At 38.4% G+C, this 125111-nt stretch overlaps 8 protein-coding genes across 17 annotated transcripts in view; 3 read left to right on the top strand and 5 right to left on the bottom strand.

The window, feature by feature from the left end:
- Positions 1 to 13033: 13033 nt before the first annotated feature.
- On the bottom strand, positions 13034 to 35913 carry Tmlh (Trimethyllysine hydroxylase). 3 transcript variants are annotated; one of them, XR_011223346.1, is made up of 10 exons: positions 35757 to 35913; positions 34466 to 34512; positions 32515 to 32730; positions 30702 to 30835; positions 28243 to 28335; positions 23263 to 23441; positions 22893 to 23117; positions 18788 to 18921; positions 14663 to 16965; positions 13034 to 13922 (listed from the first exon to the last, which is right to left on the bottom strand). XR_011223346.1 is itself a non-coding variant. In XM_045756258.2 (9 exons), exons 1-9 carry the CDS (start codon positions 35861 to 35863, stop codon positions 16826 to 16828), a joined length of 1275 nt encoding a protein of 424 aa, XP_045612214.2. In that variant the 5' UTR covers positions 35864 to 35913; the 3' UTR covers positions 13034 to 16825. The 3 variants fall into 3 exon arrangements, 1 of the variants encoding a protein (XP_045612214.2); XR_011223345.1 differs by having other exon boundaries at positions 14667 to 16965; XM_045756258.2 differs by having other exon boundaries at positions 13034 to 16965.
- Positions 35914 to 37775: 1862 nt separating this feature from the next.
- Positions 37776 to 47244, top strand: LOC123766851 (uncharacterized). 3 transcript variants are annotated; one of them, XM_045756262.2, is made up of 6 exons: positions 37776 to 37909; positions 43471 to 43655; positions 43873 to 44027; positions 44552 to 44693; positions 45538 to 45670; positions 46323 to 47244. In XM_045756262.2, exons 2-6 carry the CDS (start codon positions 43532 to 43534, stop codon positions 46420 to 46422), a joined length of 654 nt encoding a protein of 217 aa, XP_045612218.2. In that variant the 5' UTR covers positions 37776 to 37909; positions 43471 to 43531; the 3' UTR covers positions 46423 to 47244. The 3 variants fall into 3 exon arrangements, with proteins under 3 accessions (XP_045612218.2, XP_045612219.2, XP_045612217.2); XM_045756263.2 differs by lacking the exon at positions 37776 to 37909 and adding an exon at positions 37999 to 38153; XM_045756261.2 differs by lacking the exon at positions 37776 to 37909 and adding an exon at positions 43076 to 43212.
- On the bottom strand, positions 47240 to 76131 carry YL-1 (Vacuolar protein sorting-associated protein YL-1). Of its 5 annotated transcripts, XR_006773875.2 has the most exons (12): positions 68652 to 69244; positions 65688 to 65838; positions 64541 to 64676; positions 64118 to 64217; positions 62718 to 62909; positions 61976 to 62145; positions 60742 to 60935; positions 59559 to 59682; positions 57683 to 58070; positions 55854 to 56128; positions 50632 to 50706; positions 47240 to 49893 (listed from the first exon to the last, which is right to left on the bottom strand). XR_006773875.2 is itself a non-coding variant. In XM_069307519.1 (11 exons), the coding sequence occupies exons 2-11, from the start codon at positions 65819 to 65821 to the stop codon at positions 49783 to 49785; spliced, it is 1824 nt and encodes a 607-aa protein (XP_069163620.1). In that variant the 5' UTR covers positions 65822 to 65838; positions 76112 to 76131; the 3' UTR covers positions 47240 to 49782. The 5 variants fall into 5 exon arrangements, 4 of the variants coding, with proteins under 4 accessions (XP_069163620.1, XP_045612223.2, XP_045612224.2 ...); XM_069307519.1 differs by lacking the exons at positions 50632 to 50706; positions 68652 to 69244 and adding an exon at positions 76112 to 76131; XM_045756267.2 differs by lacking the exons at positions 50632 to 50706; positions 68652 to 69244 and adding an exon at positions 74283 to 74380.
- Positions 69267 to 74149, bottom strand: LOC123766852 (uncharacterized). Its single transcript, XM_045756265.2, has one exon. It carries the CDS (start codon positions 73975 to 73977, stop codon positions 69346 to 69348), a length of 4632 nt encoding a protein of 1543 aa, XP_045612221.1. The 5' UTR covers positions 73978 to 74149; the 3' UTR covers positions 69267 to 69345.
- Positions 76132 to 77319: 1188 nt separating the features above from the next.
- On the bottom strand, positions 77320 to 89984 carry LOC123766855 (uro-adherence factor A). 2 transcript variants are annotated; one of them, XM_045756269.2, is made up of 2 exons: positions 89859 to 89984; positions 77320 to 86457 (listed from the first exon to the last, which is right to left on the bottom strand). In XM_045756269.2, the coding sequence occupies exon 2, from the start codon at positions 85932 to 85934 to the stop codon at positions 80604 to 80606; it is 5331 nt and encodes a 1776-aa protein (XP_045612225.2). In that variant the 5' UTR covers positions 85935 to 86457; positions 89859 to 89984; the 3' UTR covers positions 77320 to 80603. The 2 variants fall into 2 exon arrangements, with proteins under 2 accessions (XP_045612225.2, XP_045612226.2); XM_045756270.2 differs by lacking the exon at positions 89859 to 89984 and adding an exon at positions 89651 to 89839.
- Positions 89985 to 99877: 9893 nt separating this feature from the next.
- LOC138353859 (platelet glycoprotein Ib alpha chain-like) lies at positions 99878 to 100231 on the bottom strand. The gene has a single exon (XM_069307289.1). It carries the CDS (start codon positions 100229 to 100231, stop codon positions 99878 to 99880), a length of 354 nt encoding a protein of 117 aa, XP_069163390.1.
- A 252-nt stretch (positions 100232 to 100483) lies between these two features.
- On the top strand, positions 100484 to 113582 carry GlnRS (Glutaminyl-tRNA synthetase). Its single transcript, XM_045756273.2, has 13 exons — positions 100484 to 100968; positions 101698 to 101865; positions 102316 to 102452; positions 102794 to 103005; positions 104944 to 105089; positions 105769 to 105955; positions 106318 to 106505; positions 106782 to 107005; positions 107616 to 107755; positions 108747 to 108918; positions 109999 to 110161; positions 110834 to 111054; positions 111592 to 113582. Exons 1-13 carry the CDS (start codon positions 100861 to 100863, stop codon positions 111830 to 111832), a joined length of 2307 nt encoding a protein of 768 aa, XP_045612229.2. The 5' UTR covers positions 100484 to 100860; the 3' UTR covers positions 111833 to 113582.
- A 3320-nt stretch (positions 113583 to 116902) lies between these two features.
- LOC123766856 (mucin-22) overlaps positions 116903 to 125111 on the top strand; it is an 11546-nt gene continuing 3337 nt past the window's right edge. The window contains exons 1-3 of the mRNA XM_045756271.2: positions 116903 to 117146; positions 121908 to 123012; positions 124950 to 125043. Of these exons, the coding sequence (XP_045612227.2) occupies positions 121961 to 123012; positions 124950 to 125043 (1146 nt within the window). The 5' untranslated portion in view covers positions 116903 to 117146; positions 121908 to 121960. The remainder of the gene's footprint in view (positions 117147 to 121907; positions 123013 to 124949; positions 125044 to 125111) is intronic.

Here is a 125111-nt window from a genome sequence, read left to right as displayed (position 1 = left end):
AAAACTTGACCAGCGGACGAAGACAAAGATGGGGTACATACAGCCCGCCGCCTGCCAAGAATCCGAGCCCTGGCGAAATCGTCATTTTTCACAAAACTCAAAATCAAAACCAGCCATAGAATCGTTTTGAAAATGGTACCATTGTGTTTACCACAGCAATTTACCTTTCTTTCTGTAAAGGCTTTCTTTGCTAATTTTAAATATTAACGCCTATACAGCCATATTTACTGAGATACAGCCACCTCAAATATCAAACCTATCATCGTGTTTTCTCAACAAATTACTAAGGAAAATGAGTTTTAAAAAATGTAATAATAATCAAAATGAGCTAAATAATAAATGGATAATCAAAATAACATTATATCAATATTCCTCATGTATTTAGAGACTACTATGCATGGTGCGTATATGGGCATATGTATGCTACTTATAAAGGCATTTGTATGGTACCTATATTGGCATATGAATGGTACTTATATGGGCATTTATGGTACTTATAAGGGCATATGTATGGTAGTTATAAGGGTATATGTATGATACTTATAAGAACATATGTATTGTTCTTATAAGGGCATAAGTATGGTACCTTTTTGGGCATATGTATGTTACTTATAAGAGCTTTTGTATGGTACCTCAATGGGCATATGTATTGTTCTTATATGGGCATATGTATGACACTTATATGGGATTGAGTATGGTACCTTTATGGGTATGTGTTTGGTACTTATGTACTTACGTACCTCTATGGTACTTACGTACCTTTTACCTTACACAGACAGTCATCCGTATTTTATAGATATAGAAGATAGACAATGATTAAATCAAGTAATAAAAACTTGACCAGCGGACGAAGACAAAGATGGGGTACATACAGCCCGCCGCCTGCCAAGAATCCGAGCCCTGGCGAAATCGTCATTTTTCACAAAACTCAAAATCAAACCAGCCATAGAATCGTTTTGAAAATGGTACCATTGTGTTTACCACAGCAATTTACCTTTCTTTCTGTAAAGGCTTTCTTTGCTAATTTTAAATATTAACGCCTATACAGCCATATTTACTGAGATACAGCCACCTCAAATATCAAACCTATCATCGTGTTTTCTCAACAAATTACTAAGGAAAATGAGTTTTAAAAAATGTAATAATAATCAAAATGAGCTAAATAATAAATGGATAATCAAAATAACATTATATCAATATTCCTCATGTATTTAGAGACTACTATGCATGGTGCGTATATGGGCATATGTATGCTACTTATAAAGGCATTTGTATGGTACCTATATTGGCATATGAATGGTACTTATATGGGCATTTATGGTACTTATAAGGGCATATGTATGGTAGTTATAAGGGTATATGTATGATACTTATAAGAACATATGTATTGTTCTTATAAGGGCATAAGTATGGTACCTTTTTGGGCATATGTATGTTACTTATAAGAGCTTTTGTATGGTACCTCAATGGGCATATGTATTGTTCTTATATGGGCATATGTATGACACTTATATGGGATTGAGTATGGTACCTTTATGGGTATGTGTTTGGTACTTATGTACTTACGTACCTCTATGGTACTTACGTACCTTTTACCTTACACAGACAGTCATCCGTATTTTATAGATATAGAAGATAGACAATGATTAAATCAAGTAATAAAAACTTGACCAGCGGACGAAGACAAAGATGGGGTACATACAGCCCGCCGCCTGCCAAGAATCCGAGCCCTGGCGAAATCGTCATTTTTCACAAAACTCAAAATCAAAACCAGCCATAGAATCGTTTTGAAAATGGTACCATTGTGTTTACCACAGCAATTTACCTTTCTTTCTGTAAAGGCTTTCTTTGCTAATTTTAAATATTAACGCCTATACAGCCATATTTACTGAGATACAGCCACCTCAAATATCAAACCTATCATCGTGTTTTCTCAACAAATTACTAAGGAAAATGAGTTTTAAAAAATGTAATAATAATCAAAATGAGCTAAATAATAAATGGATAATCAAAATAACATTATATCAATATTCCTCATGTATTTAGAGACTACTATGCATGGTGCGTATATGGGCATATGTATGCTACTTATAAAGGCATTTGTATGGTACCTATATTGGCATATGAATGGTACTTATATGGGCATTTATGGTACTTATAAGGGCATATGTATGGTAGTTATAAGGGTATATGTATGATACTTATAAGAACATATGTATTGTTCTTATAAGGGCATAAGTATGGTACCTTTTTGGGCATATGTATGTTACTTATAAGAGCTTTTGTATGGTACCTCAATGGGCATATGTATTGTTCTTATATGGGCATATGTATGACACTTATATGGGATTGAGTATGGTACCTTTATGGGTATGTGTTTGGTACTTATGTACTTACGTACCTCTATGGTACTTACGTACCTTTTACCTTACACAGACAGTCATCCGTATTTTATAGATATAGAAGATAGACAATGATTAAATCAAGTAATAAAAACTTGACCAGCGGACGAAGACAAAGATGGGGTACATACAGCCCGCCGCCTGCCAAGAATCCGAGCCCTGGCGAAATCGTCATTTTTCACAAAACTCAAAATCAAAACCAGCCATAGAATCGTTTTGAAAATGGTACCATTGTGTTTACCACAGCAATTTACCTTTCTTTCTGTAAAGGCTTTCTTTGCTAATTTTAAATATTAACGCCTATACAGCCATATTTACTGAGATACAGCCACCTCAAATATCAAACCTATCATCGTGTTTTCTCAACAAATTACTAAGGAAAATGAGTTTTAAAAAATGTAATAATAATCAAAATGAGCTAAATAATAAATGGATAATCAAAATAACATTATATCAATATTCCTCATGTATTTAGAGACTACTATGCATGGTGCGTATATGGGCATATGTATGCTACTTATAAAGGCATTTGTATGGTACCTATATTGGCATATGAATGGTACTTATATGGGCATTTATGGTACTTATAAGGGCATATGTATGGTAGTTATAAGGGTATATGTATGATACTTATAAGAACATATGTATTGTTCTTATAAGGGCATAAGTATGGTACCTTTTTGGGCATATGTATGTTACTTATAAGAGCTTTTGTATGGTACCTCAATGGGCATATGTATTGTTCTTATATGGGCATATGTATGACACTTATATGGGATTGAGTATGGTACCTTTATGGGTATGTGTTTGGTACTTATGTACTTACGTACCTCTATGGTACTTACGTACCTTTTACCTTACACAGACAGTCATCCGTATTTTATAGATATAGAAGATAGACAATGATTAAATCAAGTAATAAAAACTTGACCAGCGGACGAAGACAAAGATGGGGTACATACAGCCCGCCGCCTGCCAAGAATCCGAGCCCTGGCGAAATCGTCATTTTTCACAAAACTCAAAATCAAAACCAGCCATAGAATCGTTTTGAAAATGGTACCATTGTGTTTACCACAGCAATTTACCTTTCTTTCTGTAAAGGCTTTCTTTGCTAATTTTAAATATTAACGCCTATACAGCCATATTTACTGAGATACAGCCACCTCAAATATCAAACCTATCATCGTGTTTTCTCAACAAATTACTAAGGAAAATGAGTTTTAAAAAATGTAATAATAATCAAAATGAGCTAAATAATAAATGGATAATCAAAATAACATTATATCAATATTCCTCATGTATTTAGAGACTACTATGCATGGTGCGTATATGGGCATATGTATGCTACTTATAAAGGCATTTGTATGGTACCTATATTGGCATATGAATGGTACTTATATGGGCATTTATGGTACTTATAAGGGCATATGTATGGTAGTTATAAGGGTATATGTATGATACTTATAAGAACATATGTATTGTTCTTATAAGGGCATAAGTATGGTACCTTTTTGGGCATATGTATGTTACTTATAAGAGCTTTTGTATGGTACCTCAATGGGCATATGTATTGTTCTTATATGGGCATATGTATGACACTTATATGGGATTGAGTATGGTACCTTTATGGGTATGTGTTTGGTACTTATGTACTTACGTACCTCTATGGTACTTACGTACCTTTTACCTTACACAGACAGTCATCCGTATTTTATAGATATAGAAGATAGACAATGATTAAATCAAGTAATAAAAACTTGACCAGCGGACGAAGACAAAGATGGGGTACATACAGCCCGCCGCCTGCCAAGAATCCGAGCCCTGGCGAAATCGTCATTTTTCACAAAACTCAAAATCAAAACCAGCCATAGAATCGTTTTGAAAATGGTACCATTGTGTTTACCACAGCAATTTACCTTTCTTTCTGTAAAGGCTTTCTTTGCTAATTTTAAATATTAACGCCTATACAGCCATATTTACTGAGATACAGCCACCTCAAATATCAAACCTATCATCGTGTTTTCTCAACAAATTACTAAGGAAAATGAGTTTTAAAAAATGTAATAATAATCAAAATGAGCTAAATAATAAATGGATAATCAAAATAACATTATATCAATATTCCTCATGTATTTAGAGACTACTATGCATGGTGCGTATATGGGCATATGTATGCTACTTATAAAGGCATTTGTATGGTACCTATATTGGCATATGAATGGTACTTATATGGGCATTTATGGTACTTATAAGGGCATATGTATGGTAGTTATAAGGGTATATGTATGATACTTATAAGAACATATGTATTGTTCTTATAAGGGCATAAGTATGGTACCTTTTTGGGCATATGTATGTTACTTATAAGAGCTTTTGTATGGTACCTCAATGGGCATATGTATTGTTCTTATATGGGCATATGTATGACACTTATATGGGATTGAGTATGGTACCTTTATGGGTATGTGTTTGGTACTTATGTACTTACGTACCTCTATGGTACTTACGTACCTTTTACCTTACACAGACAGTCATCCGTATTTTATAGATATAGAAGATAGACAATGATTAAATCAAGTAATAAAAACTTGACCAGCGGACGAAGACAAAGATGGGGTACATACAGCCCGCCGCCTGCCAAGAATCCGAGCCCTGGCGAAATCGTCATTTTTCACAAAACTCAAAATCAAAACCAGCCATAGAATCGTTTTGAAAATGGTACCATTGTGTTTACCACAGCAATTTACCTTTCTTTCTGTAAAGGCTTTCTTTGCTAATTTTAAATATTAACGCCTATACAGCCATATTTACTGAGATACAGCCACCTCAAATATCAAACCTATCATCGTGTTTTCTCAACAAATTACTAAGGAAAATGAGTTTTAAAAAATGTAATAATAATCAAAATGAGCTAAATAATAAATGGATAATCAAAATAACATTATATCAATATTCCTCATGTATTTAGAGACTACTATGCATAGTGCGTATATGGGCATATGTATGCTACTTATAAAGGCATTTGTATGGTACCTATATTGGCATATGAATGGTACTTATATGGGCATTTATGGTACTTATAAGGGCATATGTATGGTAGTTATAAGGGTATATGTATGATACTTATAAGAACATATGTATTGTTCTTATAAGGGCATAAGTATGGTACCTTTTTGGGCATATGTATGTTACTTATAAGAGCTTTTGTATGGTACCTCAATGGGCATATGTATTGTTCTTATATGGGCATATGTATGACACTTATATGGGATTGAGTATGGTACCTTTATGGGTATGTGTTTGGTACTTATGTACTTACGTACCTCTATGGTACTTACGTACCTTTTACCTTACACAGACAGTCATCCGTATTTTATAGATATAGAAGATAGACAATGATTAAATCAAGTAATAAAAACTTGACCAGCGGACGAAGACAAAGATGGGGTACATACAGCCCGCCGCCTGCCAAGAATCCGAGCCCTGGCGAAATCGTCATTTTTCACAAAACTCAAAATCAAAACCAGCCATAGAATCGTTTTGAAAATGGTACCATTGTGTTTACCACAGCAATTTACCTTTCTTTCTGTAAAGGCTTTCTTTGCTAATTTTAAATATTAACGCCTATACAGCCATATTTACTGAGATACAGCCACCTCAAATATCAAACCTATCATCGTGTTTTCTCAACAAATTACTAAGGAAAATGAGTTTTAAAAAATGTAATAATAATCAAAATGAGCTAAATAATAAATGGATAATCAAAATAACATTATATCAATATTCCTCATGTATTTAGAGACTACTATGCATGGTGCGTATATGGGCATATGTATGCTACTTATAAAGGCATTTGTATGGTACCTATATTGGCATATGAATGGTACTTATATGGGCATTTATGGTACTTATAAGGGCATATGTATGGTAGTTATAAGGGTATATGTATGATACTTATAAGAACATATGTATTGTTCTTATAAGGGCATAAGTATGGTACCTTTTTGGGCATATGTATGTTACTTATAAGAGCTTTTGTATGGTACCTCAATGGGCATATGTATTGTTCTTATATGGGCATATGTATGACACTTATATGGGATTGAGTATGGTACCTTTATGGGTATGTGTTTGGTACTTATGTACTTACGTACCTCTATGGTACTTACGTACCTTTTACCTTACACAGACAGTCATCCGTATTTTATAGATATAGAAGATAGACAATGATTAAATCAAGTAATAAAAACTTGACCAGCGGACGAAGACAAAGATGGGGTACATACAGCCCGCCGCCTGCCAAGAATCCGAGCCCTGGCGAAATCGTCACTTTTCACAAAACTCAAAATCAAAACCAGCTATAGAATCGTTTTGAAAATGGTACCATTGTGTTTACCACAGCAATTTACCTTTCTTTCTGTAAAGGCTTTCTTTGCTAATTTTAAATATTAACGCCTATACAGCCATATTTACTGAGATACAGCCACCTCAAATATCAAACCTATCATCGTGTTTTCTCAACAAATTACTAAGGAAAATGAGTTTTAAAAAATGTAATAATAATCAAAATGAGCTAAATAATAAATGGATAATCAAAATAACATTATATCAATATTCCTCATGTATTTAGAGACTACTATGCATGGTGCGTATATGGGCATATGTATGCTACTTATAAAGGCATTTGTATGGTACCTATATTGGCATATGAATGGTACTTATATGGGCATTTATGGTACTTATAAGGGCATATGTATGGTAGTTATAAGGGTATATGTATGATACTTATAAGAACATATGTATTGTTCTTATAAGGGCATAAGTATGGTACCTTTTTGGGCATATGTATGTTACTTATAAGAGCTTTTGTATGGTACCTCAATGGGCATATGTATTGTTCTTATATGGGCATATGTATGACACTTATATGGGATTGAGTATGGTACCTTTATGGGTATGTGTTTGGTACTTATGTACTTACGTACCTCTATGGTACTTACGTACCTTTTACCTTACACAGACAGTCATCCGTATTTTATAGATATAGAAGATAGACAATGATTAAATCAAGTAATAAAAACTTGACCAGCGGACGAAGACAAAGATGGGGTACATACAGCCCGCCGCCTGCCAAGAATCCGAGCCCTGGCGAAATCGTCATTTTTCACAAAACTCAAAATCAAAACCAGCCATAGAATCGTTTTGAAAATGGTACCATTGTGTTTACCACAGCAATTTACCTTTCTTTCTGTAAAGGCTTTCTTTGCTAATTTTAAATATTAACGCCTATACAGCCATATTTACTGAGATACAGCCACCTCAAATATCAAACCTATCATCGTGTTTTCTCAACAAATTACTAAGGAAAATGAGTTTTAAAAAATGTAATAATAATCAAAATGAGCTAAATAATAAATGGATAATCAAAATAACATTATATCAATATTCCTCATGTATTTAGAGACTACTATGCATGGTGCGTATATGGGCATATGTATGCTACTTATAAAGGCATTTGTATGGTACCTATATTGGCATATGAATGGTACTTATATGGGCATTTATGGTACTTATAAGGGCATATGTATGGTAGTTATAAGGGTATATGTATGATACTTATAAGAACATATGTATTGTTCTTATAAGGGCATAAGTATGGTACCTTTTTGGGCATATGTATGTTACTTATAAGAGCTTTTGTATGGTACCTCAATGGGCATATGTATTGTTCTTATATGGGCATATGTATGACACTTATATGGGATTGAGTATGGTACCTTTATGGGTATGTGTTTGGTACTTATGTACTTACGTACCTCTATGGTACTTACGTACCTTTTACCTTACACAGACAGTCATCCGTATTTTATAGATATAGAAGATAGACAATGATTAAATCAAGTAATAAAAACTTGACCAGCGGACGAAGACAAAGATGGGGTACATACAGCCCGCCGCCTGCCAAGAATCCGAGCCCTGGCGAAATCGTCATTTTTCACAAAACTCAAAATCAAAACCAGCCATAGAATCGTTTTGAAAATGGTACCATTGTGTTTACCACAGCAATTTACCTTTCTTTCTGTAAAGGCTTTCTTTGCTAATTTTAAATATTAACGCCTATACAGCCATATTTACTGAGATACAGCCACCTCAAATATCAAACCTATCATCGTGTTTTCTCAACAAATTACTAAGGAAAATGAGTTTTAAAAAATGTAATAATAATCAAAATGAGCTAAATAATAAATGGATAATCAAAATAACATTATATCAATATTCCTCATGTATTTAGAGACTACTATGCATGGTGCGTATATGGGCATATGTATGCTACTTATAAAGGCATTTGTATGGTACCTATATTGGCATATGAATGGTACTTATATGGGCATTTATGGTACTTATAAGGGCATATGTATGGTAGTTATAAGGGTATATGTATGATACTTATAAGAACATATGTATTGTTCTTATAAGGGCATAAGTATGGTACCTTTTTGGGCATATGTATGTTACTTATAAGAGCTTTTGTATGGTACCTCAATGGGCATATGTATTGTTCTTATATGGGCATATGTATGACACTTATATGGGATTGAGTATGGTACCTTTATGGGTATGTGTTTGGTACTTATGTACTTACGTACCTCTATGGTACTTACGTACCTTTTACCTTACACAGACAGTCATCCGTATTTTATAGATATAGAAGATAGACAATGATTAAATCAAGTAATAAAAACTTGACCAGCGGACGAAGACAAAGATGGGGTACATACAGCCCGCCGCCTGCCAAGAATCCGAGCCCTGGCGAAATCGTCATTTTTCACAAAACTCAAAATCAAAACCAGCCATAGAATCGTTTTGAAAATGGTACCATTGTGTTTACCACAGCAATTTACCTTTCTTTCTGTAAAGGCTTTCTTTGCTAATTTTAAATATTAACGCCTATACAGCCATATTTACTGAGATACAGCCACCTCAAATATCAAACCTATCATCGTGTTTTCTCAACAAATTACTAAGGAAAATGAGTTTTAAAAAATGTAATAATAGTCAAAATGAGCTAAATAATAAATGGATAATCAAAATAACATTATATCAATATTCCTCATGTATTTAGAGACTACTATGCATGGTGCGTATATGGGCATATGTATGCTACTTATAAAGGCATTTGTATGGTACCTATATTGGCATATGAATGGTACTTATATGGGCATTTATGGTACTTATAAGGGCATATGTATGGTAGTTATAAGGGTATATGTATGATACTTATAAGAACATATGTATTGTTCTTATAAGGGCATAAGTATGGTACCTTTTTGGGCATATGTATGTTACTTATAAGAGCTTTTGTATGGTACCTCAATGGGCATATGTATTGTTCTTATATGGGCATATGTATGACACTTATATGGGATTGAGTATGGTACCTTTATGGGTATGTGTTTGGTACTTATGTACTTACGTACCTCTATGGTACTTACGTACCTTTTACCTTACACAGACAGTCATCCGTATTTTATAGATATAGAAGATAGACAATGATTAAATCAAGTAATAAAAACTTGACCAGCGGACGAAGACAAAGATGGGGTACATACAGCCCGCCGCCTGCCAAGAATCCGAGCCCTGGCGAAATCGTCATTTTTCACAAAACTCAAAATCAAAACCAGCCATAGAATCGTTTTGAAAATGGTACCATTGTGTTTACCACAGCAATTTACCTTTCTTTCTGTAAAGGCTCTCTTTGCTAATTTTAAATATTAACGCCTATACAGCCATATTTACTGAGATACAGCCACCTCAAATATCAAACCTATCATCGTGTTTTCTCAACAAATTACTAAGGAAAATGAGTTTTAAAAAATGTAATAATAATCAAAATGAGCTAAATAATAAATGGATAATCAAAATAACATTATATCAATATTCCTCATGTATTTAGAGACTACTATGCATGGTGCGTATATGGGCATATGTATGCTACTTATAAAGGCATTTGTATGGTACCTATATTGGCATATGAATGGTACTTATATGGGCATTTATGGTACTTATAAGGGCATATGTATGGTAGTTATAAGGGTATATGTATGATACTTATAAGAACATATGTATTGTTCTTATAAGGGCATAAGTATGGTACCTTTTTGGGCATATGTATGTTACTTATAAGAGCTTTTGTATGGTACCTCAATGGGCATATGTATTGTTCTTATATGGGCATATGTATGACACTTATATGGGATTGAGTATGGTACCTTTATGGGTATGTGTTTGGTACTTATGTACTTACGTACCTCTATGGTACTTACGTACCTTTTACCTTACACAGACAGTCATCCGTATTTTATAGATATAGAAGATAGACAATGATTAAATCAAGTAATAAAAACTTGACCAGCGGACGAAGACAAAGATGGGGTACATACAGCCCGCCGCCTGCCAAGAATCCGAGCCCTGGCGAAATCGTCATTTTTCACAAAACTCAAAATCAAAACCAGCCATAGAATCGTTTTGAAAATGGTACCATTGTGTTTACCACAGCAATTTACCTTTCTTTCTGTAAAGGCTTTCTTTGCTAATTTTAAATATTAACGCCTATACAGCCATATTTACTGAGATACAGCCACCTCAAATATCAAACCTATCATCGTGTTTTCTCAACAAATTACTAAGGAAAATGAGTTTTAAAAAATGTAATAATAATCAAAATGAGCTAAATAATAAATGGATAATCAAAATAACATTATATCAATATTCCTCATGTATTTAGAGACTACTATGCATGGTGCGTATATGGGCATATGTATGCTACTTATAAAGGCATTTGTATGGTACCTATATTGGCATATGAATGGTACTTATATGGGCATTTATGGTACTTATAAGGGCATATGTATGGTAGTTATAAGGGTATATGTATGATACTTATAAGAACATATGTATTGTTCTTATAAGGGCATAAGTATGGTACCTTTTTGGGCATATGTATGTTACTTATAAGAGCTTTTGTATGGTACCTCAATGGGCATATGTATTGTTCTTATATGGGCATATGTATGACACTTATATGGGATTGAGTATGGTACCTTTATGGGTATGTGTTTGGTACTTATGTACTTACGTACCTCTATGGTACTTACGTACCTTTTACCTTACACAGACAGTCATCCGTATTTTATAGATATAGAAGATAGACAATGATTAAATCAAGTAATAAAAACTTGACCAGCGGACGAAGACAAAGATGGGGTACATACAGCCCGCCGCCTGCCAAGAATCCGAGCCCTGGCGAAATCGTCATTTTTCACAAAACTCAAAATCAAAACCAGCCATAGAATCGTTTTGAAAATGGTACCATTGTGTTTACCACAGCAATTTACCTTTCTTTCTGTAAAGGCTTTCTTTGCTAATTTTAAATATTAACGCCTATACAGCCATATTTACTGAGATACAGCCACCTCAAATATCAAACCTATCATCGTGTTTTCTCAACAAATTACTAAGGAAAATGAGTTTTAAAAAATGTAATAATAGTCAAAATGAGCTAAATAATAAATGGATAATCAAAATAACATTATATCAATATTCCTCATGTATTTAGAGACTACTATGCATGGTGCGTATATGGGCATATGTATGCTACTTATAAAGGCATTTGTATGGTACCTATATTGGCATATGAATGGTACTTATATGGGCATTTATGGTACTTATAAGGGCATATGTATGGTAGTTATAAGGGTATATGTATGATACTTATAAGAACATATGTATTGTTCTTATAAGGGCATAAGTATGGTACCTTTTTGGGCATATGTATGTTACTTATAAGAGCTTTTGTATGGTACCTCAATGGGCATATGTATTGTTCTTATATGGGCATATGTATGACACTTATATGGGATTGAGTATGGTACCTTTATGGGTATGTGTTTGGTACTTATGTACTTACGTACCTCTATGGTACTTACGTACCTTTTACCTTACACAGACAGTCATCCGTATTTTATAGATATAGAAGATAGACAATGATTAAATCAAGTAATAAAAACTTGACCAGCGGACGAAGACAAAGATGGGGTACATACAGCCCGCCGCCTGCCAAGAATCCGAGCCCTGTCGAAATCGTCATTTTTCACAAAACTCAAAATCAAAACCAGCCATAGAATCGTTTTGAAAATGGTACCATTGTGTTTACCACAGCAATTTACCTTCCTTTCTGTAAAGGCTTTCTTTGCTAATTTTAAATATTAACGCCTATACAGCCATATTTACTGAGATACAGCCACCTCAAATATCAAACCTATCATCGTGTTTTCTCAACAAATTACTAAGGAAAATGAGTTTTAAAAAATGTAATAATAATCAAAATGAGCTAAATAATAAATGGATAATCAAAATAACATTTAGTTATTATACCTTAGTTACAATTTCAGATATGTTTAACATAATTTTGGGATATAAGGACAATTAGTTCAGTGACAGAGCAACTGGACAAACTTGTGGTGCTAAAAATTATAAAGCTTGTAAATAGAAGTTAAAGCATTCATAAAACAATTAAGGTTTTATAAGATGTGATAATAGATTAATAAACGTGGATATTAAAGCATTCAAAGTATAGTATAAAAGTTTATTTCAATATAATAACATTAAGTTGCCCAGATGTGACACCATCAGTACACATATTTATAAAATATTGAAAAGTTTGATAGTTTATGCTTGAATCAACTAGCAAGTTTCAGGCAACATTGTCTCATTCATTAATATATACACAGCACTTTAAATGTATTCAATATTTATACAGTATATAAATAAAAATTCAATAAAATACATTTTTCATAATTTCAGAAGGTTGCAAAAATCCAATATGACAGTATTCTTGACCAGACACTCATGCAGAGTATGTGCATTTACCTACAATTTAGACAACCTTGTGTGTATATGCTGGCACATTGTGCCAGGCAGCTAATCACAAAGGAGGTTACCACCACCATATGTACATACTGTTTTATTTTTTTAGGGTGCACTTGTGGGCACACACTAGCCACATTAGTTTAGCTGTTACACCTCAAGGTGCGTGCTTCCTCATACACTGCTTTTGTTAGCCTCAAATACTGTGCTGGTTGTGGATAGTGTGGCATCAGGGATAATGCAAACCAGCCACTAATCCACAAGGTTAAATGATCTTGTGTTTTAAAGACTTCAGCTCCTGGACCAAGGAGTTATCCTTTTTCTCTTCAGCATGGTGTGTATAATGCCACTAAGCTTAGGAGTGATATAAAACAGTATTGAAATGTAGAACTTTATTTGTAGGGGGGGGGGCTGAGAATTACAATGCCAGAATGGTGAGCCACATGGGCTCACCATGTGTGTTCAAATAGCCCAAGCTATGACCTCAAATCTAGTAGCCAAGTGTTTATACACTGTAGTATACACAATGAAAACAACTTATACTATATCTCTAAAATTATAAAATTACTGCCCACAGGTAGGCGGCAGCAGCTCCTGCTCCCCTCAACTGCCTGCTGTGTGACAGTGCACAAGCTAAACACATTACCACATGAAATTAATCCACTGTTTTGAAAACACGAAATGTAGGCTGTATATTTTGATCCCGGGATCCTCTTCAGCAGAGCTGTGGCTGCTTTTTTGTCGTATTACATCAGGTGTCCTGGTGAGAGGTGTAAGCTTTGGGTAAGAACCTCCTTGCTCACCAAATCTGGTAACCACTGCCCTGAGATATTAAAATTTGGATTACTGTTTATAAAAGTAGATTCTATTCCTGTATTCTTTTGAAGTCACATTGTTGGGGATAAATTATACAAGAATTATCCCATTGAATTTTATAATCACTCATGTTAATATAAAGCAGAGCCTACCTGGCCATGAGTGATTATAAAATTTAATGGGATAATTCTTGTATAATTTATCCCCAACAATGTGACTTCAAAAGAATACAGGAATAGAATCTACTTTTATAAACAGTAATCCAAATTTTAATATCTCAGGGCAGTGGTTACCAGATTTGGTGAGCAAGGAGGTTCTTACCCAAAGTTCTTGCACCAGGACACCTGATGTAATACGACAAAAAAGCAGCCACAGCTCTGCTGAAGAGGATCCCGGGATCGAAATATACAGCCTACATTTCGTGTTTTCAAAATAGTGGATTAATTTCTTCATGTGGTAATGTGTTTAGCTTGTGCACTGTCACACAGCAGGCAGTTGAGGGGAGCAGGAGCTACAACCTACTTGGGAACAGTGCTCAAGAGCCCTCTCACTGCACAAAGGGGGAGGGATGGGGGGGGGGACTAGGAGGTCCAGTACAACTCACCTAAACCAATAACTAATTAGCCCACCTAGTTAGGCACAGGGTCAAATGAGCATGGTAGGGTTAACACCCCCTATTGTTCCCTGCAATTATGACCAACATATCTGGTTCTCCCTGGGGTTACTTGCCCTTGTGGGCTCTGTGGAGGCACTGGACAGCAAAAGTTCTCGTGTTAACTTTTAACCTTGTTTCTCCTCAGTTTCATTGGGTGGGCGACTAGGCCACCCACGAGTTGTCAACTCATGCTTGAAGGATGGGCTAACTAGTCTCTACACCATTAGGTACAGACCAGGCACTCTGTCTCTACTGACTCCATTCCACTCCCACTTCTGTGGCTGGATTGAGCTCTGAGCTCCACGTGGTGACTACCTCATCCCATGGCATTGCTGGTTCTTCCATCAAGTGTGCAGTTTTCCCCCCCTCCTTTGTAGGGGGGGGGTGGGGGGGGTTCCTTGATGCCATTACCACATATTTGCTTTCTGCTGGTTTCCAAACTTGTTTGGCCCTGCTTCATAACCTACATATTTTGATCTGTCAGGATGAACATATGTCCTGTTGTGCACATTTATAGACTGGCACAAGTGTTATAGCAGCCCTTTCTCAGGAGAGGGAGCTGCCTGCCTAGCTGCTTTGTCCAGTCTTAGTGAAATCCTGGGACGAGTGTCCAAAAATACACTGTTGAATGGCAGTATTGGCATTGTTTTGAACCCTGTTACAACTGGGGAAAAGAGAGACCTCAAAGACTGCCATGGGGAATATTAAATATATTCTTGAGGGCCAGGTCATTTCAATCTTCCAGTTTGACTCCTCCACTTGTATTCCTTGTGGTCATTGTCATCAGTTCCTTTGTACTATTAAGATCACTTTGACAAAACAGAAGAGTTCTATCATCAAAAGTGATCTTAACAGTACAAAGAGAACAATGACAATGACCACAAGAAAGACAAGCGGAGGAGTCAATCTGGAGGATAAAAATGACCTGCGCCTCAAGGATATATTTAATATCCCCATGGGTCTGAGTTCTCTATACCCAGTTGCAACATTATGCAGAACAACAACAGTGCCAATGCTGGCATTGTGTGATTTTGGACACCCAAACTGGAGCATCTCACCAAAGATGGGTAGGTGGGCAACTGCCTCTCGATGGTGCTGCAACGACACTTGCCAGTTCAGATGGGGTTAAAAGTAACCTGTCTATGGATGTACATATTAGGGTGGGTACGTTCGTGACAAAGATTATAATCCTTAGGCCATAAAGTAAGAGTCAAACAAAATCGAGAAAGTAGCAGTTTAAGCAGGAAGCAAACATGCGTGTGCATGGATGCCATCAGGAATCCCTACAAAGAAGGGGTGGTAAATGATGCACTGGTCGCAATAGGAGCCACACCAGGGGACGAGGCAGTCACCACTGTGGCTTTTAAGATCAACCCAGCCATGGAAGGGGGAGGGGAAAGGAGCACTCAGGTACACAGCCTGGTCTGGGCCCAATGGAGCCAGGTTGGTCCAGTACAGACTGACTCTGGAGAGAGTCTGGTCACTCACTCCACAAATCTGAGGAGAAATTAGGTCAGATGTTACCAAAACTTCACTGTTCAGCACCCCCCCCCCCCCCACCCACCATAGGAGGCACAGGGGCAAGCAACCCCAGGGGTAACCAGAGCCAGATATGCAAGTCTTGATTGCAGGAACCAATAGGAACACCAACCCTACAATGGCCACTTAACCCAATGTCTAATTAGATGAGCAGACTGGTTCAGGTGGGCCACACTGAATCTCCAGTTTTACCCATCCACTTACCAAAGAAGGGTGTTGCCCCTGCCCACAACCCCTGGGAGGGCTCAACTCCCAGATGAAAGGACATAAGGGCAAACACAGGTCTCTATACATAGCCCATAGGCATGTTTAGCTTGTGCACTCTCACAACAGGCAGGAGATGACAGTTACCCCTTTCTACCAGTGGGTGTTGCACAACAGCCCCCTCCCCCTCACTGCCCACAGAGAGGGGGGGGGGTGTTTACATAGAAACTTTCTGGAGACATTGATTGGTGGAAGACAGGGAGGAGGAAGCCGGTTATAAACCCTACTCCATCTGTACCTTTAGAATTCGTGCTTTGCTGGTGAATTCATCATTATCCAGGTAGCAGCCACTCATAGTCCTGGTGCCAGTGAAGTTGGCACGACCATGCATCACTCTCCAGTTGTCAATCAGTAACACTGTACCTTTGTATAAAGAAAAAATTAGTAGTAATAAATTCATCAAGCAAATGTTCTCTAACTTATCCTCAAATACCTAAAACAATACTTTGTTCCTTTCAACATTTATAAAGAAAATTATTTGAGAGAACTGTAAATTCTCTTTCAGATAGCTACACAAGGTTGCAGGTACATTTCCCACGCCCATGACTTCTCTTACTGAAGGAGGTCATTCTGTGTTGGGATTCAGATCTTAGGCCATGTACTGGAATTGGTTGGATTATTTAGCACAGCATTTCCCTACAAGAGCCACCAAACTCTTTACATTTGAAGTCAGCCTTTACTGCTAGGTGCACAAGCAAACAGTGAAGAGAAAGTGACCAATCATCCCTCCCTATCCAGGGTCATTCTTGTTTGTGAAGGTGGTGGGGGTGGGATGGAGAAGCATTTAATAGAATTCTATTCCAAATTGCCATTTGAAGCTACAGTGCTATCAATCTTATAGAACAAGGAAATACATAATCAAGGCTTAAGGGGTAGACTCAAATTATTCGTCCAAATTACAGTGAAACATTTATAACAATGGCAATGCAGCACATTGTTCCTGTTTCTAATATTTGTAAATAATCTTCCAGAGGGTATGCTCATTCATCTCAATGTTTGCTGATGATGCAAAAATTATAAGAATCAAGACAGGTGAAGATAGACAGACTCTACAGGACGACCTGGACGAACAGGAGGAATGGTCTAAAAATTGGCTACTAAACTTCAACTTAGGAAAGTGTAAAGTAATGAAATTATGCAAAGGAAGCAGAAGGCTGAGCACAAGGTACCATCTGGGAGGTGAAATCCTGCAAGAGTCAAATAAAGAGAAAGATCTGGGGGTTGATATCACACCGAACCTGTCCCCAGAGGCCCACATCAAAAGGATATCATCAGCGGTATATGCTAGAACTGGCCAACATAAGAACTGCCTTTAGAAACTTGTGTTCAGGACCTTGTATACCACCTATGTCAGACCAATCCTGGAATATGCAGCTCCAGCCTGGAATCCATACCTAGTTAAACAAGACAAAGTTAGAGAAGATTCTGAGGTATGCCACCAGATTAGTCCCAGAATTGAGAGGTATGAGCTACAAGGAAAAGCTAAGGGAGTTGAACCTCATGTCCCCGGATAACAGATGAGTACGGGGAGACATGATAACCACCTACGAAATTCTCGGGAATTGACAGAGAAAGAAACTCTTTAGCATGGGTGGAGCAGGGACAAAGGTGGAAACTTAGTACCCAAATGAGCCACAGAGACAGAATTTTTTCAGTGTTTAGTAGTTAACAAATGCAGTGATGTAGAGGCAGACTCCATACACAGTTTCAAATGTAGATTTGATAAGAGCCCAGTAGGCTCAAGAACCTGTAAATCAGTTGACTGACGATTGAGAGGCGGGACCAAAGAGCCAAAGCACAACTAGGCAAGTACAGGTTAAATACCCTTCCCATTACTCTTAAAAATTTGGCACCATTGTCAAGCTTGTGCCTTTCCACCACTATCAAAACCCTTGCACTGCATTTTTTATTCCCTTTACAGTCAATATTAAAATTATTTGGCATTTTTCTTGCTTGAATTTAATCAAAATGGGATACAGTAGTGGTAATAGTAGTTCACATCCACAATTTCCTTCAGTGTTAAAGTTTTAAAATCATGACAATTTCTACTAATGCTACAAGTTGCATATTCTGTGTACCCTTTCATAACCAATTTTAACATGCTGACAGATTCACATTGCAACTCAACAATATCATATCACAAACAAATTAATAGCAATTATATATTCCTTAAACCATTCATTACCTGGTTCCAATTTAAGCGAATATTCATTCCTTGGATTTCTAATGATCTTTGTAAGATTACAAAAATGCAGATAAAACTCTTGCAGCTTTTCCATGGGAAGTGACGACAAAGGAGCTCTATCATAAATGTTGTATCTGCAATAAATAAACGAGTGTTGTACATATCATTCATTAATAGTAATAAGATTAATAATAAAATATTAATACAGTATTACTGAAGCATCACATAATAGCAGCAAGTAGTGTGAAAGACAGTAGCAAATATTGTAGGTGTGGCATCTCCAAGTACAGTAATTTTGTTTTCCCCATCTTGCTCTCATATTACAAGGTTGGTGCCTCCCCACCACATGGACATGAAAATTAGGCCAACAAAGAATGATGAATAAAACTACACTCATTTCCTCCTTTTGTAATGAAAATAAGAACTTCATTACACTTACCATTTACAATAGTAAATAGTTTAAACTATAAAATGAATCGGCAAATTTAATTTAGAGAAAGCTCTACTCAAGTTCAAAATTCAATAGGGATGACTGTTGGATTGAAGTATCAAGTTCCCCAATGATCATAATACGTAGTGACTTTCCCCAGGATGCAACCCACAATATACATCAGAGTACAAATTAATTGTTAGGTGTAAAGAGGGGGCTCAGATGAAAGGTAATGTGCCCAACCTGGGATTGAACCCAGGAGCCCCAATTGTGATCTAAGAATATAGACCACAATATTGGCGTGACCCCAAGGCTTGGTTGCTCCCAGAAGTTATGAACAGAGGCACAATGATGTGGATTATCAGTGTCCTAATGTCATACATTGTGTCAGGCGAGTAGATAACGCAAGGAAAGTATTGTGGCAGGAGCAGGCCAGAAGTCCTCAGTTTGGCCCAGACTCCTTGACTGGAGAACCTACTGTAAGGCATGGCAATTTTGAGAAGGTGCTATCCCAGATGCCTAAAACATGCCATGACGCTTGCCTCATTAGATCAGACTTGTCAAGTTTGAGAGAGATCACAAAGTAGATTACTTGTGCTGTTGTGTGACAGTGAATGTGTGCATTAAACGTGCTTTTTGGCCAAAACTCTGTATTACTGGCTTTAGGCATAGTGTGTACTAGCTCTATCTAGAAATCCAACATTATTTTTTAACTCATTTTGAATGTATGTACTTTTACCTGAATAAACATTATCTTATCTTAATTTGAGAGAACCAGCTTTCCAGAAAAATAGGATGAAATGGATGTGCCAGTGAGAATCCCAGTTAGAGTAGAGTACCATTAGGTGTGGAGACCCATTTGTGAATATACCTAAATACACTGTGCTGTATATCCAAAAGAAGCAGTTTATATAAGCTTTCCTATTTCTTAAGCATGCCCTTGTTGAAGTGGTGGCCTTTATAAGTACAGTTATTATAAATTAACTAGTAAAAGATGAATACAAATTAATTCTGATGTGTTGAAGAGTGAGCAAAAGAAAGCAGCAACATGGCTGAGAATATTATAAACAAATGAAAAAAGTGAGGAACAAGTGATATTTTCTAGCCAAGAGAGTACTGTAATAGCAAAGCACGAGCGTGGTGTGCGTGTGGTTGATCTCGTCAGGGAGTATGGCAGGACCTCATCAACGATTTGTACCATTCTGAAGAGGAAGGAACAATTTAAGACGCTTGAGGTGGCTAAAGGAGTTACCAAGGTTAACAAGAAACGTCCACAAATCCTAGAAGAGGTTGAAAAGCTACTGCTAGTCTGGATGAATGAAAGGCAATTGCATGGCGATAGTGTCTCTGAAGCTCTTGTCTGTGCAAAGGCCAAGAAGTTGTATGTGGACCTTGTCAGGAAGACACCAGGTGCGTCGTCTGAAGAGGAGGAGATATTTAAGGCAAGCCGTGGATGGTTTGAGAAATTTAGGAAGAGAAGCGGTATCCACAGTGTTGTTCGACATGGGGAGGCTGCCAGCTCTGATAAAGCTGCTGCTGAGAAATTTGTACCAGAGTTCCAGGAATTTGTTGCTGAAAAGGAGTTCTTGCCCCAACAAGTTTTTAATTGTGACGAGACTGGCCTGTTTTGGAAGAAAATGACGAAGAGGACCTACATCACACAGGAGGAACAATCTTTGCCTGGCCACAAACCGATGAAGGATCGGCTTACTCTCGTCCTCTGCGCCAATGCAAGTGGCGATTGCAAGGTCAAGCCGCTGCTGGTCTACCACTCAGAAAATCCACGCGTGTTCAAGGCATGTAAAGTGTATAAGGCGCGACTGAATGTGATGTGGAGGTCCAATAAGAAATCCTGGGTCACGCGGATATTCTTCACTGAATGGATCAATGATGTTTTTGGCCCCTCAGTGAGGAAATATCTTGAAGAGAAACAGTTGCCACTCAAGGCCTTGCTTGTGCTTGATAATGCTCCTGCACATCCTCCACAGATGCGAGATGAATTGTATCCTGAAAATCAGTTCATCACCATCAAGTTCCTTCCTCCCAATACCACTCCACTCCTCCAACCTATGGACCAGAAAGTCATTGCAAACTTTAAGAAACTCTACATGAAGGCCTTGTTGGAGAGGTGTGTTGATGTGACCGACAATACAGGGCTGACCCTCAAAGAATTCTGGAAGAACCACTTTAATATCCTGGGTGCCTTACGTTTGATCGATAAGGCCTGGGAAGGAGTGACAAGGAGGACCCTTAACTCTGCTTGGCGTAACCTGTGGCCTGAGGGTGTCCCTGAGCGAGACTTTGAAGGTTTCGGTCCTGCACCTGCATCTGCATCTGCACCTGTGGAAGACCCAGAAGTGCATCTAGTGGATGATATTGTTGCTCTGGGGCAAACTTTGGGTCTGGAGTTGGATGCTGCTGATGTGCAGGAGTTAGTGGAGGAGCACAGTGAGGAACTGACCACTGAGGAACTCCTGGAACTTCAGAAGGAGATTAATCAAGAGGAGGCACAAGAGTTCTCATCAGGGGAGGAGGAGGTACGGGAGGATGCTGCTGCCTCTTCAAGTGAGATCAGGGAAGTGCTAGGAATGTTTGAAAAGGTGACCGCATTCTTAGAAAAACATCACCCTGATCAAGCAGTGACAACCCGATGTGTGAACATGTTTAATGACAATTTACTGTTTCGTTTTAGGGACATCCTAAAACAAAGACAAAAGCAATTGTCAATAGAAAAGTTCTTTCCGAAAGTAGAGAAAAGAAGAGCCAGTGATAGTGAACCACAACCCGGTCCCAGTGGGGTGAAAATCCCAAGAAGAGAGAGCCCACCTGACTCAAGAGGTGGATTCTCCTTCCACACCATAACCCCTCTCCTCCTTCCCACCTCCCCATCGTCTCCCTCAAGCCAGCAACGACTCTTCATAAGGTAAAGTAAATGTTAAAACAGTACAACAAAACATTTATAATTACATGTGCAGTATTATATTGACATTAAAAAATGTCATACAAGTATGGATGTTTTTGGGAGTGGAACGGATTAAATTTATTTCCTTTATTTTAAATGGGGAAATTTGTTTCCAAAGACGAGTTTTCCAGGTAACGAGCTCGGTGCCAGAACGGATTAAACTCGTTAATAGAGGTTCCACTGTATTTCCTTCTTCACTTCAACAGTAATTGTTGCTTTCTTCCCCTTGCCAACACTGTCTTTAGCAACCAGCTTCTTTGGCGACATCGTGCGTTACAAATTGCAGTCACCAAACTACAAAAACACAGAGAAAAGCGCAAATAAATCCAGAGGGATGCTTGTCGTGTGAGATACAACAACAACACTGGCGTCGGAGGCGTCCGAGAATTTGCGAGAACCCGCGAGACGCTAGGAAGCGCCATGTGGTTTCACTCGTTAATAGAGACGAGCTCGTCAATAGAGACAAATTTGCTGCGAGTGGCTTGCTCGTTACTGGAAAAACTCGTTAATAGAGCCACTCGTTAATAGAGGTTCCACTGTAGTTTTAATTTAGCATGTATTTCATTTGTTTAGCTTTTTAAACTGATTTTCCAAATTTTTAAATCATTTTTTTTTGCATGTGTAATTATTTGAAAACAGAATGAAAACATTAATATATGATCACACAAATGGAGCTCTTTCACACATCAATTAGTCATTTCCTTTTAGCTAACCTGATCTGTTGTATATTGCCCGTGACTGGATGGTGTTTAAAAATGGTGTCAAGCGACATAAAGTGATACCCATCCTCTATATATTCAGATGGCACAGCTTCTGACGAGAGAAATGCATAACCTTCAGGATGCTTCTCGTGGAACTGTTTGGCAACATTGAATCCATCAACAAGCAAATTCTCACCACCACCTGTGGCTGTTTGTAAACAGTGGAACACTTGTATTCTGTTGAAGATGAGCAAAATGTTAAAATATACTTTATGGTATGCTGAGTATAGAGGATTGCATAAATATATTCATCAATTCATGTACAGTTTTTTTGTAATTTCATCTCGTAGGTAGACGTGATAATTTTTTTAAATCAACTGACCTGGCTGCTTGTGAAAAGTACGTTCCATCGGTGTGAGCACCAATAGATTCTGTGGAATATGCAGTGTCAAGATGATCATAGTTGGTCCCATGCATGACATACAGTTCTCCATAAAATGTCTTCTTAATTGTGCAAAACTTTTCTACAGCTGCCCGTGTTGATTCAACATCAGCTGGAACCTGTACACAGAAGCATGCATATACCTTCCATTACTGTACATCCATCCATCTCCCCAATGCCTTACTCCCTCCCGAGAGCTTCCCATGGTGGCCACAGTATTAGTCTTTCCAGGAGGTTCTCTTGCTACAGAAGCATTTCACCTTTTACAGTTCTCTAACCCCCTCCCTGCACTATCCTTTCTGTTATACACTTTTCACTCTTCCCTTCCAAGATTCTGATCATCTGCCTTTATCATACAATCCCCTTATTTCAATGTTTAATAATTTTCTACTATTTGTGCCTATAGGATTGAATTAACACAATATTGCACTTCACCCACTTCACATTTTATACTTTCACCGATATCAAATCTCACATTTCTCCATATCTACAGATCTCGCTACTTACATACCAGTTTTTCTAACAACAAAAAATACATATACTAGTATATACAGTGGCACCTTTGTTCACTAAAAGGGGCCTCGTAGCCTGGTGGATAGCGCGCAGGACTCGTAATTCTGTGGCGCGGGTTCGATTCCCGCACGAGGCAGAAACAAATGGGCAAAGTTTCTTTCACCCTGAATGCCCCTGTTACCTAGCAGTAAATAGGTACCTGGGAGTTAGTCAGCTGTCACGGGCTCCTTCCTAGGGGTGGAGGCCTGGTCGAGGACCGGGCCGCGGGGACACTAAAGCCCCGAAATCATCTCAAGATAACCTCAAGATAACGATCGTAATCCATTCCCAGAGACACGTCAAACAAAACGAATCTTCCCACAAGAAATAATGTAAATTGAATTAATCCGTTCCACACCCCCAAAAATATTGACTCAATACATTTAATACCGAATAACACTGCAATACAATACTGTATGTTTATCTTACCTTGAATGAAGACTTGTTGGCGTATGGAAGACTGAGGGGGAGGGGAGGGAAGGAGGGGAGGTGTTAGTGTTTAGAAGGGAAATCCCCTTCCATTATAACATCATGCAGTGATGACTTTTCTGGGTACACTCTCTGGCACATTTTGCCTGCATACCACTAAGAGCTGCTTGTGGCTCACTGCTTGCTTTTCTCACTAAAAATCTGTCTAGCAACACTTTTTTTTTTCCCTACATTGTAACACTTGTCTGAAGCGAGACATCACATTGTCATTAAAAAGGTTAACACAACTGGCTGCTACAGCTCTATTTGGGTGAGCCTTTTCAACAAAAGTCTGCATTTCTTCCCATGTTGTACACCATTTCTTAAGTGTTGAGGAAGGGAATTCCTTCTGCCTCCTCCTTCCCTGAAGAAATTTCTTCAGCTGCCTCTTGCCACAACCCGTGTACCATTTTCATGTTTACGAATGATCTCTTTTTTTTTTTTGTTTTTTTTTTTTTGTTTTTTTCCTCTACAGTCATCCTCAATTGTTTCCTTAGATTGAACTTTACCACTGACTTTCTTGGGACACATAAGTGATATATAATAAAAACTTTTATGTTAAAAAAAAAAAAAAAAAAAAAGGCAAACAATGTTAATTTTCACAAAATTCAAGCATGTCCGTGTTCGCTACTACACTGGTAAACAGTGCCTCGGTGCGCCCCAGCACCACATACTCAGTCGACCCATATGCATATGAACAAATGTCGTGTTCTAATTAAACTGTCATCTTCCAATACAAATTTTGACGAATTTGACGTAGAGTTCCAAAAAATGCATCTTCTAGGGCAGTGGTCAACCACTGTATATTGCTTGTTTTCATAAGCACTGCCCTTTTCCATAAGGAAGTTTCATTTTGATATGTGAGCAGAGGAAGTTTGTGGTGGTGTTTGAAGGGTAGGGTCAGGTTGTGGGACTAGGATTATCATTGTATCGGGAGGGTCCATGGGGGCCCCTGCATATGGGGAAAACAGTAATATGAAAATGGGAAACAATTATCCCCCTCTCTGTACTTGGTGATGCTGAGAAGGGTAAAAGTGAGAGGCGATGGTCAAGTTTACTACATTCTCCCAATGACACAAATGAGCTTACAAAATACTATTAGGAGCCAGGTGTGGTGTTATCAGCCCTGCTTTTCTATCAACTTATCCCTCCCATCCATATTCCAGCAACATACAAATCCCACTTTACCACCTCAGATCTCAAACCCTAAACCCAAAACATCATTAAATATGAAACCTATTTGTGTGCCAGGACTTATAATTCAGCATCACCTGGTTACACGTTACTGACCAATCGGTGAATAATACTGCCTTCTCACGGACCGAGTACTTCAACAGATAACCTCATACCCTGTACTAAATTATACCATTATGAATATTAAACAATTATTGTATTAAGATATCCTACTTAACCCTTTAACTGCACAACACATCATATGATGTGTTCAGTGACTTGCAGTAACTTGCGCTCCACATCATATGATGTATTGGAGTACTACACAAAATTTAAACGACCCGCAGATACACGGGGGTTCACCACACCTTTATCAGGGCTCTAGTAAACAGACGCCATTTAAAAAAAAAATCGTGGGCCAAATTCCCGGGTGTGAGAGGCCTCGGTATTGAGTGAGCTACCAAGCCTGATGCACACAGCATGAGCTCACAGCACTGCTGTTCAGCTTGTGACCACAACATGGCCTAAAAATGCCATAATTTACATTTGCATGCTATTATTTAGCAATGATATTATTACAGAAAACCCCTGACTGATAAAAATGACCAGGATTCTGATAATAGCAGGATTGTTGTGACAATTAGTGCTGTAGTGGGAGGAGTAATCTTGGTGGGGAGGGAGGTAGCATTGTCTGCTGACTCTCTGTGACCACCTTTTACTGTCTGGATTCACTATACCAGCTTAGTTGTTCGCTATGGTAAACAAAACATGCAGTTACTTATATATAACGTCTGTATATAAAAGCAAAAAAAGTATGGTGGGAGGAGAATGGTGGCAAATCAGGCGAGTTGAGGGAGGGAGTGGCAGCCAGTGGCGGGCTGCCACTGCCACTCAGCATACCAACTTAGTGGTTCGTTATGGGGAACACGAATGTAGATACTTATATATGACGTCTATATACAGTGTAATAACAGCAAAAGGAATGTGGGGGAGAAGCCATTTTGGTGATGGGTGTGACAACATGTGCATGATTTGTCCTGTTGGTAGGGGTGGCCACTATGCTCTTTGGGCATTATACCGGCTTAGTTGAACAGTTATTGTGAACAAAACATGTAGATACTTATATATAATGTCTGTATATAGGGTAATAACACCACAGTATTGTTGGGGGTGAAATTTTAGTGCGTCTGACCTTGAATGTGTGAGGGAGACAACCGCCAGCTGTGTGTAGTGACGTCTCTTAGTGCCTGAACTAACTATATCAACTTAGTTGTACAGTTGTGGTGAACAAAACATGCAGATACTTATATATAACGTCTGTATATAGTGAATAAAAGCAAAAACAGTATTGTGGGAGGAGAATGTGGGCGAGTCAGGCGAGTTGAGCTGGCTGCCACTGAGCATGCCAACTTAGTGGTTCGTTATGGTGAACACGATTGTAGATACTTATATATAACGTCTATATATAGTGAATAAAAGCAAAAACAGTATGGTGGGAGGAGAATGTGAGCGAGTGAGGTGTTGAGGGAGTGAGTGGCAACGAGTGGCTGGCTGGTGTGTGGCGGTCACTCCTCGTTGCTTTTTGACTCATAACAGCAAATTAGTGGTGCGTTATGGTGAACAAAACGTGCAGATACTTGTATATAACCTGTGTTTATAGTGTAATAACCGACAAAGTATTTGTTCACTGCTTAATGAACATAGTCGACTCAACAATATGCACACCATATTTTTGAGTACAGTGATGATTCTCTCATTTTATTATATATAACACTACACACTATTGAATAATATTACAGCAAAAAAACTACTTAAAATCAATCAGAGACATTGAAATAATTAGGTAATTATCTCTGTGGCAACTCCTGCCCGACAGCTGGTGAGCAACAGACCGTCTGGGACGCACACTGAGTCAGCACCTGTTTTTTGCCAGACTTTCCCACCCTATCGCGGGCAATATATGCCACTTACGATTTGTTTATTATTTTTCCCATGATCAGAGAACACAAATTAACAGGTTTAGAAGAATTTCTTTTTTTTTTTAGTATGCGCCCGAGGGTGACAAATGCTAAATAGCCGGAGCCACACAAGGGTTAATGCATGTGGATACTCATGGTCACTGGCAAACAAATACAGTACTTTATTATCTTTACTGTATATTCAAAATTTATTATTTATATATTTATATTTAAATACACACAAGGATGCATTCTGTTATAAAAAAAAATCCGAAATAGTTATCAATGGCCAAAAATGCAAAATATCCGTAAATGTAGATTATTCACAAATCCCAATTTGGCCTGGAACAGTATACTATACAGGTACTGTAATTTGAATTTTTGAGGTTACAGTATACAGTATTAGCAGATAGAACAAATAATAAATCAACTTTGATAAATATAATAAATTTTGTTTAACTCTCTCTAGAAACCATCATACACCTCATGCCAATATCATCATACACCTCATCCCAATATGGACACTGTACTGTATTTTACCCTATTATAACTAGGGAATTCAATTTTTTAATAAAAAAATTTGAACAGGAAGACCTATAGACTTTACATTAAACCATATTTTGTTCTTAATGTATTATGAAAACATGACCTACAGTCACAATATTTAAAAAAAAATATTAACACATGCCCATTGAAAAATGGGAAAAAAAAAGAGGGAATATATTTTCAAAGCAGTAAAAAAACCAGCACCCTGCTGTACAAGACATACCTCCGAGATGAAAGCCAATCCATTTTGGATTATTGAATACATAAGCTTTCTGGCACCATTCTTTTCAGGATCACAGAGCTCTTCCAGAGGAACCTGTTGGATAATAGCCAAATTATTGCTTACGAAATTCTTTATACAGTACATTAAAAATCTCAAATAAGGAATAGAACAACCGATTGCCAAAATATATAGTGTCAAACATGCTTCTTTATGGAAAGTCAGAAAGAGAACCAGCATAGACAGAGAATGCAGATGGTATTATAGAAGGGAGAAAAGTAAACGTTTAAGCACACACAACTACCCCTACAAAGAGAGAATAACAAATGGAGATTGAAGAAATAGAACACAGACAAAAGCAATCATAATTGGATGAAGAAAACTAATTAGAGCAGAAAGCCATACAAGGGGTAAAGAAAAATCCTAAATATTTCTTCATGTATGCAAAATCAATAAAAAAGCCTCTCTGTATTGGACCTATGCTTACAAGTGAAGGTTCATACACAAGAGGACGTCAAAGAAATTAGTGAAATCCCAATAAATAAGCAATATAAGGACATAGGACATGTTCAGCACCCATATAAACAGCACAAAAGTGGAAGATCCTGACAGCTTCTTTATGTTTGATATCCAAACCCCTGAAAATACATCTGATAACACAAACTTGGCAGGTTTTTAAAAGAGAAATCGACAGCATGGCCATGCACTCTCCCTAGGTCCAGACTTCTGGAATTCAATGCTTATAAAGAAATGCAACATGCCAGTAGCACAAGCACTCAGTGTATAGTGTGGAGAAAAGCTTGGACTCTGGGAAGATACCAGAAGTGCTTAATTCAATAGATATAGCTCCCCTACACAAGGGAGGGAGCAAAGCAATGCCCAAGAATTATAGACCAATTGCATTAACATTCCATATAATAAATTGAGAAAGTTATCAGGAATCTGATTCAGTTTTATTTAAGCCAATGACCTCCGCAACCCAGGCCAATATGGAATTAGCGCGGAAGATCATGCCTTTTGCAGCTACTTTACCAAATCACTGATGCATTTGAAGAAAACAGAATGCAGATGTAGTATACATGGATTCTGCAAAGGCATTTGATAAATGTGACCATGGAATGATATTCCTATTGACCTTAGTTTGTGGGTTAACAGGTATAGTAGGACAATGGATATTAACTGTGTCAAACAGAATGCAGACAGCAAGTCAATAAAATAAAATCAAGTCCAAGCACAGTGAAAAGCTCTGTACCTCAGGGAACAGTTCTTTCACCACTGTTTGTCCTTATTCTCATATCAGACACACACATTAATACACGTCACAGCTTTGTTATCTTTTGCAGATGACAAAAATCTGCATGAAAATTTCTTCTGTAGAAGACATTGAAAAACTACATGCTAATATGAATAAAGTTCTCAATTGGGCAGCAGAAAATAACATGTTTAACAGTGATAAATTCCAGGTACTTAGGTAAGGTAAAAATTAAGACCTCAAACAAAATACAAAGCACAAAACACAATCACATCTGCCCATAGTAGGAAAGCAACATGTAAAGGATCAGTGTAATGATGTCTTACAACCTAATGTTCAGGGAGCATAACCAAGCAAATATAGCGTCAGCTAGAAAAATGATAAGGATGGATTATGAGAACCTTCAAATCCAGGGATCCCATCACAATGCTCATACTACTGAAGTCCCCTGTGCTGTCCCACCTTGAGTACTGCTCATTTCTCACTTTCCCTTCAGAGCAGGAGAGATTGCCGAAATAAAGGAAATGCAGAGGAACACATACAGCAGCACACAGACACGATAAAGATGCCAAACTATTGGGATCATCTCAAAGCTCTCAAAATATACTTTAGAAAGGAGATGAGAAAGGTAATAAAATATATACTGTATGTAGTACATGGTAAATACTGGAGGGCTAGGTCCCAAATTCGCACAGTATAACATACTGGAGTGATATGGAAGGAAATGTAAAATAGAGCTAGTGAAGAGTAGAGGTGTCATAGGCACAGAGAACACCGCTTCAACATCAGAGGTCCATGGTGGAAGTGGATATGTTGGCCAGCCACTTCAGGAAACTGCCTGTTGGACCAAGTTCTCAGGCAAGCCTAGCCCTGGACCAGGCTTGAGGTGATGAACTACTCCCAGAATTCCATCCAGGTACAATCCAGATCTAGGTTCATATGCATGAATACTGTACCCTGTCATTACCCCACACATTACATCTGTAAACCTCAATCTAGGAACTTTTAACAATGAACATTACACAGATTCAGTTAAAATAAATAAATAAATAAATAATAATAATAATAATAAAAGTGGGGGGTTTGGGGAGGATTTAATTCAAATAATATGCTTATTTCTTAGTACAGTACCAACAATTTGCATTAACAAACTCATCAAACCTGGATTTCAGTACATAAGTCTTTAATTAAACAAATGAAAATAAATTACCGTAGTCAAGTGTGCTGCAGGGAATGTCGAAGCTTTCCAAAGATGTCTAGACACTTTGTGTGCTGTTCGACAACCATCAAAAGAATTCTGCCAGAGGAATTTGTACTCGTACTCCGATTCATGTCCATCTGGCCCTGTTGAATGCCAAAACACATTATATGAGGATTTCTGGATCATACACTTCTTGCTTGCCACTCCTTGCCTGTATCATTTACTAATTCATTCAGATGGCCATGCTGTGGCACTTCCAAAATCCAGATTATATCAACCGGACCCCGATTTTGATTTGCATGAAATCCAGAATTCCAAAATACCTGTATTGCCATTTTTTCCCCTCTATTTACTTCAAAAAATTTTGTTTTCTTTATAGCAAATGATACAAAGCATGTTTTTGCAAGTGAATACAAATAATTTAAAATATTTTGCTGGGTTGTGTAATGAGTATACAGTACATTCACTAAAAAATAAAAAAAAACATTGAATGTAATAAAATGCCAGTTTCTGGACAAGCTTTGGAGGCTCCCTGAAGGTATCCCACTGATATAGTGCTATTCTATATGGGGTCTTCAGAGTTCTTGTTGCCTATCGGGCACCAGAGCCAGAACCTGACCTCCCTCAGAGAGGCACAGGGAGCAATAGTCTATGAACACTTCATATTTAAAGTGTTCATAGACTATTTGCTCCCTGTGCCTCTCTGAGGGGGCCAGGTTCTGACTGATCCCTGGTAGGCAACAAGAACTCTGATGACCCCAAATAGGATAGCACTACACGTATATCAGTGGGATAGCTTCAGGGAGCCGACAAAGCTCCCCACAGAAAAATTCTTTTCACTTGCCTTTTTGCAGCATAGGATGGTCTTGGTAAACAAAATGTATTTATAGTGCCACATCATGCTGTCTGTTAAACTTGTGCCACCACCCTGCACTGGCCTCCAAGAACTCAAGTGCCCATGGTTCATGCTACTGTATTAGTAATAAAACATCTATGACATACATGAGAAACTCGCATACCATGTCATCAAATTTGCAGATGACAAAGATCCATGATAAAGTGGGAAGCAAAAAAGTAAAGCATTGCAAAATAATCTTTTGTACATGAACTCTACAACTTGCAAAACACCTTAACAACATAATTCTGCATCAGACTACAAGAAAAGGATCAAAAGAATTATGACCCACTTACAATAGCAGCCATGGAAAAATAAATCCAAACATTAATAACAATCAAACGAGCCTTTGACAATGAAAGACATTATTCAGCTGAACAAATCTCTTGTATATCCCTACTGTATTTGAAATACAATACTGCATCCAAGAATGGAGACTTCACCTTCAAAAGACCAAAACTGCTTTATCAACAGTTTAATGCGAGACAAAAATCACCCCCAGAACTAAGTCGACTCGTACCAGAAAAGGTCTTGGGCTAACAGCACTATAAACCAAGCAAGACACGGCTGATACTGAAGCGTTTAAAATACTGAACAAACTATAACAAATTGCATTTGTTTTATGGTACAAGTGTTTGTTTAAAGTCAATACTGTAAATAAGTTATTACATCAAATAGAGAAGAAAAAAAAAAGACTGCTTGAGGCTACATTGTTCAATTTCAATATTGGCCATTTTTTGTATTGCTAAACCATAAGTACAGTACTTAAAATTTAAAGTATTAAAGATATAGTACAGTACAGTATTATGAAACCATAAGGTATGCCTGCCAGGGCTAACAAATTACAGTAGTTCAGTGTTAATATTCTATCAACCCATCACTGTGTTGCCATTAAAAATTATAACATGTCTCAAATACCGCACTTACACTGTATTTGTAATCCATCTTGAGTCGTCTTCACAACTGCTGGTCGTATGTTCAGCGGAATATTGCCGACATCAAAAATTCTTTGGCATGTTTTGTGGTTGTAACAGCGAGAGCAGCGACAGTGGTCACGCAGCCAGATGTAAGGCACACACAGACTGTGAGGCCAGAGGGAGTGATGAAGCTCCAATCGTGTACCGGAGTCCAAGGCTCTGGTTTCTGCAATTTAATATAAATATTGAACATTGATACATTACCTTTGTGATTTTTCAGGACTATCATTACTACATCTTAACTGCCTAATGGCAAAAATTAATATACTGTACTGTTTCATTCACCTGGGCTCTAAGAGACTCGAACTGTAAGCACGTGTGTAAGGTTAGTTAGTTAGTTTAGTTCATTTATTATGCACCCCATACCCATCTTGTGGGCGGTAGTGGAAAGGGTGCCAAAGCTATCTTATAAATATCGTACTGTATACTGTATTTACAGTACTGTATATTCTATGATATACTGTATTTACATGCCACAAAACATGGATAAAATGGAAGCAAGACATATTTGAGCAGAAATATCTACACTCAAATATCTAGGTATAATGGCATTTATATTAATGAGAAAATCCACTAAGGCCCCGAGGTGGGTGGCACAAACCTACGACCTAGGCATTGCCAGCCAGCATAAGGTAGAGTATGTGGCTGGCAATGCTTTGATCATAGCTACACCACCTCACAGCCCTAGTGGACTCTCATTGATATACTGTATCACACTGTGATTTCTGCATGTATCTACATTAAAAGCAACTAAATATTACTCAAATTAACTAGACAGATATAGAAGGAATAACCAAGAAAGACATTTTGGATGTATGTACAGTAGTTAAAGACTGCTTTCTAAAGCAACATATTTCAAAGTCAACAGAGGAAAATACAGTACTGCATTACATTATATGTTACATAGCACAGTCTGGACACCTGTAAAACCATCGAAATAGGTAGAGTTAAGGAAGAGTGATGAGGAAATCATGTTCGACATAAGAGAAATTGTGTAAAATTTAAACTGTCCAGAATCTCAGACTTTTCTATGGTATTAAGACATTTTATATACATGCACCTGTACTGTATAGTTGGCAACCATAAAATATAGAAGATGGATAGTCATTTGAGATAGGACTACTGTATTCTGGTGGTAGATGACGTGACCATGATGTAGTTCAAAATGCAAAGTAATGATATTGTTCTTTAAACATGATCTTGGTAACAGTCACTAGGCAACTACAGTACTGTATTCCTGTAAGAGGTAACTACAGTTTATGCGTTACTTTTTTACTTCTATACGTCTATATATTTATACCGTCATATCATGCCTTTTACCATTAAAGATTAATTGGAAGAAAAGCATGAACAAATATTTGTACTGTATAAGCAAACCAAAAATTAATATATTACTAATCCTAAAAATTGCTTTATGAAACTACAGTAGCAAGAAATTTTGCAAAAAAAATTAGCAAGGAAAATAATAAAGAATTACTATGTTGGAAAGAAAAGAGCAAATTACAAAATAGGTTCTTTCAGATAAATGAAACCAAAATTCGTAAAGAACCGCACAGATCACATTACCAAGGGCAGATCACAGTGCCACCACCTGGTGTGGGGGAGTAGCAGCTGTTTGCTGCTTTGATCTTGACTTTTGAGCTTTCCATTGGCAATCATGCATGTGACAATTCTTTCACCTTGTAGGGAGACCTTTTTGAATATTAGATTAAACATCTTAGTTAACTAGACCTATTTCTCCAGTGATTCCCAAGCACCAGTAGAGGTCTTACAAGGATATTTAAAACTTTTAACAATTGTGCCATATGTTTTTTCTACCCAAGCCTATCAAGTGCAGAAGATCATTATCTTTAATAAAGAGAGGTCAGAATAATATTTAGAAAAAAGTATTAGTATCTTACCTACATGAGGACGAGTACAGAACTCCCTCTTCCTCGCCTTCACCTGTCTAAAAATAAAAATTTATGAAGGGATGGTACGACCCAACAAGTACTATAAGGAGATCAAGAGTCAAGACATCCTTTCACGTACTGTACCAGTATAAACAAGTGCCATTTTTATGCAAAGAGCATCTAACTTTGAATCAGATTTAATCAATTTACCTTATCATGTTTTATACACCAATAAATTATTTGTTACACAAATGAATCATGCTACCCATTACACAAAATACAAAGAATTGATTTGGCATTTTTAATTTTCTATACATAAGCACAAAATTGAATACTAAGTAGGTTCATATTCATCCATTATCTGCCAGATATACATGATAAAATTACAGTGGGCTCTAGCTCGAATGGATCATGATTGACTGGAATACTTAGGGAAGGGGGGGGGGGGGAGAAGAATTGGGTAGGGGACAATTTCTTGACCAACTGGACCATGATGTCTGCTTCACCTGTCTTGGATAGACTTACCCCCCCTCCCCCACACACTACCATTAACCATCTATGAAATTTACGGGCTATTCATGCCCATGCCACCTCTTGGGTGGCTTAATTTTTATCAATCAATCTATGAAATCTTGAATATTTTGTCAAATTTTTACTATTCTCAATACTGAAAACAAACGTTAAACATGCACTCCTTTAATGTTCTCTTTTACATCAGCCTTAAAAAAAAAAAATTGCATCACGTTAGAGCAAGAACATCTGAATAATTTGGGGAGGACGGGGGTTCCCCGGGCATCTGGATGCACGCCCCCCCCCCCCCTGATGCCCAAATGTGGAATCTTCCAAGGACACCCAGTTCCCCCCCCCCTCCCTCCATCCCACACACGGCATCCGGGCATGTGACCCCCCCCCCCAGGGCATCCAAATAAGAGAGTCCAGTAGCCCCCCCCCAGCATCCCACAGGAGAAAGGGGGGGGGTACAGATGTAGAATCTTCCCCTGGGGCACCTGGGTTCTGAACACACCCTTTTCCTCCCTTCCCTCACACTCACACGAGGGCATAAATGTACATTTACTAAACAAAAATCTACCAGTTACGGGCTATTCATGCCCGTGCCTTGGGTGGAATAATCTTTGTGGACCTCAACTACCTTCCCAACTTCTGATATACCAATATTATACCACTTGTGACCATAAACCCTGACGAATCTTAGGGGCTATTCATGCCCGTGCCACCACCTGCTTGGCTGAATCTTAATCAATCAAATCAATCGGGAGGAATATCGAGCCATAATTCTCACAGCACAGCAGGGAGGCGGTGCCCAGCCCTGGGGGAGAACCTGACGAAGGCGCCGCCGACGAGGAGTCGTGCCACACGGGCCACCAACCGGCCGCCCACCACCACCATGGTCGTCAAGGGGTCACTAGACACTGGCCGGGCTCAATGGCCCCGCCTGGTAACACCCGCCCCTTACCATGTATCATTAACCTCCTCCTCTATTATGACCTATTGCATCAACATATACATAACTCTTGACCTATATATATATATACTCTGTACTCATCTCATACCTATATTATAAGAGGGCAATACACTGCTGGCTGTAACTATGGTTTGTTAATATATCATAAAATTCTACCTATGATAATTTATACACATGATATCGTTGTTTGGCTCAACCGCGGTGGTGTACTCACCTAGTTGTGCTTGTGGCGGTTGAGCTTTGGCTCATTGGTCCCGCATTGGTATGCAGTGAGTGATAAATTTACTATGAAACTACTTCCCCCCCCCCCCCTCACCTTATCCGAAACGCTATGTGTACTAGTGGCTTTAGGTATTGTATGTACTATCTCTATCTTTAAATCTAACATTATGTATGTAACTCAATCTATGTACCTTTACCTGAATAAAAAATCTAAATCTAAATCTATATCTATAATACTATGATAATATAGTTATTATAATATGATAATATTATTATCTTTCATTTATCAATTCTGATTGAACTTACCTACTTGAAATTATCTGCTAGATTAAGGACCTGCCCGAAACGCTGCGCGTACTAGTGGCTTTACAAGAATGTAATTACTGTACTATCCAATGTATTCTCACAAACCCAATGTACCTTCTTGTATATATATAAATAAATAAATAAATAAATAAATAAATAAATAAATAAATAAATAAACAGGAGAGGGTGCAGGGGCGTCACCTCCGCGTCCCGTCAACAGATGGCGCTACTTTATAAGACCATCAACACGTTTTCTAAATTACTAAATTGTTTATAATCGAGTTAAAATTTATTCCGTTTATTAATGTATATAGAAACACTGAGATAAGGACTGCTCCTGAACAAATAGCTTGGATGTGTCACAAAGGAAAGGTTGATGATATTCTGGAGAGATATATAAGAATTTTTTCGGGGGTGGGGGTTCCGCGCCGCTGGCCCTCACGGGATTGGGGGTGCTCCGACGGAACCCCCAAAGTGAACCCCCAAAACTAATTAGAGATGTCACTTCACTGTATTTGATTTAATCATCATTATAACGGCTATCCATTAATATTATTTCAGTATAATAATTTATGGTTATTCACTAATCATTATTAGTCACCATAATTAATTATCCACTTTAATTATCTATTTATTCGTTATAATGAGCTAGTATGCTTCTTCATTTAAGGATTATCAATTACTTAATCACTTATGATTATTAATTAATTATTTGTATTTAATAAATAATTAATTATTATTTATTATTATAAAAATAAATTAAGTCCCACTCTGTGAGCGTTTTCTTCCAATCCGCAGAAATAAGAATTTTGCACCTGTAATCTTTTATTGAATTATGTGTGTAGCGAGTTAATCTTATACTCGCTCCATTATCTCATTATCTTAATAGCATAACTAATTAGCACTAATTACAGAAGCTACAATCCTTTCCCCAATTACAGGTAATACTCTTCTCATCTTGTTGGAGGGAGCTGAGGTAGATAAAAAGATAAGTACTGAAGATAAAAACTAAGTACCACCTAATTAACTCAATGTAATCTACCTCACCCCTAAATGTCAACCCATGTCTACGATTTTTTACAATGCTGTTTGTTGACCAAATTCATACCTAATGTTCATACCTAATTTTCAGGACAAGGTTTGAGCAGGATCGCCATGGGATGTGTTATTGTATATCCTAATGAAATCAAATAAAATAATCATATTGTATATCCTAATGAAATCAAATACTAATTGATTTGAGGACCATTGTATCCCTAGCGCCCGGGAATGGGAGCAAATGGTGCATCCGACCAAAGGGACGGATGGGGGGTGGAAGGGGCTTATAGAAGCAAATGGAAAGGAGGTTAATTAATGGTGCGCGTGGAAGGGAAGAATGTGGGAGCGTTTTCTTGGCAACCAGTTTCAAACAGACACAACACCAGTCTCTAAACCCCGGACTAGTAAGTCGTGTTTCAGCTCCCTGTTGTTATATTCACTTCGTAATTACTTGCCATGGAATTTATGAATCTCGACCTCATTAGTTGCGAGGTACAGGAGGTACTGTAAGCAGTACAGTGTTAATAAAGCTTTAAATTGGCCAGGATACTACGCTGGTGGTGTTGGTATGTATTGATCTATGTGTACTAGTGCAACAGGCTAGATGATTGTGTGGTCTGTCTGGCTCCTGGCCGTCTTGCTGATCTGGTAAGTATTTTGGATTTTTAGTCAAGTGTCTCGATTACTATTTATCTCTATTATATCTTCAGCATTTTTCTTGGACAGCGCTATCTTCAGTTCTATTGTTCGTCCGCCCTGTTTGTACTCATACTGCTTGCTAGCTCGTATGTAAATTTCTTAATGTTGTCTGTTTACTTGTCCCAGTCTTTTTACTACTAGCCTACTGTTATTTTAGTATCTGTTTTTTATTACTACTCTTGTTCCTTGCGGCCTTCAGGGTGTTTACAAATTGGGGTTCAGTTTCTGACCCCAATTTGTGCCTTTGTAGCGTTTACTACCACTCAGAGGTTGAGTACGGGGTACATAATAAACGTACTAAACTAGCTTAGAATAGTCGGTATAGTGACCATCTATTAAGAACATAAGAACATAAGAACATAAGAACAAAGGTAACTGCAGAAGGCCTATTGGCCCATACGAGGCAGCTCCTATTCTATAACCACCCAATCCCACTCATATACTTGTCCAACCCGTGCTTGAAACAATCGAGGGACCCCACCTCCACAATGTTACGCGGCAATTGGTTCCACAAATCAACAACCCTGTTACTGAACCAGTATTTACCCAAGTCTTTCCTAAATCTAAACTTATCCAATTTATATCCATTGTTTCGTGTTCTGTCCTGTGTTGATACTTTTAATACCCTATTAATATCCCCCCGGTTATGTCCATTCATCCACTTGTAAACCTCTATCATGTCACCCCTAACTCTTCGCCTTTCCAGTGAATGCAACTTAAGCTTTGTTAATCTTTCTTCATATGAAAGATTTCTAATTTGGGGAATTAACTTAGTCATCCTACGCTGGACACGTTCAAGTGAATTTATATCCATTCTATAATATGGCGACCAAAACTGAACTGCATAATCTAAATGGGGCCTAACTAGAGCAAGATATAGCTTGAGAACCACACCAGGTGTCTTGTTACTAACGCTGCGATTAATAAATCCAAGTGTCCGATTTGCCTTATTACGAACATTTATGCATTGATCCTTTTGTTTTAAATTCTTACTAATCATAACTCCCAGATCCCTTTCGCAATCCGACTTCGCAATCACAACACCATCTAGCTCGTATCTTGTAACTCTATCATCATTACCTAACCTCAGAACTTTACATTTATCAGCATTAAACTGCATCTGCCAATCCTTTGACCATTTCAAAACCCTATCTAGATCAACTTGAAGTGATAGTGAGTCCTCCTCCGAATTAATTACCCTACCGATTTTCGTATCATCGGCAAATTTGCAAATGTTGCTACTCAAACCTGAATCTAAATCATTTATATATATTATAAACAACAGAGGTCCCAGGACAGAGCCTTGAGGCACTCCACTTACAACATTTTCCCACTCTGACTTGATTCCATTTATACTAACTCTCTGTTTCCTTTGGTATAGCCATGCTCTAATCCAGCTTAATATAGCACCCCCAATACCATGAGACTCTATTTTTTTAATCACTTTCATGTGGCACTGTATCAAAAGCTTTGCTAAAGTCAAGGTATACAACATCGCAATCCTTACCACTATCAACTGCCTCAACAATGCTAGAATAAAAAGATAACAAATTTGTTAAACATGAACGGCCATTTATAAAACCATGTTGCGACTCAATTATTAATTTATGTTTTTCAAGATGAAGACGAATTTTATTTGCTATTATAGATTCGAGTAACTTTCCCACAATAGACGTTAGGCTAATTGGTCGATAGTTAGACGCAAGTGATCTATCTCCTTTCTTAAAAACTGGTATCACATTAGCAACTTTCCAAAACTCTGGCACTCTGCCTGACTCTATTGATTTATTAAATATGGTTGACAGTGGGTCACAAAGCTCCTCTTTGCATTCTTTAAGCACCCTAGCAAACACTTCATCCGGCCCTGGGGATTTGTTTGGTTTGAGTTTTACTATTTGTTTAAGAACATCCTCCCTGGTAACTGCTAAACTCGTCAACCTGTCCTCGTCCCCACCCACATAGACTTGTTCGGCTGAAGGCATATTGTTAAGTTCCTCTTTAGTAAATACAGATACAAAATATTTATTAAAAATACTACTCATCTCTTCATCACTATCTGTTATTTGACCTGTCTCAGTTTTTAATGGACCTATCCTTTCCCTAGTCTTAGTACGATATAACTGAAAAAACCCTTTAGGATTTGTCTTTGCTTGCCCTGCTATGCGAACTTCATAGTTTCTTTTTGCTTTCCTTATCTCTTTTTTAACATTTCTAACCAGTTGTACGAATTCCTGTTCTAAAGTGACCTCCCCATTTTTAATCCTTTTGTACCAAGCTCTCTTTTTACCTATAAGGTTCTTCAAATTCTTTGTTATCCACTTTGGGTCATTAGTATACGATCTATTCAATTTGTATGGTATACTACGTTCCTGTGCTTTGTTTAGAATATTCTTAAATAAGTTATATATTGAATCCACATCGAAATCCCCATTTAAGTCACCTATCGCTGGGTTCATGTCTCGCTCCAAGACCGGCCCACACCCCATACCCAAGCCTTTCCAATCAATTTGACCCAAAAAAAGACATTCAGACAATTCAGACAATTATTCAGACAATAGATGAGACTTCCGGTAGATATAGCAAATGGATTTCTCCAAAGTTTTCCATAAAGTACCACATGAAAGATACCAAGGAAATTACAAGCACATCGAATAAATACTAAAACACTAGAACGGATAAAACAATGGCAAAAGCAAGTAAAACAAAGGGTCGTCCTAAATGGAAATTAATCTGAAGAAATGTGGTGAGTGTGGTACCGCAGGATTCCATTTTGGGGCCAACCCTTTTTTTCACATACAGTATATCAATGATATAGATGAGAATATTACAAACCACATTATAACATTTGCAGATGACACTAAGATCTATGGTAAAAGTAGGAAGCTAAAACGCTATTGAGGCGTAACAAAGAGGTCTACAATAACTACTAATGGTTGAAGACTGGCAAATGCTTTTCAGTATTAAAAATGCAAGACTGCGTATAGAGCATAACAGTGCACATCACCATTATTATTATATCAACAACATTACCATGCAGCAGATCGATGACGAAAAGGACCTGGGAGTTGGGATCCACCAGTCATTGAAAGCTGCACAAAAAGTGAATGTTACACGTTAAAAGGCCAACCAATTAACCTTAGGAACCGGTCGTTGTCAACCCTTAAGCCTCGAAGAAGACAATATATGCAGCACCCGGGAGAGCCTCTCTCGTGCACAGGCACATATTGTCTTTTTCTACCACCCCACTCCCCTTATATATTTATGTATATAGGGAAATTTATTGTACAAGATTACATGATTACAAAATGTGGCCTTAACACATACACAACACAACCAATACAAGTAAAATGAAAAACACGCCAATGGGAAACATTGATAAGTCACGGACAGATTCGATCATTATTGCAAGTCAGACACTTCTTCGAATTCCTCCGAAGTTGGACTCGTACCCAAGATGCAACAGGCATTTCCCCACTGAATCGCGACACTGAGGCGCTGGAACAAGAAACTTTTCCCTCTCTGGTCTTTTGTAGCGCCGATCGGTTTGTCCCCCAATTCCTTCAGGAACTTCAATGCACATGACAGGGGACTGGGGCCTGACAGCTGAGTGGACAGCACTTCGGATCCATAGTCCTGAGGTTCCGGGTTCGATCCCCGATGGAGGCGGAAACAAATGGGCAGAGTTTCTTTCACCCTGATGCTCCTGTTCACCTAGCAGTAAATAGGTACCTGGGAGTTGGACAGCTGCTACGGGCTGCTTCCTAGGGGTGTGTAACAAAAAGGAAGCCTGGTTAAGGACCGGGCCGCCTAAGCCCCGAAATCATCTCAAGATAAGAGAACTCAAAACAATCTTTGACTTCCAGGAAAAGAAGGTGATTATTCAACTGTTCAAGTCTCTGGTGCAGCCCCCATCTGAACTTCTGTATTCAAGCATGGAGACCTCACGGTCAAAATGACATATCTCTTTTGATTTGAAAAAAAAAAAAAATTCAACAGTGACAAAAATAATTTCTGAACGAATTCAACAGTCATATCAGGAAATGTTGAGGACCACAGGGCTAACAACACACCAGACATGACAGGGCTGCTCTCATAGAAACCTTTAAAATACTAACCAAGTTGGAGGATATTAGTCCAGACCACATTTTTAAAAGGTCAAATGTGACGTACACAAGGGCCAACGGTATCAAGCTCAACAAGTCACTATGTAGGAGATACTTATTAGCCCAAAGGAGTATAAGCCCACGGAACCACCTACCTGCCGAAGTCGTAAATTACAAGACAATACTGCAGTTCCAACTTCAATTGGAGAGATATTTGCGAAACCGCCAGCTTCCTGTCCCTGTCGTGGCCATTAGAGACATAGTGGCCCCTTAAGTAAATTTAGGTAAATTATCAGTGCTCTTTGTAATTTCACATGTAATAATGTAATCTCAAATCCTTCTCTCTCCTGCACTGAACAACCTTATATATAGTGCCAAGCTCCATTTTTGGTACATTTACTTCACAGTGTCATGTATGCATTACCACCTCTGTCTTTAACTTGCAAAGATTGTAGTTAAATATACGAGCTACAGGTGGAACTTTCTAGTTATATATTTTTGGAGGGGCATACACATTGCCATTTTATGTCTCCCGTTTTCCTTGGCTGCCCGTGTTATCGAGTCCAGAGATAACCTTCTATCACATAATATATCTTGAGGTGTATGACATCTTACATCGATAACCTTATGTCGTGCTGTGATAGTCTTATCACAAGCTCCCTTCAACCTCGCATGACTGTACCAGTTCTATATATCTTGAGGTGTATGACATCTTACATCGATAACCTTATGTCGTGCTGTGATAGTCTTATCACAAGCTCCCTTCAACCCCGCATGACTGTACCAGTTCTCAAAACTAGTTATGGACTTGACAACTTTTTGAAGCATTAGCCTCATCTTGTATATCTTATGGTTGCAGATTCATAGGGACTTTTTATTTTGCTTTTTGGATAGACTGTGTTTAGGTTTGTAAGCAAATTGATTGCTCATTCTTATGAGAATAAGATGAACTTAAAATACTTTCTTTTATAGCAACTACAATGAATTAAATTCAAATTGAAAACTTGATTCATAAATGTTTATACTGTAATTGAATTATTTTACACAGAATTGCAAAATATTATTTACATAAGCGAAACATATTAACAGCATGATACCTAATCATTATAATTATATATTATATAATCTAGATGTAGATTTAGACGCTAAATTTCAATCTGCAGATCCGCTAAATACGAAAATCATACCTGTTGGAGCTAGGACAAGGTGGAGGTGGCCCCAGGGATGGGGAAGCTTGGGGTGAAGCTACGACCCAGCAGGACGACCTGCGCCAGGGTCGTCGAGGAGCCCGGGACGGTCCTGAAGGAGGTGGTCACGGACTCAGGACTCAAGACGCCACTTCTTCCTAGTCAGTGACCGCGTTATATATACACCTCCACTCTATAAGAGACAAACCATTATTCATTCGTCTAACGTATCAGTTGCTTCAAGAAACGTGCAAGTTGACCATATATATATATTTTTACATAAGCACTCAATATTGCATTTTAAGTTTCAGTTATAACATTGGCAAGGCTTTAAACAGGGTTTAAAGAATGTTTACCTTCTTCTCACTGTGCCTGCAGCTGCCCCTGCTTCAGGAGTACGCCAGCGGGTCAAAAAGGCGCAGCAGCAGCCCAGGTATGTCCCTACTGACTGGGACGACTCTCTTCCCTACGGCGGCAAGGTCTTCCTGGCCAGACGGAAGCTGCCGGATAGCTGGTTCTGCGTCGCCTTACAGGTTACTCATGCCTCTTAACGTGACAAATATCTGCGTGTTTTCCTGTAATCTCACAAGTACTATCCTGTGTTATTATATTTTGTGAGAAGACATTACCACTACTTAACAATAATAATAATAATAATAATAATAATAATAATAATTATAATAATATATTATAATATTCATATTTTTTCTTTCTTAACACACACACCTACTGTTCACCACCGTCCTCTTAATCTCTGTGTACCAATATCCCCATCACAATATCTGTACACCACAACTACCATAATTATAACGTGCCAACACCACTACACCCACCACAACTACCACAAACCTCTATGTGTACTACACCAACCACAACTACCACAAACCTCTATGTGTACTACACCAACCACAACTACCACAAACCTCTATGTGTACTACACCCATCACAACTACCACATAACTCTACACCCACCACAACTACTGTACCACATAACTCTATGCCTCCTACTACACCCACCACAACTACCACATACCTCTACACCCACCCACCACCGCAGGTACTGGTAATAGCAGGATCAGTGGGGCTGGTGTACTACGCATGGTACCACGGTGACCACATGCACTACCACATCACCAAGGTGTATGCTCACCTGGGTCACCGTGAGGCCCAGGCCACCGTCGGCCACAAGCTTCTCAATGGTAAGCATGATGGGTTCCTGAACGAATCTGTGTTTTAATTCTTGACGATGTCTTCTTAGCCTAGAGCTCTCTATTCCAAAGCTCGTCTTAAGCCTTACCATGAAACAAAATCCACCTGTCAGTTTGCACTCAGAACCCTAATTACTGTTGGGTGAATAGGGGCACCCAGAGCCCTAATTACTGTTGGGTGAATAGGGGCACCCAGAGCCCTAATTACTGTTGGGTGAATAGGGGCACCCAGAACCCTAATTACTGCTGGGTGAAAAAGGGCACCTAGAGCCCTAATTACTGCTGGGTGAATAGGGGCACCCAGAGCTCTAATTACTGTTGGGTGAACAGGGGCACCCAGAGCCCTAATTACTGCTGGGTGAACAGGGGCACCCAAGTCCATAATTACTGCCGGGTGTGCAGGGGCACCCTGTCAATCCTCCCTGTCCAGAACTCGAACCCAGCATGGGGCAAGTGTGTTACCACTGTCGACAACGGCGTTGATGTATACAGTCAATCAATTTAATAACATCTTTGTCTACAGAGAATACATTATGTGTGATAATGCTGCATGATAGGTGTATGCATCTAGAATTCTAAATTGTAATTAAGTACCCAATTACAGATTTTGTTTTCTTCAATTTTAAGCAAAATTAACAAACAATTCTTAAAACTAATAACCATTATAAGAATAAAAATTATGACAAGAATAATATCAATTCAGTTTTTGTTAGAATGATTAATTTCATAATACCTGTACTGTATACTAATTCATGTAGACATTAAATTCAAAAGTTATAGGAGAAGAAAAGGACAGAATAACAGTACCCATTAGCCACTTACCTGGTGTCTACAGGTAAGGGGGTGGAGATGAACCACACCGCAGCCATGGAATGGTTCAAGAAGGCTGCCGACCAGGGTCATCCCGAGGCCTCGTACAACGTTGCTGTTGGTCACCTCCAGGGCCATCATATCGGACTGCAGCCAGGGTGAGGGAGAGACACCTAGTGAGGTGCGGTGAGGCAAGAAGAGGGAAGAGATGTACTGAGAGAAGGAAGGAGGAAGACGGGAGGGGAAAATACTAGAAGATAAGGCATGATAGGGAGGGGGATGTACAGGAAAAGCAAAAAGAAGAGAGAGATGAATAGGTATAGGAAGAGAAGGAAGAAGAGGGGAGGCAGGGGAAAGAGGGAGAGGAGGGGAGGGACTGGGTAGTACTGTATATAGACTCCAATTAATGCTACCCTATTTTGTATAAATATTTTTCCTTACACTATTACATGGAGTTCTCTAAATTTATTCTGGCTGATCAAAATTATGCCCATTTTAACATTGGCTAACAAAGTAATAATTCAGGAAATAAAGTATTTTATACAGTATAACAACTTCATAAAATGCAATTGCACTGGGATAGTCTGCTCTAGGCCCAGCACTGGGATAGTCTGTTCTAGGCCCAGCACTGGGATGGTCTGCTCTAGGCTCAGCACTGGGATGGTCTGCTCTAGGCCCAGCACTGGGATGGTCTGCTCTAGGCCCAGCACTGGGATGAACTACTATATGCCATGCTGTGTTGTGAAGACATTCAGTGTGACTGATAACTATGGTACTGTACCTCCATTTATAAACGTTGCTCTTCTACAGTGATGCGCACAAGCTGATCAGACACGCCGCCTCCAACGGGGTGCCCCAGGCAGTGGAGGTACTGGAGAAGGTCTGCTCCACAGGCCACTGTGACATCTAACCTCGAAGTTCATGCTGAAGGCAATAATTAGTGCCTGTACGCTACCATCCAGAATTGCATTTCTTAGCTTTTCTTTAATTATAAATTAAGTTTTACTTATAATTGCCCAACACCTACCACTGAGATTAATCTTGAATCCAATTCCAGTGCTTCTTCCACTTTTTAAGTGGCAAAAGCATTTGATCAATGTTTCATTTCACCTGACACCTCTGTTCACCTAGCAGTAAAATAGGTACCAAGGTATTGGACAACTGTTGTAGTGTATCCTAGGAAGGTCAGTAGTTGGCCTAGGTAAGCTTAACTGGCCTTCAGTTTCCAACAATGTGATGCTGTAATCCCTTGGTTCACAATAACATTATGCATCTCACACACACACACACAGACTACAAGACTAAAATATTGGGAGATTATGGGGAACTAAATCTCACATAGCTGGAAAAAAAGAAGTTAGGGTAGACATGATCAGCACATACAAGATCCTCAGAGGAATTGATAGGGTAGATAAACACAATTTATTTAACACGGGAAACAGGTGGAAACCGAGTACTCAGATGAGCCACAGAGATAGTAGAAAAAACTTTTTTTAGTGTTAAGAATAGTTAACAGATGGAATGCATTAGGCAGTGATGAGGTGGAGGCGGACTCCATACACAGTTTCAAATGTAGATATGATAGAGCTTAATAGGCTCCGAAATCTGTACACAGATTGATTGACAGTCGAGAGACGGGACCAAAGAGCCGAAGCTCAACCTAGGCGAGTACAGCAATTGTTCAAAAGTTCCACATTAATATTTGTATTGGAAAATAAAATAAAATAAAAATTTTGTATGTTTTATTTACATATTTATAAGAAATGATAAAATACGTAACAAAGAAGTTTTCCACTACACTTCCTACAGTATTATAAGTCTTTTAAAATATATCCAACAATTTGCTACTCTTTTTAAATGTTGAAAATAGAGTACCTATGAAGCAGCTACATTTACAAAGATGAAACATCTGCAATGGAAGTCAATAGTATACATAATGGGAGCGGAAAAAAAGGAGGATACCGAAAAATTAATAACTTACGATAAAAATGAGAATGTATTTAATACTTGTTAGGAAATGTCTGACACAGCAGGAGTGTTTGCCTATTAACACACCCTTTGGTTAGTACATGTTCGTCGTAACTTATGTCTTCTGATACCACAAAAGCCAACATATTGCAGTTACAATACTGTTATCTACACTTAAATAACTGCAATCAAATACAGTCTTAAAACCATCATGTGGCAATACACCATCACTTTTATTAGATAAAAAAATAGATAATTAATACAGATTACTTGCCAGAACATCTACACGTCAGCACTAACACACATTACATGAAACCTGCCACCACAACCACAACACTTCTAGTACACATTCACTTTATGCACCTTACTCAAAATGAAACTTATTAAAAAATAATAATAATAATAATAATATGCTAGATATTTTAGCATGCACCCTCCCATAATTTTCATAATGATTGAATAAACAATTCTCAAAAGAAAGCTCTAAGAAAGAATATTAGTAAGAGTAAGAATATGTAACAAAGAGGTCATAGGGATCCTTGAGAAAGTCAATATGAGAGCAGAAAGACATAACATGAGCACTGCCAAAGGAGTCAGTAATACTTCTTGAAACAAATCACCCCCTCTCTCCTTCAGCAAAGCTTGGCAACAACAAAGGAAGGTGCTACATCTCACTTCAATATGGATACAGTATTTTCTTCATGCCATGGTAAACACAGATGGTATACTGTACTGCAAACTTGGATAGTACAGTATTCTATCAAATGTTAAAAATATTTAACCCTTTTTTTTGTTTAATAAATGCATGAATTACACTAAAACAAGTTGAACAAAAATTCAAAGTAATATAACAGTGCAGAGAATAATTCACAAAACATGGCTGAAACACAAGTTCATAAGGGGTCCAGGATGTACCTAAATATCTTCACTTTCAATTCACTTCATATATGTGATTATGGTTATTTATTTCAGCCATATTACTGTGACATTCTCTGCATTAGTCTTCACAATCAGATTGAGTTAATCTTTCAACCCTACACTAAACATAGTCTTTGTTATTCAATACAACAAGCAAATATCAATGGATGCTATTATAACAGCCAAATACATTCTACAATGCATCAAAATCAGCTGTCTAAAAATTGTAATTGATTTTATGATATTAGTAAACTTTGAACAGAATTTTTACTGCAATTACAACAATGACATTATTTTTTCAGCCTGCCTAACCATAGACTTCATACACATCAGATGATTCACCTATTCCCAAGAAAACTCATAGACAATATCCCAACATTTGTTAAGAGATCACCATAGCTTTCCTCCAAATGTATATGAAAAAAGGAACAACTCAAATTGTCAACATGTTGAATAATAATTTTCTGCTAATTGAATATCCATAGTCTTACACACTGGTGTTTCAGGATTTAAATAATCTATGGCCAATGGGTGTCACAAACACAGCAAATTTAACAAAATTCACTACTATCCACATTCAATACAAATTTTGTACAACACTGCTTGCCAATTCCAAAACAGCAAGCTTGGAAATGTAGAAGACAAAAATTCCATCCATTTATATAGAAAACAGTCTTGAAAGCCAAAGATGCTGAACTATACAACTGATCTATTTCTCAAATGAGCTGTAGACCGTGGCCACATATGATTTGTACAGAGCATCACTATGTGCACATAAAAAGATACATCTGCAGAGAATAAATCACAATTATGTGGCTGAAACAAATAACACATTCCCCGCAATTTAATAAAACAAAATGAAAGTGATGACATAATCATGTCACGAATCAACAAGGGTCCAGGATGGACCGAAACATTGCCACTTGCATTTTATGTGTGGTTTTGGACTTTGAACTATTTATATACACATAATTGTCCTGGTATCAGAATGTTTCAAATGTATAGCTCCAGTTTCAATGCCATACTTTACTAAATAACTGCAAAGCTGTTCTTAATTAAATCAAGATTACTGTATATAGATAAAAATATCTTCAAGAACAGCTTATCATATTACACAGAGGTTCAGTATATGCAACTCGGAAGCATTGCACAAGAGCTACATGATTTGTATCGTCATTTGCCACTTAAAGTTTTCCAGACAAGTCTTTGCTATGCAAAAATTTCAGTATTTGATACTCATGGGTAGAGCAACCTGTTAAGTTTCAGATATGCAGTACAGGAGGCCTCTAAAGCTCACTGGGAATTTCTAGTAAGTGCAGTTATAGCACTGCTGGAAATAAAGGTGTCTCGGTAGATTCTGGGGAGCCTCCTCCACCTCTTACAGCTACTTAAGAAGAGACTGTAGGTTGGTGAATGCTTGACTGGCCATGGGGCGGATGGTGAAGCGGCCACCTTGCACCACCTGCACATTCCCACCACCGCTGGCTTGCACCACCTGAAGAGCACATTCATTATGGAATGAAAGGAAATCTCTACTAATTTCTTAAAATTAATACAGTACTATATTTCTTAATTTACCTACCTGCTCAATGCACATTGAAATGCTAAAATAAACAAAGTACTCAAATTTATATTTGAACATTTGTATACATTAAAACATTAAAATAGAAAAGAATTCTTGAAATGATCCAGAATTTTGGCCAAAAATTAAGTCATTTCTGTTTATGCCATCCTTCATTACCAAAATATGTAAAACTCCAAGAGGTAGACAGACAGGGTTGAAATAAAGCTGAATGACCACATGACCCATATCACACTAATCCCACTTTGCTTGCTGTGTCTGATCCCAGACTAAACCAGACCTCATGGGCAGTGAATGATGAAGCAAACCCCTTGCACCATTGATTATCCTTAAAGGCTGAGGGACAAAATTAAAACACCCAGAGAATATGGCAGTAACTATGTTACTAAAGCAGTATGTAAATAAATTCCAGAACATCTCGTACAAGATTAAGGAAGAGAAACATGCAGGGGGGTAATTCAAGATACTATTGCATGCAATCATAGAAGGTTGGTGATCAAGACACAAGACCACAGTAGCTGTGTACACACACATTTAATCTGATTCTTTGGATGAGGGGTGGGGAGGAAGCATATTAAAAATCAGTGATATCCAATTACATAGCTCACTTCTACCACCAATGCTGCCACAGATGAGGCATAAAACCTTAACCTTAGTAAGGATGCAGATGCAGATGCCGATGCCAAGGGTAGCAGAAATGCTCTCTTTCTACTGCGCCGGAGTGGGCTAAAAAAATAATCAAAATACACATCAGAAGAGAACCAAACACAATATAGAAACGGTTGTGGAGGAATTTTACCCATTTTTCTCAACAAATTAAACAGGGGACTTGAGGAAGCAGTTGACTGAAGACAAAAGTGTGACTGAAATAAAGATTTAAGGATAATCAAAGTGACCCCATTCTTTCACTCCACAGTACTGTACCTTTCCTTAAGTAACAACCTGTTGAACTACTCCCATCAAATTCCAACAAATTATTTACAATAATATCTCAAATGCTTCACAAATTATCGGATAAGTATAAAATACTTACGTAATTTCATAGAGAAATGTCAAGCATTTACACAAAGCTAACTACTTCCCCTCTAACCTATTTCTACTATTTTCATGCATTGTTCACATTTGTGCTCTTTCTTCAAACACCATCTCTGATCATCATCTTTGCTTTCCTCACTGCCTCTTACACACAGGGATTCCCCCGAATACTCTTGTCACTCCCTCACTATCCTTTTGTCCATCACTGCCAGACTATCTAAATACACACAATCCTCGATTTTATGAGTCAGTCTTGATACACTCCAAGCTGCCCTTTAACTCAATGTGCTTACACAAATATAGAAACACTAGTGGTTCTTCCCAACTACCACTTTAAATGCACCAGCTGCTTACCTTCTCAGATTCATTCTACTCTTCGCTCTGCTTTCTCAGATTAGTGTCTAATCAATCGCACAACTCAAGTACTTATAAAAGTTATCAATCAATTCCAGTACTTCTCCATTGTCCTTCATTACACACACAGTTTTCATCTCACTCTTACTTTGAGTAACTATAATGACCTCCAGTAGCCTTCTCTCTCTCTCTCACACATGCACACACAACATTTCAGATATTCTACATAAATCTCTCTTTCTCTGTTCTCATCACCATCTGCATACATCACATTTGATATACAGTAATACTCCATGCATTCCTATCATTCACTAAGCTCACACCCTTCTCTATATATATATTTAGAACAGAGGGGGGCCATATTAGCCTCTTAATTAACAGAAAAAAGGAATAAAATGACAAGAACAAAAGTGTGGAGAAAAAAGTTGGTAAATTGTATGATTTAGTGCACGTAGACGGTTGAAGTGGTGGGTTTCAGCTAAGCACAGGCCAACAAGCAAAACAACACTGTATACCTCTAGGTCATGTTTATTGAATGGATAAATTCAATTGCTCCAATAGTGTATTTAAATAAATTTAACCATTTAAGGTTGGATCCTTACATGTCTCTAAAGGACGACGAGCAACATCATATGATGTTACTAATTTTCATACCAGCATTTAAATGCTTTCACAAATATCCCATCAGCATCTATAGTATCGCCCAGCAGGCCTTGTACATGCATATTTATTAAACATGGGTTATTTTAAAAAGGGACACCCCTAATTAAAAAAAAAAAAAAACATGTGAATTACCTGTAAGCAAATGTAAATAATAAAAATCTTATGCTACAGTATATGTTGACTTGGTGAAGTGTGGAATTCAGAAAGAGCGGCAGGTCATACCCATGCCTCCAGCTGAATTCCACACTTTATCAGGCCAACACGAAGGTAGATATACATACCGGGAGATATTCTCTCACTTCTCATACATACCAGGAGATATTCTCCCACCTCTCATACATACAGGGAGATATTCTCCCACCTCTCATACATACCAGGAGATATTCTCTCACCTCTCATACATACAGGGAGATATTCTCTCACTTCTCCTACATACAGGGAGATATTCTCTCACCTCTCATACATACAGGGAGATATGCTCCACTTCCAATGCTCAGAATTAAAGTTTATTTGTTGGTTGGTTTCTTAATAACCTTTTTGTGGTGGACGGGCCTTTAGCTCAACACCAAACCCATTCTGACTGTTGGGTCAGTGGAAGTAAGCAAACTTGATTGTACTCTTACAATCAAGGACTAGGAACAAACAGGTTGCTAAGCCCAACAGGTGCATGGATAAAGAAAGTTATTATGTTAAGACTTAGCCAGTAACTTACTTACTGGCTAAGTTACTAACTTAAGCCAGTTAGACTTTAGAGTAGTTTTAGTACTAAAAAGTAAAGTACAGTACATCTCTTAATCCTACTTCTCAATGTAAAGAAACTCACTCACTGACTGACTGGCCCAGCAGTCAGAATTGGTGTGGAATTGGACTGAAGGTCTGACAGTGTTATTAACATCAATGCAATAGGTATACTGTAGTCCTGAGCAGTTTCAAACCAAACAAAACCCCTACCGAGTATACAGACAAGTGGGTAATATTTCTTAAATGTATATGTCCTGCCAGACAGACAGACACACTGAGATACCCCAAAGCATCCATCTTCATCATATCAAAACAAGAACAAAAATATGTAACAAAAAATTACAAGGCTTTGAGTAAATGAAAATCTCCAAGATTTGAAATTTGCAAATTGCACTTAGATTTTCTTGAGAGTAATTATTCCCCAAAAAGTATTTAATTTCTGAAAGAAATATCTTTTGTGAGGAATGCTCAGCACAGAACTCAAAAGCATGGCAAGTAAATACAAAAATGCAACACAATATTCTGACACACAAGGAAATATAAATAATATGATGTATCTACCAAAAAAGATCACTGGAACAGGATACGGATCGAATCAGCATCCTAGGGTCAGCCAAGACGCACGCCATGCCCATGTCGTGGTCCAAGAGCGTGGAGAGCATCTAAGGTGACCCAGGATGCTGGTCCCCCCCCCCACCTCCCGACACACACATACACACACACATCCAGCACCAATGTTCTTTACCATACTCCAACTAGTGTCATGCCAGAGCTGGTAATGCCCCTGGCTTATCTCCTATGGTGGAATTTAAAAAGTTTGTGATCCACATAGACACTGCTTGAAACCTAACAAAGAAAAGAAAGCTGACTGTTGAGACCTCCAGTAGCACTTAGCATTTCAAAACCCTAATTCCGCAAACCTAAACAGCAGAAAGGACAAGAAGTAGTCTCTACCCAAGGCTGCATTACTGGAGGGGAGACAACATAGCCAAGATAGGGTGTGAAGTTGGAGTCCCATCTAACAGGATAAAGGTAATTATTAGGAGCAAGTGCTAAGCCATTATGTCTATACTGTACAGCACTTGGAATGGGTGAGAATAAGGATTTGGGTTAGAATGGAGGAGAGGAATGGTACAAGCAATTTGGATGGTCCAGAAATGAACGCTGAGCTGCAAGAATTGAGACGGTCACTCTACTGTCGAGTCCAAGTGTCCAACATACAATATTGAGCCTGGCTTCACGTTGGGCCCGAGGAGTAGAAGAACACCCAAACCCCCTCTCCAGGTATGCTCCAGGTAAGTGGTTACATGACAAAGTAGCAGACTAGTGTTAAACATTTCAGGCAAATTTCATCTCCATACATTAAGATGGGAAGAAAACCTTATAGTACTTTAGTACAGTACTGTACTGTAATAGCCTACTACATTGTTGTTATCTTGTTATACATTAATAACCAACTTAGATTATGGCCTGTGACATAAAAACCTAATCAAGTAATATTATGCTCTACTCTACGAAAAAGAAGCAGCTACAGTACTGTATTGATAAAGTATTTATTGTACTCAAGTTCTATTCAAATTCAGGAGGAAAAATATATCCCCAAATTTTGTATTTAATAAATAAGATATGCACATCCACATGCAATACAAAATATCACTCATTAGTTATTAAGCTATGTTTTGCATAATACACCATTCTATATGGTCATACATTACCCTACAGAAACTAGGTCAAATGTTTTAAGCAACAATAGCAGCCGAGCATTGTGCAAAAACTAAACTAAAGAGAGTTATTGTATGCTTTTACAGAGAACTTATTACGCATATAATATAAACTAAATAAAAAAAAAATAAAGCTTAAATTATACTGAAACACAGCTTTCTGGGAGACCCCAGTCAATCTCCAGTAGCTTGCATCATAAACACATACAACGCTACCGTGCTTCTGGACAAGTGCAGGTCTACCACCCTGCAAACACACAACGTAACAGTCCCTATTTTTTTCCTTGTTATAACTTGTAATAATGTTATTACATCTTGTTATAACATTTTTATGATGTATTAGAATGTTGTTACAATTTTCTATATTGGTTGTTACAACTTGTTCAAAAGTTGTAGCAACGTCGTGTGTTTGGCAGGCGCAGACACCAGGAACATAGTCTGGCATGCTCATACTGCAAGGGGGAGTATGGGAATCTGAAACCAACTCCCAAAGTAGTAAAACTACCACCAAAAGATGAGGCAAAGCAAAACAAACAATGCTATTGATTAGAGACAAAAGAATGCAACAAGACCAATGGTAGATTCCCAAAGGAAATCAAGCAATATGCCACCAGGTGGCAGCACAGGTCTCCCATAGGTCTATATGGCATGCATCCTCGGTCAAGTGCTGCCCCAAAAACGACACATTTCCACAGGAAAGAAAAGCAAAAACAGATAGGTATATATATATATTATATATACTGCTCCACCAACATTTGTTCAGCTAGCCAATGATTTCTGCTCCTCTAAAGGCTCCATTCTAGCAAGGATACTCTGCATTGTGAGGTCCTGCTAATGCTATTATTAGAGGAAAATGCTCCTGGAAGCAATAATAAAAATCCAAGCCTGTCATGGATGCCTGTTGCTGCACAATAGGTATTCACAGCAATAAGTGACTGTGATTGGCCTTTGCATTGAAGATAAACATAAACAAATGTTGACATTGATTTAAAAAAAAATTACATGAGATTTTGTTATAAATAGCATGTCCAAATATGTATTCTATCATTTGTGCTAATAAAAAGTATTTTATTTGACCCTCCCAAAACCTAAAGATAAATTTTGGGCATTAAATGGAATCACAGGTCAAATAAAAGGAGTTCAGTTCTAATTTATCCAAATTGTAATTAAATGCATATCAATACACCTCACTTTTGTATTTTAAATTTAATCTCTGCCAATTTCTTATTAAATATAACATCCAGATTTAGCAATGCAAGCTGAAATTGCATACATGTATGTTAAAATACAGTGTTTAGGATATGAGAGTTCATGCATTGACTAACCCATATAGTTGACAACTGATAATTGCAGTCTTACCTGTACGCCACTGCCCCCGCTGGCCTGCACAATCTGCAGGTTGCCGACACTGCCCGCCGTAGTACCCTGCACCAGCAGGTTTTGTGTACCGCCGGCACCACCCTGAACCAGAAGATTTGTACCACTGCCACCGCCAACCAACTGTAGACCTCCAGTTGGGCCAGCACTGGTCATCACCACCATCTGATGACTTGGCCGCACTGTCCCGCCCATACCACGACCCACTGTCTGCACCAGCTGTACCGTTTGACCTTGTAAGTTGGCCAGTCCGCCCCCTGCAACCGTGATCAATTATGAGAAAAATAAAATACAAAATACAATAATCTGTATACAGTATATCAAAACTCAATTATTAATCTAAATTACAAACATGCAAAACTCACAGCTGAAAATATTAAGTACATTTTATTAATTGTAAATCAAATTTAAACTCTACAGATAGGCCAATATACAATAAATAATATTCAACTTTAATAAACTTCAACCTATTTTTAAATAAACCTACAAATCATGATGCTGTGCAGATAAATCTCTTCTCATACACAACCATTCCTTTAATCTCTAACTTACTCAAATCAAATGCAACAACAAATTGTTTAAATTTACTTAGTCCACTTTGAACTCAAAATCAATTTTTTTTTATTTTAGAATATGTATATAAAAAATGCTAACCTGAGCAGGTCACGTAGTAACTCCCTAAGGTAAAATTCCACTGTCTCAGTAGAAACTGTAACATCAAGGCAGAGAGGAAGGCATGCTGGGAACTGCTAGAGAGAAGACTTCAAACAGTTCATGCACCCACACACACTTAATGAAACTAGGCAGTGGAAACAGGAGACCAGACACAGGATACCGAATGGGAGAGGTAGTCCTTCATGAAACGGACAAAGAGAAAGATCTAGGAGTTGATGACGAATACAAAGCTGGAAAAAGTTCAGAGGTATGCCACTTGGCTAGTCCCAGAATTAAGCACATTAGTTACGAGGAAAGGCTGTGTGAAATGTACCTCACGGCACTGGAAGACAGAAGAGTATGGGGTGACATGATCACTACCTACAAAATTCTCAGAGGAATTGACAGGGTAGATAAAGATAAACTGTTTAACACAGGTGGTACACGTTCAAGGAAGGACAGGTGGAAACTGAGTGCCGAAATGAGCCACAGGGACGTTAGAAAGAACTTTTTCAGTGTCAGAGTAGTTAACAGATGGAATGCATTAGGCAGTGATGTGATGGAGGCAGACTCCATGCGCAGTCTCAAATGTAGATATGATAAGAGCCCAGTAGGCTCAGGAATCTGTACACCATTTGACTGACAGTTGAGAGGCGGGACCAAAGAGCCAGAGCTCAACCCCCGTAAGCACAATTAGGTAAGTACTTAAAGAGCTTGACTAAGAGAGCACTGGAAAGACATTGAAAAAGAATGCTCCTGTATTGACCGATTGAAAAGCTCCCTGTGGAACTTGTACCAGAATGTCACCTTGACTGACATCATGTTACAGTTCAATCTGTCTTCCTACAAAGAACTTCGCTTTTCGATCGTATGCATTACACAAGGCCAAAAATTGTCGTACTAGAAAATGGAAGCGGCTCGCGAAAGTGACATACCGTCGTTTTCTGTTTTGGACCCTTTGGTAGGTCAGGAGAGGACACTTTAAATTTACCGTTTTCTTGACATTGGGAAACCTTAGGACGGGCTGTGCAGTTTCCATTGTGACAGTAGAATCTTACCTAAGAGAGCAACCGAATGAGATAGCTCAGAAATATATATATGCTGTACTTAATTGAATGGCTACATCCACAGAGTACATTAATATTTGCTTTGAGTACCTGCTTGTGCAGTGGTAACTGTAGCAGTGGGCCTAGGACCGAGATGCAGGGACGTGGCAACCACTGAAGTGGTGGGCAGCGTATTTGGCGTGGCTGTACTGACTATTAACGTAGATGATGCTGGGGCAGCTGACCTAAGAATCTGAGCTACTGCTGCCACAGATGTCACAGCTGAAGTGGGTGTTGAAAGAGGGAGAGCAGTGGAGTATGTAACACCCGGTGTCATTGTGGGAACAGTTGCCAGAGTTGGTATTCCCGTAGCACGGGTGGTAGAGGATACAGTAGATGAAGCTGTAGACTGATGAAGAGTAGTAACTGTGGGTTTGATGCTCTGTGCTGAAGCACGAACCTTCTTGTATTCCCGGCGCCATGCAAGCCACTTGGACACCTGTGTTGAATATTACTAAAAATAACGAAAATGCCTATACTGTAGATATAAGCTATCCTCTGAACTAAAAAATATGTTTAAAGTTCTCCTTAATATAAAGACTCTAGCATTCATTAATAGTAGCAATGCCTTACACCTGCAAAGAAAGTGTTTTGCACTCTGTGATTTAATATGTAGTGTATGCACACCACACATTAAAATACCTCAAAAATATTTAAAACATATTACCCTTTGGCACAAAAGCGATGTATACAACCAAGAGCAAATACAGCAACAAAATAACCAACTAAATCAGTAAATTGCAGAAAATCAAACTATACTTTCCCATGAGAAGACCTGGAGATATTGTAAAGATGCAATATGTATTGTACAGAAATAGTTATCAGTATTAGTCTGACCTTCAATTTCTACAACTGCCTAAGGTATGATCCACTGCATTTCTGGAAAAGGGTAATGTACCATCAGACAGGCTAATATAATGGCAGGATACCATACTGACAGGCTGACATAACAGGATACCATACTGACAGGCTGACATAATGGCAGTATACCATACTGACAGGCTGACATAATGACAGGATACCATACTGACAGGCTGACATAATGGCAGGATACCATACTGACAGGCTGACATAATGGCAGTATACCATACTAACAGGCTGACATAATGGCAGTATACCATACTAACAGGCCAACATAATAACAGGATACCATACTGACAGGCTGACATAATGACAGTATACCATACTGACAGGCTGACATAATGGCAAGATACCATACTGACAGGCTGACATAACAGGATACCATACTGACAGGCTGACATAATGGCAGTATACCATACTGACAGGCTGACATAATGACAGGATACCATATTAACAGGATGACATAACAGGATACCATACTGACAGGCTGACATAATGGCAGTATACCATACTAACAGGCCGACATAATAACAGGATACCATACTGACAGGCTGACATAATGGCAGTATACCATACTAACAGGCCAACATAATAACAGGATACCATACTGACAGGCTGACATAATGACAGTATACCATACTGACAGGCTGACATGCCAGGATGCCATACTACCAAACATACCAGCACCCAAGAGATCTTTTCAAACTACTCCTTCAGTAGGATTGCCAACTATTCAAAATAAATTTAGAAGACCAGAACACCGGTTAATGTTTTTCATTTCATAACAATAGAGTAATTTAACTTAAATATCAGTCACCATAATATTTAACAACAAAATTACCTGAAAGAATCCAAACCAAGACAGTCGCATCTCTACACAACTCAAAACAAAATATAATCAACTGTTTCGGAATGAGATATTCTTGCTTCAAAAGTGTTGGAAAAGATTGACAAGAAAGATACAAAAATAGCTAATAGTGTAGAGTCAATGTGACAAGAAATGGTTTATCAAGAGCCAGCTTACACAACAATAACACACCAAAATTGACAAGTGAAAATTGCTCACCTCCTTGTTTCTACGATCACCTTTATCCTCCAGCTGTTGGTAATAAGCCTCACGTAACACACGGAATGCTTGCAGCGTAGCATACGGCAACTGTGTCACCGGATCAAAATACCGAGCTGGTAACCTGCAAACAGAATAAAGTTCAACGATTTTTACCATGTAAAGAATTTGTAGTGCATTGCTGTCCAGTGTATTCCAAGTCATTTTATCATCTATTTGATGACTAAGAATAGATGAAACCTGCTAATTTCAAGAATTAGCTTCATGATCTACTGTGAACTACATTTAATGTGCATAATGAAATTTCAGTAGCAAGATAGATCAATGAGAAAATCTTTGAGAATAATACGATGGAAATCAAATTCGTGTCCTGGATCACCCCAGACAAATGCCTTTAATGTGTTCTTTTATAATGAAAAAAAATTAGAACCTTGATGCTGACTTTTCCTTTTATACTAAAACTTGAAATAATAATGTTTTTCAGTAGTATGAAATAATAATGCTTTTCAGAGAGACTTAGCCTTCATACTTTAAAAACCTGGTCAAGACTGAGCAACCAGTAACGTGCTTGCATATCTTGAAATTATCTTGAGATGATTTTGGGACTTTTTTTTTTTTTAGTGTCCCCGCAGCCCGGTCCTCGACCAGGCCTCCACCCCAGGAAGCAGCCCGTGACAGCTGACTAACACCCAGGTACCTATTTACTGCTAGGTAATAGGGGCATAGGGTGAAAGAAACTGCCCATTGTTTCTCGCCGGCGCCCGGGATCGAACCTGGGACCACAGGATCACAAGTCCAGCGTGCTGTCCGCTTGGCCGACCGGCTCCCTATGTCTGCGTACATGCAACGTCTAACATCTTTCTTGAAATATGGTGACTAAAACGGCATGCAATATTCTAGAATGGATTACATCAACAAAATGTAGTGAGAGGTTGGCTTTTTTCGATCACAAAACTTGAGAATGACCTACCACCGAACCACCGACAACTAAGATTCTGCTGACATTTTACTGTCTTTGTACACTACCTACTTTTCTTCAAATTATTAGCAACCATTGCTCTTCATTATTTTGTCTCCGAAGTAATCCCAATGTGGATTACATTGCTTTTAGTATAAACCTAATTAATTTAGCATATTAACCAGCAGATAACTTAAAAACAAATAAGAGTTTAATTATTTCTACCTGGTAATGGGGCATATATTTTTCTGGACAACCTTTGGCTTGGTTTTCCTAAATGCTCGCTTGAAAGTCACATCATCAGAGTATGTGATGAAAGTGCGCTCGCATGCTTCCACCTTGTCACTTCCTGACTTGACCAGTGTTGTGTTCTCTTTGTTTTCAGTACCTTCTGAGACTGCATCTAAAGGAAGTGGCTCCTGCAGAAAAAGAAAAAATAATCAAACATGCAAACCAGAAAGAATAAAAAATACAGCACATCCCGCGACTCGGGGTTACGAATCTCCAGATACGGACACAACAATTTTTGTACTTCACTCCCATCCACTTCACTGCTGAACGGGCAAACATAATTTGACGTTTTTAACAACAATTATCATAAAATATTTTGTAGTCTAACAGGCTAGTCTAGCTAAGGTGGTCATAAATATTTTTTGCTTTGATAAATCTGCATTTATTGTATACTTAAAAAAACATATTCATTCAACTTTATTATAACATACATATACACCATACATAAATTACCATTACCCTGATTCCTATTATCATCTAAGGGAGGGGGTTGGCAACAGCCCAACAAGAAACTTTAATAATAATAATAATACAGAGTAATCATACTAACGTAACTGTATCAATGAGAAAATCCGTAGGAGCCGTGATGGAGGCTCAAACCTATGTGGTGGGTGTTCCCATGCACAGGCTCTAGTGACTAGACCACAACATGGTAATAAGGGTTGCAACCTGGAGCAATCTGTGAGAGGAGCGTCGGAGGTAGAACATTGAATGACAGAGCCAGAGTGCATGAGGGGATTGTGTGAAAATCCTGTTCTGGCTTCAGTAGAAGCCTCAGGAGTTCAGTAGAACTCCAGGCTGCAATCCTTATTATCATGTCATGGTCTAGTCCCTAGAGCATGTGCGGGGGAACACCCACCACATAGGTTCAAACCCTCATCAAAGCTCCTATGGATTTTCTCAATAATAATAATAATAATAATAATAATAATAATAATAATAATAATATACAGCACTAAAAAAAAGTTATAAATGTCTAATCCTTTCACTGTGATGTATGCTTGAGTGCTATGAGAGTTAACAGGATGAGAGTTACACAAGCAGGAAAGGGTATTAATATATACGGAGATGCCTTGGAGGTGAGACATCACTGAGGTCACATGAAAGTACGTAACACAAAAAATTACACAAATAAACAAACATACAATGTCCAAGTGCTCCAGCCCACCTGAGTGACATCCACTTCAACGTTGGGTTCCTCAATGTGAGACTCCTGGGGTGCCTTGAGCTCCTGTATGAGTGGCATAGTGGTCGATTGGTAGCGTATGAATGAACCTGTGAAGCTCCTCCTTACAACCTTGGGTTTCTTGCGATCAAGCTCTGCCAGCTCATACTTTTCTGTCAAAATGAGTACAGAATAAATTTCAGAATCCAAAGGAACAAATCCAAAGAATAATTGAAGAGTTGTCTCTTTTCGTGCAACTTTTACCTCATGCAAATTCACTATTGGTGTTTGAGTACAAGACCTGGGTCCACACTGGCAATCAAAGTGTATTTAACCCTTAGGTACCAATGCCTTACCCTGCCTTAAAACTTTACTTTATCGGACATTCAAATATTCACTGCTCGGTCATGAAGAGAACAGAACCATAGAAGAAATACTGTATGGCAAACCTGTTTGCTGAAATACAGTATATATTATAATCTGAATTAGTAAAATCCTAGTGTATACATTCTAAAATATTCTACAGTATAATCTAAAATTTCCTATTCAATAAAATCTAAATATTTTATAGTATTGTGGGATTGAACCCACATCCCCCAAACTCCTCGAGTACAATATTTTCTCACATATAGCGTGTCTTGTGATTTCATTGTGAAATGTACTGTATATCATTCTGTATATTTGAATAGCCCTAGACCAGATGATTCCGAGACATATCCGCACTGTGCATTATAAGGTGACTTACCAAGAGACTTTAAGTTGACTTCCTCTGTCATCTTAGCCTCCTCCAGTAGCTCTTCTTGGGTCAACCTGGGATAACTAGGTGCTCGCTCTCGCTTATTCATGGCACGCTTCCTCTCAACTTCAGCACGTTCCCTCTGCCGCTTCACTGTCTCGGCAGATTTCAGCTGTGTTGATTTACGGATACCTTTCTTCTCTATAAAAGGAATAAGATTTGAATCAGTTTCCTATACGTAGCAAACTGAAGAAAACATTCAATCAGCAGAAAATTTGCTGATCCTTTGATGCTTGCTCATGTCTCAAAAAAAATAACATGGTGATAGTTGGAATTAAAAGTAGCTTTCTTGAACAATATATTTACTAATGACCAAATTAATACTTCAGCTATGTGTAATCCTTTTAATGCTGCATTTACTTTTAGTTTCATCTGTGCCGATTTGCTAACCTGAGCTATCATCCTCATGCCCATTCTGTGCCTGATGGTATGAGTAGCCAAGGACTAAAAATATTCCCTATAATACTGTAAGTAAAACGTAGCCCCATTTTAAACAAAAGTTTATTTTGTTCATTCCTTAACAAAATATTTAGCAAAATATAAATAGTCACATTTCAATAGAAAATATAGTAAAATTAATAAGTTTTGTAGTATTGTAGTAACAGTGGACAACAATTTTTGTAAGAGAACAACTACTTGCAGTTCACTGTAGACAGTGGAGTTTTGCTCAAATTTAATGATTTATTTTGGACCACATCCACAGTAAAAGGATTTTCATTGCACCCAAACTTTTGGAAGTATCCCTACTGCAATTACCAGAACATTATCTGATTTCGGAAGTAGTTTTAAATAATCTTGTGCAGCCCTGCAAATAATTTAAATAATTTGTCTATATAGTAAACCATATATTCCTTTATATTTTGTATTCTATTTTTTCGTCAGTTCTTTTCCATTCAGCCTTAAATAGCCCCAATGGTTTAATTCATTTTTAAACTTGTCAAGAACTAGCTTATAGAAAGACCTCCAGTTTTATTGACAACTACAGGTTAATGAGGTAAAAAGGTTACGCATACTAAATTATGCATTGTAGACTGTCTTGTGAGTGAAAACTCAATGAATAATGGGTTATACTAGACAAAATTAATATAAGATGTTTAAATGAACATTTGTAATGGGAATGTACAGTACCAGGAAACATTTGTATGGGAATCTATTTAGATTCTGCAAAGTCCTTGGTCCAAAGTCCAAAGAACATGGTCACTAAGCTTCTTTGATAGAAGAAGATAGCGAAGGGCAGTTGAATCAGTAAATTCAGGTCACTGTCAGATATGACTAAGAAAATATTTCAATCAACAGTATAGAATAACTGGGTAATATTGTAAAAATCAAGAAACAAACAACTTTAATACCTAGGGCTGCAAGGTCAAAAACAGCATATTGCTTCTTGGGGGTGAGCTTCTTTTCTTTTAACTTGCTTGAGGTGGATTCTCGCTGAACAGGTTTGGGCTCCTGTTAATTTAAGAATCATTTGAGACAAATACTCATTAAATGTTGAACTTGTCTGCAAGATCCCACATGCAGCCGTATCAGTGGCTAATTTAAAAACACACATTTATAATGTTCAAGCCTTTACCAAAAAAAGACCAGACAGGCAGCAGTCATGTTTACAAGTTAAACCACCTTTTAACACAATGCTACATCTAAACTCCTATTTGCCCAAAACAATTCTTTGTAAGACATACCCAGTAGTACATTCCAAATGTTACAGAAAAGAAACCCATTTGTCATATTTCATAAATCAAAAATTGATCTATATTATCTTAAAATGTCACCTTGTAAGCCTTAGTGATAAGTCTGCCTCTCTTCTTTTTCCCTCCCTTGGCATCATCTTCATGGTCTGATACTGGCTCATCATTTTCATCGATGCTGAAGTCAGAATCTACTTCATCATCTTGTTCCACTTCTGATCTGTAAGCATAAAATTACACTACACTAATATATAGTGTAAGTAACTAAGAAGGCAACAACTTTCTTAGGTTGTCCTGTCCCCCTTTGCAACCTCATTTAAAGATACAGTGCTGTATGCAGACGATGAGTCACAATAACATGGCTGACGTATGCTGACCAGACCACACACTAGAAGGTGAAGGGACGACGACGTTTCAGTCCGTCCTGGACCATTCTCAAGTCGATTGTGTCGACTTGTGTGAATGGTCCAGGACGGACCAAAATGTCGTCGTCCCTTCACCTTCTAGTGTGTGGTCTGGTCAACATACAGTGCTGTATTTACAATTGTTCAACACTTAAAAACCCCATACATAATGGTATAATCTATGAGACCCTTATTCTTCCTACTCTACTGTCTTCTTAAACTGTATTTCCTAATTTATGAACTGTATGTCTCTTTTCAGCCTGTAATATATCATTTATTTTATGGCTATGCTTTAGTTCAGTTATTCCATCTACACCAAGAGAACTTTTCCCTCTTTAACCTATTCATAGCATCTCTCATCTCCCCCTATTAATTTATATTTACATCCACTCTTCCCCCACCATGACTTATCCTTTAACATTCTGTCAAATAAGGGTTTATTTCTTAGGAAACCTTGCTCAACTTTCTCCCAAACTCATCATTTACCCTATTTCATTCCTTAAAATGTTTTTACAATTGTAACATTCTACCTTTGTTCACTGCCTCATATTTCTTTGCACATAATACTGCAGAAATATTTACCATGCATCATTTTTCTTCTCAACAGATTCTGATATTTTCACTCGACCATGCAGTACCTCTCCCATCATGTTTCACAAACATAATTGCAAACATTATCTACAGCTTTCATTGTCTCATCTCACACATAAAATTATACTCATTCTGCATTCGCTTTCTTAAGTTATTATTCCTCTTATATCATCTAACAAGAATTCTTGATCAGTGTTCAGTAATACCCAACACCAATACAGTATTTATTTGCTCACTGATAATCAATGTCATCTGCCTCTTCCATAAATCCACCATATGTAGTCTTGTAGAAATCATCCTCCTCCTCTTCCTCCAATAACCGACACATTTTTGACCCGGCATTATTACGGCGGTCACGTGTTGCTGCCATTGTGTTCTTTATCAATTCTGTGAAGAAAAAACAAACCATCTTAAGTTACGCAATAACCTTTAGCACAGCATAAACCAAAGTCAAACCAGCAACATATTCAACTTTTACTTAAAAACAGCTGCCTATAAATCAACATCAGGAGTCACCAAACAGATGTTTCAACTTTCGAAACCTGTACAGTATATCTTTCCTCAATCGTGGTGGCTTACTTGCATTTATTAAATAATTTACAAGCTTGAAAAAGCTGTGAGGTCATTCTTAACCTAAGGTTGAGAATGACCTCACAGTATTGATGTATTGTTACAACTCATAGCACTTTGGAGCTCATAAACTGTTTAATAAATGCAAACTAAGCCGCCATTACAAATATGGCATAAGAATACAATCCATCCTTTAAAAATGACAGCACCTGTAGCAACTATTTCACCAAACAGTTGTTATAAGTACTATCATGATTGGAGGATGGGTTGATTGAGTACAGTAGTGTTTACCATAACTGTTAGTCTACATAGTGTAAATAAAATTGACTTCATACTGTCCAGATGCAAGTTTCTTTATGCACCAATGTTTTTAAGGGCTTTTCTCGCCTGCTACAATACCCTGAAATTATGTAATGATAATTCTAACCTGTACCCATTTACAATGAAGACAGTTTTAAATAGTATAACCATTTTGCTGATATGATACAGGTCATGACGAAATAGACCTCGATAATATGTCTATACTGTATTATTGAAATAATAAATAGGCCTATGTGCCTCGATAAAATGTTGCCAAATCATGTACTGTAATGTTCAATCAAGCCCTCTGACCTTTTAAACGGGCACGCAGGAGTATATACAATATAGGTAAGTACAGTGTACAGTACTGCCATCTGTTGGCAACATAATCGTAGGTCACCCAAATAGAAGCAGCCAAAGCCAGAAAGAATACCTCCTTCAACTCATCCCAATCTCACACACACATTTCTATGATTGATTTTTTTGCAATAAGGTTGTTATGAGTTAATGGTTTGTAAATTTTCAGGGTCCTGGTAGTACAGACGGGTTTGTTCGAGAATTCCGGGTTCGAATCCCGGGCGGGACAGAAATGGTTGGGCACATTTTCTTTTACCTAATACCTCTGTTCACATAGCAGTATGTAGGTACTCAGGAGTTAGTCATCTTGTTGTGGGGTGGCATCTTGGGTGGGGTCAGTAATTCGACCTTAGGGAGGGTGGGGATCTCGATATAAGTCTATCGTGTATGAATACACTCTGGTTTCCTGTCCCCCGGCACAATGAATTATTATTATTAAATTGTCGCAAGCTATGTACAAGAGATATAGGACTGCAGAGAGCCAGAACCTTAGGCAGGCAGGAAAGAACTGGCCAAAAGACAAATTCTCGGTGAACTGGAATAATGTGTCAAATTTACCGCGGTGTCTCCGTAAACCAGCACTTCCCGGCAGCAAAACACAGTATCCATATTGCATATTTTGTTTTCAAAGTTTGTGCTATTCTCTTGCATTTGGTATTAAATAGCATTTAATAGCTAAAAGAAATTGTGTGTGGATTTTTCTTTTGTGGTCATAAACCAAATGATTCAGTGGGTGCATCTTGGTCATGTATTCATCCCTATTTGACCACCTATGAAATATTTGTTAAATGCTAAATTGAGTAGCAAAAATTTGCTGAGGTTGGGGTAAGGCAGCTGCCATTTTACATGTTTTTAATGATGCAAGCACTGAATAATGGCAAATTTTCACTACTTGACAGACTGGCTACCTAAGAGACATTAGAAATATATACTGTAAATTGACCGATTGATAAAGATTAAACCGCCCAAAAAGTGGCACGGGCATGAATAGCCCGTAATATATACTGTACTATAGTATCATATATCCCACATTGAGTTAGGAAAATACTATGCCATATCTAGATATTATCATCCTTAAAATATTCCCTTCCTTTGTAAATTCAAGATAATGCAAACTTGAGGACTGTTAATGGTAATTCCTTATTTGCAAGTCAATCACTTAAGATAGTGAAGAGAGACTCGGTTGTGCCTGAGGTACAGTAGAAGTAACATGAACAAGAACCCAGTGGGTTTTCTTCCAATTAGGGAATGTTGTACATGCTGTTTTGGCAGAATGTTCATTTACAGGATGAGTTATATTTCCCAATAAACTTGCCTTCTGGAACAATATTAATTTTTGTTTTAAGAGGTACAAGATATTTTGAAAAGGTACGGTACTGTACTTGTTTTGGCTCAAGACTATAGAGCCTTGTGCAACATGTGTGCTGTATAATGGAAAGAAGCTACCAATGGACCTTGCTCAAGACATTAATGATACTGTATGACTACTAGCTAGATACCGGAACCTGGGAAGCCAAACACCTGCAACGTATCACACATCAGTTCAACTATGTATTTTGATTAATATATAAAAGGTGTACTGAAATGATTGCATCACAGACATGAATTATGGTGTCATTTCATATATATATATATATATATATATATATATATATATATATATATATATATATATATATATATATATATATATATATATATATGTATATATATATAAATGTCTTTCCCTTGCTATACATGCCATTTGAGCTTCAACAAAGGCTTGCTTTTAATTCCAATAACTCATATTAGGTGCTTGGAAACTATCGACTGTACCCTAGGCCTAGGAAGCAAGTGGGATAGCTCGGAAACATTTTACTTTAGAAAAAGAACCATTTCAACATTATATATATATATATATATATATATATATATATATATATATATATATATATATATATATATATATATATATATATATATTATATACCAACCTTTGTCAAATATACTGCTATGTGCTTTTAATCCTCTTCACTTTTATGGTGGACATGCAGCACGAAGCATTCTTGTGTTCTTTAAGAATATTTGTATCTTTCAGTGTGTACATCTATTGTTGTTTCCTGTGGCCTCCTCTTCTTCACTTAAAACTATTTTGTACTTGTATACTTAGTGAGAGCAACAGATACCAAGGTTTCCAAAGTTATTCCCTCGGCTGAGCAAAATGTACACAATACTGTACTACATTTTCATATTTTTAAAGCTGGTATATAAAATAATTCTGAATAATGTGATACTTGATGGAGCTATAAATGCCATTACTAGTATATATATGAGTTCCCACAGTGAGCTTTGTTTAAAAGTCAAACAGAATTTCATCAACACACATTGCCGCCGTCTTCTTTCTTCATAAGAAAATTGAAGATAAAAAGGTATAGTATTCTCAAACAGCACTTGCTGGATTTGTTTTTATATCTATTGGTACTAGTATTGCAGATAATGTATTATTGTACTCTCAATCCTGTCAAAGTACACTAGGCTATAGTATATACAGTTGTACTTCTCAACTAAATGTGCATTTTAGAATAAAAGATCCTTACAATTACAGTATCTAAATTAATATACTTTTATTTTTATATAAAATCATTTGCAATGTAATAACATACAGTATTTTAATATATAAGACCACAATCACTTGTTCACCAAACTAATTTCTTCGGCAATGCTTCGAGCTCCAGCTGACCGAACCATTAGTCTACGTCCACCAATCTTGTTAATAACTAGCTCAATCAAACCATCAACTTTATGACTAGGAATTCCACATTTAATGAGCTCTAGGCCAGCTTGCAAAACATTTTCACAAAGTTGATCAGAATTAGGCTCAGTAAAGGTTATGGGACATTTAAAGTTTTCTGTAACTTTTTCAGACGTGTTTTTCCTTATATTACATACAGCCATGTTTGACCCTTCGCCATTCATATTTTCTAAACTCCGTAAGTCTTCTTTCAATGTCTCCAGTTTTTCCTGCAACAGAACTGCTACATTAGAGTTATCAGCTTCAGAATCCTTTAATATAGTCTCTAAACAATAAAATTCTTCCTCCAAAACTCTAAGAACTTTGCAATTTGATGATCTTAACTCAACAGCTGCTAAAAATTCTTCGTGCATCTTCTTTAAATCATTCTGAAGGACTGAGAGTGTTATCTTTTTGTTAGCATAGTGTTTCTTGCCAGGCACTTCTCTATTGGGCCTACTATGCTTTTGCTCTGTTATGAGGTACTGCTTATGACTTGCTTCAAGAACCTCGGTGCAGTTGCTGTCCAGAAATCTATTTAAGGTTTTTTCAGTTTTCAATGTTGTTCTCATCATTGTCATCATAAAACAGGCATTTAGAAGAGATTCAGGATGGAAATGTTTTATTTGTTTTGATTTCATTAAGTCTTTAGCACGGCTCACCAGAGTCTCAAGATTAACAGTGTTAGAACCACCAGCCATCAAGACGCTCTGGTTTTCTTGTCGCCAAGTGTCATACACATCCAGTAATTCACGCCGTGTGACAGATCCTTCTGACTGTTCTGAAAGTTTTGGGTTGGAACAATTTTCTTGGGTTGTGTGCTGTATCATAGCCTCGATAATGTTGCCTTCATTCTCTTTATCTGGTCCTCCAACTCTAGATTCATTTCCTTCCGCTGCTTCAAATGACTTACTTCGGTCAAGAGCTCGAGGAGAAGCAGATGAAGATTTTATCTTTCTTGACAATCTGCCTTGATTCTTTCTTCTCACAGTTTTCCAGTATTTTTCTAACATTTCAGGGCACTGCAGGTCTTTTTCATCTACCCAGCTATCCTCTTCTGGTCCAAAACCCAACCACCTGACTAGGTACCTAAATTTATTGCCACTGTCCTTGTTGTCTACTTCTTGGTATTCAATAATTTTTTCAACTTCAAAATTTTCTATTTTCTGCTCATGAGCATCACTAATCATGTTTTTACTTAATTCAGTTCGTTGACTGCTTGTTTGCTTTTCTGATTTTACCTCTAACTGCTCTTCAACATCTTCAAAATCATATTCTTCTAGAGATAGCCTAATACTTCTCTTAATTGCACTCGACCTTTTCCCAACACTCTCCATAACACAGCTTGTCTGTCCTTCCACTTTGCCTAATGTACCATTACCATTCTCACATGTTTGAGAAGTCTCAGTGGATGATTTTTCAGTAGAATCATATTTGCTCTGTTCACATTCAGAGTCTTTCTTGGTTTCTATTTCAGGTTTCTCGTCTGTACTTGAATCATCAGAAATCACAGAATCATCAATAACCAAACTTTTTACACTGCCCTCAGAATCACTGATGTTTGTATTTTCTGGCTGAGTAGAGTTGCTAGCATCTATTTTCTTTGTGATATGTTCAGTAATATCGCCTTCTATTGTGCTTCGACGAGAAGGTCCCGAGAGAGAGACCAAATACTGGATGTCTTCCAGCCAATCTTCTTCCAAGTACATAATAGCATCCTCTTTGCTAACAGTAAGCATTTGTGTATACTCATCATGAAGTCTGACAGAAGAAGACATCAGAGTGCCAGCTGGAATGCGAATTGACTGCACCTTCCTCTCGGCCATCAACTTCTGTACATCTTTCAAAAGATCAGTAACAAACACATTACTACCCACTGCCAGTTTGTTTTTTAACCACTGAGTATACAAAAAAACAATGTCTCCTCGTGTGATTGAGCCTTCCTTTCCTCTTGTCTTTAAGAGTTCATTACCAATAGCAGATGAATTCTCTCGTGGTTTACGAGAGAGTATTTTCTTTGGGCGAGCATTAATACCCTTTAGCCTTTTGTAAGTCACATTTTTTAATTTGTTTATTTTGCCCTGCCTGTGTAACAGCCTTTTCTTGTTCTTTTCATTTATCTTCAAGATTGAATTTACTGCAATTTTTCTTTTCTTGGGACAGTGATGACCCTGGCTTTGGAACAATCCATCTTGATATGAAACCTGTCTTTTAGGAAGCCTAAACTCGCTTTGTAATCTACTAAAATCTTCTAAATTTGTCTTGGCTGCTTTATTTATTGTTAATACAGCAGTCAAAACATGTGTATAATCTAATATTGGTACCCCAGCCATTTGGAATAACTTGAGTGCCAAGGATGTTTTGGTAGCACCCCGAGACACATAAAAATCATGGAGTTCTTTTACCATACCAACTGTCATTTCAATATCCTTTTGACCTTCTGAGTTTATATCTTCAACAGTTACTCCTGCCTCACAACAGTAGTCTCCAAGATAATAGTTAACTTCCTTAAACTTGGGAACCAAATGACCATTCTTAAAAGTAAAAGAAACGACTGAATTATCAATTTCTAGAAAACCTTTGTATCTGTTGCACGTCGTTACATCTGAACCTCTTGTATACTGACTAATAGCTTTTGAAGAATCATCTGTGAAACTGAGCCCACCAAAGGTTATTTTCTTAGTCATTTTCCTTTTATCAGTTACATTTAATGGTCGAATTGATGGGGCACTACTTGGCATAAAAAGACTTTTAATCTCAATAGACTGAATTCCTTTTGCACTGAGTTTTCTAAGTCTACCACTTTTACTAAACCCAATTGTTCCAGGAATAGATTTTGCTTCAATTGGTACAGTTGATACTTCTGAATTTATAGTTGATGTTTCAAACAATTTTTCTTCCTTTACATCAATTTCTGTTTCTTCATTCTGACTGGTATGCACTGCAACATTACAATGGCATTCGCTTTCTTTTTTCACCATGATACAAGCATCATCAGAACTGGTCATCTCAAAATTCCTGTTAATACCCTTAGGGAAATTTTTGTGGCTACCATCTACAAGCATTTCATTCATGCGCTCCTTTGCACTGGTGTACCTCTTCCGGTTATTCTGATTATCACTGAATTCATTTTTCTTTTTGGCATTCTTCTGGTTTACTTTACTTGCCTCTTTCTTACTGTTGTTAACAGCATCATAAACCATTCTCTCATGCTCCTTTTTAACGTTAGACATTACCTCACTCATGATTCTCTCTCTACTTGTTGGTTCCTTTCCACGTGTATGTCCTTTCTTCACCTTTAAGTCCTTATAACTTTCATTTTTCTGAAGCTCTGCTAACTTGCGTTTCTTAAGCAAACTACTTTTTTTTAACTCTTCTGATGAACTATAAGGACTGTCATATAGTAGGTCATCATCAGAATTGATATCCTCCTCTTTAACAGAAACTAATTCATTTCCATCCTCTTTTTCTAATAATGACGGTAAAACAAATTCCATTAAATCAAAGGCTCTTAATTTCACTTTTGCAATTTTTTTACCAGATAGTGTTACTTTAAGAGCATTCCTTCGCTTCAGAACCATGTGTATTTTATCCAAATCCTCAATTGTAGGTTCAACATCATTAACACCACTTAATCGTTGAATCCACTTCACAACATCAACCCGCTTCCAAGAAATACTCTTAGCAAACTCATCAAGTTCATAAACCATCCCATTATTGATAGGTATATTTGTGACTTTCATACTCTCCAAGAAACTAATAGAGCAGCCGACTTCACTACATAGCTCCCCTATAGCATCATGTTTGTCAATGGGAGTTACTGGCTCTATGAATGGTCTTTTAGCTTCTTCCTCTACAGCTCTTGTGCCACTTCTTGTCATTTTCCTAGGGGACACCCGATTTACAGATTTACCTTTTTTGGATTCACTTTGATTAAGCTGCCTCTTAGAACCCATTATTTTACAAGAATTCCGACGTTTAGGTGTTATTGATGCCCTATCTTTATCATTATAATTAATTCCTACCTGTTTTGAAAATTTACTTCCTCTACCAGAAATCGTGGATGCTGCACTCCCAAATGTTAACCCTGTATCCTTGCCAACAACGCTGAAATCCTCCAACTTTACATCTGGAAATCCTTCAAAAGAATCACTGCTACTCCAACTACATTCTGAAAATCCCTCGAAAGTACTGCCACTGGCAACAGAGAATCCATCAAAGCTGGGACTCGACTCCCTACGACTTGAGAACATTTCTTCAACTGTTGGAGGATACTGTCGTATGTATATGGATGATCCATCTTCAAGCTGGGACAAGTAGACTGGCACATCATCCACAATGATTGGAGTATTCCCATCGAGGGAAGCTTCATCTAGCTCCTCATTTTCCTTTTTGATTAACTCTTCTATACTGGGACTGCTGGCGGAGGGTGGAGGGTTGCCTATATCAAGCGGGTCCTCCTCACTTTCCTCCTCATAACCAAACTGATTTGGCTCTTCAGTTTTGTCAATGCACACGAAGGTATTCATCCTAATGCCTTCACAAACACACCACAACCCTCATATCTTTCTCGTTTCACGCTTCAGCCTGATAAAAAAGTGCATTAGAGGGAACTGTAAGTATTTTGCTAGAAATATGCGTCGCACTCCCCGCTCCTTCTCTCCCACCAAACGTAAACAAATTAGGCATGAAAAGCAGGCGAGGAAAAAATGCCATTCCGCCAATGAAAACCTCTACCACGAAAACACACCCTTTTGCCAACCTTTTACACAACCGAGGTTATTCACAAGGTATTATAATTTATCCTTAGATATTCAGGAGAGAGAATACTCACCTTACAATCAACTGTGATGAATATCTGTAGTACGATCACGCAATAATTGGGAAAGATTATTATATGCAACCAAAACAAACTCAGGTATGAAAAGCATTGACAGGCAAACCATCACTAGCATATTTCCTATTATTTAAGGTTTATCAAACTTAGAAATATGTCGCAAAGCATCTTTTCACCAAGTATTTATTATCTACATTTTCGAGAATAAAAAAACGCATGCATTTACGATAGCTCCCTGTAGTTAAGTTTGATGTAGAGGACGCTTGGCATTTGTTGCCCACTTTATTACCTAATACAACTATCTTAGCTATCAATGAAATCCCATACAAGAAATTAACCTGTAAATGTTAAATTCCCAATGCCTTTTCTTACGATTGCTGCACACATTGGTACAGAAACAAGTTGCTACACGTAATGGCGGGATCTATGAACTGACAATCATGCCACAGAATTCGTCCCTATAATATGATATAAACAACAGAATTCTCATTCATTCATTCATTCATTCATTCATTCATTCATTCATTCTCTCTCTCACTCTCTCTCTCTCTCTCTCGGGATGTGAGTGTGTACTCACCTAGTTGTGTTTGCGGGGGTTGAGCTCTGGCTTTTTGGTCCCGCCTCTCAACCGTCAATCAACAGGTGTACAGATTCCTGAGCCTATCGGGCTCTGTCATATCTACATTTGAAACTGTGTATGGAGTCAGCCTCCACCACATCACCCCCTAATGCATTCCATTTGTCAACCACTCTGACACTAAAAAAGTTCTTTCTAATATCTCTGTGGCTCATTTGGGCACTCAGTTTCCACCTGTGTCCCCTTGTGCGTGTTCCCCTTGTGTTAAATAGCCTGTCTTTATCTACCCTATCAATTCCCTTCAGAATCTTGAATGTGGTGATCATGTCCCCCCTAACTCTTCTGTCTTCCAGCGAAGTGAGGTTTAATTCCCGTAGTCTCTCCTCGTAGCTCATACCTCTCAGCTCGGGTACTAGTCTGGTGGCAAACCTTTGAACCTTTTCCTGCTTAGTCTTATCCTTGACTAGATATGGACTCCATGCTGGGGCTGCATACTCACACACATACTCTGTGTGTGTGAGTGTGTGTGTGTGTGTGTGTGTGTGTGTGTGTGTGTGTGTGTGTGAGTGAGTGAGTTTGGGGGGGGGGGGAATCCACAGCATAGCATATAATGTACTGTATCTTAACCACAAGAATGGGAATTAAGAGGAGTAATGAAGGCTAAGACAGGCAAGATATGTGTGACAGAGAGAGGATGGAAGGAAAAATCAAACCGGTTGTTTTGTTTGAGTTTGCATATGTTTTCTGGTGGTTATATTTTGTTTTGTTTTGTTTGTTTTGGGTTGATCTCTGATCTCCAAGCTCCCCCTCGCTTTACAAAGCCAAATTCTGGTCATTGCTCCCAGTAGATAAGAGTGTATCAGAAGCCACGTGCATCTCCCAAGTAATGCACGAATCCCTTGCATACAAACCAGCCATAAAACTATGGCTGGTTTTTGAGGTTGGTACATAGATCTTCGAATACGTACCTCAAAAAGTTGCACAAGAGGATTGAAGCTCTAGAAAAATTAGCTATGATAAACAGACGGGGTGTAGTGGGAAGTATAGTGAGGAATGAAATGAGGAATGAAATGAGGAATAAAGTGGGGAATGAAACTGAGGGGGAAGAAAGAGGATGGAAGAGTCTCAGAAAAATGAACTATCCACTAGTGATGGTAGTGTTCAACCCAATGTGGTGGAAAATGTTGAAGCTCGGGGAAAAATGGTTTACAAAAATAGAAGTTGAAGACATAGTTCAAAATAGAATTACCTTTGACTGTAGTGGGTGCACAAGTGTTGAGCAAGAAGCAGCGTTAAAATGTTTGGAGTCTGTTCAAGGGGCTATTGCTTCTCAGTGAATACTCAGACAGCAGCAGAGTTAAGAGTCTGAGAACATAAGAGAGTAAAAATTACTGCATCTATGATGCAATCCTTCCATGTTGGTGTTGTTTCTTTGGCAATGTAATACATTCTTGAAAGACATAATGCTTTGAAGGACGTAACATTAGAACATAAAGATCTTATTATGCTTTCACATGCATTATTAATTTCTTCCCAACTTTTGAAATGAGAGGATTAATTCATTAGCTCCCTCGCCTCTCATTAATTTAATCACCAAAGCTTCTTTTATCTCTGAAATTCTATTTCCCAATACTGTACACAGTAAGTTCAATCACATCATCACAGTCATAGTATTTCTTGGGCATCCCAAGATTATTCTCATGGCTTCATTTTGTACCTTCTCCAACTTGTTTAGTCTACCTTTACCAAAACAAGAAATGTCAGGGGCAGCATAATCAATAAGAGACCTCACAGTATACCATGTGATTACTATTGGAATGTGAAATGTCAAAAATGATTAATATTTGTGTACTGTATGGATTTGAGACCTTAAATAGACGAGGATAGAAATAGCCTAAGCTACTCTATCCTTTTGAAATGTATAGTATTTCATTTTTCCAATAAACTACTTAAACTTGCAGGCTTTACTGGTATTGACAATCACTTGATAATACAATTCTGTGATGTTGTGAATGATAGTAACGTCACTTTATCTGTTAATTCTGCCTTCTAGCATATGCTGGTACTGATCCCTACATGTAGCTGGTTAGTGAAAATACAGTAATACAGTATAATGATTGGACATCATTTTATGAGTATTTTTAGAATTTTTTCCTACATTACTCTCCTATTCTCTTCTGGGTTGCCTCCCCACCCCATGAAAATAGTAAATTCTGGATGAAGGTGGTTCATCCTTTCATGATGATTATAAATTTGTCATTGATGATAATTATATTTATAATCAATGATAATATCTAAACCGGCTCCCTGCAGATAACAATCTCAATACAGAAAACTCTAATTTAATTTTTTAACATTTGGACCTATACCTTGTCATTTTTTATAATACCATACCATTCTAAAGATGAACCTTTTAATTTAGAATAAAAAATATATGTCTAGGTTTTAATAAAAGTATTAATACTGCAAAATTTTATACAGTGCTGTACAGTAGGTCAATTTATTTGTCAAATACAGTATACTGGTTGAAAAGATTATTCTTAAAACATAACATACAGTAATTGAACTTGTTAATTAGTACATTATATTTAATACTGTAGTGTACATACTAAAGAAGCAAAAGAAAAATAATGAGCAAGAAAAATTATGCAGACACTAATATTTTGAAATGTGAATTTCAATATACAGTACTGTACTGAACCTGTATTTATATACATGTGCAATACATATTTACTAACATTAAGGGTAGATGTCCACTGAACTGCTATATGAAATGCAGATGATGAGTCACAATAATGTGGCTGAAGATATGATGACCAAACTACACATCAGATGATGTAAAAACTACCGTCCTGGACCATTACCAAGTTGTATTTTCAATGGGATGAATTAAGAATGGGATAAGGTAAGAATAAGAGAATAAAAAAAAGGTGGGGTAGGGTTAAGTCGGGTCATTTTTGTTAATTAAGTTAGAGCATTTAAGTACTGTATGTACTGTGAAAGGGACACATCAACAGCAACAAAGCCAGCACTAAGGGTCATGTTGGGTATGTTGTGTATCAGAGCCAATTCGACAAGAAGGTGTCTGTGAAGAGTAGAGGCAGAAAAGATTATTTTAGAAGACCAATCAGTAGGATGATTTTAGAATCCTAACATGACTGCAGCTGCAGACACAGTCTTTCTATGAGAGTGACTGGAGGAGTCCTGAGACTGACGGAGGTGGGCAGGAGAAAAAGCACCAAGATAAGGAGGTAGAGTTTTGGCAAGCCAGGCAGCAAATAGGATAGCTGATAGAGCTTCTTAAAGAAATGATAGGATGAAGATGAACACCAGGTTTATGAGTCTTATGCAAACCATAGAAATAAGGAAGAGAAGGGCAAATGACATGGAGAAAAATGATTATAAAACTGATGCAAAATAGTATTTTAAGGGAATAAACTATCTGAAAGCATAAGAGAAAAACATGAATATTACTGAAATAAAAACTGTATGGTGTAACATAATACTGTGTATTCCCTGCCCAAAAGGAACCAGCTTGATCAAAAGTCGGGAAGCAGCAAATTAATGATTTCCATTGGTACAAATGCTGTCACTTGGCCACATAAGGGTGACCAGGCAACTGTTTTTTGTTTATTGTATAGGTAAGTGAAAAATAATACTGTAATTTGTTACATATTCATGTTATTAATTGAAAAACCTTTTTGGTTAGTTATTTGTGTCAAAATATGCAAAAAATACATGCTTTATTTTTTTTCCAGTAAAAAGTGCAATAATTAATGAAGAAAGGCAGAGTCAAAGAAAGGTCAGATGTAATGGGAGTTCTTTTGCATCAGAGGGGGTCCAGCATGAAACTATCCTTTCGAGAAGGATTACATTGTACTGTACTTTCGAAGACTAATTGTGCAAACCTGCCCAAATGTACATAAAAAATACAAAGCAAAAAAATAAAGAATATAATGTACAGTATGTTAAATTTGTATGCATTAACTTTCTGAAACTACTAACAACTTAAAGTTAGAAGCATAATCCCATTTACACAGCCACTTTAGTTCTATATACAGTAGCATAAAATGTGGCTGCAAATACAGTATATTGGTACAGTAGTTGAAGTAATAGTGCTAAACTATCAATGACTATAGTGAAGCGAGTCTAGCTCTATATGCCATGCCTCTTACCCTTTTATACAAGGTGGGCTCATTACATTTTTCGGCATTTAAGTTGTCATATTTTTTCTTGAAGTTGTGGAAAGATGTGACTTCAACAACCTATTTCAATGCAATCCACTTGCTGACTTGTCATACAGGTTAAGAGAATTTCATTACAGCTCTCTGACTTGATTGCGTAGCTAGCTTTCATCAATGCCTTTTTACCCAGGCATCTCTCAGATTAAATGGGCTATTCTTATATATTCCCCTCACTCTCTTAAATGCAGTGGTCATATCCCCTCAGTTTCATCTTGTCAAGGTTGTGAGATTGAATTCACTTGACCTGTCCTTAGCTTAGTCAATTACACATTTGAGATTATACATGTACTAAAATTCATCATCTCCTAATATCTTTGATTAATTCACCCAGGTTCTCAAGGAAAGTTGCAAGTAAAACCTTTCCTAATCATTCCAGTCAGGGGCTGAAATGTACTGTAAATAATAATTATTTTATTTGTAACCCAACCCACACAACAGAAGGGAAAATAACACAATTTTCCGACAATTTCATGACTTGATAAAGGTCCAGGATGGACTGGAATGTTGTTATTTTCCTTTATTTTCATATTTGTGGGTTGGGTTATTCTCAGCCACATTATTGTGTCTCATTCTCTTCTTATTTTACCCTGTACTGATTCAACAAAAAACAGATCAAGGCTGACAGCCATATTTAAGATGATGGATGATGAGTTAGCAACCTCTGCCACACATCCAAACCGCTCTGATGTCATAATGTATCTTTTTGTAATTACAAAATAACGTGAATGACCACATGATTTTTTTTTTTTAAATTCTCACATGAGAATGGTTTAAAGTCAATTATTGATACTCTTCTAATAGAAATGTATTAACAAACTGCATAATTGCAAATGCTTGTGAGCTGTAAATTGAGATTATTTTTTTAATTTTACTCATAACATCAGGAATAATTTTCTATTTTTGTTACTTTCAAGGCCCTGGGAAGAAATAACCAGCAGAATTAAAAATATAAAGTCGTATCAAACCATTTTGTTGTTTTAATGCGGCACTAACACTTTAAATGTGTTGGACAGTACAGGTACAATATTATACATACAAATCACCGCTTTCTCTCAAACTACAGTATATCAAATATTGCTCTCAGATTGCACTTATTGTATACAATATTTCTGTGACCTCCCACTTCCTCTCATATAAATGTACAGTAAGCTGTACTCGAATTCTCATTACCATGACCAAAATTCAAGTTCAATATTTACATATATGCAAGTCAAAGTTACACTGCAATATATAACAATGAGGTATTATTTGTCTTTGTAATATTTTAGTATGAAACTGTTATTAATAATATACAGTTGCATATCAATACAAATTTGAACTCTATAAAATCCAAGTAAAATATTTTTGTTTACTAGTGTATGCAGTATCATCTTGACTATACTGTATGCTATATTTTAACTGTCTACAGTAGTACCGTATATTCAGCAACTACTAGTGTATAAATATTTAGAGTATTTCACAACTTCTTAATAAAAGAAGCATTATACAGTATAAGTTTCATTTTGATTTCATTATAAAACCATTAAGACGAGCAAAATTTCTAATCCATGAATCACTAGGTAACCTGACAGCCTCTTCACCAACCACTTTGTCCATGATAGTGTGGATCACTGCCCGCACCTGTTTCACATCCACTTCGTTTGCCAGAAGTTCATAGATGCCTTCCCTAATTACCTGGGGAACATCTTCTCCTAAATCTATGTTAACAGCTGCATTACTAAACCTGGAACAGCTTTCAACAGAGGAATGAATGCCTGTGGAGTTATCCTGTTTCAATGCCTTTCTGCTCTTTTCTGTATCCATGCAACTGTCTCTTTTTCGCTTGGCAAGTGATTGGTGGATTGCTGTCAGAGTTTGACTGAATTCCTTGACTAGTTTTTTTGACTTGGAGTGAACAATCTTGGAGAGAAGCTCTTGTTTTTCCTTTTCAACAACTTGTATTCTTTTTACCAGCAGATTATTTACCTCTTTGTATCTGTCAAACTTCTCTTTAAACATGGCAACATTAAGACGAAGCTCTTCCTCTTTTCGGGCATTATAAGAGCTAAGAACTGCCTTTTCAGATGTTAAACATTTTTGTAATGCACTTTGGACCTCTTTTTCTTCAATTTCCAAACTGCCAGCCGATGATAAGCTCAATACATCAGAAGACAGTCTAGAGACCATGGTGTTAATTAATACGTTTCTTGATGTGGGAGTGTTGCCACCCGTGAATGGCTGGTTAAGAAAGAATTCTGCCAAAGTGCTGTTTTTCTCTTCATACAAATATCTGCAAAATCTTGCATATAATTTTATGCACAATTTTGTTTTGTCAGTAGCAGCAAGATTAATATTTTTACACAGATCTTGCAAGGCTTCAGGCAATGATATATTAGGAATGTGTTTGTCAAGATTTTTCCACAAACAAAACACAGAAAGGACATTACGTATTGTAGGTTCATTAATGTGTTCAAGCTTGGAAAGCCACAAGTCTTCTGCTGTGTAAACATTACTGATATCCCAGTCTTGAGACAGAAACGCTGCATGTGTTCCTTTACTTTTAGCTCGATTAAATTCTCGTCGTAAATTCTCCGCTATAAGGAGAAGAGTGAGACTATTCGGTACCAACAAAACCCTGTTTCTTGTCAAAAGTATCTGGACCAAAATCCGGAAAAACAATTCAACATCTGGGTTCTCAGGATGTAATATGCAAATGCTCTGCAGTGTTAACAGCTCCCTGTTTGTCAAAAAGCGTACCCGGCCTACAGTACTATGGGTTAGTGGGCAGCAGTTGTCCGACTCAAATGGCATGAGATCAAAGGCTTCCCTGGCTAACCCACTCAAAGCTGATCTCTCCTTAAGCATAGCATAATGAGAAAAGCTGAACTTGTATTTCTTTGAAGGATTTTTAGACATAACTCCATTGGTCATAGTTTTCATATCTGTGCTAGAACTGTATGTATCTAAAGTGCTGACATTCAAACCTAGAACTGAACATAAAGTGGAATTAGAATTGTCTTCACTACTAAAAGAAACATTATCCTCATCCCCACCAGCATCAGAATCTGAAGATATTGAGTTTTCATCAGCATGGTGAACAGATGTCTTGAAAGAATTTTGTATTGAACAAGTATTACTTATTTCCTGTTGCTCCTGTGAACATGGCTGTTCTTTATTGAATATTGGCTCATGTTCTGACTCATGTTCTGATTGAACTGGTGAAGTTTTGCCTGAACTCGCTTCTTGAGTAGAACTGACTATCGGAATTGTCTGAGAAGTGAGAGTGTCTGCTTCTGTGTTAGCTACCTTCTTATAAGATGCTCTTAAGCTCTTCCTTGTTAAGGTGTCTACAACTGATTTTGAAACTGTGGGATCACATTTACTCTGCTGTGAAGACATATCTGAAGATGTAACCGTAGCATCCTGTGAAGGTAGTGGATGTGGAGATGAAAGTAAAGAGCTTCCTTTTCTAGCTGAGACTTCCACATTTTGCCTCTTCTTAGACCTCAAGACTTTAGGTCTGACTTTTGGTGTGGAACTTTTCTGCTCACCTGAAGTTGAATTCAATTCTTGACTAAAGGAATTAGGAGTACTTATACTAGGCGATAAAGCAAGATTTGTTCTGACTGTAGAGACGGGATGTAATGTAGATGATGCTGCAGATACATCCAAGATTTCTTGAGCAACTACATCTTTAGTACCAGTGTCTAAGTCACTAGAAGTCATGCTAGATGATGTCTCATTAGACTCTGAAGTAGAAGCTACAGTTTTCTCTGTAGAAGACAAAGTGGTTTTGTCATACACAGCTGGAGAAGTGTTCTTTGAAACAGTTGACTTCATCTTCTTCGAGCCTGGTGATTTATTATTTCTTAAAGCAGTTGGAGAATCTGCTGTTAATACATCTGATATTCTTTTTTTAGAATCTGATGACACAACCTTTTTAGAAATCGGTAAAGCTTCATCCTCAGAAGTGAGCACGGGCATTGTCTTAGAGTTAGAAGATTGTGCAGACAGCTTTGAACAAGATGATTTTCCTATATCAGAAACAGATTGAACAATTTGATTTGTTTCAGATTTCTCATTATTCATTACTTTCCCATTTTTTGAAGCACTTTCTTCAGCATTTCCAGAACTAGCCATCTTTTGTGTGTCTGAGCATAATGCTAAATCTTTTTGTTCTTTGTCAACCAATATTGCAGTCCCATCAAACATGGGTGTATCCCAAGCCCCAGACAGTCGGATTTTCTCTGAAGTTGAATCTGAGTCATTGTGTGACACAACAATATGCCCTGAACCTGATGGTGAAGGATCCTTTAATGATGATGAGATGTTCTTTGGAGACTGACTAAGCTTCTTTTTTTGTTGGTTTTTACTCACTGCTGCAATATCATTATCTCTCATCTGGACATTGGATGCATTTGTTCTGTTATCTACAGGAGTAACCATTCTTGTATTTTCTGTAGCTTCATTTGTAATTACATCCGTATCTGGCAAGGATGCTACCAATTTATAATTGGCTTCTGGCTTATAAAAAGCTTCAAAAACATCACAGCATTTTACCTTGCCAGCTTTCATGAGGCTCCCAAGCCAATGATTAACTTCACTTATTTTTAAAGATCCAATATTTTTTCCTAGATCTGCCCGGTCAAGTAAGCTCCTCACAGCAGTTTCCTTTCCACTTAAATAGTGTGAATCAGCCCAATTGTTGATACATATGATGGCTCCATAAGTTATCTTTGAGTTGACAGTAACAGACTCTGTGCCCAAGAAAATTGCACTTAAAACATTGTTATTCCAAATGCCCTGGCACTTTCCACAAACTTTGGGAACAATTGTTTCAGGCATACATTGTAGTGGCTTTGATCCAGTGGCACTTTTCAAGGTAGCATTATTGTCTTCTTCATCATCATCACTAAGCAAATCTATGCATTCGACAATTTTCTCACTTGTCCCAATTTTGTCTTGAGAGACTCTGGGAGGATTTCCATGCAATGGACATGCAGAAGACCCCTTATTGGAACTTTGTCTTTCTGAAGAAGTAACAATGATATTCTTTGTCTTAATGTTTGCAGTGTTAACAACTGCATGGGTCTCACTTTCATGTTTTGGATATTGATATCCTATACTTTCTTCTGTACCATGACCAGGTTGGTACTTGAACTGACGAACAATGGGACCACAAAGCTTTGTATCATCTTTGCTAGTGGACTCCACCAAATTCTTATCCTCTAGACATATTGCAACAGATCTCCCTTCTATACTATCTGTATTATTCTGACTCATTTCTCTACTGACAGAACCCTCTCCAATTTTGACATTAGCAAGTTCACTCTTTTTCCCATTAAGACTATCTGATCCTTTATATCCTTCTTTGTTGGAGGTAAAGAATATTTTAACACACCTTCTACCAAGAACTGGGGACTTCTTACCCTCATCACAAGGGTGCTGAGTATCCTCTTGGCTTTCCGTCAGGTCAGAATCTGCATGTAAATGTTTGTCCAGTTGGCTATATTGTTCTTGGTTTGTTTCAACTTCACTTTCTTCATCAATACACTTCTCCAAACCACTTTTGGTGTACTTTACCTTTTGTTTCCCCTTGTTATCTACATCCTGTTCTGCATCTTTGCTATACATAAATACATGTTTACATTCTAGAGCACCCTCCTGTGTACATTTTAAGCCTTTGGCTATATCTTTTTTCAGCTCTAACTCTTTTTTCATGCATTGTTTATTCCAAGGATCATTCTGGCTTTCCATGTTTTGTTCCACATTTTTGTTTTTCTCTGTTCCTTCTTCTATGTACATTTGCTCCAAATTTGTGAAAGGTTGGACTTCTAAATTCTCCTGTTCCTGATGCTCCATTTTCTCTCCCAATTCTTCCTGGTCCTCTACATCTTGTCCTGTGCTTTTTAGAGTCTCTACACTGTTTTCATTTTGTTCATTTTCCACTTCCATTAAAACAAATGTTTGGTTCTCCAGTTCTATTACACTGCCTTGACTTTCCATGTCATCTATGCTTTTCTGTCTCTTCATCTCTGCATTTTCCAGATTCTCTGCAATAATTTCTAGATTGCAATTCCTTGACTTCTCCCGTACATTTTCCTCTTGTAGGTCTGTTTGGACCTTTATCTTGTTTTCTCCATCTTCCTGCTCTCCTGCTTCATGATTCAAGTCCGTCATATTCTTTGTACTGCACTGCATGCCCTCCTGGTTCATAGGTTTTTCCTTTGCATCTTCCTTCTTCCTTCTTAGCCCATCTTCTCTATCCTGCTCTAACACTTCTGCATGCTGAGGTAGAGGTTTTGTAATCTTTTCATGCTTGATGCCCTGGTCTACATTCATTTGGCACTCATTTTGATGCCCTACCATTTCCTCTCCTGTAGCTCCCTCACATTCTTTATGAGTGCCTTTTGCTTCACCAGTGATGGTGGCCTGTACTGTGATATTGTCCTCTTGATTTCTGTCTGCCTTACTTTCTTTACCAGAGTGATTATCACACTCTAATTTTTCTTCTTCACTCTTCTGATCAAGTTTTTCCTGACATTTCCCTACCTGCATAATTATATTATCCTTTTCTTGATGTAACAATTTCTCTTTTGACCCTCCACCAAAAAGATCATTATTATCTTTTTGGTCAGCTGTTCCGTGTTCCTCTTTTTCTCTATCTTTGACATTAAAATCCTTCTCCTTTCCATGATCAACGTTAGCTCCTACTGCATCTGGCTCGTCATTCTGAATTTTGTTATTTTCCTTTCCATTCTTTGTATATTTGTTTTCTTCTCCTATTGGTCCCATGTCTTCTTTTCCTTCTTCTCTGCTAATTTGATCTATATTTTTTCCTTGTTCCATTTCTACACCTTGGCTAATGGACTTTCCACATCCTTTATTAGTGTTAATTCTCTACTTTGGCTTCATCACCATTTCTTGTTGAAACATCAGATATATTACTTAAAGTTTTTTGTATAAACTATCTAGATGAATCCGAGACTCAATATTTCATGACACCCAGCTTTTCTCTGTAATGACCTTTATGATCCAAATACTGTACTCCACTTCTGCCAATTTCAATTGTCTCACTTTTCACCAACAATCTCTGAACTTTTATGCACATTCAGAACTGCTTAATGACAAAATCATTTTCCCATAAATCCAAAATATTTTTGATTAATTAATCCACTAGTTCTAAGAATCAATAACTGCCTTTGCTTGATGTAATTAAGTGATGAAAATTCATTGTCCATGTCTTAAAAATTAAAACAGTGAAGGGCTTCTTTCAAAATGGTGTGAATTCATGTGTCTTCCACTAACATAGTTGTGGCAGGGTACTGGTCAACAGCTTCTGGACTGTTGGATCTTCCACAACAAAGAAGTTCTGGAAAAAAAAGTAAGTTGTTGACAAGAAAAAACAACATCTAAACACATTAGCCTTAATTAATGGCAAGTTGCAAGTACAATATAACAGTCAAATAATCACAGGTACATTTGACAACAGGATTAACGGCCTTGGTAAGGGGGGCATTCCAACCAAATATGCCAGAAATATGAAATAAATGAAAACTAGTTCGATTTCAATCAAACTTTTTTGACTAGTTGTATATGAAAAGGATTTCATCTGGTCCAAGTCTCAGCATCGTAGCATAAATAGGAAGGAAGAAAAGAATATTGAATTGTGTCAAAAATTTTCCAAAATGGTAAAAAATTAACATCAAACACATATGTCAACTGAAATCGTGTCCATGACTCTCAGCTATCACAATAGCATATAATAAAAATATTTAATAATTAGTTTTATCCCCAAAAAATTATGAAAAAAAAATTATTATTGATTTTTTTTTCATTTTTTCTTATTTGTTTATTGGACGATTTGCATGAAACTTATACACCTGACTGCACGTAAGCCTATCTGTAAGGGTGCCAATTTTAGAGGAAATTGGTTGATGTCTACCTCAGCCACAGAAGGCAGCACCTTAGACTTTATTTTTTACTTATTTATTTTCAAGTAATATAAACGTTTTTATAACTTATTTTTTTATTCAATTTACATAAAAACTTACACCTTATAAGTAGAGTTTATGTTTTTACAATCTGGTTCAAGCTTTTTTTCCTAAGTTCATTTATTGATTTTATAATAGTAATAAACATGATATATTTGCATAATTTTTGGGGGGAACTTTGACTATTTGTATTAGTAAAACTAACCATATTTTGGAAAATCTGCTGAATCAGATTCTTTATTTATATGCTAATGTGAAAGAAGAGTGTCATAGAAATAATTTCATTTGAAACTTGTGGTTGTAGATTCTTACTGAAAATGTGTAAAATTCGTTGAAAAAAAAAAATTACCTTTCAATGTAGGCTGCAATACTGAAGCTTGGAACAATTGCAGCCCTTTTCATATACAACTAGTCAAAAAAGATTTGTTGACATTGAACAACATTTAAAAAAAACTAACTGATGCCTCCTTGGTTCAGTATTTAATTAATCACATGTAAATTTCAACATGTTGCACAAATAGTAACTCAAAATAATTACTTTACAGAGTACAGTTTATAATTCCTGTTGTCAGGGACAGGAAGCCAGTATTTAGGTTTAGTAAAGGCCCACTAGGCTAAATACTGACCCTCCTCAGGATCCTCAGGTACCTGTGTACCCTGGGGGGTACCTCTGTGTACTGCTAGGTGAACAGAGACATTACGTGAAAGAAAACCCAGCCAATTGTTTTCGGCCTTGCCAGGAGATTGAACCCAGGGTCGCTTGGTTGTGTCAAGAAAGTTTTATTGGGTTTTTGTGCTACAGGATCCTAATAAAATCTTGCCTTGGTGGCCTCGTGGTAACTTCTGCTTGTGATGAGGGTGCTGCATAATGAATGTTTTGTTGTCCTTATATTGCCTTTATTGCTGATGTTTTGAGATTTAAATTCTGCCCAAAACCCTATGTGTGTTAGTGGCTTTGCAAAAATGTAAGAACGCCAATGTTATGTACTCACAAACCCAATTTACCTTCTTTAAATAAATACACACACAAATAAATACATAAATTTGTTGTCATTATTGGCATAATTAATCACAAGCATTAAACTGTTGCCCCTTGTATGCACTGTGCACACATTACACTTTTAAAGAGGTGGTCTGGATTAATATCTTCCAATTTGTTCAGTACAGTATTTTAAAAATCTCAATGAGATCAGCCCCTGTTGTTAGGTTAGATAATGTTGCACTGGGTTGGGTTAAAAAGCCATTAGCAACCATCTTATATATGAAGGGACCAGTATCCATAAGAATCAACACCTCACCCATCTAAAAAAAAATATAACAAAAAAAAATAGGCCTAGGAGCCAATACAATAGGGTTCCATAGTACAGTTAGCTTCATTCTCGACTCCCAATCGAGGATTCCAGGTTCAATTCCCAGGCGGGACAGAAATGGTTGGACATATTTCCTTTCACCTAATGGTTCTATTCACCTAGCAGTAAATGTGTACATGGGAAACAGACAACTGTTGTGGGCTGCATTGAGGATGCAAAAAGGAGCTTTGCGAACCATTGTCTACAATATTTAATAAAATATTAGTCAGGCAGGGTGCCAGAGTTGTGGAAGTTGCAAATGTGGTACCAATTTTTAAGAAAGGAGATGTCACTTGCATCAAACTATCGGCCAATTAGCTTAACGTCTATTATATTTGCAATACTTGCAAATTTGCAAATGATACCAAAATTGGGAGGGAAATAAACAGAAAAATACTCACTATCACTTCAAGACGATCTAAATAGTGTTTTGAAATGATCAAAAGATTGGCAGATGCAGTCTAATGCTGACAAATATAAGGTTTTGAGGCTAGGTAATGATGATACTGAGTAGTTACAAGTTATGAGCTAGATGGTGTTGAGATTGCAAAGTTAGATTGCAAAAGGGATCTGAGAGTAATCATTAGTAAGAATTTAAAACCAAAAAAATCAATCCTTAAATGTTCGTAATAAGGCAAATAGGACACTAGGATTTATTAATTGAAGCGTTAGTAATAAGCCACCTGGTGTTGTTCTTCAGCTATATCTTGTTCTGGTTAGGCCCCATTCATATTATGCAGTTCAATTTTGGTCACTGTACTATAAAATGGATATGCCAGTAAATTCACTAGAAGGCATCCAGCATAGGACGACAAAGTTAGTCCACCAAATTAGACACCTGTCAGATGAAGAAAGATTGATAAAGCTTAAAAACATTCTCTTGAAAGGCAAAGAATTAGGGGTGACCTGTTAGGGGTGTAGAGAAAGTGGATGAATGGACATAACAAATGGGATATTATTAGGGTATTACAAGTACTTTATCAACACATGACAGAACACAAAACAATGGGTAAAATTGGATAAGTTTAGATTTAGGAAAGACCTGGGTAAATACTGGTTCGGTAATAGGGGTATTGATTTTGTAGAACCAATTACTGCGTAACGTAGTGGAGGTGGGGTCCCTTGATTGTTTCAAACGTAGTTTGGACATGTATATGAGTGGGATTGGGGTGCTTATAAATAGGAGCTGCCTCGTATGGGCCAATAGGCCTTCAGCAGTTACCTTTATTCTTATGTTCTTATCTTGGGAAAGGTTGGTAGTTCAACACTGGGGAGATCTCGATACCTATCTAAAGTATCTACGTATACACGCTTCCTCTCTTGAAGTAGGTGCAGACATTCACTTCTACCATCGTAGTCGCCCCTAAATCAACAACTGATAAACAAAAAAAAATTGCGAGACACCATACATCAACAGCCACCTTCCTTACATGTTGATTCCCCCTATAACATCTCAATCTCAGCACAGAAGGCGTACAACATTACAACTAAACTGTTTACAGCACCAAGTTGTTGTTGTTCATGGTTGCCAGATCTAAATTGCTGAAAGTAGCGAGTTGACGCGCTAAAAGTAGCGAATTTGGAATAAGAGTAGCCCAATTTTTTTTAGTGAATGATATGGGGTTTCAAAGTAATATATTTTGATATATAGAGTACACTACACGATGTTAATTGTTTTATTAATATTATTTCTGCACATACACACACACACATATTATATATATATATATGTATATATATATATATATATATATATATATATATATATATATATATATATATATATATATATATATATATATATATATATTATCTATATATATATAGCTAAATATATATATATATATATATATATATATATATATATATATATATATATATATATATATATATATATATATATATATATATATATATATATATATATATATATAAATATATATCAACTGATTAGAACTTGCGTTTCCCTGATTTTATATCTACATTTGAGTGAGGTGGGAAGGGTGATGTGGCATTACATTTGAGTGAGGTGGGAAGGATGATGTGGCATTAGAGGATATTAATAGGGTATTAAAAGTATCAACACAAGACAGAACACGAAACAATGGATATTGAATAGAAGTGTTTGTAGAACACTTCTATTCAATATCCATTGTTTCGTGTTCTGTCTTGTGTTGATACTTTTAATACCCTATTAATATCCTCTAATGCCACATCATCCTTCCCACCTCACTCAAATGTAATGCCACATCACCCTTCCCACCTCACTCAAATGTAGATATAAATATATATATATATATATATATATATATATATATATATATATATATATATATATATATATATATATATATATATATATTTCGTGTACTAAGGGAGGTGGCAGCTCGAAGCCAATATTCCGGCATCATTATTATATATATAAGTACATAAAAATGATTAAAAGTACCAGTTTAGTCAAAGGCTATTCCTAGATTGGAATTCACTACCAAATTTCAATATATCCAAGTATTTTTAGTGTGAAATGCTGTTATTATATGCATAAATTGTTGTTTTAATAATATTACCCTTAACCACTTGGGCTGGACAGTAGAGCGACGGTCTCCTTTCCTACAGGTCCCGGTTCAATCCCCGACCACCCAAGAGGTTGGGCACCATTCCTTTCCCCCGTTCCATCCCAAATCCGTATCCTGATCCCTTCCGAGTGCTATATAGTAGTAATGGCCTGGCGCTTTCACTTGATAGTTCCTCCAACCCCCCCCCCTGAATAATATTACGAGACCAGTATTTACGGGCTATTCATGCCCGTGCCACCTCTTGGGTGGCTTAATCTTCATTAATCGAGAGCAGTACGTCCTAACCAGACGTTATATGATGATATCCTGAATAGTTGATAAATAAAAGTAATTGCGGAACTCCAGTTATCTAATACTTATCATAAATGGTATAAAACCTTATCATAAGCCAAAGGAATTTGTAGATCAGTGTTTAAAGGGAATTCGGAAGTAATAATAATAAATAAATAAATAAATAAATATGTTTATTCAGGTAAGGTACATACATACAAGTGATGTTACATTAATGGATTGATATATAGATAGAGCTAGTACATACAATGCCTAAAGCCACTATTACGCAATGCGTTTCGGGCAAGAAAAACATTAATATCTAGAACTTAATACTAATTGAGCATAAAGAATAAAAAGTGTTGAAAACAAATACAAATAAAGATAAAAAAAAAAGGGGAAACATGACTGAAAAAGCAGCACAAATACAATAGGTTGACAAACAGTGTTGATTAAAAAAAAAAATAATAATAATAAAAGAAAATAACAGACATGGGTTGACAATAAAGGAGTGAGGTGGGTTACAGGGAATTTATTAGGTAGTGTTTAGTTTTTATCTTAAACTGGTTGAGAGAGGTACAGTCTTTAACATGGTTGGGAAGGTCATTCCACATTCTGGGTCCCTTGATTTGTAGAGCATTTCTAGTTTGATTAAGTCGTACTCTAGGAATATCAAAACTGTATTTATTCCTGGTGTGGTGCTCATGGGTTCTGTTACAACCTTCAATGAAGCTTTTGAGGTCAGGATTGGCATTACAGTTCAGCGTTTTATATATGTATAATACACAAGAGAGAATGTGCAGTGACTTAATATCTAACATATTCAGAGATTTGAGTAAGGGTACCGAGTGATGTCTGGGGCCAGAGTAGCTGATACAAATACAGCTGATGCCATCTGTCGGCAGAAGAGAACACTATCAACTGGCTGGTCAACAGTGGCCATAAGATACAGCTTACGCCATCTGTTGACATCAAATTACACTTATAACAAATTACCCTGCAAAATACAACTAACGCCATCTCGTTTTTTTCCAACGCACTATAAATAGCCAAATAGCAACCCATAAGGTGGGTTGTTGTGCTCGGGTAGGAGGTTCCTAGCTCCGCCCACAGATGGTATGGGGTGCATAATAAATGGCATATCATTGGTAGATATTCTTTGTTGACATTCACACAACAGCCAATCACAGGGAGGGATCAGCTAAAGGCTCCATCCACTTAATAAATCATCTTTATTCAGCACACCGTCCTTGCTTATGACATTCTGCTTCAACTTTAATCTACCTAAAAAGTGAAATGTTAAGTATTTAAAAGCATTAATATAGTGATAATTAAATACTGCAGGACGTAACGAGTGTTACAGAAACATGGGCTGGCTACCTAACTTGTGACGTCATCAGTGGGAGTTGCCTCACACAAATAATATCGGCGATACAATGCCTCCACCCTCTTATTGGTCTACATTATTCAGTTATATGGAAATTTCTGTCTTGTATAAAACAGAAATTGTTGTTCTTTTGTACAACAACAACAACAACAAGGTTATTGAGCAAAAGGACGTATTTCTTATTTTGCATTTTATTCATATAAGCGATGGCATTCCCCACGACAGCCAATCACAGGAAGGTATTTGTTGGAACCTCTGGCTTCAACAAAGTTGATTCCTAATGAACTCTAACAATAAATTCGTTTAATAAACGAGTATTTAGGGTCAAGCTACAGATGAACATTATAGGATAACGGTGTTTTAGCTTGCAGTTTCGTTAGACAGAATCCCTGGTCTTACTTTTAAAAATAAAGAACTAGAAAGCGTATTTTATTGCTAACTTTTCGAGAAATAAATCCCAGTCTCATATTTGCGTACATTTATGCATTGATTTTTTGGCTTAAGTTCTTATCATAATCCCTTTTGCAATCTCAACACCATCTGGCTCGCATCCTGTAACTATCTTCGTTAATTAGCCTTAAAACCTTACATTTGTCTTACATGTCCTCAACAGTAGATAAAAAAAAGTAATTGCAGAATTCTAGTTACCTACTACCAGCAAGGTATTAAACCTTATTATAAGCTACCAGACGTATAGATCAGTGTTTAAAGTAATAATAATACATTATTAATTATTAATGCAATAATATTATTAAAATAATAATAATACAGCTGATGCCATCTGTCGGCAGAAGAGAACACTATCAACTGGCTGGTCAACAGTGGCCATAAGATACAGCTTACGCCATCTGTTGACATCAAATTACACTTATAACAAATAACCCTACAAAATACAACTAACGCCATCTGTTGCTTTTCCAACGCACTATAAATAGCCAAACAGCAACCCATAAGGCGGGTTGTTGTGCTCGGGTAGGAGGTTCCAAGCTCCGCCCACAAGATGGTATGGGGTGCATAATCAATGGCATATCATTGGTAGAAACTCTTTGTTGACATTCACACAACAGCCAATCACAGGAAGGGATCAGCTATAGGTGCCATCCACTTAGTAAATCATCTTAGTTCAGCCCACCAGTCCTACTTATGGAATTCTGCTTTAACTTTACTCTGAGACTGATGGATGCCTGCTACTTATACCTTGAAATTATCCTCAAATTATGGTGCAATGTTCCTGTTGATAATCCTCAAAATTTATTATAATGTACCTACTAATCTTCGTCAAATTTTCTTACAATGTACCTGTTAAAAAATTTTCAATTTCGCTAGAAATTACCTACTTAAAACTATGTGTTAGATTAAGGACCTGCCCGAAACGCTATGCGTGTTAGTGGCTTTACAAGAATGTAAAAACATCAATGCTATGTACTCTCATAAACTCAATGTACCTTCTTGTATAATATATAAATAAATAAAAAATGTAGAAATATTATATCTTGGATGAATCTTAGTGAAGGTGCAGTCTGATATTTAGCAAGATTAGAAAATAATATAATTTGCCGTCCATTGCAAATTATGGCCTGAGCTCGACCCTAACCTAACCACCGGTCATCCTGCAAAGTTCGATTAGGCATACCATAGGTCTCCAACCTCGAACAGATATTCTCTTTTCTAGATAAAAATATGGAAGACCGTCAGTTTGCAAAGATATTAGCGTTGGGGGAGACGACTGAACCAGAATCAGAAGAAGCATCTGTGTTGAAATTGGTGCGAGAGTGTGGCAGGGTACGTACGACAATTGGCATTGGGACAGCACACTCTCACACCCTCGGGGTTCACAAGACTCTCCTTAAACCCTTTCTTCCAGTAAGGATGGTTCAAGCAAGCGGCCACAACGACAATAACTGTGGTTACAACAACAACTGAGGCGATCTACAGTACGAACCCCAACATGAGGGCGGTGCACAGGCTGCCGAAGATGGTGTAAGAGGGAGAGTAGTACGCCATTGTCAGCAGGTAGACGATGAAACCTATTTCAACCAGACTCATCAAGCGAATTGCTACACGACACTAAAATGGAAGTATCCACGAGCCTTTAGCACGCTTCTCACGTAGCTTAAGCGATCGACTTACCATCCACTCACACACGAACATCGCGATCATGATTATGCCCAGGTTCAAAAGGACTTTGGCGTAGATCGGTAGATCCTTGACCGCTGTCAGGGCGCAGTCATCTGACCGCAGGCGCGGTAGATCTCCATCGTGATAATATAGGGTCCACGTTAGCGCCCACAAGGCCAAACCGAAGATGTAAACATGGGTCCTGTCGAATTTCAACGTTCTAACCTTAATGGGAAAGATCATAAGGACACCAATGAACCTGGAGAACACCTCACGCAATAATTGTTGAAAAATATTCTCACGCCAGTTATTACGGTTCAGTTGGGAGACCCTGTGAAACACGCAGTGACTTCTGATACGTGTCGGAGGCCCGAAGAGCACAACTTCCTGCGACTGCACGTCTCTCACCACAATACGGTCAACGTGCCAGGAACTGCCCCCTAGCTAATTCACAGACACCAGTTTAAGCCCCCCAGGCGGCCGCTTTGTCCTCACAGCAACGTGCAGCATCTGGCCGAAAGAAGTGCCTGGGTTTTTCACAATGGTTGGCTTTACCCAAGTTTTGCCATAGAATAATTTTACAACGAAGTTGAGACTTGTTCCTGGGCGGCATTTCAACAATGAGGTGTATATGAATACATGGCTTTCTAAACATTTATGTTTATTTTTGGGGTCTTCCAATGGAGCCGATTTGCCCCGGTCATAGTAGTCTAAGAGTGCAGCAATGCATATCAACAGGAGCAGTAACCCTAGCACGGCTAAAGCTGCTATTGAGTTAAAGTGGAATTTGCTTAAAACGTCGAAAACTCTCTTCATAGAAGGTGCGGCTATGACAGAGTACGAACCCGGCCCTGCACATGCGCACATTATGTCGTTGACGTCGGGAAGTGTCGCACAGGCTGGAGTATATTTCCTAGCAACCGGGTCATACACGACGCATCGACCAGATGCATGATCCAGCCGCACATCAACGGCGACTAGCAGACCGGAGGAGTTAGTAGCGTTGCACTAATTACACTTATCTAATGGCACAGAGAGCATTCGGCGACCTAAGGTCAGATTAGTGTAGGCCAACCTCACCTCCAGACGCACCTCTCTGTCCTTTTCCCGCAAATTTCTCACTAAAAAAGCCCGTTGGCCTGTCACAGTCAGGTTTACGGAGGGTACAGGCATGACCTCGATGTCTCCGTATCGTTGCTTCCCGCCGAACGGAAGACAGATCTCTCCAACAGCGTTGTCATCTGCCAATGTGACTAATAGAACGGGTGGATGCACGTCTCCTGGTATTCCAGTCCCATTTACAGTTACATTCTCAGAGGAGCTGAACAGTGTGAGGTAAGCCGTCCCACGGCCGGGTACTCGCAGGGAGAAGCTGGCCGAATTTATGGCCAAGATCATCCATCCACACCTGGGGAAGGCTTGAGCGACCTGCACACACGACAGGTTTCCCGTCACCGTGAAGACGGAGGAATCGTTTACTGCGGTTGTCCCCCGGAAGCGATACTATACGGGGAGATTTGATGCTTTGTCTCCGAGGTAGATAAAATGTTGGATGAAACCAGACACGTATTGTCCCGGGTGATATCCATGCGGGTTGAGGGTGGTGTAGGCGGCAGTTTGGGAGGTTTAGTGGGACATATGGGCGGCCAGCACCTCAACCCCGCCCACGTTGACACCTTTAGTAGCAACTGACGGCATTTTCCAGGCAGAAAATATCACATGAGGTATTGTCAGGTTCAGCATCCTTCCAGAATGTCGGGTCGCCGTCACAAGTGTGCTGACGAGGCTCAACGAGGCCTGCAATTTATCTGCAATGTGCTGGCCGAGCTGAACACTGAGATCAGTGGTGTTTGTGACGTGCAGGTGTGCCAGGAGGTTTCCCCACACCTGCAATAGGTGTGCAGCCACGTCTTCCACCTGCGGCTCTGTCACCACGATGTCCGGGCTGCTGCTGAGGTTCAGGTAATTTCCCGTTAGAGTCTAAAGCAGGTCAGCTGCTGTTTTCTGCACAGAATGACTGACAGGCGCTTTTAGCAACTGAATTGTAACTGCCACCATCTCTTCTATGGCGTAATCTGGAGTAGTGGACGTCAGCTACAACATTTCATTCAGAAGTGCCTGCTTCAGCTCCTGACGCGCTTGGTAAGTCTTGGCAGACTGATCCAGCCCCTCCAAGGCGAACGCCACAAGGCTGGCCTTGATAATGCTCGCATACAAATCCTTGATATCTACGGAAATCTGGATGCCCCTGATGTCCCTCTCGATGTTCATGAAAGGGTAGCTAGGGGGAGGGACGAGGTGCAGCTTGGCCAGGGGTACAATGGTGGTCAGCTGAAGGTCATCCGTCACGTGCACAATGGCCCAGAGGTCTCCAGGCGGGAACAGGATGCCGTCGGCCTTAGAGTTGTATCCGCTGTAGGCGAGATGCTTGACGCTGCTGGCGACGTCATTGTCATCGTCGGTATAGTACAGCTGGTACAACAGCCGGCTGCCCTGGGCGTCCTGCCAGCCCTCACAGGTCATGGTGAACTCCGTCAGGTAGCCCACCATGATGGGGTCAGGGGAGGAGAGCCTACAGGTCCCTGGAGTTGGGGGATCATAGACCCTGAACTGCAGGGCGACCTCACCCCACCCCAACTAAACTTGTACCACCATACGAAAAAACTAAAAAAATAAACCCAAGAAAATTACTGTAAACAATTTGATGCTGTCCATTCAATATTTACAAAATAACCTTTATTTAATAATCACTAATTACCATAGATGATAAAAGCAGATATGTGGCCCACCATGGAAATTATTCTGCGTCGTCAGGCCGCATTAGGACAGAGAAGGAATCATTGACGCAAAGCCCTAGTAGTATAGAACTGCGAACTACATGTATGGCATGACCAACACAAATGTTAACCAGAGAGTGAGACAGTCATTTCCAGACTTAGGCTTGGAAATGATCGTTAACTATGGATGGTAACGAGTCTCCCAACACTGCACATACGATGATATTAGACCAGACGGCATAAGATATACATGACTTCGCAATTATTTTATTCGCATATGAATAATAGTAATTTAACCTCGTAACCCAGCCGACGTTTGCTAGTGCAGGCTAGTGGACCAGACGCACATCCCGTGTATACTGAACCTTCCCGCCAGACTAGAGTATTATGTCGTCGACTTGATTAGGGTTTAACGTGTGCTCTGTAACCCATAATATATATATAAATACAGTGTATCTTACCTTCTTAAAAATAATACAGTTTGCGGCGGGAAGTTGATTGTGTCCCCCGCATACTGTGAGTGGAAGTTGATTGTGTCCCCCATACTGTGAGTGGAAGTTGATTGTGTCCCCCATACTGTGAGTGGAAGTTTATTGTGTCCCCCGCATACTGTGAGTGGAAGTTGATTGTGTCCCCCGCATACTGTGAGTGGAAGTTAATTGTGTCCCCCATACTGTGAGTGGAAGTTGATTGTGTCCCCCGCATACTGTGAGTGGAAGTTGATTGTGTCCCCCATACTGTGAGCGGAAGTTGATTGTGTCCCCCGCATACTGTGAGTGGAAGTTTATTGTGTCCCCCATACTGTGAGTGGAAGTTGATTGTGTCCCCCATACTGTGAGTGGAAGTTGATTGTGTCCCCCATACTGTGAGTGGAAGTTTATTGTGTCCCCCGCATACTGTGAGTGGAAGTTTATTGTGTCCACCATACTGTGAGTGGAAGTTAATTGTGCCCCCCATACTGTAAGTGGAAGTTGATTGTCTTCCCCCGCTATATTCCTGGCTCGGAAGGCTGTATAGTATTGTAACGTGTGTATCGTCTCTGTCACAGAATATTCAGGAGTTGGTAGATAGCGTTCCGGATGGCAGCACGAGGCTACACACGAGTAATATCCAGTGAAGCAGATTCACCGAAGGGGTCTTATCACGGGACATATAAGACTGCAAGGAACAATGGAAAGTCAACATTTCCACTCAATAGGGACAATTTGCGAGGTGCATGACCTTGACACTGCACTTTTGACAGTAATGCGCTGGTCTTTTTCTTCCATATAAGTGTCTGCCAGTAAAAAGCATTTGTTTCTAAGGCTTACCTTACCTTGAGGTTACCTTGAGGTGCTTCCGGGGCTTAGCGTCCCCGCGGCCCGGTCGTCGACCAGGCCTCATGGTTGCTGGACTGATCAACCAGGCTGTTGGACGCGGCTGCTCGCAGCCTAACGTATGAGTCACAGCCTGGTTGATCAGGTATCCTTTGGAGGTGCTTATCCAGTTCTCTCTTGAACACTGTGAGGGGATTGCCAGTTATGCCTCTTATGTGTAGTGGAAGCGTGTTGAACAGTCTCGGGCCTCTGATGTTGATAGAGTTCTCTCAGAGTACCTGTTGCACCTCTGCTTTTCAACGAGGGTATTCTGCACATCCTGTCATGTCTTCTGGTCTCATGTGATGTTATTTCTGTGTGCAGGTTTGGGACCAGCCCCTCTAATATTTTTCACGTGTAAATTATTATGTATCTCTCCCGCCTTCGCTCAAGACTTTAAACTGCTGAGGGTTTGCCTCCGGTGACTTATATACAAGGACAATAACTACATTTAGAATTTCTATTTTGATTATTAGCAACCCAACAACAATCAGCAAGCCCCTATTTGGGTTTAACCAAAATAGTAAGGTTATTATGAAGAGAAAGAGCTAAACAGTATGGTTGTATGACACGTGGAAGGGATACGAGGGCAAGGAGCTGGGACGGAAGGAAGGAACCATTTGGACTATTGGCGGATCGAACATCGACTTCGCTATACCGACCAGTCCAAATGGATCGACCTATGCAATAATGCAGAGATTTTTCCAACTTCCTGTTGCTGGGGAAGGTGGAGGAGGAAGGCCTTGGAGATAAGGTTACATTTGATACCACGTAATATGGTATTCATAATAGCCGTAACCATGCCAACCTCTCCAACGAGTGCGGATTGCATCATGCATCCTAAAGGAATTCTCTTCCGAGAGATGAGACACGCACGGACGGCTTCTTCACATCCATAGTCTCCCCGCTTTGGTGCCGTCTTTTGATAATTACTTCTTTAAATTTAAGACGGCGTTCGCGAGGTCATTAGAGACAATAATGGGAGCAAGTTGCATCACTCAGACCGGTGGGGGAAGTTGCATCACTCAGACCGGTGGGGGAAGTTGCATCACTCAGACCGGTGGGGGAAGTTGCATCACTCAGACCGGTGGGGGAAGTTGCATCACTCAGACTGGTGGGGGAAGTTGCATCACTCACACCGGTGGGGGAAGTGACATCACTCACACCGGTGGGGGAAGTTGCATCATTGACACCGGTGGGGGAAGTTGCATCACTCACACCGGTGGGGGAAGTTGCATCACTCACACCGGTGGGGGAAGTTGCATCACTCACACCGGTGGGGGAAGTTGCATCACTCACACCAGTAAGGGGAAGTTGCATCACTCACACCGGTGGGGGAAGTTGCATCACTCACACCGGTGGGGGAAAGTTGCATCACTCACACCGGTGGGGGAAGTTGCATCACTCACACCGGTGGGGGAAAGTTGCATCACTCACACCGGTGGGGGAAGTTGCATCACTCACACCGGTGGGGAAAGTTGCATCACTCACACCAGTGGGGGAAGTTACATCACTCACACCGGTGGGGGAAAGTTGCATCACTCACACCGGTGGGGGAAGTTGCATCACTCGCACCGGTGGGGGAAGTTGCATCACTCACACCGGTGGGGGAAGTGGCATCACTCAGTCAGGTACTGGGTACAGAGGCTAGCACGCATCCAATACTTATATTATATACAAAGTATATGTACTAATATACTATATACTAATTATATACAAAGTCTTTGCATGTACAACGCCATCTGTTAGCCAGTATAGAGAGAGGCAATGTTGACTCAAGTGTAGTTAAGAAGCCAGACAACAGATGGCAATGAATGTGATGTTATAGGCAAGAGCGGGTGTGTTTCACCTCTTACTCTCGTGTTTACCTCTGGTCGGCCTTGTGTGTGTGACATGTGTCGTCCCGCCGCCCCTCGCCGCTCATAACGTCCCAGATTGTGCCCGAGAGAATGGAGATGGCTGACAAGTTGAAGCTGCTGGGGCTGTCCGAGCAGAAGGTGAAGGAGACCCTGAAGAACGAGGCGCTCTCCGGGGTGTTGGCGACCATCAGTGACCAGGTGAGGGGGAACAGCCAGGCGTATTTCATACTAATAATAGTAGCCTAAAGTACGGCACACGCTAGTAGCTACAGCAACGGTTAGGATTTTTTTTTTTGATATGGTAAAGCTCAAGATGTTTAATATTATACGTCATTTAAATTAGACTAAGATTTAGTTTAGAAAGCATGGCAGACTACATCATGTATAATGTTATTCCATGGGTCACAGTCACTATAAAAATGTGAAAATGTATTGGAATCTTTATTTAAATTGATAGCAACAGCAGAAAATTAATTTCTCGGTGACTGAAAAATTCGTATTTGGTGTCGATTTAGTCACGTGTTTGTTGTGTTCATTCAAAAGATAAGATTCAGATTCAGATTCAGATGTTTATTCAGGTAAGGTATATACATACAAGTGATGTTACATTAAAGGATTGATATATAGATAGAGCTAGTACATACAATGCCTAAAGCCACTATTACGCAATGCGTTTCGGGCAAATAGTGGAATTAGTATGATAATTTGGATTCTAGGTTTTCCCCCCATTTGTATATATCAATACTCTGCTGAGTTTTAAAATACAGCTGGAAAAGATCATTAGGGCAAATAAGGAGGGGGAGGACCTTTGACAAGCAACTGGTTTCCTGTCCTCAAGACCACTAGTATTAGTGGCCCTCGGGTAATTTGGATAAATATACGGTATATAGTTATAATGTGTATGTATGTATATGTGCACTCTTGCAGGCTCGTGGGAAAGGCGATCTCAGCAAAAACACTGGGAATTTGCTGTATAACCTAGGTACGAAGCTTCCACGCCAGTTCCATAAAAGTCTTCCATTCTTAGTTAATTATGTGGCTGATGGTCTTATAAATCAAGAAGCCAAGCTCACGGCAGCAATTAAGTTTATACAGGTAATTATTATATTTATATATATACACTACAGTAATACTATTGTGCCGCATCTGATATGGTAATATAATCATGATTTTACACAAATATTAAATTTTGTGATAAGTATGCAGTATCAGTAAATTAAAATATTGCACAGTATACTGTATTAAGAATAAAGTATACTATACCATACTATATTTTATGTGGCTTTAGTGTATAAATTATGTATATACCTTATGTGTACTGTATATTTAGAGGATTGAAATACTACATTTTTGGCTAATTTATATATATTAAAATAAAATAATCAGCTACTAAACATTGTATCCAGACAATATGCAACCGTAATGGGGCAAATAACTTGTATTTTCCCGAGTAACCAGTTGTTACGTTGTGCAGTTTGTCGTATCACCACTGGTGAAAATGTTAACATATTGCCTTCTGAGAATGATATATATTGCCTGTCATAGGACCATGCCATGGGGAATATTGACAAGGATGAGTTTGAGAAGGCATGTGGTGTGGGGATAGAGGTGTCCCAGGATGAGATTGAGTCGGCAGTTGAACTTGTGATCAAGAAACAGCAGGATATTATTCTAAAACAGAGGTAAGATAGGAGAGTTTAGGTGTTGTGGTGGTTGGTATGCACCTTATTGAGCTTTTGAATCATGTCTGATAAAGTAATTAGTATTAGTGTATCATTCTTAGGTTCTAAGTTACTTGAGCTTTGTGTTTTTCATGTTATGTTTGTTATGTGTTTAAATTATGTAAAATTAGATGGGGGTTTGTGTGAATGAAATACACAATTCAAGAAATTTTGAAGAAGCATTTTTGGAGCAATTTGTGTCAAAGTATCCACTGTCAGAAAATATATATTATAGCTTATCTCTTGTTGTGATGTTCTCAATCATCAGTCATTGAACTATGATATTTTTGCTTGCTTCACAGATATCAGTACAACACGGGACCACTGATGGGTCAAGTCCGATCATCTCTCCAGTGGGCTGACAGTCGGAAAGTTAAAGAAGAGATTGATCTCCAGATTCTGACCCTTTTAGGTCCTAAGAGAGAGGAAGATCTAATCAAGCCAGTCAAAGCAAAATGTGAGAAGAAAGAGAAGAAGGCCGAGGTGTGCACGGCAGCACCAGTGCAGCAGCCAGGCGAGTCATGAGAGTACAGTACAGTACATTGACTGGTTCACTGTACCTTGGTGCCTTTTTTTTATAATTACTTTTTTCACTGTACCATCATTATAACATTCTAATTATAACAGGTTTGAACCTTAATTCACTTACAGTACTATAATTGTAATCTAACACCATCTATAATTTACATTCCATAAATCCATGCAACCTAGTTTGTTATATATTTAACAAACATAAATATTATAATTTAACATAAATATAAAATAGAAGGATAGCAAATATTGAGTTGAAAATAATAGTTTCAAAAGTGCGCACATACGCGGGGAGTGGGGAGCCGGTCGGCCGAGCGGACAGCACGCTGGGCTTGTGATCCTGTGGTCCTGGGTTCGATCCCAGGCGCCGGCGAGAAACAATGGGCAGAGTTTCTTTCACCCTATGCCCCTGTTACCTAGCAGTAAAATAGGTACCTGGGTGTTAGTCAGCTGTCACGGGCTGCTTCCTGGGGGTGGAGGCCTGGTCGAGGACCGGGCCGCGGGGACACTAAAAAGCCCCGAAATCATCTCAAGATAACCTCAAGATATACACACATTTGTATATATATGTATATTATATATATATGTACAGTGTGTGTGTGTGGAGATGAAAGAGGGGGGGTGGAGACAGACTCGGGTGCAGCTGGGTACCCCCCCCCCTCTAGCATACACATTGTTACGGCCCTCTGGGGTCGCAACAGGGTTCTTTCTCTGATGTTAGTAGAGTTAGGGTATCCGGCCCCAAGCTAGTAGTGGCTTTCAAGAGGTGTGCTCCGTAACGCAAGTAAATTAAAGGGGAAGGGAGACAAAGGCAAAAACTTAATAATATAATTATCACCGTCACCATAAATAGTATATAAATGATCACACGGGGGGGGGGGGGGTATAAACACTAGAATATACAATGTGGTCTTCCTCTGAAGACGCGGAGTGTTCCACGGTGCTCAACGATGCTTAGCCCACGGTCCTCTTGTGGCCTCATGATGAATCCTTCGATTCTCTAGAGTCTACCCTGGCCACAGGCCAGCCAAATCACAGCTCCACTGGGGGGCACCGTCGTGGAGGCCGTCAACCACAAATCCAGCCTGTAGCTGGCAGGTTCCAATCACTTCCGCTGGTTAGGCCACTCCACGACCGATACTAGGGTTGCGAGCCCTAGGCAGGAGCCTCGTGTGACTTCACAGGTCACTCTCCTCACCACAACACCCCAGTGGTTAGTCTTCTCCACTAGTCGGCCCCGGGCACGACAATCCCTGGATCTGCCACCTCACAGGCAGGCTAACACAACAGTGTTCATCCGGGGGGGGGGGTGACTCACAGTTTCAGCGGCAAATGCGTGGAGGTTACTCGGCTGCCTTGGGTAGACTGATCCAACTTCCATCACAGCAGTCCCAGGTCGACTCTGTAATCAGACACGTCATCAGTAATAGGGACACTCTCGGGCACCCCACTTACAGGCTTAGACACAAACGCCCACCTATCCACTCCATAGATGGCGTTGCTGTCTAAGCATCACCTCACCAGAGGTCAGCAGCGGCTGTGTTATGAGCTGATCAGGACGGGAAACTAGCCCTTGTGGCCAGTATATCTCGTCCTCACTAGATGGCGTCGTCCATTTGGAGGGGGTTTCGGGAGCTGACCCACAGATGGCGTGGTCGTCACTGCTCCGTGCTCGGACGCTGGGCTCGGATCCGTAACACACATACACATACTTATATACATCCTTTTACATACATACAGATATATACACATACATACATTCATTTATTCATTCTACCAGGTTCACTGTAAAAAAAAAGTAGGTTTATAATAATGTTGGCTGGTGATGTGTAAATATAAAATATAGAATTTAAAAATTGGATTCGGTGCTTTATAAGTGAATTGGGTATTAATTTTAATTTTGTTGGCTCTTAATTTTCAGCTGAGAAACAACCTATGACTATGGCAGAATTCCTAAAGACAGTCAATTTCCATGCTCCTGGAGAGAATCACAAGACGGAAGGTTACGTCATAACTGAGAACACCCACAGACTCTTAAAAGAGCATCTGGGGATTACTGGTGGACAGGTAATTCATTTGAATGAAAGGATCATAGGAGCGGCCTCATACGGGTCAGTAGGCCTTCCACAATTTTTCTTTATTCGTGTCATCATTTATTTTCAGATTGTTTTTGAGTTATATTCCAAATAATTAGTTCTAAGGTTACTGAAAGATCTGCTGTTAGAATAATCTTGATTTTTTTCCCACAAGGGACAGGTAATAGGGTATATATATGTATTTTCATTTTTTGGGGAATTATTACGTGGTAGCAAGTCCAGAATTTTAATATGTATATGAATGTTATATTGTTTTGTAATTTTAGTTTAAATATGGTAGAAAACTTCATTCAAATTCTAAAGAATTGTAGTAAGATGAAGGAAAGACCCAATTTTGGATGAATCCTACTTCCTTTATCAAGGTGATGTTACACAATGTTTAGAACATTGTTTGGTCAGAACATTGATCAAGGATGTAGATGTCATATAAAAATTTTGCTTTAATATTACATTTACACATGTTTTGTCTTCCTTCACCTTCATTAAGTATGGTGTTCTCCAATTCTGTGAGATATATACATTATTATTATTATTATTTCTTCTGAAAGTTAAGGTAAACTTATCAAGTTATCTTCACAAATGGTGCAATTACTTGGCTTATTCTGTAAGACGTGTATAAAACCACGTACAGTTCTGGCTTCTCATTCCAGGTTCGCACCCGCTTCCCTCCAGAGCCTAATGGAATTCTGCACATTGGCCATGCAAAAGCTATCAATATTAACTTTGGGTATGCAGCGGCCAACAATGGTATTTGCTTTCTCCGTTATGATGATACAAACCCAGAAAAGGAAGAAGAAAAGTTCTTTGTGGGGATCAGGGAGATGGTAGAGTGGCTTGGTAAGTGTTGGTTAAAATTATCAATATTTAATTAATAAAGTGCAAGTTGCACTAGACATTAAATGAGGTGATAAGCTGATAAAAAATTACACATTAATAATAAACTAGTGTGCACCTGTCTAGTTTATGCTTTTTATCTGATGTAAATACAAAACTAATATTGGATTTTATTTATCTCGGTAAGCTTAATAGGAAACTGACAGAAAACTTTTTGTTTGTGAAAAAGGTAAAGGCTTAGGAAATTTGATGCAAGTTACCATGCTATGTTTGAGGAAAATATCAGTACAGTATTAGAAGCCAGATAGCAATAATTAGAGGAGATTTTATTGAGCAGAATTTGTTACGGATTTTTTGTCTTTCAGGTTACAAGCCACACAAGGTGACTCATTCATCTGATTACTTCTATCAGTTGTACGAGTGGGCCATTGTGCTCATCAAGAACGGTTTAGCTTACGTATGTCACCAGAAACCTGAAGAGGTGAGGGGACGTGATGCCCCACCTTCTCCCTGGAGGGAGAGACCGGCTCGTGAATCTCTCCAGTTGTTTGAGGTAATATGCTTTGACTCGGTGATAAGTAAATGTATCTTTTTAACTGCACATGGATATAAAGGAAATGGTAGCACATTTTGTTATGGTATAACTTAATGACTGTTCACTCAGATAACAGGTTAGGGGGGATGGGCATTTATGAAAATGAGCACTTTTTTTTTTTTTTTTTTTTTTTTCTTCTGCTGCTTGCAGTTCTGGAACTCTGAAGCTAGGTGAGTGTTTTGTATGGGAGGCTGTTATATAATTGTGTAACAAGATTCCTTTTTAATTCCTTAGGACATGAAGCATGGTAAATTTGATGAAGGTGAAGCGACATTGAGACTGAAAACTATCTTGGAAGAAGGGAAAGCTGATCCTGTGGCGTATCGTATTAAGTTCGTGCCACACCACTGTACGGGTGATGAGTGGTGCATATACCCCACCTATGACTACACCCATTGTCTCTGTGACTCCATTGAACATATTACTCACTCTCTCTGTACAAAAGAGTTTCAGGCAAGGTATGGAGCTATATGCATAATTGATTATGTGAACAGGTTGCATGGCAACATTTATTGCACATTTACTAGTTTTGTTGAGGCAAATTAGAAGCCATTTTAGTATATCAAAAATCTAAAAATAGTGTAAAAATTTGATATAAATTTTCATGGGTGAAAGTACATTGAAATGGTGTATACACATTGTAAATGTAATAAAGAGTAAAGGTGGTTTTGAAAAGAACAAGGTTGTAGAATGAATTGGATCTGAAATAGAATGTTAGTGACTAGTTGATTATAAGTGTACTGTATTGGTAAAAATCTTTTGGTGCCAGTTTTGAATAAGGATAACTGAATGTCATACAAAGACATTTACATCTGAAGAGACTTAAAAGTTTATAGTAATAATTTGACATTTACTTTTTATTGAATAGAGTATTAGTAAATATTTGTAATGCCATAGGTAAAATAAAATACTGTATATGTTCTTACAAGAACAATGATAGTGTGTGTGTTTGTATGTATATATATATATATGTGTATATATATATATAATTTGAAAGCTATTTGCTTAAAATATTGATCACTAATTTTCATCTCGTGAATAAGTGTTGAACTCGACATATTTTTGCAGACGCTCGTCATATTACTGGCTGTGCAATGCTCTGGACATCTATTGCCCCGTCCAGTGGGAATATGGACGCCTAAATATGTGCTATACTGTTGTCTCAAAACGTAAAATTGCCAAACTCATATCGGAAGGTTATGTTCGAGGTAGGTAAAAGGTTACACATTTCTCATGTTTGAAGAAGGCTAATTTTTAATTCAAAGTGCTTGATAACCTTCATTTGAACTGTGTTCATAGATATTTTAGTTATTTTATGCTTAAACTGCTATTGTAGCCGCAAGGAATTTGCCATTGTCAAAATCCATACTTTGCATAGTTCTTCCCCTCTCTGAGTACATAGTGTTTTACTGCATGATGTATGAAATGTTAAGCTTTTTTTGGTTATCAAAAAATTATTGTATTGTTTTTGGTTTGGTTTGGTTTTGGTAAGGTTAGTGATCCATGGTGAAGGAAGCTTAGGGATCCGAGATTGGCTGTACAGTATATATTGGGAAAGTGTCGTCACGAGCTATTGATGTATTTATAAGTACCTATCATCAACCCTAATTTCTGGGATGGCTAACCACTTAGGCTGGATGGTAGAGCGACGGTCTCGCTTCATGCAGGTCAGCATTCAATCCTTGACCTTCCAAGTGGTTGGGCACCTTTCCTTCCCCTCCCCCCCCCCCCCATCCTATCCCATCCCATCCCATCCCAAATACTTATCCTGACCCCTTCCAAGTGCAATATAGTCGTAATGGCTTGGCGCTTTCCCCTGATTATTCTCTCCCATTCCATCTCTGTAGTTCTCTGGTACCACACAGACATTCATGAGACTACCAATCTTCTGGATTAGTGCAGGCCTACCGAATACTAGGACCAGAGTCCGATCTATTCTTAAAGATGAAGGAAGCTTAGGGATCCGAGATTAACCCCAAACTGACACTGCCCAGATGGTACATGTGGAGCAAAAATCTTTCATTAATCCTTGCAGAGAGGATTAATTGATTAATGTTTCATTAATACTTGCATTTGTTAGAGAGCAATTGGTTCATAAGCTCCAATCATTAATTGCTCAATTCGGCAAACTATATTTTTGCACATGTGTTAGGAATAATTGCACTAAGGCTAACTTCTTTTAATCTTGTTCTATTATAGACTGGGATGATCCCAGACTCTTCACCTTGACAGCTCTCCGTCGAAGAGGGTTTCCTTCAGAAGCAATCAATAACTTCTGTGCTACGCTAGGATTAACCGGTGCTCAAATTGTCATTCATCCTGATGCCCTGGAAGCATGTGTTCGTGATGTTCTCAATATTTCTGCCCATAGGTAGGTTGAACAAATGTTGTGTGTATATTTCTTTATTTTTGTATTCAAGTTTCATGTATATGTTCAAGTACTGTATTCTGTAAAGTGATCTTTGGGAAGTAAGCAAGCAAGCAGTTAAGTGTTATTTGCGCCCACTGTGTGTCTTGATCACCAGTGGGGTAGTACAAAGGGTGCTTTGTCAGTTGATTTTTTGTCTGGGCAATATTACTTAATGATCTGTATATGCCGTTTCCTTCCACCTTGTTCTTATGATTTGGGAAGCATCTGATTTGAAGGAGTATTTTACCTTACCCTGTGCATTGGAACCTAGACTAACCCACCTAATCTATTGAGGCTGATGCCTATTAGATTAAGAATGTGTACAAATTAAGGGACATCAATAACACATGGCTACTTCAGTTTGGATGCCGATGTCCATAGCATCAAAATATTGGTGTATTACATGTGAAAACGGGTTGTTCTCTACCTTTACATTGTTTTTTTATTGTCTTGCATAAAGTCTCTTTTTATCGCCACGTACAGAATGTGGGCTATTTGCTTTTGCATCTTGCCAGAATGACTTTATTATGAGGGGCTGTGCCATATATACAAGAGAATTTTACCACTGCTATTTGTTTTTCCAACATTAAACCCTGTATTTTTTAAATTTTATTTAAGGTGTAGTTAAATAACTGGTGCTGCTGCAAATGAGAGTAAGCACTTGTTCCTTAGGGTTTGCATGGATATATTCATTACACCAGTCAATCCAAGCCAAGTGATTACCTGTATAAGGACAGTGTTTACTAATGCATAAACAATAAATATATGACAGGAATAACGATACTAAATTCTGCAATTTACAAGTAGCCAGTTTTATTGGTATGTACCTGGTATTAAAAATTGCATTAAACATTTAGTTTATCCAGTTAGACTAAGCATATTTTTGGGTACTCTGTTGTTTTATATCAGATTGATGGGGCTTGGGGAGGATAAAGAAATAAACATTCACTTGATGTTAATATTTTTTTTTTAATATATAGTTTGACTGCTTATTTTCAAGTTGTAACTCCATTAAATAATTTGTCATGCATTTTCCCTCAGAGCTATGGTTGTTCTGGAGCCCCTGAGAGTGGTCATCACTAACTATCCTAAAGATGGCCCCATCTCTATAACCGTACCAAATATCCCTGGCAATGATGCTAAGGGTACCCACACCGTAATTTTTGACCGGGAACTTTGGATTGAGCTTTCAGATTTCAGAGAGGTAAGTCATTAAATAAGGAAATGATAAAAAGAGGATGAGGGCCGTTTGGAGCGACTGTTCTAACATTGATGCATTATGTTTTAAACTAGTGCAGTGTGTGTGTGTGTGTGTGTGTGTGTGAAAAACTGAGATTGGGCTGTGGAGATGGATGATCTGTGTGTATGTGTGTGGTGTTAGGATCTAAAAGTGGTAGATAAGATAAGTAGATAAGAGAGGTGATGAAATGGTAACGGCTATCTATAATGCAAGTGTAAGCTTGGTATTTGTTTATACCGTAGTAAGATAAGAAAGATAGGTTCTTGAATCATAAATTTAACAAGTATTAAAGGGCCATTCAAGGATAGATTACATTATCTTTGTAAGTCATGCAGTAACTAGTCTTTACCTCTATAATATTACAAAATAGTGATTATGGAAAATAGTTTTGGTATTACATGATGCTTAGGTATATAAAAGGAATGAAAATGACTTACAAGCGAGAACCTTGCTTTCACTTGCTCACATTTTTCGTAAAAGTGGACATTGCCAACATTTTTCCCTGGAAATAATTTAAGATAAATTATATATTGTTTGAATATATGTATATGGCATGATGAGTGCAAGGGAAGAATAATGTATGGAATTTTTTCTTTTGATTTTTGTTTAAGTAATTTGAATATTTTTTACATGTAGGTGGAGGAAAGGGGTTACAGAAGGTTAACCCCACAACAGACCGTCGGACTAAGGCATTGTGGATACGTCATAAAAGTGCAGGAAATAGTCAAAGGAACATCTGGTGAAGTGGACCACCTCAAGGTCACATGTGAACCAGCAACCGAGTCAAACAAGCCAAAGGCATTTATCCACTGGGTGGCTCATCCAGTCAAGTGCGAAGTGCGCCAGTACGAACGATTGTAAGTTGTGTGCCAATTTGATTACGACCACTTTTTTTTTTATCCATTGTTTCCGTATGTTATCAGTAATGTGCCTATCAACCTCAATATCATTCTAATAGACATTCTATTTTGGTGGATCTCGGTAACATTGATCAGATTCTAAAGGTTCTTGTCTTCTCTAGTTTTTGTATGTTCTTCACTTGGGAAGAAACTTTAAGAAATTAAGTGTCCAAAGTTCATTTTACAATTTTATTTGGGCTAATATAACTAAAGGAAGTTTAGTTGAAGCTATCAACATCTTAAGAGGCAGGGAAGAAAATAATGCACATTCGCAGAAGTTAGTTTATATAATCGTGTAGAATAAGGTTATTTCCAATACATATATACTGTATTTATATATCCCTGACATGCAGCATTTAATCTAGACAAATACCTTCTGTGTATAGGCAATTTAGTGGATATCATTAGTTAGAACTTGTGTACAATATCATTATGCATACTGGATTTAAAGTGAATAGCCAATACCCAGCTGTAATTTATTTTGATCATTTTCAGATTTAAACACGAGTTTCCGGAGGATGTATCTGTGGTTCCTGGTGGATTTCTTACCGATATCAACAAGAACTCCCTCACTGTCTCGGTGGGATTAGCAGATGTCTCTGTTAAAGGAGCCAAAGTGTACACCAAGTTCCAGTTTGAGCGCACAGGCTTCTTTTCAGTTGATCCCGACTCTACCTCTGATTTTATAGTTTTCAACAAGACCGTTGGGCTAAAGGAAGATAAGGGAAAAAATTAACAATTGATGTGGGCTACAACAAATTTTGGTTAATTTAATGGTACAGTACTTTGTAACAATCAGTGGCTGTGTACTATCACAAGGCAATTTAATATCTGCATAATGTTGACCAAACCACACACTAGAAATTGAAGAGACGACGATGTTTCGGTCCGTCCTGGACCATTATCAAGTCGATTGTGAATAATATATATAGATATACTGTATATGTAATTTGCATAATAATGTGAAAAGCTTAAAAAAATTGTGTTTTATATACACGACTCAAAATGTCAAATCTTTCGGTGCCAGTGTTGAATAAGGATATCTGAATGTCATACAAAGACATTTACATCTGAAGAGACTTACAAGTTTACAGTAATAATTTGACATTTACCTTTTATTGAATACAGTATATTAGTAAATATTTATAATGCCATAGGTAAAATAAAATATTGTACATGTTCTTACAAGAAGTTACAATTTATTAGCAGCCCTAGATAAGCACTGACAGTTACTGTATAAAATGGTATCAAAGTATTGATGATAGTTATACAATACAGTACTGTACACAGAGCCTTGTGTCATGTGGTGGTCTTCCTTCATGAGCACAACTAAAAAAAAAATTCTTAAAAAAAAATTGTGGTGAAGATGCCTACTGAATATACAGGTTAATGAAATATAATAGAAACGTGTATTTTAAAGGCCCTATACATTTCTACTTAAATTGAATTAGAGGTAAGTATATGGAACACAAAGTTTCTTATCCCGCTCCTACACGAGGGATGTTAAGGTGTCGTTTACGACTTTTGAGGTTGTTGCGGTTGATATTTTTGACCGCCTATTGAACTATATCCAGTCTTTAAAGTGGGTTGTCCAGCTGCATAGTTCTAAATATAGATAATGGATAAATTTGTATTGGGGTGTACAATGTTTCCTTGGTGCCTTCTTAGATTTGATTTAAAGTATTGCATTAAATTTGTCTGTATGTCATCTAAACCAAATACGATATTTATTGAACTAAAAATTATTGGAATAATTCCAGAGTTGAGCACCGCGATATTTTGTATTATAAATGTTGGAATATATACAGTATGTACATTGTATATGAACATGTTTGTTTATTTTTCAACCATTTTTGTTTTCAATCTGAAAATATTCTTAAAATCTTGCCATCAATTTCATTAAATTCATGCAATATCTTTGTTTCTCATTGTACAGCCACAATTCTTCCTTATTAAATAGTTGGTATAATGTTTCCAGTCATTCTCAATATGTGGTTAATATTTTTATCTTGGTAAAAATCTAATTTGAATAATAATCAATGCAGAATATACAAGAAATCCCAACAGTTGCATGGGAACATTCTTAAATCTTGCGTTACGCTCCTCATTACGCACAGATATATTTATCCTATTGGCTTTTCAATACTGTAATTCTTCCAATATTAAAGCTATATTGTCATAACTGTAATCCTAATTTGCCTTATTTAATAACAGATGTATCAATTGTTTTAAGATGTTTAAAAATTATTACAATTTGTTTTGATTAATGCATAAACTAGGTTTCTACTAGATATGCAGTTAAGGTGTTCAAGAATATTTATTTAAACTAGACTGGTTATATTTCTGTTGTTCAGTAGACAAAAGCACAGTATTGTAGTGCAATAAGCAAGGTTTGTAGTATATTTTACTAAGCTGCAAATTACTTGAAAATGTATAAATTGTATGGTAATATTTTTTAAATGTGCATTAAATTATTTCTGCAAAGACATTGTCTATAATTGAATGTGAGAAACTTTTTACATAATGTACATTAGATGTACATGCATAATAGAATACCCTGTGATATATAATGACAAGTTAAGTAAGGCAAGTGTTGTCATCACATATATATTCACCTATGTTCATATTAGATTAGTATTTTGTCATTTTAACTATGATTTGAAATTATTATTTTTTTCATTATCTAAACTAGCAACTAGCACTCGCTTGATAACAGGCATGTCCCTTGCTTGTATTACAGGTAGCTTTATTACACAGAGAAATCACAATAGCGTGATTCATAAAATGAACAAATCCACAAGGGCGACTAGCACTCGATTGAGGCGCGTCTAGGATACTCTCGGATGTAGATTCAAAAACCCTCATCACAGCCCTTGTGGATGTGCTCAGGTAGCTTTTAGTCTGAAGGTGCTGTCCTAAGACTGCATTATTCTCTGGAATGAATTCTTATAGACCTAGGTAATTGCCATTGTGTGAAGATCTAATTGTTTTATACCACCTCTGCAAATCAACGTTTGCTCTGCAAGAATTTTTAAAACGCTAGCCAAATGCTTTACTCTTTTTGCTGGCAGATTGCAACCTCGTAAATTTGATAATGAAAAGGCCTTGTATGGTTTTATGTACTTGAATGCTGCACAAGTATGACTTGGAGATTGCTCTGTATGCCAAAATTCTTACTAAGCAATTCTTTTTCCTAGTGAACCAGCATCTGTAAATGAAACAACATGAAGTAGTTCACTGCCTGTAACACATTTTGCTTATCTGTAACTACTACTGCTCTTGCTGTGCCTGTCCTGTAATATACTCCCACTATCAGTTTACTTGTATTTGTATTTATTTATTTATTTTATTTTGTGAACTCAGGGTGTGTGTACAGGAACCGATAACTCCAGTTATCAACCAGGTATCCAATTATTGCTGGTGAACAGAGGCAAGAAATAAGGATTGGTGCCTAGTCAATCTTCATTGGCCAGCACTCGATCCCAGATTAAATCACTCATGAGATACAGGGCAAGTGTTACCACTGTGCATCCACAGACTGTAACTTCTGTCTTTTGTGAGAAGTGGGTAGTAGGCTAGAGGATACAATTCCCCCTTCATTTCTCTCTCATCTGCAAGTTTCATTGATCCCAAAATGTCAGAATTCTGTTCCTCTGTATCTGCACATACTTTGTTAAATTTATGTACCACAATTTTGGCATTTGTGTAGCAGCAATTTAAACTGACCTTGTTCCTAGGAAGCTGTGAGATTGGTCCTTAATTAAGTGTGAACACTATTTCATTGTATTTTTTGGATTTGTGCCTGCTTATTGGTGGAGCTATGGAGTTCTGAATCGCTGAGTAAAGGACAACTTTCTCCTACTATCTGGATCAGATGACTTCTCCTAATCAAGAGGTTTGAATTTGCATTTTAAGGTAAGTTTCTCAACTCCTTTAGTTTGTACCAGAAAATTTAATGTAGCTATACTGGCTTAGCATTTTCTTTGGTTAATTACTTCCACCTGAATGTTTTGTCATAATGATGCCGACTTCTTTACATGATTTTAGAGCAGATAACGTGTGTGACTTCTGGCTCCAGTTCACAAATCCCACCCTGTCCAGGATTTCAACCCATAAAACCTGGGTGTTTATGGTTGTGGGGAGAATGGCAAGCATGCTACTAACAATGCCACATGATTTACAAGATATCAATAGAAAAAGTAGTCCCTCTCATAATCCTACGTAACATACATTGCACGAGCTGCTTTATAACTCAAAATTGTGGTATTGCAATATATCTGTTATACTGTATGTGTACAATTTTAAATGGAAAGGACACTTTTTGAGGCATTCCATTTATGCAGGGTTCTTTGGCAGCCGACCCATTTGCCTTACGGATAAAACTGCCGTTTTCAGATTTGAAAGCTGTGGAAGTATATCACAAAACATCCACCAGTGTGATATATATACTAATTGGGAGAATCTGTTTGGACTACCGATACCTGCGGTTGGCAGTTGAAGGAAACCAATCTCTCAACCTTCGGCACACCACTTAAAAAATTTAACAGAAACTACGACACTCGCATATATTCCCCACATTTATTGACTGTGCAGTCATTAATCCCCGTAGACCTGTCTGCATTAAGATACTGGGAAACTCTTGAAATTATGTAATTTGCCTGTGATTAAAGAAATCCTCATTATCCGGTCTACCCGTGTTAGCAAACTTCACAATAGTACTTTACGTGACAAACCTTCCTACTTGACAGTGACTACAGTTGTGAACGCTAGTAGAAACGGGACCAGATTTTCATTCCACACCATCTCTCTTATCATTCAGTCCTACACCCGATCCTCCTGGGCCCTGGAGTTTCTCCAGAATGCTAGTTTCGTGGGTTTCAGCCTCTCACATTGTCAACATGGGCATCCTCAGTTTAAGAGTAATTTCATCATTCATATTCATATAACGTGGGCGAAACGTTTGGGAGATGTCATCCAAAAGTACACGAGGGAAGACCTTACAAGAAATGATTGCAGAATAGCTATTAATAAATACAGGGCTATATACACTGATACCTAATTCTGGACTTTGACTAGGGATAAAGTATATATTGCTGATTGGCCAGTAAGTTATTGTGATGTTAAAACAAAATTGTGTAATTATCTATTTTCGCTTCACTAACATCATTGCAACACGTGTTGCTAAATACTGTGTAACTTGTGTTTATGTGTACCCTAGTTGCCATATATTTAACAACTCTTTGTATTGAAGATGTTTATTATCCATAAAACATATATTTACTTTTTTTTATTACATATTTATATGCAGAAAATACAAAAAAATCCCGTTTAAACAAATAATATCCCGTTAATCTTTCCTAGATTTATCAGTTTTCAACATATACCTGCAATAATATACGTATTTTAGAGTCAGTCATTAAACCAGGGAGAGAGAGCAATGAGTGTAAGAGAGGGGGGGAGAGCAGTAAGAGAGAGATGAGAGCAGTAAGAGAAAAAGAGAGGGGGGGGGAGAACAGTAAGAGAGAGATGAGAGCAGTAAGAGAAAAGAGAGGGGGGGGGGAGAACAGTAAGAGAGAGAGAGAGAGAGAGAGAGAGAGGACGAGAGCAGTAAGATAGAGATGGGGAGGGGAGAGCAGTGAGAGAGTCAGAACCAGAACTCAGAAAGAGGAAGAGAGAGAGAAAGAGGGTAGAAAAGACAGGTGAGGTTAAGGGTGTTAGCATTGCACCACGTCGCGTCAGTGTTGGTGGTGGGGGAGGGCAGTATGCAAGCACCCCCACCCTGTGCCGCGGCCTCCTCCATCACCCCAGTCTCCGCCCCACTACCACAGTGCACGGCCACGCTCCCTCCAACCTCCAGCTGGGTGCCCGTGCCTGAACTCCACGCCTCCCACACACAAGTGTTGTGGATTATGGTGACCAGGTTGTGAAGGGGTTATATGGAGCAGACGCCCATACCCGCCTCAAGACGCCAGGACTTTGTATAGGGACAAAATAATCAGCGTACGACGCAGATATCGTTTTTGGCAGTCTAGCGGCGGCTCCGCAGTGCAGTAAGTTTTCTTGAATTTGATTTAATTTCAATATTCTTTAAATATTTCAGGGAATTACTACTATATTGGATCGAATAAGATCAATGTCTTAAAAGGATTGCGCAAGTGCTTGCCGAGTCACGTGACTCGGCGATAAATACCTGAATTAAAAATGAAGTTGCGTAGTGAGTGCTTGTTTGCTGGGGTTCAGTCGCTCTTGGGCCCGTCCACTTGTAGAATATTGTCAACACTTGTAGAATTAACTTGTACAAGCCAAATAAAACCAACATGTAACATTGGCTGTCACTAACAATATTTAACGAACTTCAATTAAACTAGTGGTTTCATATATATTGTTTGTAGCGGCTGTACATGCATGTGACAAAACAAATATATATATATAATATAATGTATGTGTGTGTATATATTAGTGCCAACTGATGAATGTGTAGGCATATGAAACAATGCTTACGTGTAAGCCTATAAAACGGATGCTTGTGTGTGTAGGCCTATAAACCCGAATAATACCCCCAACAAGAGGGGTTATGGCCGGTCTCTGCATCATCACGAGTTGATGACTTAGGGGTGATGGTATATATGTACTTGTAGACAATGGCGAGGCAGCATGTCACATTATTGGCATGAGGCTAGGAATGTATTGCGTCACTCTTGTGTTTCCTCGGGGTCATTGTTTTCCGGGTGGGAAGACATGCTTAGCCCTACTGCGTGTGGCCGTATAGATGGCTTTGTCCCTCGCGGGTGTCACGCCAAACCTTTATTCTGAATCGGTTGTGCGTGCTAATACAGTGGATGGTATTTCACGTGTGTGGCGGCAGTTGTTTTGATATGACTAGAATAAGAATTTAAAGATATATAGCAGTGCCCGTGGCGCAATAGTAAAGCACTCGCCCGGGGATTCCCGAGGGCTTTGGCCTGGGTTCGTATCCTGACAGGGGAGGGTTGACTGGGCGCCAATCCCTAACCGTAGCCTCTGTTCACCCAGCAGTGAATGGGTACCTGGTTGTTAAACGATTTGGCGGGTCATATTCGGAGGAAAAATCAGGATAAAGGACCTGTCCGAAACGCTATGCGTGCTAGTGGCTGTACACGAATGTAAGAAGTCTTCATAAATAAATAAATAAATAAATAATATAATTCCGAGAAAAAGCACGTTTAGCCAGGATGGGTATTTTAATCGCTTTATTATACAAAAATACCTAGAAATTAATGTTTGTAGACCAGCCCGATCTCTTGCTAAAAAAAATCCGCAACGTACGAACGCAAGCAACCCACCTAACCTACAGAGTTTGACACAAAGCGAAAATATGCGAGTCGTTATTTTTCATATTAGATTGCCTTTGTAACGTTGGTTATCACAACGTTAAAAATGCGACTTATTATAGATGACTGTAGTGGAAAGGGTTACAGGCACATAATGGGCTCAGGGACAAGTCATTTAGCTAAGCAAAATTAGTCTTGATATGCTAGTTACAAAATTCAATGTACTTGGTCACAACAGTGGGCTCAAGCCATGACCACAAGAACAGTTTCTAAATTAAGCAACTGACATATGTGGAGAGCTAGTGTCACAATTCATACACGTTTGTCCTGCACACCGCCCCCCCCCCCATCCAGTGGCCAGCGGTGGATAGGTTACAATCACTTGGTTACTACCTACAGTTAGCAAACTGGGACTAAAATGTATTTTTGTAATAATATTGACGTAAACCAAAAGAAAGTATGACAATTGGAAATGTGTACAAAGGTGAATATTTTGAGTGGGTGTGGCAGTACACGGTGAACGTCCAAGCTTGGTAAACATTGTGTAATAAAGATGGGTGAATTCGTGACGAAATAGTGTTACAGCTTATCTGTTTAGTTTTTTTATTTGTTTTAACCTGTCAGCCAAAACTGATAGGTACAATCATTACTATGGGTGGGGTTTGTAAATTTGTATACTGTTGTAACCCCCCCCCCCCCCCCCACACACACACATTTTGTACTAAGACTTTTGTGGAGGCCGAAAAAGACAACCAACCCTAATTTTTCATAGTTCTATTATACCACATATTTGTGCTAAATTACGCAAATGGTTACGTCCATTATGCCTTCGATTGCATATTTGACACCAAAGGCCGCCACTGCCCTTGTCCATACCTAGTTAAACACAAGACAAAGAGAAAATTCAGTGGTATGCCACCAGACTCGACCCGGAACTAAGAGGTATGAGTTACGAGGAAAGGCTAAAGGAGCTAAACCTCACGTCCCTGGAAAACAGAAGAGTAAGGGGAGACATGATAACCACCTACAAAATTCGCAGGGGAATTAACAGGGTGGACAAAGACAAGCTCTCCAGCACGGGTGGGACACGAACAAGGGGACACAGGTGGAAGCTGAGTACCCAAATGAGCCACAGAAACATTATAAATAATTTTTCAGTGTCACAGTAGTTAATAAATGGAACGCACTAGGAAGTGATGTGGTGGAGGCTGACTCCATACACAGTTTCAAATGTAGGTATGATGAAGCCTACATAAAGTAGGCTCGGGAATCTGTACAGTTGATTGACAGTTGAGAGGCGGGACCAAAGAGCAGAAGATCAACCCCTGGCAAGTACAACTAGGCGAGTACTGCAGACCAGCTGCTCTCAACATTTCCCGGCCCGTACGTTTCGCATGGGGGTTATAATTTACAAATATCTGCGAATTAATATTACGTAAGATTACGAGAAAATATGTAATTATTCGCATATAGTTGTTCTCTTCAATGGCCACACAAGTTAAAACAAGATACGTCAAAGCCCGCCAATTAGCCCCATTTAAATTAAAGAATGTGTGTTTATTTGTTCCATGTACGTACCATGTATCACTGTAATTCGGGGTACTGTTATTAAATGCCGCATTTCATGTTTGTATAAATTATTTTTATATAGAACATTCATTATTAACACATTCCATGGTTACTCATTATTTATGCAGACTTCAAAACACGTCAGTCACGTGACTACAGCCTCCCCTCAATCGATAGTTCATGATTATTGATACTGTTGAAACGGGTTCGTGCGCCCCCCCCCCCCCCCACTGGATGGAGGGTGGTGTGCAGGACAAACATATCAATTGTGACACTAGCTCTCCACATATTTCAGTTGCTTAATTTAGAAACTGTACTTTTGGTCGATCTGGAACCCATTAATGATGTGACGACTTATACTGAATTTTGTAACTAGCTCATCAAGATTGTAACTTGCTTAGCTAAATGAATTGTGGGGCTCAGTCCCTGAGCCCATCATGTGCCTCTGTAACCCTTTCCACTACCCCCCCCCCCACAAGATGGGTATTGGGTGCATAATAAATGAACTAAACTAAAAAAAAACTGCTCTAGCGCCATTAATATTAATTACCAAGTCCATGCTTCTATCCCAAAATTTTGTATTATACCCTTTAGTTTTTGCAGTGATAATTATCAGAGAGGAAGCTACGGTGGGTCCTCACAAGCTTCTCGTGTATGTTTTCCTATTGATGTGCTGGACAAGTGTCATGGCACTTGCTAACTCACACGCGCTCATACCGACACACACACACACACACACACCATGCCACACACGCTTATACATGCAGGGCTCGTATGAGCACACGTGTGTGCATGTTTGCATGTGTGCGCGCGCGAGCGGTCATGTTTTGGCGTACGTGTGGTTTGCTTATCCCCCCCCCCCCCGTAGGTATCAGTAATCTGATAAACCATTGCAATTATACTGTGTATCTTGGTTAATGATTTAAGTTTTTTAACAGATTAGTGTTTTAAACGCTAAATGCCTAAAATCAATCTGGAAAAACAACACATACTTTGACAATTTCATTGACCGTTGCTAAAACGTCCAATCTAATTGGAATAGTTTGTTAAACCTTTGGCTAAACAGGAATAAACATTAAAATAGAACAATTAAGTTCGCACAAATATTCCTTCACGCACAGCACGATTGGAAAATATCATTGCGATATATTATTCTGCACATTTGCCGTAGCGTAGCAACACATGGCAGACGAACTAACATCTTATGGATCCCTATTGCACGCGTTTTCTTTATAAGGGAAGAAGAGTTGGCGGTGTCTAAACATTTATCTTGCGCGGTTTTCATTGAGTTTTTTGACTAGACACATTTTGACTCGAATGGATTTGATTTAATCCAATGCCCGCTATATTTATATCCAGCCATAGTAGGCTTTACACGTTTATTATTTTCGCTGGTATATTATTTTCTGCACAACACAGCCAAAAGTCTCTTTAAGCTGCTGTTATACTCCCAATAATCAGATACGTTCCCTGCTCTGCTCTTCTCACACTTCTTATATTTTATATAATATATATATAAATATATATCTTTTTTTTAACCTAAAAAGGGTACCACCTCTAATACAAATGTAGGGACCGATAGCCTCGGAGATATAGTCTCTATTATATACTATATAATAATATATAATATAGGGGTAGGGGCAAATGTGGGTGGGGGAGTTAAGTCTTACAAAGACGTCAGGCATAACTCCTTCACTTTCCTTACACTCATTCCTCTGGGAAGCGGGAGACGAATATATATTTATTAATTATATATTATTGTCCAAAATATATGTAAAAGATCATTTACTTTATCCTATTGTGTGCAGACGTAGGCCTACTTACATAAAAAAAAAAAATCCAATAATTTAAAGTCAGCGTTTAAAATGTTTTTGTAGCACCAGATTGCAACCCAATTATACCCCAGTTTATATATTTAATATCTGTTAACAGATCACCGAGACAGGAGGCACCGCCAACACGACGCAAGAGGCACTACAAACATAATGGGGTTCTCCACTAGCATGGAGGGCCCTGATCCCCGCCTCGATCCTGACTCCCGGCGTATCTCGGATGCTGGCGAGGCCAAAACCAGTGCAGATATGGCCCATATGAAGGACACAACCCAAAGTAGTAGCATTAATGGCCAACGTGAGGTGGATCAGTGCAGCTCGAGCGATGGTGTGGGCAAAACTATCGCTGTGGTAGATACCAATGACATGGCCGAAGCCAGTGACAATAACAACGTGGACATGTTCCCCGTCAGTGACAGTGTAGCTGTGTTTGTGGCCACTGATAATGCCAAAATGAGCATGGAAACAGTAGGCGAGGATTTCCATGCCGTCGGCGGCAACCAAGCTTTATTAACAACAGACGATAACAAGCAAGACTCCTCGACAGCAGCAATTGGCAACCAAGATTCTTTAGCAACAACACCTAGCAACCAAGAGCAAGTTGCAGTATCCAATAACAATCACGATGCATCAGCCCCAATTAATAGCAACCAAGATTCCTCAGCACCAGTCGGTAACAACGAAGCAACAACCACTGACAGCCAAGATACTTTAGCGGCAACAAATACTGATAAAGATTCCTCAGTAGTATTCATCAACGACAACCAAAGTTTCCCAGTAGCATCAACCAGTGACAACCAATCGCCAATTACAACCAGTCCCATCCAGACCACAGCTACCATCACTACCCAAAACGTGGCAAAAGAAAACGAGGATAATGATCAGATGGAGGGAGGGGAAACGGCAGAAAACCACAGCATGAATGAGGGGTGGATGTGGGGGAATGTCGAGGACTGGGAGACTGATGAGGTGAGGAACCACAACTATGTAGGAAAGGAGGAGGAGGAGGAGGAGGAACGACTTCGCCTTAGGGAGGAGGAAAGATGCCGCATCATAGAGGAGGAAAAGGTATTATGGCTGAAGGAGGTGGAGGACAAGGAGGCGTATGTGCGGGCCATGAACCCACAGTACCACAGCCTTGACCTGTGCTCCACCAGCCCCATCCAAGAGTCGCACCTCAGACGGGCTCTCACCCACCTCGCCAGGTAAGGCAACTTGTCAAGTATAAGAATTCAGAGTATAGGATTATCGCGGCCGATGCAAGTTCAAGTATGTTTAGTGAGAAGAAAAAATACATCTCAAAGGGGTAACAAGATGGGTATGGGGTGCATAATAAATGAACTAGACTAACTCAAAGGGATAGAGTAGCTTAGGCTATTTCTACCCCCCCCCCCCCCCACAGCGGCCGATGAATCATAAATAACTCGATCCGTCGACCAAATAACTGCTCTTGTCGTTCGATTTTAGGGGTAATAAAATCTAACTAGTTAAGGCTAATAATTGAATGCACTAACTATTGGGCTTGGCAGATTGCGCGCGTCTGATTAGCTGCAGCTACAAAGGTTTTGATGGTGGTGGTCTTCATTTCCCACTTATATTGATAATGTCTTCTAAATACCGTGCTAGTGGACGTGTATTTGGCTCTTAAATTAAGATAACTGCAGGGGTCGTGTTATCAACCATCAAAATAGCAAAGTTTTAATGGGCCAGATTTTTCTTTATTAATATTCAACTTTAAGCTTTTATTAAATCCTCAACCCCCTATTTATTTTTATCGTGTGGGTTTTCAAATGGAAGAATTATAAGTCATAGTTCGGATGTTGTTGAGACTTGGTGACGTCAGGGCGGAAATGCCAGCTACACGAACGGTGAAGTGGTTGTGGGCGAGGCAGACTGCCCAAAATATCAGAGGTACTTTGCCTACACGTGGTCCCCCTTGGACCCCTTGTCCAATGACACCTTCAGCAGGATGCACCCTACAACAGTTGCTTAACTCATTGATACCTATTTACTGCTAGGCGAATAGAGCCATCAGATGGAAAAACGTGCTCAATGGCCTTTCTATACCTTTTCCAGTTTCGTGAATTCATGTTCTTATGTCTACCCCTCTCTCGGTTACGAGCCGGAGACGTATACCACTGCGCTTCACTTGTTTAATTGATCACATGAGGAGGAGCGTAAGATCTCCGGCAGAGCGCCGAGCAACCCAGGACAGTTGGTAGAGTCAGCGCTGACATGGGTTCCTGGCAAGACAAATCAACTCCCAGGATCTGCTCCTCTACACAAACGTAACCCCCCTCCCCCCCTCCATCCGATAATGGAGTAGATGAATAATTACGTCATGTCTATACACGTCTTGTCATTTCTTTGCCACATTTATATACGTGATTTTTACCTATAATTGCAACTGATATATGTAGTCACTGCACCCTATCAGTTGTTGCTATGCAGTACATTGATATAAATGTATTGTATGTATATATATACACAAGTAATTATCGAAAGGTAATGCACCTAAAGTTACACGTGTATATACATACGTTGTAACGAAATTCATACTATTTTCTTGTAAATATACAGTGTTACCGGACACTGAAGGAGTGAATCTACCCAATGAACTAGCCTTCCGGAACAAAATTTCAAATTACAATTAAAGCAATTGGGTACAGAATCGTCCAGGTTGCTTTGATATGATGCAGAAAACTGCAGTTTTTCCCTATGTAATTTACGAACTTTTAACAGGGATATAAATAGAATAAAAACCCACACATGTACTTGTGTATTTTATGTAAAGATTTACACACAGTTTCGCACTCTTCTGAGTTCTTTATCAAGATCTGAGTGTGTAGTTAGGACGAGACTTGTCTCTCAACGACTAGTTTCTATAAAACTTTTCGCACTCTGGAAAGTGCGAAAAACTTGGTATAAATCTATACATACAATCTACAAATACACAAGTGTGGGGTTTTATCCTGTTGTGTCTGTGAGAAGACATTACCATTATATAAATGTTTTAGCAAATAATATGAAAAGAAGAAAACGGGGGACAGGAGGTATAATACACTTGTGTTGACATGGCGCTACATAGCCTTCCCGGTTTGGTGCCTTCTTTTGATAATTACTTACTTACTTGTGTTGACAGGAGGTGGCCGTGGTGGCGCCTGCGTCTGAGGCGTCGAGGGGCCTCACAAACTCCCTGGCTGTGCACGGAGCCTCTCCAACCTCTGCACACACAGGTCAGTTACATCTATTTGTGCGAATCGTCATGTGCTAAATTGTCGACCCATTTTCCAAAATTGAAGAA

Source organism: Procambarus clarkii, chromosome 60 (genome assembly GCF_040958095.1).
Source record: "Procambarus clarkii isolate CNS0578487 chromosome 60, FALCON_Pclarkii_2.0, whole genome shotgun sequence".
Lineage (NCBI taxonomy): Eukaryota > Metazoa > Arthropoda > Malacostraca > Decapoda > Cambaridae > Procambarus > Procambarus clarkii.
Note: the sequence above shows the minus strand (reverse complement) of the source record. Positions and strands in the feature narration are given on the sequence as shown.

Coding starts and splice junctions, on each gene's coding strand:
- Tmlh (XM_045756258.2), bottom strand. CDS start 35,863: ATGGTGGTGGTGGGCGGCCGGTTGGTGGCCCGTGTGGCACGACTCCTC. Junction 32,731..34,465: donor CTGTACTCGTCCTCATGTAG/GTAAGATACTAA, acceptor ATTAAATTGCAG/AAACCAGAGCCTTGGACTCC. Junction 23,118..23,262: donor TACTTTTCACAAGCAGCCAG/GTCAGTTGATTT, acceptor CATCTTCAACAG/AATACAAGTGTTCCACTGTT.
- LOC123766851 (XM_045756262.2), top strand. CDS start 43,532: ATGGGGAAGCTTGGGGTGAAGCTACGACCCAGCAGGACGACCTGCGCC. Junction 44,028..44,551: donor GGTTCTGCGTCGCCTTACAG/GTTACTCATGCC, acceptor CCACCACCGCAG/GTACTGGTAATAGCAGGATC. Junction 44,694..45,537: donor CGGCCACAAGCTTCTCAATG/GTAAGCATGATG, acceptor TGGTGTCTACAG/GTAAGGGGGTGGAGATGAAC.
- YL-1 (XM_069307519.1), bottom strand. CDS start 65,821: ATGGCAGCAACACGTGACCGCCGTAATAATGCCGGGTCAAAAATGTGT. Junction 64,677..65,687: donor GCAGATGACATTGATTATCA/GTGAGCAAATAA, acceptor TTATGCTTACAG/ATCAGAAGTGGAACAAGATG. Junction 62,910..64,117: donor TTTTGACCTTGCAGCCCTAG/GTATTAAAGTTG, acceptor TTCCTTTTATAG/AGAAGAAAGGTATCCGTAAA.
- LOC123766852 (XM_045756265.2), bottom strand. CDS start 73,977: ATGAATACCTTCGTGTGCATTGACAAAACTGAAGAGCCAAATCAGTTT.
- LOC123766855 (XM_045756269.2), bottom strand. CDS start 85,934: ATGGAACAAGGAAAAAATATAGATCAAATTAGCAGAGAAGAAGGAAAA.
- LOC138353859 (XM_069307289.1), bottom strand. CDS start 100,231: ATGCAACTTCCCCTTACTGGTGTGAGTGATGCAACTTCCCCCACCGGT.
- GlnRS (XM_045756273.2), top strand. CDS start 100,861: ATGGAGATGGCTGACAAGTTGAAGCTGCTGGGGCTGTCCGAGCAGAAG. Junction 105,090..105,768: donor TGGGGATTACTGGTGGACAG/GTAATTCATTTG, acceptor TTCTCATTCCAG/GTTCGCACCCGCTTCCCTCC. Junction 110,162..110,833: donor AGCTTTCAGATTTCAGAGAG/GTAAGTCATTAA, acceptor TTTTACATGTAG/GTGGAGGAAAGGGGTTACAG.